We start from the raw sequence: 141439 nt of genomic DNA on the forward strand, positions 1-141439 counted from the left end.
TAAAAGTGACGATTAAATTTAAAAATAGCTGACCAAGGCTTTAACAGGCCTTTGAGCAAACTGAACATTCTGCATCATACGGTGGAACGCATGGTATTAATTCATAGTATGTATCGTAAAAGTTTTACGATGTACGGAGATGAAACGTCTCTGTACGTACAAAATTTTGTCAAATTTATAACATATCCTTAAAAAAAAATTTATTATTTAAATATTATCTTTTTAAACATCAATAAAATTATTCATTACTTGTTCATAATTCAGTATTATTTTCCATTCTATTCTTCATCAACTTTCATATACATAATATTTTTTTTTAAATACTAATATTAAATTATTTAAAAATTACAATGTATTAAATTAAAAAAAAAATCATTAAATTATTTCTCATAGTGCTTTTTTTTATTGATGTAAACACATTCTATGTTTCTAGATCAAGGAAATACTGTTTTTTTTAAATTTATTTATTAATAAAAAATACTTACTATAAATAAAATTAATTAAAAAAACAACTCACTCATAAAAACATCAGCAATTCATAAAATTGAATCCCAATTATAAAAAAAAGTATTTGCTCTATAAATAGTTATAAAGGAAGGTTGTGTTTTAATATAAAATTATTAATAGTATAAATTACGATAAAATGTATATTATTTAAAAATGTATTCAAAATATATCAACTGTTGTTAAACCCAATTTATTAATTAATTTGAGATTTTAATTATAAATGTATTAGCAGAGAATTGTCGCATTTACAGTTTTTACGGTTCAAAATAATATAAAACTAATGAAATATAAGCTTTAATAGCCAATAAAAAAGTAACTGACAAATAAATTATTAATTTAAAAAAATGGAGTATATTAAAATCAAATTTACCACAAGTATAAACATCTGATGTGATCTATAAGTATTTTTTAATGAGTATCTAATGAGTAATATGAGTATACAAATAAAAAGCATAATATCATTAATCTCGAAGAAGCCTTGTTATAAGCTGTAATCATTAAAAATTTTTTTGAGAATCAATGGCTATTAATTATCCACTATCTCATTCAATTGTTTATTAAAAATCTTTCAAACTTAATATAATATTGTATTAAACTACACTGAATGGTGTTCTACAAATGTGGAAAAGTCTAGATTAATAAGAAAAAAAGAAAAAAATAAATAAAAACAAGTATTTGTGAGTCATTAGACATAAGTGTTGATTAGTAGTTACTTTTAAATTCTATATTTATCTAAAATGTAATAATCAACAGTGATTAATACAGGAAGTTGAAAATTTATCATTCCTTACCTACTTTATTATTATCACTAAGATATAAAATATAAGACATATCTTGTTATTCCAATTGAAATATTTCTTAACATATAATTACATGACAATAATGAACTTTGAAATATCTAATTATTAGTTCTAATTGACTAAAATATGAATTACCAATAATTTATTTCTGATCTCTATTTTTTGTGATATATTAACGAGTTAAAATAAGAAAAAAGACATCCTGATCATTAACTGTTATGTATATGTCAACAACTCTGTAATTTACCTAATAAATTCATGAAGAATCATTAGCATCATAAGAAAAATTTTTTACCTTCTGTAGTTTCACATCAAGAGCTAGAAAATTTCTGTAATAAGAAATAATTTGCAAAAACTATTTTAATAGTAATCATTCAATATTTTCTAATTTTATTTTACTATCAAGTGTAGTTTTTTATATAAATAGTTTTATCATGAACAAAGTTTATTCATTTTCTTGAAGATAGTATGTATTCTTTAATAGTATGGGATAAATCAGTTTATTTCCTATAAATAAATTTTTTCCTCATTATATTATGGGAAAGGAATTTTCTTGATACTGTCGACTTAAGCCAAATTGCCACATCGTGTACCTAAATGGAAATCTCATAAAATATATCTTGCTCAGACGGAATTATAACTCTTAAAGATTTATCTGCATAATCTGTTTAGAAATATTCATATTTATCAATATTTTTAATAAATATCAAGCAATGAGTTGAAAACACTTTTGATGATAATGATAGTCCAACATCTATCAGTTGATTAAGTTGAAGAAATCTAACAAATATGTTCAGACAACAGGCTTGATTTATTCCAAATCTTCTTCAACTGATTTATATTTACATCAACTCAAATATAATATCCAAGCATAAAATTTATTTCATTAGAATTAAAATAACTTCTTGACAGCTAATAAATATTTTCGAAGGATGCTTCCTGACTTCTCTTAAACTATTCTCAATCTTAATCCCTGAAGCTTAGACTCTTTCTATTCCTTTTGCTACTTTATTGCTCTTTTCTAAAACCAGCCGCTGACCTAGCACCTCTCATATAAAAGTCACCTTTTCTTATAACATATTTGTCCAACATTTCTCCTCTCATCTGGTTAGCACATGCACTTTCCAAGTCACGAAATTTCTTGGACTTTGAGAAATTCTTCAGAACCTTTTTTTCTCATCATATTGGAGAAAAGGTAATAAAATATTTTACACAAGGATTTCAAAAAAACTCAACAAAATTTGTGGATCGTGAATACAAATTAATAGAGAGACTGCTTGCTAAGGTAGGATCGAATTTACTTTCCTGATGAATAGATAATTAGCTGCTAATCATAGTGGACGTGTTTATTCATTAGTGGGTTCTTGAATAGCACAGCTCACTTTACTCTATTACAAAACTTATAAAAATTAAAATATCAATGACTTGATATATTATTATTACTTGACAGTACCAGTAAATGTTCAACATGTGGTTGAACATTGACTAAAATTTAAGGGAAAATTGTTTCAATTTTTTTCAGATCCAATTTAAAGTAAAATACTTGAACTTTTTTTTCTTCATTGCACCGTCAAAGTTCCCACAGACTTGTCGGATGTGGCCTTCACTTTTACTTTTTCACAACTCACTTTCTACTTAACTATTATAGTTTTTCTTGGACCTCAATTTTTCCATAATTTTATTTTTCAAGACATACAATCCAATTAAAAAGCCATTTGTGTTTCACTCATGTATTTCATGAACACACGTGAGTTTTTATTAGCCATCATTTCACGTACATCCTTATTATATGAATTGGTGTGTATTTGTATATGTAATCATCAGCAGACCCTAATTAAATCAATCATCATTATTATATGATTACTGAAAAAAGTCAAGCAGTGTCATTGCTGCGGGGTTTGCTCATAATTAATTTTAACGAAACATCATTAAGTAATTATTATTTATTGAATAGAATTGAATTAGTGGTCATAAATACATATTCTGAAAAGAGTTTCCTCTTTTTTTGCACTTAAAACCAATATTCTCGCTCGAAGGCAGAAAATTCTTCATTCAGTGATACCGTAAGCGCAGTAAATTTTCTCATTTTTTCTCCTACAATAATTTTTGCAAATATTGCTCATAGCAAAATTAATAATCACCAAGCTGTGGCAAATAGTAAACGTTGAAATGTCAGTTTAAATGTTATAAAGAAGTAAATCTAAAGGATATTAACATTTTGACAATCAATTGGCAATAAATGTCCGATAAAGCATACTGATGGGGAAGGTTTCTTGGCAATAAAACAGTTAATATGTATATGTGTTTATGCAAATACAGTATGAGAAACTTTGATGCCGAAACAAATATACACATTCTTACTTAGTATACAGCTATAAGGGATCATATGTGGGTGGGATGTAACTGCACTGACACAACCCATGCCCACACAGTGAAAGGACTTAATGGATTTCTAATGGTTCCACTCACAGTGCAACTCCATAGCACTGCGTTATGAGCCCACATATATAATTCTCTAACTCTAACACGACCTACATATACACCCTTTTAACACACATGAATTTCCCATCTACATATTTACAATAGATCTATTATAGACGCTGTCCGCTCGAAAATGAAATATGCATATACTTTATTCATCCCTTAACACTTTACATAACTTATGAAGCTTCTGATAATTGCCGTAAAAAGATATTTCTTTAAAATTCACATAAATCATCCGAGTGAAAAACTCTCCAATAGCATGAGGAGAATGTGATGCGCAGTTCTTAGAACATCTTCAGGTTTCTTATAAAAACCGGGCTAAAATTCTTTGACGTACACTCCTTTCGTCCTTCCTCTTCTTGTTATGTCAAGATGTTTATAGTCTTTGAATTTTTTATTTTCAATCTTGAGTTTTCAGCGCCAAGTTTATCCAGTAATTCAATGAAATACTTTATATCCTCTCACTATATCCAATGAGATCGTGTACGTGCTACAACGATGAATCATCAAAAGAAAGACTGTTTTATTATGTAAATGCATACCTACGATTGCATAAAGACTTACTTTGCATATAATAATCTTTCGTGTGGAAAAAAAGGATACTTTTTACATCATTTTTTGTACTCAGACAATTGTTGAGTAAAAATTACTCTATAAAATGAAGTAAAATTGGTTTCAAGTCATGTAGAGACCGCGGGAGTCTTTAGTGTTGGTTGGAGTAATTTTTGAATATAATGAGGGGCAATATTTACCCATCTGCTGCTGATGTGAATGGCATCAACACTAAGGATAAAAAGGGGAGCACCATTCTACCAACCACAAACTATCAATAAGTTTGAAGAAAAATGGGACTTAATTCCATTGTCAGAAATGATGTTTCTATAAAATAGAGTCTATTTAGAAAAATGAACGTTAAAATTAAGGGATCACTGAAGATGAGTAGGGTCGAATAGACTACCATTCTAAGTCGAACATTGTATCTAAACACCGCGTAAGTAGCATTTCAATTTCAATTCTTATTTATTCAAATATAACAATTATTGTCAACAATTATGTCTAATGCTTAATTGTTTCGAATTAAAATTTCTTATAATTCAACGAATTTGATAGATGTATTTATTGATTTAATCTTTATGAGGTATATATTTTTCACAGAGTTCCACACTATAAAGTCTCCCAAGCGTCGAGACCAACACCAACTAAGTTCAACAATTAAAGAAGACTACTGGTCTTCATGTACGTTTCTTGAATCCAAAATTGTCCGGAAACGATCAAATACTAGGAGCTGAATAATTAAAATGAAACTGCAGGAAGATAAAAAGTGATTCACCAAGAAAAAAAAATTTTTAATGTTAAAGAAGAAATCGTTTTTATACCACTCTCTAAATAATTCTACTGTAAAGTAAAATTTACCTTGCAGCTAAACTTCTTGCAATAATTAGGAGTAGAAATTCAATGAAAATGAGAGAAAATCGTAATGATACTTAGTAATGTACCACAATTAGCCTGGATGACAGAGTAATTTTTACTTGAAAATGATCAACATGTCTGTGCATATATGTAGACAAAAAGAGAGAGCGTGAAAAAGAGAGTGAAAGAGATATGTGTGTGTGACAAGTTAGATTCGTTAGGACATTCTAAGTTGATGAATTCAATGAGCACTCCAGTCAACTATATATTCAATATGACACGTCTTAGCAGTGTCCAAGATCTCCGGAGTTGATTCACTTCTCGATTCACTCAGCGTACGACGTTCCATCGGCGATGTTTTTTATCTGGTTCGACGACAACAAATACCATTGACTTTAAGCGATTTGCCGCACACAAAGAAAACAAGTCCCGCTTGTCAATGGTGGACATCGGTGACTCATGAATGAATTCAAAATGTTAATACATCAAAGAGAAAACAGACCTGACGACTCCAGAACCAGCTTTGATCGCGATTCATACTCTAAAGACTTGAAACAAATTGATTAAAATTGCACGAAGTTTCGTGGAATTTTTTTTTATTTATATATTTGTTGTGATATTAATGACCAAGCTTATTAATTGTATTCGTAAAAATCTTCCAAGAAATGTAAGAAAGTCTCTCATTGTATTTATGTACGAAGGTAAGTTAAAGAAGCAACATGTTTTTGTCTCAACGTTCATCGACATTGGACTGTTTAGTATGCAGGACTAACAACAAAGTCTACAGGACGTGAACCAATTGACAATGGCATCGTACATTACATCCGTATAATGAAAAATCGTCACGGATGCGCCGGATTCCGACGACTAAAAAAGTAAAAAGTCTTTTCTTCATCAATAATAATACTAAGTTAACTCAATGGTAGTTTTTTATGTGATTTATCAATTTTTTGCATTATTGATATCAAGGATTTAATGTCCAGCATTTAATTGTGATTTTTTTTTATTTTATTTTAGATAAAACAACATAGAAAATGTTAAGAATCTAAATTTATATTAAATATCATGATAAAATAGATGAGATAAACATATTTATCCTCTAAAGTAGGACTTCTCTTGTTGACTTTAAGTATTCTTAATGTAATTTGAATAGAATATCTTTAAGAAATTAACATTTTGGTCGAATAGTTCATTCATTTACCAAAAAAAAATTTTATTCAGTTTTCAAACTAAATTGTTTCCAAGATATTTGCCCAGAAACTGCTTGGGGTCATTCTAGATCTCATCTATGATTGTAAGTTTGGAAAAGATATGTGGGTATACTAAGTGTTAATAGGAAACAGTTTGACTAAAAATAGGATCAAATAATGACTAAAATATATATTAAAATTTTTTGTTCACATAAATTACCACATGATTATATTTATTTTATAGTGAAAATCATAAATAGCATTTATTGTCAATTATCAGAAATTTAGATAAATTAAGAATATTGGGTTACACTGATTTGATCTCAAGTTGTGTTTTAAAACAAACCGGTACAAGTTCATTCCCACTTCTATTTGCCCTATTTATAATAAATTATCGCCAGATTTCCTATCTAAAGTATTTATCAACTACCTACAAATCATTCTGAAAAAAATTTGTTCAACTATTTAATAAAATTATTTCTATATTTTTTCCGTTAAATCTACTCAATATCAGATTATTTAAATCAACAGTACTTTCTCACTGCAATTAAACGATTCAATTAAAATAGTTCTAAATAAAAATAAGAAACATAAAATAAATTAGAATTAAAAAAAAATTTACTTGATTTAATAAGAGCTTCTTTGGTAAAAAAATCAACAGTAATCATAACGATGAAAATAACTTTGTATCTAATTTATTAAGAGTTAACAAGTGCAACGTATGATTCAGCCAAGTATAATTACATATCAACAATAATTACATTATATTTGTATTTGAACTAAAATAAAACATTTGCAAATGTCCAGTATGATTTATCAACTAACGCTGAAAACAGGTTGACTCTAAAAAAACCTTCCCAAATAAATGATTTATCAGCTCCAAAAACAAAATGCATTTCACTATACTTAAAGCAAAGATTTATTGACAATTAGTGAATTTCGTTAACCGTTACAAAATCCTTATTCCAGTGATATTATAATAAAGTAAAAAAATACTATAGGTATTGTACAGTACATAAATCAAGCCAAATACTATCAGTTATCACATTAAGCGATTGAATTATCATGAAACACGTACGTGAGGGATATAAATTAATAATTATCAGTATTGCACCACTTTGTTGTAAATTATTAAACACTATAACGTTTTATCGCACTCATTCCCATGCATTCATCTCTCACACGTGGTACTTTGACCTCAACGTTGCCGCTGTAAACTCGAGGCCAGATGTTGCCACAAATGTAATGGTAGTTAAAAACTCGAAAAAAAAGATCTAGTCTCTCACTGGGTGATGCGCAGCAAGAGACAATGGAAGTCGACAAGTATCTTGAACGTCGCAGCTGAGCGGATCTTGAGTCATCAGTACATAGTGATGTACGTATGTACATACATTAATGTATCTACATGATTATTTTATACAGATATTAATGAAAAAATATCCCATAAAAATCTCTCTTTATTAACTTGCTGAATATTGTTAAAGCCAATGACCATGTACTTGTTGTTGTACACGTAATTAATTAAGCTTTTTTAAATTTTTGTTCTATTGTAAATATTATTATCATTGCAATCGTCAAAATATTTTAAAGAGTTAATTGAGCTTAAAAAATTGTGCTGACATATTTCACACGGTTATATATTACTGTCCTAATAATTACTTCAACTTGTCTATCTCTATGACACATTCGTTTCGCACTATCATATGACACAGCAAAAAGCTACATGGCAATGTTGGTATGCCAATTACTCAAGTGATGTTTTATTAATTAATTCTGTCTATTGTTTGGTGTGCTAATAAATATTAATGATAGAATAATTAATTTATATCTGCTATATAGAGTATATCATATTATTGCCAATAATATATTGATCATCAAACTACTGTTGTCAGATGTTACAACAGGATTATTTTGTAACAGGATGATATCACGATATGTAGAGTCTATTTGCAGACTGAATAAAGTCGTTGACATTCCTTTTTTATCACATCCAACTTATTATTTATTTAGTTGTATCTTGTGATTTATATTTAAGAAACTTTTATTATTAGTACATGATTCATACTATTACCATTGAAAAACAAGTTTTTTATTTTTGGATATTGAGAATAAAAATTGCTAATTGATAAAATTGAATAAAAATTTCTATGCCACTGATTCGAATTGATGATTATCCATTTTGATTTAATAAATGAACTAACTATTATTGATATCACTCAAAAAAGATTTTTTTAGTGAGTTTATATCATGATATCATTTATTTTGTAACGTTTCACACTTTAGAGCTCTCACGATTAAATTTTTATGCTTGTATGAAAACAGCTGTAGAAATGTTATTGCAAGTCAAGCTCAAAAAATTGTAAGATTTCAACCGGAAATGGAACTTAAGAACTCTTTCTTCTCTTCCAAAGATAAATAAACTCTCAAAAATATAAAAACTGTTTACAGAATTATTTAATGTGAATTATCTTAAGCTTCTTACAAATCATGCATTTTGAAATCTTGCCACAAAAAAATGTCCTAATTATTAAATTAAATCCGGGTTGGCTTAAAATATTTGTTTCAGATTAGTACTTAACAAAAAAAACTATTCTGAGAATTATTTGCATATGTGGATAAAAGCTAAAAAATTGCCCATATTTAGCTTTAGCTTAAGCAAAAACCACTACATTAGTCATCATATCAAATTTAAAATATATAATATCATGGTGCAAAACTTACAAAAAAAATAGCAAGAAATGATTAAACAAAAAAATTTCTCAAGATTTACGAATGTGTCTTGTACTATCTGGCTGGAGATAATATAAACCTGACCAAATTAATAAATAGTCTGACCTAGTCCCTTTTTTTTTCTCAGTAACTTAGGAATGTGTGAAGATTGTCCACTGAGTCACCAATAGTCACTGAATATTCTATAAAACTTTATTCCATCTCTGTTGTTGAGCAATGAAATTGTATATGCAAAATTCTTTCTTCCTCAACAACGTTCGTAAGTTCTAACTGACCCTTATTACGCCTCCAATGATAAATCAACAAGCTAACAATACTGTTAGCATCTTGCATGCATCTGATCTTGCCCAAATCGATACATAAATAACTAAAGGGTGTAGTTAAATATTTCCCATATGAATACTCTCACCAACTGAGGTATCAACACTTTATTTATCCCATCATTCAAGCCCATAAAATAAAATAAAAATTACAAGAATAGAGTTGAATTCAACTATCCATTGCACAAACTCTTATTCTATGGTTTTCAATAGCAAAATGAAGCTGACATTTATTTGATGAGGTATTTAGGTCGACATCTAGTAAAATTTAATTGTGCTAAATGAATTGTATTTCAATTGTCATGATTGTATGGTTTTTCAACATTTATAATAGTCATTGGTATGCGGAATAAATTAAAAGAATCATAAGAATGCAATCCAAGCTCTGTATTATTTTTGGATATATCAATCGGTAGTGAAGTTGTAATATGGATTATTAATAATGAATAAAAGATATATCCTTGCGCAATGACGAGTAATAACAGAGTTGTAATACATGGCACGTTTAAGAAACAATCGAAGAACAAATCATGATTTACGAAACAATCTATGAGAGTGAAATGGAGACCGTTACGGCACAAAAGGACTACCTTACAAATTACTGAATGTAAAAATTAAAAAAATTAACAATCGAACAAAAAAAAATTTTTATAGAATTTTCGAAACAAAACTCTACAATTTTTTTTTACTTTCATGAATAAATATTAAAACTCATGGACTCAAAATCAGGATAAACTTATTTGAATAAATATTTTCATTCCTCAAAGTTCTTTTTGTTAAAATAATTAATGATATTTATTTCAAAAATGAAAGAGTTTGTACAAAATTCATTAACATTTATCACAATACATTATAATAGTAGTGATAATAAGATCTATTTTGGACGGTAGGCTTACTGTCAGATCATTTTCAGTCTTGATAGTTATTCAAAACCCAAATTCAAATACTTATTACTAATTGTAAAATTTTCATTTTATATAAAAGTATCAATTATTCTTTAAAATTTCTCAAGAATGTAAATATAAAATTTTTCCGTTCATCGTAAATGGAACCATAATCTAATCTCAGAGATATGCATTAGTAATTAACTACCTAATTTATCATATAACTAATACAATATGTTCAATAATCTCTAAAAAAATGAGATTGTGTGATTCTTTACAGAGAAGTGATAATCAAGGTAACAATAGTTCAATATTTGGTGATTGCAGCTCCTCAAATATTTTGTACATTGATAGAACACATAGCCAACAGTAAAACTGTAAAAAAAAGAAAAGTGGATAAGTATACATATGAATATTTGAGATAAATACATAAAATAAAGATAAATAATTGACTTACGTTATAACCCATCCATAACCAGTTTAAAAAAGTTGGCAAGACCACTTGTAGCTGTAATACAAATTTAACTTATGAAAATTTCCTAAGCCTCCGGTAACACATTGTTCATTCCCACAAGCTCTGTCCCTTTAAATATATTTAGACTGACACATCTTTTTTGCACCTTTATCTGGCCCAGCAGGGTTTTTAAAAATATAAAATATGGCCTTTACAATAACATAATCATTTCACTCACAATGAATAATGACATGTTTGTCTCACTAAATTTACACTTAATGTCATATTGAATTTCTTCTAATTATCAAGGCGTGGCATTTACTTTTTTGTAAAAGTGACATTTAATGTATTTTTGTAATTTATCGTTGATTTTTTGTTCGAACAAGGCAGGTGTATTGAGATGAGGCTTAATTTTGAATATTTGTAAGATGAAACCACCAAACTTGGGATTTCATTTGAATTGAAAATTATCAGCCTAATATGTCGACAGAACATTGTGGATAGATAAATGAACAATTTTTAAGTTATGACAGAGGACTTTTTAACAGTTTTTCAAGTTGTAAATGTATTAGTTTTTTAAATGTACGTATAGTATTAGTACATAAGAAAGAAATAATTCAATTCCATCACATGCTACTAAGAATTGTTTATCCAGTTATTAGTAAGCTTATGACAGAATGATATTTTGGAAGATTGAGGACAAAGGTACTTTTTTTGATTTTGTAAAAGACATTTTTTTACATTGAAATATTCATAAAGAACTTATTATTTCAATTTTCTTGTAATTTTATCGTAAAATTTAAATTATAAAACATATGTTTAATTCATTGTCTTATATTTTAGTTTATTAGTTAGTATTGTAATTTATCGTTTCATGATGGCCATTATAGCTTTGCTATTAGGTTACGTTATAAAACATAATTCTCTCTTTGGAGAACATTTTTATAACAAGAAATTTTAATTTGTGCATTACGGCAACCTCGCGAGAACTTCTTCGCCAGAGTTGTCAGTAATTTTGCAGCACATTACTCTCTATAAGAAGTATAGTAGAAAGTCTATTCAAAGAAAATTAATCACTTTCTTGGTTGGAAATTTTTTTTTGCCATTATATTGAATGGTTATAATTTTAAAGATTGTAGTTAATGATACATTTTTGATGTATCTCTTAAACAAATGACTAAAAAGAAGAATAATACTTTTGCGCATAATAATATATCCATAGGATAATTTTCATTTTTTAAATAATACGATTAAAGTAGCTCACTTGATATTGTCAATATACTATAACAACTTATAACAGATAATCATTGAAAAATATTAATAAAACAGTAGCTTTGAGCTTAGAAAAAATTAATAAACAATAATTTTATTAATTCTTCAAAAGTAATAAGCAGTTTTGAATATTTTCACTTAGAAATTCAATTTCAGTTTAATTAAACTGTCCAAAGAAACTTCCTTTGCCCTTTTCTACCTGTGACTTCAGTGTTGACTTGACTTATTTACTTGAGCTGCAATATTACTTCATCAACTCAACAGTAGCCGGTATTTACTTAACAGTACCTCTAATGTATTTTATAGTCAATTTTCACTTAGTGGTGGAATTGAATCTTTAATTAAGCTTGCTAAAGTTTGTTTATAGTAAAGACATTTTGTATAGAATATTTCAAATGTCAAATGTTTGTAGAATATGTAGACGATAAATTTCATGTGTATGTATTAAAAATAGGTAATTTTTTATTCGAAAAAAAAAAATGTTTTAGCAATAACGAATAATTAATAAAGTTCAAAAAATATAGTATAGAAAAAACCGAATATTTTCAACCGCAGATATTGATATATGCCATTAAAAACATAATTGTAGGCATAACAATAGTAAAAAAAACAAATCTTCGAGTAAAAGTTTGAGAATTAAAACATTACAGACCAATGAATTGAAAAAATGGGTTCAAGAATCGTAAAAAGATAGATACAATAAATAAAAAAAATTATTCAAGTATAGAGAAGTTCAACTTCAGTCGGAAATGAATGAGATTTGTGTTTATGTTTCTACATTTAGATGTAGAATTAAGTATATAGTCTAGCCAATGATATACTCACGTAAATATAGTAGCCTCCTAATAGCCATAATCCAAAAGTTAATTGGAATGCACAAAAAATGAACCACATTATGAGCCATGGTAACATCCATCCTCGAACACCCTCATTCAAGCCGATTACCATACATCCAGAACTAACAATCATCAAAAAGAAATAGACGATTAGAAACGTACCAGCAGCAGGTAGAGCTAAAATAAAAAAATTGCTATTAATAATCACGGAAAATTATATTATTAGATTGTAGATTACATTTGAAAGTGGTTTTATAAATACTAAGTAGTATAATCAAATCAACATTAAATCAATGATATTAGCTAAGCCATATGAATTATATAAAGCATCTGTAGTAATCATAGTACTATGGATAAGGAGAAAATCAAGTTAGGCTGAAAATTTTTATTTACATTAATTTAAAATGTATACTAATATTACGTTACTAATAATAATCCTTTATGAGAAATAAAAAATTTATGCTATTTATCAATATCAATACATTGATCTAAAGTATTCTTTAAAAAAATTGATGGATTCTTGTGAACAAAGTTAATTGGAATTTACTTGAAATAACTGACTGTTTAGATAAATTTAAATGAAATAACATATTTTACCTTAAAAAAATGAATTTATTGACTAAGGATTTAAAAGTCAAATCTAATTTTTTGGAAAATCGTAAGTCTTCTAAAAAAAATTATTCCACGTGCTATATATTTGAAATATAATAGAAATTAAATCTTTTCAAAATTGAAAAAGATATTTGGATTTTTCTTTTTATACTACACATATTGTTGACCGTTATTTCAAGATACCTTATTTTTCCATGAAAATATTTGAAGCTTAAAAAGTATTTGTATTCTCGCATTAATATACCTTAATGTTGATTCATTATTGTCAAAGTAATTTAAAATGTGTAATTTGTTGTAAAACATTACTCACATCCTCTTACATCAGCTTCAAAAAGTGGGCTATAAAGCTGCGTAGAATCTCCACCCGCAATTTGGTAAGCGATAAAGGTTATAATAATTATACACAAAGCCTAAAAATAATAAGATTATTTACTTCATTTTTATGGTATTTAAGTCACAAAATAACTCTGATTTTATTAATAATAACAAGATTACTTACTGCACTGTAAAACGCAATAGCTTTACATCCAGTTTTAAGATTATTGGTCCATATAATGGGCGACCAACATGATTTTATTTTAACCATTTTTCAATTAGTTAATAAAAAATATCTAACTGTTATTTAAATTAATGCAACTGCAACAAATTTTTGTTTAACCGCACCCAGTTTAGATCATTGGTTAGAACGGCATCATCACATAATTATCAATGCCTCCAACCTTAATTCAACAAATCTCCCTATAGGTGTATACATACTAGCAGTTGGTATCACTTATTGAGTCCCCAGATTATTGAACTTTCTCACCGCAGGAGGCGTTGCCTTAGTATTTTTAAACGGGGCGCGAAAAATTTAAAAATACAAAAATTTGACAGATTTTTTTTTCGTTGAAATCATATTTTTTTCTGGAATTTATTACTGACCTACAATTTGAATCGTTATCAAGAGGTGTTTAGCAGTTTATTTATGGTAGATATTACGATGTAAATTGCAGAAGGAGCACGATTTTATTTTTAACCAAACCGGTTCTGTTTCCTCTTCACATGAATAGTATCTTATATCAACTCGTTCACCCAATAACTCTATAAATACACTTGATACCATTAAATCTGCAAGGATGTGCACCAGCATCTCACCTGGAGCAACCTGGAGTTATCAAAACAAGACGTAGATGGCCCCTCTATCGCTCGGGGGGACCAGGATCCACTTTATTGCTCACACACACAGACTGTATATTCTTGGCATTCACGAGCGGTTATTTCTCCTTCTCTTTTAGATCGCTACAGCGAAGTTGATTTCATTGTGTAGTTGAATATACTGCGAGATCGGTGTGTTTTTAACCGTAAGAATTTGATATAAAATTAAGTGACCTTACTGCCGCGTTGCATTTATTGCGCGATCTTCCCAACTTATATCTTCTTTTTCTACTTATGTATAATTCTTTTAAAAATCATATCTTCGTTGCCTTGGACATAATATTTTTCGCTCTTCACCTTGTACCAAACAATACTTACTTTATTTAGCTTACGTCTTATTATTATCATCGTGTCACTATCATTTTCGGACGATGACACGATCTCTGTTTCCTTTCTCAATGTCGACTGTATGTCTACGTTGCCCCACGCTGATGTAACCCCCCTCTTTACGTCTGGTAACCCGTCTACTATATCGTTTCGATTGCATTAAGTCGCGCGCTGACGTCAGTTCGTCAGTACGTACCGTAGTTGAGTTTGAAGATTGTTCCCTAAGTAGCACAGCCGGTACACTATTATACATCTCTACTCTGTGACACATGAGACCAATTCGATCCCCGAGTGCTTAGATCATTTAAATCGAGCTCTTCAATATGCCAACAATTAAATACCAAGGATTCTTCGTCACGGACCTTTAAAGTGAAATGTGTTTTGAAGATCCTCCGAACTCAAGACAAAAGAACACAAGGTTTGCTACGGATGTTTTTTATAACGGATTCGCCATTCATACTTTTTTCTGTTCTTTTATCTCTCGGTCATTTAAAATATGAAAACAAATAAATAACTCTACTTGCTTTGCTAACTTTTTGCTTTCAAATAAAACAACAATATACTTTAATAAACGTTCGTCAACCGTATGATAAATCATTCAATACTGATCTATTTTTATTTTATTTTATATCATTATTATAATCGTGTTTAGACGTTAGATATATCAAAAAAAATGCGTGCGTAATTGTAATAAGATGCGATAGGAAGTGGTAATATTACGATTGAAAGTGTATGTTGATGTAAAAAAATTTAACCGGCTTATTATCAGTGATATTTATTATTTAATTTTAAGTTAAAGTTTTTTCAAAAGTGATGGATAGTTTTCACCTTCGTAAAAATGATTACAAAATTTCTTAATTATTTCCAAAAGGATATTTATGTTTAATATGTGACCAATCAGCTACGAAAGTAAGTAATTTATTCTCATTTATATCCATATTGTTACTCTAAAATGCTGCTCATGATAATCTTAATTGAAAAAATATTTTAAACAAAGCAACAGTTCAATCAATGAATTAATGTATTTTCTGAGTCATTGATGTTTATATAATACGTAATATTAACAGTATATTGATATTGGTTTATTTTTTACAGGAGGAATAATTAAATAAAAGTGATGATATATGCATTATTGTTATACGATACTTGGTTCTCTCAACTCTATATTTCATGACTCTATAAGCATAACATGAGTAAATTTATTTAGAAAATTTTTCTTTATCTTGATGACTCGCGGAAGAAGTGTTCTTCTCTCTGCGTTGGCGAGTAAGAAACTCTCGGTCTTAGTTGCTTTCACCGAAGTGGCCCCACATACACTGGACAAGCATAGGTATTATATGTATCTACATATAATAGGTGGTTCTACATGTAGATATAGAGTATATACGTACATAGGTACATAGGTACGGTGGAACGTGCCATCCGTATCTAAGATCAGTCCTTTATACTACTCGGTCTCTCTTGAAAGAATGTATCACTGCTCTGCTATCAACTCGTTAATGAGTGTTTTATTTGCTCAATGTAAATTAATTCTGTGATATGGCCTTGATAGAAGTCCAACAAAAGTGGTAAACTCGAATATGAATTATTAATAATATAGAATATTTCAACTGTTATCAGATATTTAATGATTATTTATGTCAATTATTACACTTTGAAATATGTTAATTGGAAATAATTTAATAATTACCGATATAATCTTCGTAAAACATGCTATTGATGATATTGAACGCATTTGTATTTTTTTATTACGTGTTTTAAGGATATATAAATAATGCCATGACATATTTTACGAACTAAGACCGTAATAACTTACGGTCAAAGAATTCTCCTGGTTGGCACGTGTTTTAGATTTTTTTTTATGAACCTCCACCACATTCCAGCGGGTGAGAAACGATGTCCCCGATCTTCGCACAATTAAGCCGCTTTATCCATTAGCCAGGCATATTTATTTATAGACAAGCAAAAACCGGTGTCAAATATTTCGCCTACACCAAAAAGTTTCGCTGGATTTATTTTTTATTATTATGCATTTATCATTTGACATATTTCATTTTGGGCATAGTCCAAACTCCAAAATGTCTTTTTGCATGCTCTTCTACTAACGCTATAACTTAGTCTTTTATACACTTTTTCTTAATCTGCACAGATCGTTTATCGAATATCTCACGAAATATATCAATGACATAATAGATTATCATGCAAATTGTGAAAAATTATTATAATATAAAATGTAAGTTTTATTGTTATATATATATATATATATGTATATACGTCTGGAGGTATCTTATAGATGACTAAGGTGTATATTTATATCTATTAATAAATTAGAAATTCGTTTATCCTACTTTTGTCGTATTTTTTGTATTTTATGACGTCTTGAAGACTTTATAAGTGCAATCGTATTATTAGTATTGTCAGTTATTCATTTATCTGCGAGCAATAAAAATTAATACAATGTTGTGGTTATAAGCAAATAAAATTTGTTTCATTCTTTTTTGTTTTCATTTTGCCCTGCAGTGATATGAGTTATTTATAGATGCATATATAGGATCGTAAACCTTTCCTCCTCTCTTAACGATAATATTATTTATAATAGTATCAGTTCAGTTTTAAATCAGAATCAACGAATAAATCAACTGCTTTTGTTTTATTGAACCTTCAAAAGTTAAGTCATTTTTTCATACTCCTTCAAGAGAAAAATAACTTTTTTTTGTTGTTTAATTTTATTTTGAATGCATACATCATGCAAGAAGAAACTGGAAATATATATTGCTTATAATTTTCATATTTATTTTAAACACGAATATTTATTTTATTTTGTTCAAATTGCATTGCCCAAACACTTATTTCCATTAAATACAGTTTTGTGAAGGATTCGGAATAATAAAGACACGAATTATGTATGACTAACGGTAAAATAGAATATAAATGTTTCGTTTGTAATTTAAATCTTAATTGAAATAATAATAAAAAATTTTCAAAAAGTTTTCATTGGTCAAAATCAAATAAAACGTCTTAAAAGTAAATTATTAATATCAAAAAATTTTTTAATTTATTCAAAATAATTTAGCAAAAGTTTAAAATATTTTTTTAAAAATAGATACTTTTGTTAATACATTTTATATCTTTATGATTAATTGAGTGTATTTTAAAATACAATTAAATAAGAAATTTTAATTAATACAAATAAATATTTTAATCTGATTCAACAAAATTCATTAATTACCAATAAATCCTAAGCTGAATGATTGACATTCAATGATGATAGATTACCATAATCTATTAATTTCTCATTTAGTAGCAATGGAGCTGTAATAGTTTTTAAGTTTTTTTTTCTCAAGTACAAACGAGTCCATTATAAGTAATTCATCAACTATTTACCAATTTCTCATTCAACTCGAAGAAATGAACATTTGTACCCTCCAATAGTTCAGGAAATAACGGGCAATTTTATTTATTAAATAATATAATTATTTATATAATGACCATCAAACTGTATCTTCAATGAACCATGATTATTTTTTAATTAAAACTATTAAAAGCTAATTTCATTGATCAGCTCCATCATTATTTCTATACGAATAAAATGTATGTTATTTTAATAGCTCTTCCGGAGCAGGTATTAATTTATCCAGTAATTGATGGATCCTTTACACCACAGTATTCAGAGCATGATAAGATAATAATAAGATACAGTTACAGGTTCTTTCAGAGAAGTCAATTGTTCATTAGTACACTTGCATATTTTTTTAATCTTCTCCTATCTCGTATTAAAACCTATGTCAATCATCGTAAATATGCCAGTCACTCTGAGGGGTCCAACAATAGTATCGCTTTCCCTCGTGCTATTTTGTCCATCTAAATACTCATGACTTGGATATCCACTTGATGGAGCTTTATAGTTTCGAAATCTACGATTTTCAGGCCGAAAGTTTTCATTGTGGGAATATGAGATATATTCATCACCACCACTTTCGAAATACAATTCAGAATCCATGCCCACTCCAGACATGTATTCTTCATAATCACTTTCAAAACAAGACTCAGTATCGTACTCCAAATCTTCATCAGTGTAGTCAAGTTCATCATCAGAGCATAATTCTTGATTTGTGTTTAAATTGTTTTTTGGAATAACTTGTTCATGGCTTTGACCACAACACGTTTCTACATTGCTGTTTACATTGTTTTGAGGTAAGCCTTCTTCAAGGCTGCACTTGGAGCATGAATTATTAGCACCATAGTCTTCATCACTTCTAATAGGTATGAATTCTTTATCATTACGTTTTGAACTTGAACTTTTGTTTTGATTTGAATTATTGCTTGTAAAATTAGCTTCATTATCACAATTATCACTATTATTAGCATTAGAAATTGAGGTGCTCTGAGGTATGTGACGGTTTTTACAACTTTCTATAGACAAATTTTCATTATGTTTCACGTAGATTGAGTTTGTACTTTTCACTAATTTCTCACCACTACTTTCAGTCGACAAATCTCCATCATATTTCACATCAATTGATTCCTTGTCGTCGATAAATCTCACTTCTTTATTGTATTCGGAGATGCATTTTTTATTTCTACAGTTATTCTTATCCCCATTAATTACATTGAATTTATCTGTCAAAAGAGTATTTATGAATATACTACATTATCATTATGTGTATTCTCTTTTCGTATACATGTATGCATTGATATGTATAAGTGTATAAGTTTAATATAGTTACCATCTTTAGGCTGATCTTGTATTTGAATCATATTCGCAGATAATGTCGAGATATTATCTTTCCAAAGCAATGAATTGCACTCTAAAAATAAATAAAACAGAAATATAATTACCATTGGTTCGCTTTATTAATTTTTTTTCAGTTTATAAGGAAAATTAGCATATAAATCTTTTATCTTATTTATAAATGAGTAATAAAATGTACCTTGTTCTTACCTGTACTACTCGCAGCGTACATAGAATTCTTTCCCGTTTCATTATTCTGGAAATCCTCTTTATTCATTGTGGATGATGGTTTTAATTAAAAATTTATCACAAATTTTTTTTATTTCACTTTAATAATTTTTATTTAATATTCATATACCTAAAATATTTTTCTGTATGTTAATTAAGAATTAATTCTTGTCAAAACTTTATTTCGAAGCAAAATATAATATAATTCTCGTACTTTTCCTAGAACATTTTCTAACTTTCAATTGTCTTTATATATTTTTACCATATAATATATAAAAAGTTTGGACTTTTGATAAAAAATACACAATTTTTGATCATCGATAACACAAAATTTGATAAATTTTGATAGATAATAGTTACTAAATGCACACAATGTTTTCTTAACAATAAAGCAGAAGTATATTGAGAGATAATGGCGACTAAATAACTTTGCGAAAGATCAGTCAGGTATAAATTAAGGTCAGGTCGCAGGACCTTCTTGACCTAAGTGACCATTGTACATATCGTATTGCCAACTTTTACTTATATGCATTTTAAATGAAATTTTAAATTTGGGTGTAAAAGTTGGTACGTTTTCATTTGACTTTCGCAAAAAAAATATCAGTTTGTGAGTCATTGAATATCTTGTGGGAAAAACATTTTTATTGATGATGATCTTTGATGTTTATATTATTTTTTAAGCATGAATATAAACAAATATTTAAAATGAAGTGTTAAAAAATTTAAACTTATTTTATTTACAAAGTTAATCATTTTATATTATTAATTTATGACTAATATCACCAATGTATTTTTATTCTTTCATTTGTAAATTATATTATTCTGAATTATTTGCAATTTTCTTAAATCAATTATATTCTTCAACGAATCATATTCAAATAATCGAATGTTCATCCACACTTAAATTGAGGAATAAAAAACATTAGCTGATTTAGTGTTGTACTGATTTATATTGTCTATATGTGTTTATCCACGATAAATTTCCTTGATTTATTGCAGGTTGAGCAAAGGATGAAGAATGCCTCGCATCAGCGGAGATGGGGAGAAGGGTGGAGGCGAGAAACCAATTGGTGGCTTTGGGGGATGGCTGGGTGCTGGAGTGACAAGATCCACGAGCGGAACATCTGGAAGTGGTTACATAGTTCTAGGGGGCACTAAATATGGAGTTCGCATTTCGCAGGTACAATATAAATATACGACGAGAGAAAATGAAGGTTCAATTTTTCATTGCTAAGGATATTAACTTAATTATCTTCTCCAACACAAACTATGCATTCTATTCAGGTTCTACAGATTGCCTAGAGGTTTGTTATGGAATGGAATTCAATGTTAACATTCTACTTCCTTTATTCCAGCCTTGGCAATCAAAAGCATTTCAGTAATTGAATCAAATTAAACAGAATATTTTTTAACATTCCAGGAAAGTCTACCAACATCCAATTCCATCGAGAACTCATCAGATCTTGATAGAAGTACATATCGCTCCAACTTCTCCAAAGACAAATTGACAGAAAAGAATGGCATGAGTGGTCTGAGTGGCGTCAAGACAACGTTGGAGAACAAATCGTCAATTGACTTGACGACGGCTACGACCAATGTAACCGATTGCTGTTGTATTGGTCCACGTTCGAGGCTCCCTCTTTCACGGATACCACTATCTCCGAATATATATTCAAGTGGGGATGGAGGTATTTCTAACTCAAGCAGAAGCATCGGCAACGCTGGCGTTGATCGTGTGCGAGGTGGAGTAGGAGGACAATCTTTACTACCTCCCACCAAAAGCAAGTTCGCGCGACTACCGTCAAACTTAAATGCTAATAATAACTGCGGGGGGCTGCAAATAGGAAGCCACTACTCCCAGTCACAATCATCCTCGTCGTCATCATCATCAACTAACTCAACCAGTGCTGTCTTTACCACTTTAAGTACAACTTTTGCTCCAATTATCCCTAGTGTTTCAGTATCACGGCAAATATCACAGTGGACCAAACATCATCATCCTTCAAAACTACAGGTACTTCATATATTCTTACGTCTGTTGACACGTTAAATGACCGAAATCTTTAATGCTTATTTCTTAATCACTACTTTTTTATTCTTGTTACATTGTTGTGCTTGAACTACTCTCAATCATTGTGCTACAATTTTTGACATTAAAACACGTGCTTTTAAATCACTGTGAAATACTCATGCCGAGATAGTTTTCATTTTAATATAGCTTCAGTTATTTTTTGAAAACATTTGTAAATACATATCTAGCTTTATCGAAAGATTTAAAGATGATTATGACAGTTAATAGCATAGCATTGACAATAACTAAACTATCAAAAAAAAATCAAAAGAATGAAATAACAAGACGATAGGATAATATCAGTTTAACTTGAGAAATAATCATATAAACTATCGCGTACATATCCGAGTGTCGTTTTTTTTCGAATGTCGAATACTATCCACGTTCGAATATGTATGTATTTAAACCGAGACCAAGTGGTGGCCTATTTATATCATCCCGTGTGAGAGAGAAAAGCATGTTTTCTTGGTACAGCGCGCTCTCCTGGTGACTCAAAACTCAGATGGACACACGAGCAATAATCAGAAATACTCTATTTTTTTCGTTTATTAAACGTTTTATTATTATAAACATTGACGTGGGATATATTAAAATTGCCTTGCAGGAATCAACAACAACAGCGGTGGACCGCCTGCACAAATTTCGATGGAGTGGGGGTGGAGGAGGAAGTGGCAAGAAACCCTCTTCCAGCCCCCGCAGCGAAAAAGCCGAGCGTCTTCGTGAGTTGACGGAGAAACTAAAAAATCCAGCACCAGTACCACCACCCAGGAGGCCATCACGTTTACATTCGACCTCACCACCTCTCAGTCAGCATAATCATTATCATCATCCTCATCAACATCGAAATAACGGCAGTAGTGTCAATAATAAGAGCAATAATGATAATAATAACAATAAAAACAGCAATAACAATGATAATTCCCAGGTATGAATTAAAAAAAAAATTTATTGGTGTTTTTACAATATTTATTACTTTTTTTTTGTAGGTTACGAGTAAGTTAAACATTCTCAGCTATCCCAGCAGCGGAGAAAGTGAATGTGGTAATTTAAATTTCGTTAGTAAACATGATAACGGTAATCCAAAGACGTTTTCATCAAGTTTGCGGGTTGGAGAAGATAGCCAGATTGCTCAAGTGACGAGTAACGAAGATGAGAAAGTTAATCATCAGTGTAGTACATTATCTCCGCGTAGAACTTCATGGTCTAGTAACGAAAGTGTTATTGATAAGAGAACACCTGGTAACACCGATAAATTTACACGGTCCATTGACGCGTTCAGTGATTCAAAACACTTGAGGCAATGCAGTGATTCAGTGGTAGACAGTGCGAAGTGTACCGATCTTTATAATTTATCAATTCCATCTATAATCTCTAACGAAAGTAGCCAAAGCGAGATTAGAGATGCTGTGGCAAGATTAGAGCCTCGCGGACCACTTTTATCTTATCAGACTACTGGAGTACCTTTTAGAAGCGCATCTTTTAGCCAAGTAGATTTTAACAAAGGTAAAGATAGAGCTAAAAAATCAAATACATGATACTGTTATCTTTGATTAATTTTTTAATTCTTTTCTTGACCTCCTTTATGACAGGAAATATTCGACATAGGAGCCAGCCCAACCCTAATACTCATCGGACTGAATTCAAAGATGTCAGAATTAATACCTTGCCTAGAATTAAGGGAGTATCAACCACTCCTGGTGGTTCTACAACACAAAATATTCCAAATTACCAGAGTCCACGTATTTCGACGGCTAGCATCGACAGTACTTTATTAACCCCTAGCGATGGAACAAGTAGTAATCAAAATCATGAAGAATTCAGACCGAAGAGTGATGGATCAGAAAGTCTTACTACTTCAAGTGCACTCACGAGTCCTGAACCACCTGTAACGACAAGTCAAGAACTGAAAATTAATCAAACTCAGTTAGATTCTCCAAGTATGATAAATGATAGTGTGACTGAAAATGCTGATAAAATGATAGATTTTCGCGTTGAAACATCAGTAGCAGAAACGAAAGGTATATATTATAATTTATTAATAATAATTAATTTTCTGACTCATAAATTATCTTTTTTAATGCATGTTTTTCTAGAACCGAAAGTAGAATTACATGAAGTAATTATTACACCACCACCGGAAGAATCAAGATTGAGTCAAACTAGTGAAACAAACCAAGTACCGAGTGAAACAACGGTTTCCTCTGAGACTTCAACGTTTTCAGGAAAGGTCAGAAGGTACCGTGGTGACACAAGCAAACGAAGAAAAGGAGTATATATTACACAATGGCCGGAACCATCGGAATATATTCCAATGCTAGATAGAAATAAACTGTCAGCACAAAGCAGTGAAGAAAGAGAAGAGAAGGAGGAGAAAAAGGAGAAAGATGAATTGCTAGCAGCTTTTAGCGATGTTTCTGATTGTGAAGGCCATGTTCTTCAAAGGTAACTGAATGTTGTTATCTTAAATAGGTAGTTTTAAATAAATTCTTTTCATTATTAACTTTAATTATACATCAACTCACATTATAGATATAGCAAACGACCTCTTCGTGGTCCATATGGTCAAATGCTAGAGGCAGAAATGGCAAAACCTAAGACTGTGGATATAGCATTAGGAGAACATTTTGAACCAAAGAGAAAAACTTCTGCAAATTTGACATATAATTCGGAAATTCATAGCCACTCGGAACCACCAACTCCTTCTCATCATCGAACCACTTCCAGTCCGAGTAAACTTGAAGGTTTACCTGAACCAAGCCCAGAACTTTTGGCACAACTTCTTCGAGGATCCTCGGAAAGAATGGCTCGTACACCCACTCATCGAAATGTAAGACACTGTTGCAAAAAAGATTATGCGTAAAACATATATTCTAATTTGATTAATTTATATTTACAAAATAAGCTAATACATTTTGAAAGATAATTTAAAAATATGTCAATTATGACTTCAATGAAATAATATACAGCAGAAAAGCCTTATGGTTTATATCACATCGTTAAAGAAGCAGACACAAAATACTGCATTAAGTATTTTAAGTAATCCAATGAATACATACATATTGAGAAATGCTCGAAATTTACGTCAACTAGTCGGCGTAAGCCAAAGTGTCAGCTTGGCAAATGATTTTGTGTTTTTTTTTAAAACGCATTTGCCGACAGTTTATAGATAACTTATAGATAACTAAAACTCTAATCACGTTTCACTCCTTTTACGGAACAACTCATGATACCGGAAATAAACGAGTAACACATCCAAATTGACGTGAATGAGGACTTCCGGCGCCGCCCTGCATTCAATTGCTCAGAGAAATCACGTAACATAACACGTAAAGTCGTATCCATACAAAAATAAGTGTCTATTTCTTCTCGTTCATAAAATCGTAGTCGAGTAGCTGAAAATACTAAATCATCGACTATTCTTCTATACATATTTCTAAAATTCATATAAAAATCCAAACATCTAGTGATTTATGATATTGAAAAACTAGTAAAGTGAAATATATTTACTTGGATGTATTTTTTTTTTATTAAGTAGAAAGTTGCATGAGAATAGAAAGGGACGATCATAATCGCAATATTCTCTAAAAGCTATTTTTAATTAAGTTGAACGCATTTAAACTATATTACTTCAATTAATTGAACTAAAAGTAAGATTAATTAGATCAAAGATCATTAATAATCATCAATAATAATTGTAATTACACCAGTCAATTAATTTATTCGAAGGAATTAAATAATTACTCGATACCTGTTTTCATTTTCAAAAGTTAGTTGATTTATTGTCCATTAAAGACAGACAGTTACTTTCATCTTCATGTTATTATACTATTCTAAATAATTTATTTACTCAATAGAAATTCTTTTCTGGGTAATAAAAACAACATTTGTGGTTGAAGATAAGAGGTCATTCTTTTTCGTGTGTAAAAATCAAGTTATTAATGTTGACATCCAATGATCAATCTTATGTCCAATTAAAGTGGAAGTTAAATTTAAACAGGGTGGGTTTTTTATAAGACTGTTTCTCACATTATTGTACCAACAAATTTTTTACGAATGAAACACAGGACTGAAATGTCTTCCAACATGTTATTTTTACATTTTAGATGCTTGTAAATGTGAACATCTGCCAAAATTAGAATGGATTCATTGATCGAATTAAAATGAAAACCAATAATTTTTTCCGTATTCTAGGATAAAAAATATTCTAAGTAACTATTGAATAATTTTAGAATGAATCGAAATCAGTTGATAGATTTGTTTAATTATATAGATATTGTTTCTCATGTATACACGTGAGTTTATGAACCCGTGGCTGTTACGTGTGCAACACGTGTTTTCTCTTTGACGTATACAAAGCTCCAGCTTCCCTCAAAGACAGGGATAATACTGGCCCATCGTGTCAGTCATGAATTTCTCTTCAAAGTTGATTATTTGCTCTCCTCGATAACATCTCTAAACCTAATAAATTTGTGTTCTATATACATCTATCATTTGTGTATAGTTTTTGATTATCGAGAGAGCTTTTTATGCATTATGCCTATAAACAAAAAGCGATCTTTCAAACGAATATTATCGTCAGTTTTTCCAGTGATAAAAAGTCGGTTTGATTGTCCAGAAAATCCGGGAAAACTCACGAAAAACATTCCGTTTATCAGCAATTCATCTTCAATATGTAATCTTAACTATGTAATGTTATAAATTTCATTTATTTATAAACTCACTTTATGTATGAATAATTTGCAACTAAATAATACTAATTTTTTTCCTTGCATCTATTTTAGGACACAAGGACTCATGTTGTCGTAGAGCTTTATGATACTGAAAAGTCATATGTTGAGGCGTTACAAATACTGGTCAATGTAAGCAATTTATATTTTTATAACTTTGTAGCTACTATTTAAATGAATGAAAATTTTTAAACATATTTATAAAACGTTTATTTTTCTCTTTGTAGAAATATCTGCAAACTTTAAAAGGTCCCGATAATGCAGGTCTTATCGATTCAACAACAGTTGATGAAATATTTTATAAGGTAATTTAGCAAATAACTCTAGTAGCATTGTTTAGCTAATAATATTAATAATAATTCGATACAACGACGAAGTTATTGTTTCGGATATTATATAGAAGATTAACCAATAGTTATGAATATGTTATTCAAAAAATGTAAAAAACAATACATTTCGAATTAACTGAAATACTTGAATGCTTGAAAAAACATCTGGTCTCAATCTCTGTCAAGTCTAATATGCGATAACATAGGATAAAGTTTACCCTATTTGAAAGGAATGGAATAATATATTATTATATCATAGCAGAAATGTTTATAAATAATACCAACAATAACAATATTTGTCATCAATCAGATATTATGAAAAGCTTACAATTGAGTATTATCTCACAAGCTTTTAATTTATATAATTACCATCACAATGAGTTATATGACCTAAACAGCTAATATATAATATCAATTATTCGAATACTATCTTTGTTCAAATTATTGTTTAATGTCAATATAAATATTATTTTTTTACTGTTTTTTTTTAAAGTGAACTTTCAATGCGCATATAGTAATCACGTCAACAAATTTATTCAATAGATACCAGCAATTCTCAGTCACCATGAAATATTTCTAGAAGAGCTTAGAAAGAGATTGGATACCTGGGAACTTGGACAAACGATCGGAGATGTGTTTCTCAATGTGGTAAGTGAAAAGACCCTTTTTAATGCAATTGCATATAATATCTCATTGATCAAATTCCTGAGGATAAAGTTTCCTTCTTTACAGTTTACAAAGCCAGCCGTCTTAGAGACATATACACTCTTTCTTAATAATTGGAAATCAGCGAAAAGAGCGATAAAAACGGCTTGTCAAGCAAAACCAGCGTTTGCACGATTTCTCGAAACGATGGAACGAGAACACAAGGGAAAGTTAGGACTTGATCAGCTATTGATTAAACCGGTGCAAAAGATTCCAAGGTATGAACTGCTCATTCAGAGGCTTTTAAAGCATACAGACACTTCACATCCAGACTATGAACTACTGACTGCTGCACAAAAAGAAGTGCATGAACTCGTTGTAAAAATTAATTGTACAGAGAGGGAATCCCTTGAATGGGAACAACAGCAGACGACATTGCGAGAAGTTCAGTCGTTGGTTGAAGGATTAGCAGGAATAGTTGCTAACGATAGGTTTGTTTTTGTCTAAACATAAATACTTGGAGTAATTATTTTCAATTTTCAATCATTAAATCATTTTATTCATATTTTAGAGCATTTATTCGACATGATCTTGTAACTATTGCTTCAAATCAAGGAACGAGAAAAGAACGAGCACTTTTTTTATTCTCAGATCTCTTAGTTATTACGAGTATTAAGCGAAGAAGTGGAACGATCAGAAAGCCTTCTACGTAAGTTAATAAGTTTGTTTACTTTTAAACAAAATTAAAACAAAAAACTAATCAATTATTAAACTATTTAGGAGCTCTTGTCCAAATAGTTTGATGAGTTTACTTGAAGCTAACAAGTATAAGTTGCTTATGAGAATTTCTCTGAGTGATCTAGAAGTAATGAAAGGTAAGTAACTCTTAATATGATATATTTTTTAATAAATTAATCCATATTTTTTTTTACTATCGTATTTGTGTATTTTGTTCTATACAGCTAAAGATGAAAATTTGAGAAAAATGGCTCGAGAAGTCGATCACTTGAGAGAAGATTGTGCAACACTAGCTCAATTGCAGGAACTCGCGGCTACTTTACATGGATCAAAACATCAGCTGGAAGATCTCATTAAAGAATTATTGGCACAAACTCAACGTCAGTTGATCGAACGAAATGCTGCGCATTCACAATTGGCATGCCTGGAATTCACTTTGAATACGCAGTAATATTTTTAAACTTTTTCAACCCTTTGAACTTAATTCACTTAACACGGTAAAAATAACAAGTATTTAAATGTCTCACAGGTCAGGTGTTGAGAATATTTCCGTCATGTTTACAAAGCCTGATAAAAGAGCGAGTTGGGAGGATAGTTTCAATGAAGCTAAACAAAAATTAGCATTGTCAACTGATAAAAGGCCATCTCCAGAGTTTCTTGGTCCATTACCTATCCGAAAGACTCGAGCTGGACTTCAGTTTACTTGTGCGTCACCCACAATCTCAAATGGCCATGAAACTAGTGATGTATGGGTCTGCAATAGTGATGGATACGTTGGTCAAGTGTGTGTATTAAGTTTAAATCCAGAACCAGCTCAAGTTACTTCGTGCAATGGCGTCTGTAATTCTCGTATTCTCTGTGTTGCTGGAATTCCTGCAACTCCCGTAAGGTATTTATTTTTTAAAATGATACCAAAAAAACTGATGAATTTAATAAAGTATTTGAAGCTAATTATGTTTTACCAGTTCTGACCTGCATATACTACATGACAAGAAAATGAGCAATAGTAATAACAGTTTTTCAACTGCAAAAAGTGGAATCAGTATTTCAGTGCAAGACGCCGATGCTAGTGAAAGAAATATTAACCTGGACAGTAGTTCAAGTTCTAGTGATTCAGATTCTGATGACATTCCTCGAACAGAAACAACCGGCGGTTCTCTGTATGGAGATTTATCCAGTATAGACGGTACTATGGAGGAAGATATAAATCAGCCTACAATGTGGTTGGGAACCGAAGACGGTTGTATTCATGTTTATAACTGCAATGATAATATTAGAATAAAGAAAAATAAAGTCAAAATTCAACATGGAAGTAGTGTTCAGTCTATCATGTAAGTTATTTTCAAGTTATTGGCTTATTTATTGATACTTTGACTGTCCACAAGTTTCATAAATGTCAAGAGTAGTTTTTCTATTCAATTAAATAAACTCAATTGGAAGATAATTAATTGGTCCAGTCAGTATTGATGCATCATGAGCAGTTAGAGTATTTTTGTTTTTTAATTTTTTGTAAAGTATGATGCAAAATTTTTACAAATGATTAATGTAATAGAGAAATTTATGTCAGTTATTTAAAATATCAAGATAGAAGTATCTGTAAATATTTAATCCATTAAAAAATTTTTTACTCACTAATTATTATTTTAATTCTCTTCCTCTAAAACAAGCTTTACGTGACAGAGAATATAGAGAGGTTTCAAATAATTATAATTATCATTTATAAAACGTGATAAAATTTATATTAACATTCTCTCTCGTATATATCTAAAACTACACAATATTTTTTTTACATCCTTGAGTGAAATTGTTTTGCTGTTAAGTAGCTTGTTCATAATTTTTCAAGTAAGCTATTCATGTTTTTTTTTGTGTGCTAACTTAATACTGTAAGTACAGTATTAAATTCTACTAGCACATGTCTAGAAATTCAGTAATCTAAAATTTTTTAAAATTCACATCACTTTTCAATTAAACAAAAAAAAATTTTTTCAAATACCTCTTATTATTTACATAATTCTTAAATAAATGATCAAAATTATCTAATCATTTTAACTGATAATGCGCCAATACTGTCTAGACAATTTTTTGTTCAATTGAATGAAATGAATTGAAAGGCTTTATTGATATACTCCAATAAACTTGTTGAAAGGATCAGAATATCAATGCTCAATTTTATTTTATTGTTTTTTAATCAATTACTATTGTTATTAATTTTTTTTTCTTTTTTATTATAAGATATCTAGATAATAAAGTATTTGTGGCTCTGGCGAATGGCGATGTAACTATTTATTCTCGAGATGCACATTGTAAGTAAATTATGTCCATTATGCTCTCTCAATATAATTATAATAGATTACAATGAAGTAATTCAATGGTTCATTTTATAGATGGCTGGAGTACATTAGATGCTTTGACAGTCTCAGTTGGTACACCGGAAACACCGGTAACAAAAATGGTACCTGTATCAATAACGAATAAATTATGGTGCAGTTGTCACAATTCTATAAAAGTACTTAACACAATGACAATGGAAGTTGAACATTCTTTTAATGTAAATGGAGAGAATGGTAGACCAGTGTCTTACTTGGCAGCTTCAAATGGTCTTGGTGTGTGGATCTCACTTCACAATAGTGCAGTACTTAAACTTTTCCATACTACTTCATATGAATGTTTAACAGACATCAATATTGCCCCTGCTGTAACTAAAATGCTTGCCAGTAAGTATTAAATCCTAGAGCAATATCCTAGTCCACTTGAACAGCTATCATTTACTATAAAATACATCAATTTTATAGTGAATGAAGCAATGAAATTTATTTTAACAGAAAAATTAAATTTGTTGCAGACTGTGATGATATAATACGACAACACAAAGCAGCATGCTTACGAGTAACCGCTCTTTTGGCATGCAATGATATTTTATGGATCGGTACAAGTGCAGGTGTACTTCTTACGGTACCTATTCCTCATATAAAATCCTCCACACAGCGGTTACCGCAGTCTCCGCCAGTTATTGGTATATAAATACTATTCTATTACTCTTCTCAGGTGATTAATTATTGATTATTATAAAACTCAATGGTCTATTGATTTTTCAGGTATTCCACATGGTCATACTGGTCACGTTCGCTTCATCACGTGTGTGGAAGCACCATCCTCAATTAAGTCTGATATTTCTTCCGACATAAATCGATGTTCTATAAAAATGAAATCGCCACAAAATAATTTAAATCGGAAAAAATTATTAATTATATCTGGAGGTGATGGCTACGAGGATTTTCGTGGTCCTCAAGGTTCAACAGAGCTCCAAGCAGGTAGAGAAGATTCCACTAATCACCTGCTGCTGTGGAAAATTTAATTGATATATTTTATTAAGCCATGTATATACTGAAAACCCGTACTTAAGGTAACTGACATCATAGCTAAAAGTAAACATTCTAAATGTCTGAGAGTCAGATCATTATTTTGTTAAGAAAATTATTGGAAATAAGTTGTCTAAACTAATTAAGAAAAATTTAATAATATTTATTAATTAATACTATATTTTGCTGGAGTGCAATAACAGGCGAATACTTTAACAAATAGATTATTATCATCGTAAAAATGTATTTACGTTCTATTTATACAATTATTATCTTATTTGTATATTTGGAAAATTAATTATTGATTATGAAGTACTAAATTTTTTTAAATACTATTAAAATTTTATGAGATTCTTTTAATTCCATTTATCACTTTGTCATTTGTTTAAAGCCTACTCGAGTATTATTTAAGTATGATTATTATTTTTACAATAAATAAATCGACTCAATAGTAAATTGATGATATCAGTCAATTGATATTAGAGAGTCATGGTTTCTGTATACACTTCATGAAAATGTCCATTTATGAGAGGTGGTACTTCAGTTATTGGAGTTGGTGGATCTCCACTGCTACCACAATGATCTGTGGTTTCTAAGAACCAATAATATTATTTATTCTTCTTTACAATTTATTATGTAGTTTGGCTTACATACCAGCAAAAGAGCTGTTGCGACTCCTCACCGGACAACAAATCCTCTTTAAGTATTTATTCAAAGGAATTCTCCCTCTAGGCATTCGCAATAGCACGTAAATGTATGGGTCCAACGTAAAATGAATACAAAGAAGTATGTCCGCAATTATATGGAAAAGTCGGATTATTTTTTTGATAAGTTTTACATCTTCTCCGAGGCTTAGTGAATATTGAGCTAAAGGAATCGATATCTGAAATAGTAATTGATTATGATGGAATTTTTATTGATGAAAAAAACAAATTCCTTCGTTTAAGAAAAATGTTTAAATTAAATTCATTTCAACTTTACTACAACTAGGGTAAGGAACAAAATAAATAAAATTTAAAAGGACGAAATTTAACGCAAAACTGTACAAAAGTTTTGAAATTTATGAGCAGTTTGGAATTTAAAAAATTCCATAATGAAATTTGCCATTTATTTTAATATCTTATATCTTTTATTCTAATTTTAACTGAAAGCATAATTTGTTGCTCCAATTTTTTGGAGCATTTACGAATGAATATTTTCGTTAATCTTTACAATTTTCTGGATTTGTTGAAACAAATATTTAAACAGAATAATTGCAATACATGTTTTCCTAATATTTAACTATTGAAATTTTTATTATTATTTTAACTCACCATTTGTGGCATCCAGCAGATTACGAACGATATTGACAGTACTGCCATCAATTTCGCAAAAGCACGTTCTTCAACAGTTGTCCCGATTTCTGAAGGTGTTGATGACTTAGTAGACGAAAGAAATGGCTTATTACGTGAAGAAGATCTGGAGACTCTTCTCAATACTCCATACTTTTGACCAAGTTTTCGAAGTACTCTCGAAACAGCCAAGTTGCACCATACTATTGATAAACAAAGTAATGTTCCTGGAATAAAAATCAATAAAAGAATAATTGCAATTCATTTATAATTATTTAAGATAATTTTAATAAAAATAAAAATTATTTACCGAAGAAAAACCAGACGTAAGCATAAGAAATATCTATTGGTTCAGTGGCTTCACGATAACGCACACAATTACCATTTTTATAATACAATCCAAATCCAAAAAGGGGTAAACTTGTCAAAGTCAATGCTGCAATCCACAAGCCCAGCATACACTGAACAATTCTTGGAAACGTCACATGCTGTAACATTTTTCGATGATAGTAAAGTGTAAGCATAAATAAAAAAGGCTACATAGCATTTACTAATTATGATAACCCAATTTATGTGACTGGGTTATCAGTATATTGTTAGTATACATGTTCATTTCATGTCCAGTTCCAATTTTAATTAAATACTAACAAATGAAAATAATATTTACTGATATTTTTTTTTGATTTATCAAATATGGTATTAAAGAGAAAAAACGTGCTGTTTTTATCTTCATTGTACCTTTTGATAAACGAAAGGCCGGGTCAAAGCTAGCCATCTCTCAGCTGCCATAACTATTGCGACGCATCCACTAAAGAGTCCAAAAAGGCGCCAGACTATTCTCAGTGAACAAAATTTTTGTGATTTCGTGACTGAGTTCACATAGATTGTTATGTACATCTGTATCAACATGCCTAAAAGGGCAACCAAGTCATTAGTTGCCAAACAACGCAGCATCAGCAAATGCTTCCTGTTTCGCCGCTAAATAAAAACAAAATAAATGTTATTATGTGTGCTGTATTGTATTTAATAGAGTTGAATAAACTTATCCTATTCTAATTCATGAATAGAAATGTAATTTATTTATCAACCTTGTCTTTGTAGAATAGAGTAATTAACGCTGATACGTTGCCAAAGATACCACATAAGTAGACGAAAGTTAACACTATTTGAGAACCAATAGACACATGTCGTTTTGACAGTGTTATTGTTGCTGGAGTTGTCATTGTTTCGTTGATTGTTAAATTTAATAAAGTATCGTTCCACATTGTTGGTAGATTTCTAATCTTTCCAGTTGATTCTTTTCAAACACTTTCTTCACTTATAACATAGCTATTTAACTGTGAATTACAATTCAGTATAATTTCAATGGTTAGTAAAAAAAAAAAATTTTTTAAATTATGAAATAAAATTTTCATTGCTTATATATTTTCATTTACTAAAATTTTTTTAAAGTGAAAGATGTTTGTAATGAATAGTAGTTTATTGTTCACTAGATCTCCAACAACTTTGTTCTCTGAGCACAGTTGACGCTTAACTGATCTAAACTCAACGTATGAAGCAAGTTTTGTTTGGAGATACAGTGTCATCAATATACTTACCCATGTTACTTGTCGGTACATCGATTTATACACATAAGATTCGCATTTGAACATCCAATAAAAACATCTGTTTAAAAATAAGTACCTGTGGCATATAAAAGTGTGAGTAAAGTTTTCGATGAAAGGATTGTTTTTTCATGTGTTTTAAAGCTTTGACCAGGTTCATTTGAATAAAAAAAATGCAATTAAAGATGATAGTAATTGATATGTAATTTCTTCAGCAAGATACTATGTTCTTTATATTTTATCATTGGATGTAGATTTTAATTTTTCAAAATAGATAAAAAAAGGAATTGAAAAGCTTGCATAATTAAGTGTTTTCATATACGATAAACGTAGTGTTTATGACCACCTTTCTTTTTACTACTTTCAAAGATAGTAAGATGAGTAAAGGTTGAAATAACTGTGAGTTTAAGTCATAAAATTTAAAGTTTAATTTTCTACAAATAGATAATGGATTAAGGAAAAATCAAGAATTTTTGTGGATTGATAGTCATAAAGAAAGTATTTTTATTTAAAATAGATAATATTTAGTTTCGTTAATCAAAGTGCATGAAAGAAATATAGCAATCTATAAGGATAAAATATATAATATCATTTGCATAATAATAATTGTGACCTACTAGTAATAGAAAAACTAATAATTTCTCGGTCAAGTTGATAAAATTAAAATTCACGAGCTCATGCTTATAAACGGTACTTCATTATTTAATAAATATTTTTTATTCATCGTTAAAAACCTGATTTATCAAGTACATAAGAAAATACATATTTTAAATGAGTTGATAATAAAAATCAATTATCAAGACAGTAATGTCAATGATTTTTCATGACTAAAAATCGTTTTTAATATAGTATGTATTTATAAATTTCCTTCATGAAAGTAATATTTTTTTCAATAATAAATAAATTCTTGAAAGAAATATATTGAGAAATTTATTATTGTTAATAGTATTTTCTTCAAGTATTTCACTGTGCCATTATTACAACAAAATAAATAGCTACACTACGTAAAAAATAGAGTCAACCCTCTGTCTCATTCCAAGTATATCCTTAGGCTAACTATTAGTAATAAGGTTTAATTTTTTCTAAGAAATTATCCTCCTCCTACTTTTGGTTGCTAAGATACTTTTCACCCTTCTTGATTTTCTTAATAATATCTCAAAGAGTGAGTAAATGTCTCTTATAAAAAAGAAATTAATATCGTTGTACCGGCATGCGTAAGATTTTTTTTATTATTAACAAGAATGATGAATCTTTGTTTTTCAGAAAGTAAGTAAATTCGAATCACGAGATAGCCTCAATGCAAAAAAAACGATAGAAAGGAATAAATCGATTGCAACAAATACAGTAATGTTTCATCGTGCAGTCTTCATCACGTGTGTATAATTTAGTTGTCCACCTGATTCGCATAGCGAAATAGTAGTCACAAACAATTGTAAAATAAAACAATAGAGTTATATACATAACAAGTATAAATTCAAAAGGTGTTTATTAAACGAAGCAATGCGCATCACGGATATGCAGAATACACAACAGAATATTTGAATAATATTACTGAAGAAAGATAAAATAAAGTGACAGATACGTCTCAAGAGAAAATAAGATAAGTTTGAACTTATTGATAATACGATTAACTTTCTGAAGATCTCGTAAATGATACCATCATCAAAATAGGGAGATAATTGAAACTAGCAGTGATTCTTGAAAAGTCTTTTTTCTAATTTGTCATCATTAATTTTGGAGTCTGATCATTACAATAATTATTGATACCGGACACAAATTGATGAATTCAATGAGCAATTGATTTTTGAATAAGATACATGAATCGTTGGCATGCATAAGAATTGATGATTCTATTAATAAAAAAAAATTTGCAACTTTATTATGTTTTTTTGATATTTAAGGAGGTAATATGTTACGAAAGCATAAACATACAATAGGAAGAGTCGAATACAAGGAAAAAACAAGTTTGGCTTAATACGAATACAGGTAATGGAGTAGTGACATCCTGGTTTTGCGTTAATGGCTCCATTGTAACTTCAGGTGATAAATTTTTTCAATTTCCAAGTTTTAACCATTTCACGAACTTTCCACAATTAAGACATTCAGAAATCCAGTAAGTTTTCTGGTAAATTCTGTGACATTTATATTATTGTTAAATAAAAAATAAATTTACTAGAAAATCTGCATAAGCTTAAAAAGTAAATTCAATGTCTTTGACTGATAAGATATGAATTAATTTTCTGTATATCAATGAATGTTATTGATCAAATAAACAAGAAATTATTTATTCTTAAAATCAAAATATAATTTGAATAAGCTTTGTAAAGGTATCATTTTTTGTGATTATAATTATTTTTTCTTTACCATATTATCTATATTGATTCCAAATAGCTCACGAAAATTTGTTTAATATTTATATCATTTATCAATATTAAGATTTTTTATTACTTTCACTATTGAAATAAATCTTTCTCATTTCAAAATCAATATCATTGCGTGCGTACATCTTCAACGAATCCATCAACTACGTCATTTGAAGCGATTTAATTCCTAATCTGCAGTTTATTCAAGGTCAATAAACCAGTGTTTTCATCAATAATTCTTTGTACTCAGTTTGTCAACTTGAATTCAAGTTAACATGTACTAATAAAGCGTACGCAAGTAAATCCTCTAGCCCAGTCCGAGCTATTGCACACGGTGTAAACCAAGCAGGAGGGCATAACTCATATTACATTGACTTTTCAACGTGACATTCATATATTATAAATAGCACAAAGGCGCTAATTTATTATTAATATAATCCATGATATGACAATGACAATTAATGAAACGTGAATCTGATGAATTGATAATCTATCACTGTATCATGCACATGTTGATAACAATCTAGAGTTGCTTCTTGATTTCATCAAGCTATCTAATTTTAGATATCTCCCCAAAATAACCATATAGTTTTTGGCTTATTCGATCCATCCACGCTATACTGTGCGTTACACAAGTGATACTTTTCAGTTTTCTCTGTGAGTTAGAATTAGAGTTGTAAAAATAATACTGGTAAATATTTCATCTGTTTTTTAATATATATAATATACTTATTATCAATCACTTTTATTGAATATTACATCCGAAAAGTCATCATCAAAAATCATCAGAATACTAATTGTGTACAAAATGTAATTAACTTGTGAAACGCGTTGTTGAGATCTGTTTAATAAATTAGAAAAGAGTATAATATTATTAAGTAAGATCAATTTTATATTAATTTTTCATACAACCATCATGACATATCACTACAATTATTTTAATTGATCATTAAAATTATGAAAATAAAACATGTAATAATAATACTTATTTACCGAGTACTGGTAATCATATCGACTGCCCACAATGTACCATTGAATAGTTTCTAATGTATTATCAATTTCATATGTGTGATGTTATATATAGTTTACACATGTTTTTTTAGAAAAACATTGTTGATACTTGATAATAAACGTAATATATACAAATAATTCTGTTATTGAAAGAATGTAAATAGATTTGTGTATGAACTTATTCACTAAGTTATATGAATAGTAAAGTAGTCGTTTGATTAAAATATAATTATCAGTATTGTTTCTGATCATAAATATTATTTGCAGTAATTGATGGAGTTGGATAAAGACAGTGTACAAATGTTGAATGCGGTGTTACAAAATACACCATCAATTCCTGACGAGGAAGTACGTATAAAATAACTATTTGAAGTGTTGTTAGACACAAATAGTACAAAAATTATGTATTTTTTTTTAATATCAATAATTAACTCTGAATGTTTTTCAATATTTCAATGAATGAATCATTTATAAGACCTTACTCTTCAACGAGTGATTTAGTTTTATTTTTTGCATACTGTCACTATTACTTAAAAAATAGATCTGATAATTTTGAAGCATGACTTAATTATAAATAATTAAATTCAACCTCTAGCTGGCTGGTGCAGTTCAACACAAAAAACATGCAAAACCAAAGAAGAAAGATTCATCACTTCTCTGCGGTAATGAAATTACAGATATAATAAAATCAAATCATCCACCTGAAGAAAAATTGAAAATGGTTTGTAATAAATATTCTGAAGTTCTCCATGCAAACCGTAAACTAATGATGGCATATAAAATGTCCGAAGGAAAAATGACTAAATTACAGCAAGAGAATGAATTATGTCAGCAGCAACGTTCCAAAGCTGTCTTGCAACGATCTAGACTTGAAAATCTGTGCAGAGAATTACAAAAACTAAATAAAGCACAAAAAGAAGAAATTGATTTGAAGCTTAGATTAGAAGAAGAAAAAAGGAAAGAAATATCTGCTACTTTTCAAAGTGCCTTTGCTGAAATGAGTACTTTAACAAGTCAAAATACAGAAAAAAATACGAAAATGAGAGAAGAAAACTTAGAAATGCAAGAAAAAATAAAATTTGTTCGGGAACGTATTGAACTGAGTGAACAACAGCTGCAAAAGGTTCGTCAACAAAGTCAACTGGAACTTCAACTAGCTGAAGCTAAAATGGCAGCGCTTAAAATGGAAATGACTGCTGAAAAGGAACATCTATTAAAAGAAAAACAGCAGTTATTATTAGTAAGTGAAAAGATATAATTAATAACGACTAATACTTATTTACACACTACTTGATATTTTTAAATCAATATTTATTTTGTTTTTAGAAATTAACAGAATATCAAGTAAAAATAAGCGAGCTTCAAGCTACTGAAGTAGGTTTAAGAAGTCAAATTAACATGTACACTGAAAAGTATGATGATTTCCAAAATGCTCTTGCCAAAAGTAACGAAGTATTCAATGGTTTCAATGAGGAAATGGAAAAGGTAATTTACAACAATAATAATTGTAAAATAATATTTTAGTTATCATTGTTAATTGATTTATATATTTATTTATTTAGATGACCAAGAAAAATGCCAAATTAGAGAAAGAGACAAATATATGGAAACAACGTTGGGAAAAAAGTCATGTTGCATTGTTAGAAATGGCTGCTGATAAACAAAGTCGAGATGCGGAATTGGAAAAACTCAACCACAAATTAACTTTGTTACAGGAATTGTGCAAAGCATTTCAACGTGAGAGAGCGGAGTTGTTAGCACAGTTACGTGCCAGCAAGACTGTTCCTTCTCAATCTCAGGAAGAAAAAACAGCGAAAGAAGATGTCAAGGCAGAAGAACAATTACCAGAAGATTGTCAAAAGCTGAAAAATGATTTGGACCAATTACAACAAACATTAGATGAAGAGAAATCTAGACCTAAGCCAGTTAAAACAAATACTGAAACTAATACAAGTGATGATAAAGTCTGCGCCGTTAATAATGGTGAAATTCAAAATATTCAACAAGTAAATCCTACAAATGAGGAAACTAGTAATACTCAAGAAGTTAATAATCAACCTCTTGCTGAATCTGTATCAGTAGTTCCAGAAAAAGAATCGAATATTAATGAAGAAGATATGGAACCAAAGTGTGAAGTTATTTACATCATTGAATCTAATCAGACTGTTCCAGTAACCAATACTGCTTGTGAAGAATTAAAATGTAATAAACAGTTAATAATTAATCCGGAAAGTTCTACACAAAATCAAGACGATACAATAGAAAGTAATAAAAAAACTGATTCAATAAATTCGCTGGTTAATGAACCTTGCGCTGATCTAAGTCCAAAAGAAAGTAATGGTCCAGTTAAATCGGAAGAATTGTTACAAAGTCCTTCAGATATTAATAATGTGAAAAATGTAGTTGACACTGAGAATGTAGTTGAATTAAACCATAGTGAAGTTGATGAAATAAGTATAAAGAATAATGAAGGTAATAGTAGTAATACTGCTAAAGAAAAAATAGAAAGTAGTACAAAACAAAATCATCATCATTCATCAAAGAAAGGAAAGGTAAATAATTAATTACTAAGTAAATATCTCACTTTTAGAAGATAAATTTTTATTTTGAAAAAAATTAGATATGGAAAAAAGTAAGATTAATTTTTCTTTTATCTCTGTTATTTCTAGGATGGTAAACGAAAAAAGTGATTCATTTCAACCTCCGACATACTGATTTCATCTCAGATATTTTCATCGTTTAGCACTCTCAATTCATACGTTCATTGTTTAGAATTACGATCCTTAATTAATTTGACATACTGTATGCTCTGATACTTAATATTTCATGTGATTCATGTTTTGATTGAACAATGTGGAGCGTAAATGAATAACTGATTCAAGAAAATATTAGTCAAGAAGACATGAGAGATTTTAACATATTTATGATTTATAATGTTTTTCTAACAAAATGAGATTTATAGTGAGTTTTGTATAATGACAAAAAACAATATTTGATTTATATGTTTAATTTATAGTTTTAATAGATTCTGATAATGAGTTACTTTTTTGAATTAACTTTCCAGCTAAATTCAAAGCCTTTCTTGATTGTAACTGTCAATCTCGCGGAAAGTTTTCGATTTCCAATAAACATGAATATTATTAAATTTATGCATCAAAGCATATACTTTCTCTTATATCCTATACTGTAATTAGTAGTTTATCTCATTCCATATTTACCACACCGCAGCAGGGAAACAAATCGTGTAAAATTCTATTCTATTAGAAGTATTGTAAAAGTTAAACAATCGTGACTTCATAAGCAATTTATTTCCTCGTAGAATAAACAAACAATCGTTAATGTATGACAATAATTGGAAATTAATATGTCTTCATGTTCATTTTACCGATAAAGTGTATACAAAAAATTATTTTTTAATCAAGTAAGTAAATAGAAATTGTGACGCATCATTGCACCCTCAATAGCCGGTTGAATTGACTATTAGGCTTCAATAATTAAGCACATTTCTTTCTTTTCCAGATGAATATACCACGCGCCACGCGGTCCCGTTATACTTGATAGTTTCATACGAGTGGGTCAGCGGTTCTTACGGCTATGTGATCGTGTATATCAGACACCACCACTGAAAGGAATGAGCTTGGGGACCTAGTGGGGCCTTTTCAGGTCTTCTAGATAAATGTATATACATAACGCATGTTTGGCTTTCATGCGAGTATTGAGGGACATTAGTGATCGCGAACACGGGGAATCTAAACGTATGAATCGTTCGATATTTATTGTAACGAGATAATCGTGTGTACTAACAGTTGTTGAATTTTTGATCAATTATACACAGTGTAATTAAGGATATTTGTTTTTTAGACACCTTATTGAATTCGATTTAATCTACTGGATATGAAACTCAGGACGTTGCTACTGTTTATAGTAATTGGTAAGTCATTTTAGCTCAATAAAATATTTCATCCTTTTTTTTAATATTAATAATAAGTTGTAAATCTTGTTTATAAATAATTATTAAATTATTTTCTTAATTCTTAATTAGGGGATTAGTTTTTCATGTAGTTTAAAGTAGTTTAGAATTGTTACATTACTTGAATTTCTTGTAAATTACAGTTACCATATTATGTATATTTTATTCTGTGCTATAAGATTTTTACTGACTTTTCGACTGATTCACTACACACCACTAAACCTGTTCTATCTTCATCAAACTTAAATTAATCCCCAATTTCTGGTTCCTAAACTAACATCCTTATTTTTCTGATACTTATTTAAATGTAAAGGTGAATCTTTTCTTATGTAAATTTTTCATTGGAAATTCTTTATTACCTGATACCCCATGTTTACTATAAAACTCATTCAGTAAATATCTACAGAAAAAAACGTGAGAAAAAATTTATCAAAAAAATTTCTTCATGTAATCATTATGATACCTTGAAATTAATGAACATTTTTTATCTCAATCAAAAATCAAAAAACAAGAGGAAAAAATTGTTTATAAAAGAGTAATACGAGCAAATGATATCTATTTAATGAACTAGAAAGTGAATATCAGTTGATAAGAAAAGGTTTGATACACGCAAGAGTTTAGTGAATTAATTGGTCTAAAAAAAAAAATGATTGGTGCAAAGACCTAAAGCACCTGAATATTAATCAACTTTTAATAATTATATACCCAGATTGTTCGTGCAACAATTAGGAAAATAATGCAGTAATGATATAGAAAGGTAAAGTAAAATGAAAACTGGCTTGAAAAAAATCATGTCTAAATAAGATATTTCCGTAGATTTCACTTGTTAATATTTCAGATTTGACATATTTAATGATAAACATCGATATAGGATTAGTTCTGTCAATGAGATTCAAAAAGATCTCAATGAATCGATGGATCAATGATCATGGTCATTGTTGGATAGATGGTTGTTTGCAACGTCACTCATCACGGTACATTCAAAGTGTGTTACTAGGCTATGGCCCCATGATACCGCTTCAATCTTACAATAATGCTTACGACTTATTCATCAGGACATTCACCACGCGATTTGGCATCCGGTTTCCTTAAACTTGGAAAAATCAATTTTAATCGAAACAGATGATTATCATATGACTGAATATTCAAGTGATAATACAAATTTACTGCATTGATAGAAGAATTTAGTTTAAATTAATTGAATAATTTATTCAATACTGATAAATGTTGCATTTAGGTGAACGAAATTTTTTTTAAATAATTAAATTCTTAGCTAAATGATCAACATTCAATCGATAATCATTGGCTGTCGTAGCTCGAAATTATCACATTATTTATTATAACTTTCAACATCAAGGGAATTTATTTTTAAAATTTATTTAATTGAAATAAATATAGAAAGTGAATAATTAAAGTTAACTTCTATCAGTCTGTAAAGAATTATTTGAAGAAGATTATTCTAAAGAGATCAGCATAGCACAGAGTAGAAATATCGTCCTATAGGTCTAGTGAAGAAAGGAAATCATGCATGAAGAATAAAATATATGCATGATTTCTATCTTTGATAAACAAATAGCATTGGCGGTTTGGTGTTCTAGGATGTACATGGCGAGAGACAAAAAGCACATGTGTATGGGAATCCGACTTTGGTTTCACCTTTGTCTGCTCCTTCAAAAAATCCGGCCTCTTCCGGGTCAGAAATCTTGGGGGTGTCAAAGGCTACGTCGGCCTCGGTGAGTGTCCGACAATGATTTCATCATCAGTTACATCAATTGCCCGTTAAATGTCGAAAGGATCATCGAAATCCTTGTCTAAACGGCGAAATTCATTTATATGTTTTGACATTCACTTATATGTGACGCTATTACATACAGACTGATTTTATTATAAATTTTCTTGTGTATTATTTATTCTATTCTTAATCTTTTATTATTATCAATCTTTTGCATGAATACAGCCATAGCAATATAGACCTATAATAACTGCATTTATTGTGAAATAGGAATGATAGTAACAAATTCATTTTATGTAAAAAAAAAACTATTTGCACTGACTAGATGCAAACTATGATTATAAATAAGCTCTTTATTTATAAATTTACATAACAAAAACGACGTTTTAAAATTAAATATTTCTGGTTATTTTTCAAAATGTTTGTTCAAAAAAGAATAAATAATATTTTTAATAAACTATGCATGCATTACGACAGTCAAGCAGCTCTTTGACCTACTTTTTTCGTATACATCATGAGTTATTAACGCTAAAAAATCTCTTTCTGCATTAATGATCTTTTGTGAATAATTCATAACATTTATTCTAATATTTCCAGTAAATCATAAAAATAATTTTAAAACTTATTCACCAGTTACAGAAAATGATTTAAAAATATTTTTATGATTTAAAGGATTCACTGTGGGCGATGAACTTGGATTTCGAGAATCAATTTCCAACTTGGAAGCCAGTAAACGACGAAGTGTTCAAACTGGAAGAGAAAATTTTATTACAATAGGAAATGGGGTATGTTGATGTAGACACGATGATTGGTATAATGTCTTATTATGGTTATTTAATTATCTTATATAATATAGACATATGTCATAGTTTTCTATGAATATGCATCAATCATCTAAAATTGCTCAACATATAATATAGCTCTCTTCGACATTAACCAGCCGTGAAAACACACATAAAGTAAAAAGAATCAACAATGAAGAGAAAACTCTATTTGTATTGAACAAAAATTACCTAATAAAAAAATTAATATTGAAATAATTATCTTTTTTTTCAATTAAATAATCATAATAAATCAATCAATCAATGCATCATAAATAATTTTTTTTTATTTGAAGATATTATATTTGATCCAATGAAAATAGGGCACATTAAATGATTTCTTACATCATTTTTTAATTTAGAAATCACTTGACATAAATTCATCGTATTAAAATAGTGTTTTTGAGACAAAAGCAAAAGAACTTTTGCATTAATTTATAAAATATTTAAATTAAACATAAATGATCATGTTCATTTATTGAATAAAATAATTGATTATCCATCAAGAATCTTGTAAGAATTTTTTTTAAGAAAGATATCTTGAATCCAACAGAAGAAATTAATTTTCCTTTTTTACCAGCTACGTCTAACATTTAAAATAACGAGAAAATTATTTAACAAACATTTTCCTTCTACAGGGTGTTAAAAAAGAAAATCCTCGAACCAAAGTAGTCACAGGTCAAGGTACTAATAGCGTTCCTCCATTCAAGCCATTGCCTTCGGCAGTATTACGACCAATGGCTCAACAACCAGAGCATCAAAGGCTTGTGGTACAACAAAACTCATCGGCCTTGAGAACGATACCGGCACCTGTTTTAATGCAGAAAGCAACAGCAGTGGATCCTAAAGTACAACAACAGCATCAACGAAATCAATATGAAATGAAATCACGTCAACAACAAAAGATCCAGCAAGAATTATTAGCCCATCAAGTTTTGAAAGAACAGCAACAACAGCAACAAGAAGCTATGCAACAAAAATTACTCCAACAACAGTCACAATATCAAGCAACTCAAGTCAAGCCACAATTATCAAATGTATTAATAAAACGGATACAGGTAATAATAACATCTTGATTATTATGTTTAAGTTTATTGTAATATCTTGAATTGTTCAAGAGATGAACTCTAATAGTGTTGCAGAGTCTCTTGTAAAAAATTTTGCTTTTACAAAGGTATTACAATGAATGAACTATTGCACAATAAATAATTAATAAAAATTAATAAATAATTACAGTGACAATAGTTCAGATGATATTATGAATGCTTCATGTCAATAATATTTTACATGTGACAGTAATATTTGCAATCCATAAAATAATTCTTTCATCAAGTGAGATATGAGAATACTCTGCCTCTAGATGTTTCCGGATATTCAAAAGAATGTTTTATTTTTTAAATAACGTATAGGTTTTATTACAAGAACTGGTTTTCTTCGATTAAATATGATTAAGTGTTTCGTGTTAGAGAAATCAAAGTTACTAAAACAGTTTTAAATACACTAGAGTTGAATTTTTAAAGTTGAAAAATTGTTTTAAATGTTAAATTTATTAGCACGTTTCATTATTTTTCTTTTTTATCAGATATTTAATAAATGTTCTTTCATTTTAATATGAGAAAAGTTTTCCAACGAAACGTAACCTTGTCAACAGTGAACTAGTGAACTCACGATTACAATAAACCTTCACAGGAGATTAGTTTTTTTGTCACCTAAGTTATTAATGAAAAAACTTCAATGACATACCCATGATTCAATTATTTCATATTTATTTAAATATTAATCCTCAATTGAAATATCTTTGATTTTTAAAAAAGATTTAAAGAAATTATATAAATATCCGATATAATATTTTTTTTTATCGTGAATGATACATATTTTATTTAATAATATAATTGCATTACAATTATAATAGAACTAGAAAATCTTGGCTCAAGAAAACTCGTAAGAGCTCTCTACATGTCTAATGAGTGCAAGTGAGACACATAGACTTTTATACTTTTCTAATGTTTTATTTCTCTCTTGCACTCATGATTAAAGGTGTGAGTTTTATAGAGGTGAGCAAACTCAGCTCTTGGGAGCTCCCTATATAAACTAACTCTGCTCTAAGGAGGAATTTTGGCTCTCAAGAGCTCTCTGTTGCTCTTGTAAGTACACATAAGAAAAGGATATATCTTTGTATATTCCCTTTATAATTTTTTCTTGCTTTCACTTACGAGAGTTATTGGGAGCTTCCAAGAGCTTTTTTGATTCCCAAGAGCCAAGTTTGCCCACCTTTATAAAACGTGGATCTTTAATAATGAATGCAAGTGAAAAAAGTATGATGGCCTTATATTTTTCCTTATCGCACTTACAAGGGCAATTGAGAACTTTTATCTTGTAGCTTTAAAAAGCTCTGTTTTTCAATGCTATGATATTCATTATAAAATAATTATCTAATGCATAATACAAATAGTTTGGGGATCATTAGCATTTGATACTTAAAAAACCATTCATAAGTTATATTTTTTGGAAACAAATGAATCAAATATTCTATTTTGTAGCGTATATTTTTATAAACAATATTTTTTGTAGATAATTAAATGAATAAATTTTTTAATTGTCCAATATTAATCTTTAGTTTAATAAATAACGAGGGTATGAAATAGAAAATGAACCAAATAAGTTTGAGGAACATTTTATACCAGATTTTATGAAATACAATCATGAGTGATGACATTGTCGAATATCCTCAGACGTTGCCGAACATCGTAGCTGCTATTCCTCCAGCTGGAAGCGTTGTTAATATTCAAAAAAGAATATCTAAACCAAAGCCTGATAGAATAAATGTAGCTAATAATGGTCTCCCTGCTTTCATTGCAATGCCACAATCGTCCACTCATCTCACAGATCGCATTAGCAACAGCTCAGTTATACTGATAGATTCAGCGAATCAAATATCCAAAGATAATGTCGCTGAGGTACAGTTAAACAGTCTGCATAAATAAATATGAATAAGTGACATACACTAAGTAACAAATAATTGAACATTAAAATAAGTTAACTAAAGTAAATACATTTTTCAGGTACCTTTTCCAAGTGAAGAAATGTCAGCCTCTGTTAGCGAAATGACTCTTCAATCACTCAACCCAGTTAACACAGCAGAAGCACTTAAATCTTCAATGCAAAAGAATGAAAAACGTCAATCGTTATTGGCACCAATTCAAGAAATGGAAACTTCTTTAAAAGCATTGGCAGAAGCAAGTAATGTTACTCTTGAGGCTTTGGAAGCAGCTATTCTACTTAGGCAACAACAGTTGATGGAAAAACATCAGAGTTCAACAACTACAACTACTACAACGACTACTACCACATCACCTCCGCCACTTCCTCCTTCCTCACCGTCTAAAACGTAAGAATAAATTATTACCTATCGAACAGAAATCTTACATATGATAATGTCAATATTTTTATGTCACTAGCTAAATAAAGCTTTAAACAATACAATTTAAAATGAAAAAAATTAAAATAATTTTATCATAATATTAGCTTAAAGAGGTACTTATAATTACCACGTCAGGCTACAATTCATTTTTTACTAAATTTATAATAATTTGCAGATAGATATTCTTGTAAAATAGCAGATAAATTTTTATTATTAGAGTAATTACTATTTGAACACTCAATAAGTAGAAAAATAAACACTAGTGATACAAAATGAGAATTTTATCATAAGTTCCAGAAAATCGAAAAAGATAATAGTAAGATATCAATTTGCTCATTGATAAATTTCGTACATTTTTACTTTACATAATGTATTAAATAGAATAGTAGCTTCATGCTTTCTCTTAATAATAAGATTTAGTTTCAAAGGAGTACAACAATCAATCATAAACACTATTTAATGTGTGAGGTATATAATCCAAAAAGATAGTTATTAAAGTATAGATGTATCAATTAGTGATTCTGTCTTCGTTAATAATTATTTTGTATGATACAGTCATTAGTAGAATACATATACTTTCATATTTCTTAAGAGTGTTTACATAAATAATTATATATTTATTATTACACGACTGTATCACTTTCAGGTATTATTAAAAAACTATAGGAAAAGAATCACTAGATGTTATTAAATTATATTGGGTTAATGATTGTCATAATATAATTCATTATAAATGATTTGTCAGTAGCTCAAGTACAATATTTCAAATTAACTGAATATTCATTTACTAATTTGAATTATGTATAAATATTTGTACGAATGAAATATAAAAATTAATTATTAACGTTTAAATGTAAGATAAAAGATAACTTATTTCATCATACTTACATGATTAATTATTATTTAAACATTCGAAAAATTATGAAAGTTTATTTTTTAACATTTCATAACTTTTGTATGACACGCAAAATTTTATGCACTTTCTTTTCTATTATAATGTAAAGTCATGCTGAAAGGATTGAATTATTTAATCCATACAGATCACACATTCATAGTTGATGATAATAATTAATAATAAATTGAACGATTGCTATTAATGATTTTATCGCATTTATGTCTTCATATTGATATTTTTATGTTACAGAGGATATCCTCATTCAGGCGCTACCAAAGTAATGAATGCACCTCGAGAATACTATCCAACTAATTATGAAAAAAATTTTGATGATAATTTTGCAAGTCGTGTGGATCTACCAGACACCAGTTTCTATTGTGGAGACCAAAAACATTTTCCTGGCCTTTATGCTGATGAAGACTTAGGTTGTATGGTGTTTCATGTTTGTGCCTTAACTGATCAAGGATTAATAATGAAAAGTTTCTTATGCCCTGAATCAACTCTTTTTGACCAAACAATTCTTAAGTGTAACTGGTGGTTTTATGTTGATTGTAAAGCATCAAAAAGTCTATACGATAGCAATATCCCCATAAGCAAGAGTTATCAGCTTATGAAAGCTCTCGCATTCTTCTCAGCATATAAAAACCATGAAAACGATACATCATCAAGTGAATGACGAAGACCTTTATTATATAATTGCTCAAAGATGTAGATGTAATTTAGTTAGTTTTTTAAATATCCATCAAGTAATTTGATGTTATATACATGTAATATATTATATTTAATGTATTAATGATAAATAATGTCTAAGACATTAAATTTGTAAGTATTCCTGTTAATATAAATTATTTTATGTTAAGAAAAATTATTTTTTAAATGAATATTAATAATTATCAACATTGCTCTTTAATGTATTTTACCATAATACAATACTAATACACTAAAATCAAACTCAGACTGTACTAAAAGAATCTTTTTTAGGTGCTTAGTATAACACATTCATCAGCAATCTTATTTTAAGTCAGGGAACGTTATCTAGCAAAGTATGTGTTTTTAATACATTGAAAAATTGAAAATAGAAGAAAAGAAGTCATATACACTAGTTTGTAAAAATTCATCTTAAATATATTTTCCTAAATCGTAAAGAAGGAATCGGTTTTGCGGAATTGATCAAAAACTATATGCATATCGTAGATATTTGTTCATCAATAAACATTTGACAATAAACGAATACTTGACGTAATTTATGTTAATTTATTTATTAGTAAGACCCTATACTACATTTATAGATTTAAATTTAAAAGATTGAAAAAATGCCTTTGACTGACATCTAATAATTGGGGACGGATGTCATGCTCCTTTAGCGGAAAAAAATGCCAACTGCGGCGGAAACCGTGAAAAATCAAGCAGCCAACAGTTAAAAAATTAATTCCATGCTACTCAGCTCGCTACAGTTGTGGTCCAAAAAATATCATCAGTTTATAATTACAATTAAAGCTTTTCTAGTAATTATTTGTGTATTATTTAAAAGTAAATAAATTTTCTATTTGTTAAAGTAATTGCACCCTCTTAGTAGTTCGCCCATTATTAAAAAAACAAAGAATTACACAGTCGCTCTCCCTGCAAATGATAGTTTTTGTTTTCGAATTTTATCAAAATTATATTAGCTTAATTGTTATAAAAATATAGAAATATTTATAGAAATAGACATTTAATATTTTAGAATTTATCTATATACAGCTAGAAATTTATCTATCTAATCTCTGTTGATAGTGATTGTTATTAGACGTCAATAATTGCGGACATGTAATCATCAATTTCTATTTAATTTCTGCGCAATATAAAATATAGTTCACTATAGTAAAAATGGTGGCAAGGTTATTATTTCGGTACTTCCCAAGTATGATATTTCTCTCATAATCAACTTATCAAACATGTTGCTGATGAAAAATTGACGTTTTCTTTTCTTTAATATTATTATCACAGTTTTAATATAATATAATAACCTGTACATCGTATCTAATTATACTTACGGCTGATTGTAAGTTGCCTACAAGACAATTTACTTTTCAATAAATCAATTTTATCGAGTAAAATGGTAAGTTAGTGCATTTTAAAACTTTTTAAGAGATCATAAACATAATTCTGAATTTCGATTCTAATTTGTAGGGAAGTGCCCAAAGCACTTATACTGCTGTGGTTTCCCGAGGAGGATTTTCTTCTCAAGAATATTTAATTGAATTTATACTCTTTTTGAAAGAAAGAACTTGTGGATTTAATCCTAGTTATTTTCAATCAAATAATGAGTTAAATCGAACTCTATCCACATTAGAGTACTACAGAGTACCTAAAAATTTGTGGATAGGTTTATTAAACGGATCTATGAGAATAATTGCTCAGTTCATAAATATAGTAGACCTTACAATTGAAAAATTTGTTGAAATTTTAATGGATGTTGTAAATGTATTCGTTTACTTTGCTATAGATTACTTTTTTTTAAAAGCAATACTATTTATTCTTGGTCATTTGACACCGCAATATTTGAAAGTAATTATAAGAGCATTGTACTATTTTGTCACATGGGCAGGGCGCAAAATTTGGGAATTAGTACGCCCAAAAATTGAAAGTTATTCAATTTTTGTACTAAAGCAAATCACATCAACATCGGATTCTGAATGTAATATTGAATCGAATCATGATCAATTATTAATAACAGAAGAAAGATGAATTATTTGAACGTTTACTACTTTATGCTTTCTTATTTAGCTTCGTATTATAATAGAATTTATGAACACTAGTTGCATTATTCTATTTTTATACTAATGTACGAATTTTTCCTACAGCGCATGCTAATAGGGAAATTTTTTTATAATGGAGAATATTAAAATATTATGTTCAATAAAATCATATCTCAATCAATTTGAAGACAACCACTATTATTAAATACAATCACAAAAAATTCTTACAATTTCGCATATAGTTTTTACATTAAACACACAATACACATTTAAAGCACCAATACATCAAAATTTAAGACTTAAATTTTATTTTATTTTAATGTAATTCAATTTAATGTAATTAAAGTGTAGTTACATAACTTAGTAAATTAATTGATATAAAATATAGTATTACAGAGTATCTTATGAATGATAATTATAATTATCTTAAAAGTTCTCCACTGACTACTTATCACAATATTGAGAAAAAAAAATACTTAATAAGATTTTTGAATAATAAATAACTTGTTGTCGCTTCGGATGTATATTTAAAACACATTCCTTCGAAAATTCATGCGAAAATCCATATGTCAGTTTCTCTCTTATTTTGTTTTAGTTGAGTCAAAAGAAAACTGGATGAATCCACCAGATTTCTGGGGCACAAAGAGGATACTAAATTTTCGGAAGTCCCTTCATTGCGCTTTTTTTTGACTTTCCAAAACGAAATTCCTTAAAAAAGTATTTCAATTCAATTTTAGAAGGCGAAATTAATATAAAAAATTTTTAGTATACTCACTCGATAATTGATGGTAATTGTTTATATCGACATATATATTTATGACCTAATCCAAGACTTGAATCTATCGTAATCATTTGTACCTTATTTGTATCATTTCCATGATACTTTAAAGCCTTCTCATATAACTGAAATTTAAAAGAATAATAAAATATGATGAAATTAATTAGAATATTAGAAAGATATTATCTTTTACCTTTTCACCAAGTACAAAAGGTACAACTCTGTCATCTTCAGCATGTAATATCATAATAGGGCATTGGATATTGGCAATATGCTGATCAGATTCAAACCTTAAATTATTATCGTGAAATGGTTGAACAATTACCCAATGGAACCATGGTAAATGTTTGAATATTTTGGCAGCAGGATAATAAGTTAATTCATCAGCTATACTATTGAATGGAGATTCCAAAAATAATCCTGCTGGTTGGATATTTTCTGAAGCTAGCAAATCCAAAGCATGACATGATACCCTAAAAATACATATTTTTCATCATCTAATTATTTTACATCTGTAGTACTTTAATGGATAATATTTGTTAAAAACTTAATTACCCAGTTCCGAGGGAATGTCCCCATACAAAAACAGGTACAGTTTTATTAATTTTATTCAACACCCATCGAACTACATATTTACTATCAGCGACAACTCCAATTTCTGATAAGTCAGCAGGATCACTGTCTCCATAGCCTAAACGTTTTGACAATTTAAATTATGTTTTTATGACAATCAATTTTTATTGAAAATAAAAAAACTCACTGCGATAATCGAATGCTATGACGTGATAATCGAGATCTTGGAATACTTTGTATAATTCAATTCTATGACTACTTGCTCGATTTCCACTATTTCCATGCATATATAAAAATACTGGTCGTTTGGCATTACTTAAGGCTGCTTCAAAATATTCGTCATTAAATTCAGCGGAATCATTCAAGAGAGATTTCGGTAATAGCTGCCTAAAAAAATAAATATTTAATAATGTAAGTACTTTTAAAAAATGTCAATTTTTCATGTACTTTGAAAATTACTATAGGTATAAAATTTTTACCACGTTCCGATTTTAACATCTTCATCAGTACATAAATAAAAATTTCTCGTGCCTTGCAAACCAACCAATTCTGGTTTAGTGAAGTCAATAGACGGAGGCCAATGTACTGTAAACATGGAAAAATTATTAATATTTATTTTATCAAGACAATTGCCAGAATAAAGACATTTCGTTGATGAAAATAAGAGTAATAATTACTAAAATTCAAGAAGAGAACCCTCCTTTGGATATTGTATGAGTAATGGAAAATAAGTGGACAAATACCAAAAATGATGAGGTATAGAATAATGAGTGTTTTTAAAATCCATAATATCACTCTGTAAACAAAATATGAAAATATTAATATCTTATTTATATTAGAAATAAATCATTAAAGTACAAATTTGAACATATACACAAAGCAATGATTTTACAAATAATTTCTAATCTAAAAAACTAAACTAAATAAAAATATTTTATAAAATATTATATAAGAATTAATTAGGATGATCCTTTTACAATGAAAATGGCGATTTTTGACTAATTTAGAGTCACATAAGCTTACTTTTAACTTTTAAGATCTTCCTTTTAATCGCCACACTGGCATCATGTTGAAACTTATTTAAACAAAAGATAAATAGACTAGAATCAGTGGTGGTAATAAATAAATAAATAACTAAATAAATATTTCAACAACATAAATTAATTTTGAATAATTAAGTATAGTTATAGCTCAACATCATCGTGGAAATGAAACTTAAAAAAGTACTTAAATAAGTAAATGAAGAGCAGGTGCTAACAGAGCCTGTAAGAATAAGGAAATAAGTGTATTAAGAAGAGTGTGGTAATTGAATAAAAAAATAAGTACAGCCTTAAAGTAGATTAATATCCATTAGAATAAAAATATTATATGAAATGTGCAACATGTAAATAAATATTAGTTGGATAAGAAAGAATTCAGTGGCTGTAAGAAACAAAGTGAGAATGTGGCCACCATGCAAAATGAAGCTCAGTGTATTGTACTTCCTGTGATCAAAGAATTTTTATATGATTTCCTTTGTTACAATGACAGACGACAATGACTTTGAAATTAAAATAAAGGAAATAACTTACATTCCCGTGTACCAAATGTCAAGGATGACGAATGGCACGACACCAGCTAAGAGGTATGTCCATTGCATTTTGTTAGTAAATATATTATATTTATAAATATTTGTTTGTATATTTTTATGTTTGTTTCTAAGCAGATCCCTTATTGTATATTACTGTTATTTTATCATATATGTAATAGATATATCCGTGATTATACTCTCAAGAGTTGAAGTACCCAGTACAACCGTAAAAATAGCTTCAACAAGAGCTATTGTCAACGTGCAACCTATGAAAAAATCAATGAAATATAGCAGTACCATTACATGTGTTATTAACAGCAGGAGGATATCATTGAATTCCCACTACAAGTAAACTGTCTAGAGTGAATGTGAAACCACGGTCTTTTTAAATCGTATTATTGTTATAATTATATTGCAGACAATAGATCTTTGTTTTTATCGTAATTCTTTTTATAAACAATGCATGAAAACAATTCATAGATTATTTAAATTAATATACTTAATTTTATCATTATTGAATTTAGTAATTACTATATTAATTTTACCCTTATTATACAAGTGCTGAAAAATAATTAAAGCATTCTTTTTTGAAGTAAAGTAAAATATAATGAAAATTTTTCAAATATAGAAATTTTAGTTAATGACAGCTAAACACTTTAATTATTTTAAATTATTGCTAGAAATAACTCTTAAATTTAGTTTAAATAATTCTAAAAAAAGGATAAAGTTATTTTTCGGATAATTTTTTCACTAAATATAAATCAAAATGACAAGTACACTCTTTAAAGTACAAAAATATTTTTCTTCACTAGTAAAGTTTTTTTTGCGTTTTCATAAGCAATTCTTTTACTGTGAACTTCTGAAATAACGAAGTTTACTCGTTAAAACTTCATAATTCGGTGTTGATTAGCGATATAGTTACTTGTTAATTTAAAAACGTTTACTTATCATTTTTTGCACTTACAATTAGTGAAAAAATTCTCTTCGTGTATTATACCTGTACCATGTCATATTCGTTGTGCTTTGTTAGATTTCCGAGATTAAAATTCACCAAAAATAAAATTATTTCACTATCACAAACGAAATTTTATAGCAAAAATATGTATTCTATGTTACATGATATTCTAGTTTACTATCGAAAGTAACAAGGTCAAGAGCCAATGTTTTGAACTTTATTTATAATGAGATAACAAACTAATGTTACTGCCAATGTCTAATCTAAAAGCAAAAAATTACTTTGAGATTTTTATACTCTATTGCTTCTACAGCTTCTTTTTTTTCACTTTTTGTGTCTACTATCTGTTATCAGCAAGAAAAGAATCAACATTCATTATGCTGACTCAACTATTACATTTCATTGTAATGTCTAAAAACAACAATTTATTCATGAGTTCTAAATTTCAGTTTTAAAAACTTTCAAATAGAAAAGTTCATTTTTTGTTAAACTAATCAATACATGTTGAAAAAGATTAATAAAGTTATTTGACATGCGAGAAAAATGTAATTACAATAAAAATAGTCGAAATCAAAGTACCTTTTGAGTATTCGTTTCTTCAAAATCCAATATACCATTATAATAATAGTATTATTATAAATGAAAGCATAAAAAGTAATTGGAATATCTGTTTCGTGAATAAATTAGGTAATCAAATTTTTAATTTTAGACGAAGATAATATAGTGTGGAAGGTTAATATCTTAAATTTTTCAATAAATTAAAGTAATACTCAATAAACACAATTTTATTGTTTGTAAATTTATAAAAAATTTATAAGTATATCACATAATCCGTCCATCAGTCGTTTTACAGTTACAAAAGAGAGAGTACGAAAGATATTGCAAAATAATACAAAGCCAAACTTGCAATCACAAATCCTAGACTAGAGAAATCCTGACGAGTGCTGAAGGATACAGTGGCGACACTATTAACTTTTACGTAATAATTGTTATTTTGATTCAATATAATTAATTTATAATTATTAAATGTAAACTTGATTGGTATCATTTACGTGTTTTCAACCATTTAATGATTTTTTTAATCACTTAATCAGTCAAAAAAAAATGTCACAATTCGACTCCAAACACTAAACGCCATCTGCAAATCAATAATTGAACTTACGAGTTCCTTTTTTCGCTAAAATTTATAGGTTAAACACATAATCTGTATAAAAGTTTTTCTCCCAACATTATACAGCAAAATACGAGAAAAATGGCAACCGCCATGGATAATGTGAGAGAAAAAGCCCTTCAAGATTATAGAAAAAAGCTTTTGGAGCATAAAGAAGTTGAATCTCGATTAAAAGAGAGTAAGTACTGTTTATAATATAATTACAACTCCAATTATTGTGTACTCTTAATATGTAAAAATATTCATTTATTTTAACTAACCTCAGAGACAGCCAAGTTCTGTCATTGATTCAATCAATTTATTATTAGATCGTTATTTAATTAACGAAATTTACGTTTAGTTAAATAAACTTTGAACAATTTTTTTTTAGTGCGCGAGCATTTAAAAGATCTCACAAAGCAGTATGACAAATCAGAAAACGATCTCAAAGCACTCCAAAGTGTTGGCCAGGTTTCTATCAGTCTTTATTAATAATTATTTCACGTTACTGATAACAAGATATTTTTAAAGCATATTTTTTTATGTTTAGATTGTGGGAGAAGTATTGAAGCAACTGACTGAAGAAAAATGTAAATAATTTATCAATTACTTTACCGTATATTTTTTCTCATTTGTTCTGACAAAATTTATGTATGAAAAAATCTGTTCTAGTTATCGTCAAAGCTACAAATGGTCCTCGATATGTTGTTGGCTGCAGGCGACAATTAGATAAAAATAAATTGAAATCTGGAACAAGAGTAGCCCTTGACATGACTACTCTTACGATTATGCGTTATTTGCCACGAGAAGTAATTATTATCGAAAATTTATTCTATTTATTTTATTATTGATTTTTTTATTACTATTCATCAATAACTATACTTAAGGTTGATCCGTTGGTTTACAACATGTCCCATGAAGATCCTGGTGATGTCACATACTCAGCTATTGGAGGTTTGAGTGAACAAATTCGAGAGTTAAGAGAAGTAATCGAATTGCCTTTATTGAATCCTGAGCTCTTCCAGAGAGTAGGAATTACTCCACCTAAAGGATGTCTGTTGTATGGACCTCCTGGAACTGGAAAAACACTTTTAGCTCGAGCAGTAGCTAGTCAACTGGATGCTAATTTCCTTAAAGTTGTTTCTAGTGCAATTGTTGACAAATATATTGGTGAATCTGCTCGATTAATTCGAGAAATGTTTAACTATGCTCGTGATCATCAACCTTGTATTATATTTATGGATGAAATTGATGCCATTGGTAAATATCAATTAATATTCATTCTATTTGCGATTACTAATGGAATACTCATTCAAACATTTAATTTTTATTTATAGGTGGAAGAAGATTTTCAGAAGGTACTAGTGCTGATCGTGAGATTCAAAGAACATTGATGGAATTATTAAATCAAATGGATGGTTTTGATTCTTTGGGTCAAGTAAAAATGATCATGGCAACAAATAGACCAGATACTCTTGATCCTGCACTCTTAAGACCTGGTAGATTAGATAGAAAGATTGAAATTCCTTTACCAAATGAACAGGCTCGTTTAGAGATCTTGAAAATTCATGCACAGCCTATTGCTAAATTTGGTGATATTGGTAAATAATATTAAATTTTTCATTAAAATTATAAATTAATTTATTAGAATAATTTTATGTGTTGAATTTACATTGCATTTTTATTTGTAGATTATGAAGCTGTAGTTAAATTATCCGATGGATTTAACGGAGCAGATTTGAGAAATGTCTGCACAGAAGCAGGATTATTTGCAATTCGTTTGGAACGCGAGTATGTAATTCAAGAAGATTTTATGAAAGCTGTCCGAAAAGTGTCTGATAATAAGAAACTTGAGTCTAAATTGGATTATAAACCAGTTTAAGAATTTTTATAGCTAAAATATTTGTTTGCCAATCATTCTATTTTTTGTTTACACACTATACTAAGAGTTAAAAAAAAGTATAAGCATCAAAGAGAATGAATGAATTCTCAGAATACTTTTAACATTTGTATTTAACTAATAATTAAAAGAAAAATCAATTATATACAATTAATACAAAAAATTATTCCATTAAATTCATTAATCTACTTTTTTTTCTTTCTTGATATTCTTGAACACTGTCAAATTTTCTCTTATAGAGAATTGGATAAAAGCTCGCTTCATTCACTTTACTTCTCAACAATGTCCATGATTTATTAAAGTTCTCAAAAACTTTATTAAATTCAACGTTATCAACAAAATGTTTATGTTCATATTTATAAACTTTCAATCCGTCATCAAATAATATCCAAAATTGTCGATTATAAAAAATACATTCCAATGGTTCACTATTATTTGTAATTTTTTGCACAAAATTTATCTTCAACTCATGAGGAAATGTTCCGACAATGATATAAAATAATATATCTCCATTACCGTAAAAACTTAAAGCTAAAATAGATGATAAATCGTCTAACTTCATAAGTCTCATATGTTTAACAGGTATAGCAGTAATTTCTTCTGTTGCGAGGTCGAATTTTTTAAGATTCTCATTCAATCTTTTGACATCATCTTCATTTATTTGATCGCTGTAACTAACAGATTTCAACTCTTCACCTACTATGTAATTCCAGAATTTAAAATCTCCATCTCCTCCAGTAGACACGAGAATATTTTTATCATGAGGAAGCTCCGAAATATTGTTAATAAATTTTGTGTGTCCTAAGCAGTAGGACTCAATGTTATAAGAATTAGGAAATCGAGATACTCGAATTTTTTCATCTCGATCAGCAGTGATGATAAATAAGTTGTTTTCAGTAACCAAAACATCAAGTAGCATTGATAAATGGCCCAGAATCAATATTCCATCTGATTTATCAGGTTCATCGGGTTTTTTGAAGCTTTTAGGATTTGTTCGATATAGATAAACATCACCTGATTTATCAGCAACAACTATATCATTTTTTGGAGTAAATTGAACTTTACTGGCTGCTCGTGAAAGTGTTCGATTAGATACAAGAACATTATCAGGATATTTATACAAACATAGTTGTTTACGATTGGTGCAAACGCAATAATACTGTCCATCAGATGAAAAAGTAACTGAGGTTATGCCATGACATGTATCAAAATCAAGCTTATTATGCGATTTAATATCTTTATCCACTATTAACTTTGGTAATTCAATACTACATTCTTTTTTTGTTTCACAATTAAATGTAATTATTTTTTCGGAACTACAAAAAATTATATCCGAATTAAAAATTGAAAAACTCATCGTGAAAAACTTTTGAATGAACACGTGGGACCATCTTTAAATGGAAAAAGAGGGGATGTTGGTGCCTGCACCTAAAAGCTTAGAAGAAAAAATGCGCGAAATTTTAAACTTTCAATAATCAATTTTTTTTATAATAGATTATTTAATACTTATAATATATAAATTTACATCGTAATAAATCATTTTTATTGATTACTATCAATTACAAATGGAATTTATATAATAGTTTAACATTTATCAGCTCTTTAGATTGTTAAAAATAATGATGCTAACTTTATTCATATAAACGAATACTCTATGATAACAGAACTTTCTCAAGATTATTATAAAATCGTTTTCAGATAAAAAATGTTTTGATCATAAATTATATAAAATAATACTTCATTTATATCTCAAAAGTTATTTTTGCGTCACCAGGGGAGTAAATATAAAACCAGGTCTCTATTGATAAACAACCTTATAAACCAGAGTCGTCGTATCAATGTAATACGTTAATACGTCTATATGTACAGCAGTCTAGAAGCACACAATTCAAAAAGAGTACGGATATAAGAAAGAGAGGCATTAACTCATCTAGTCATTCTTTCAGTGTCCAGCCAGAATCATCATCATGTCTGGCAAAACTGACTATTTTTGTTTTATTTTTTCATTTTTTATTTTTCCCGTACTTATTCAGTCTGCAGCATTACCAAATTTATCTAAACAATCAGATTCAAAATGTGGATATGAGGTCAGTATTATTGTAATAAATACAAAACAATTTAACTATTAAACTATTTTGATTTCCTGAAATAGATTTATAACCAAACATTCTATTAATTTTAATTATACGTATAATATAATTTATGACTAATTGCTTTCATTTATTTCAGTCCTGTCCAAAAACTGACCCTAACAAATTAAATGTTCATCTAGTGCCTCACACGCATGATGATGTTGGCTGGTTAAAAACTGTTGATCAATATTTTTATGGAAGTAAGTTGATATTTATTTTAACAAATTCATTTAAATTAAATAATGATTATTTATCTACTTAAAGTTTATTAAACTTTTTAGGTAATACTTCAATACAACGAGCTGGTGTTCAATATATTATTGATACTGCTATCGAAGCATTGAAACGTGATCCTCAGAGAAAGTAATTTCATATTTTTATCATAAACATTAGCACAATCTGTAAATACGATAGATCAAATTTAATATTTATATCATGTATTATTTTAACAGTTACATTCAAATGTCCAAACATTTTTTTTATCAATTATGAGGAATGGGTAGTTTTTGTGAAATATATTGATTATTAATCAATTTTTTGTAGATTTATCTATGTGGAAACAGCTTTCTTGTGGAAATGGTGGTTAAATCAAAACGATGCAAAGAAAGCTGAAGTACGAGCATTAATTGATGAAGGACGATTAGAAATCATTGGTGGTGCTTGGAGTATGAATGATGAAGCTACAACTCATTATCATTCAATCGTCGACCAGTTTACGTGGGGTTTCCGGTAATTATGCAATGATAAAAACGTTCCTTTCAAATCTTGGATTCTCTATTTTTTTAATACTCTTTCGTATATCATTACAGACGACTTAATGATACATTTGGAGAATGTGCTAGACCAAAAATTGGTTGGCAAATTGATCCTTTTGGTCATTCACGAGAACAAGCTTCATTGTTTGCTCAATTTGGTTTTGATGGAATGTTCTTTGGTCGTTTAGATTATCAAGATAAAACAACCAGATTAACAAATAAGACTGCTGAGTTTCTCTGGAGAGCTAGTTCAAGTTTAGGTATTCTCTAATGATGAGTTTTTCTTACAATATATCTTTTAAATTGAGATTCTTGTGGTTTATATTAATTATTGGTTAATTAATAATAGGTAAAAAGGCAGATTTATTTTCAATCGCTTTATATAATAATTACTCACCTCCTCCTGGATTCTGCTTTGATGTACTTTGTTCCGATGATCCACTTATCGATGACCCAGAAAGTCCAGATAATAATATTGCAGTTAAAGTAAGTATTGTTTGTACCAAGTTGCAAAGTAGCAATTACAATTTTATTATTAATCTCTATATTCGTTTGTTGAGTACTATATTTTATTTACTGGTTTTAGTAGATTTGTTTGCTTGTTTTATGTAGTTTATGACTTAAATTTTTATTTGATAAAAATTTTTGTACGAACTTTTATTTGAATTTAATTGTTAAATTTATACTTTTTTTACTTTTATCAGATTAAAATATTTTATGATTATGTGCAAAAACAAGCTAATTATTATCGAACAAGTAATCTTATTCTTACGATGGGTGGCGATTTTACTTATCAGCAATCTGAAATGTACTTCACAAATCTGGATAAATTGATAAGGTATTGAATAATAATTAATGTTCTAATTACCATTATAAATTTTCGAATTCATTTTGTTTATCACTTACTCTAAATTCTTCTAAATAAAGATAGAAATTATCAACAATCGAAAATGAGATTAAACTTTGTTAACTTTAATAGATTTTCATTAAATTTTTGCATGTGTAAAAAATATATTAACAGGTAGCTCTTTTTTTGGCTTATTGCCAAGTTCAAGCAAGATCTTACAATACAAATAATATCATTCTAACAATGGGTGAAGATTTTAATTATCAAAGTGCAGAAATGTGGTTTATAAATTTGGATAAACTTATTAGGTAAGGTAAAGATTTTCTCAATAAATGTAAAACATACTAAAAAAATTCAAAAATATTTTAAAAATTAAAAAAATAAAGTTATCAAAGTGAAGATTATTTTTTAATGATTCCCGTTTTATATAAAATCATCCATTTAAAAAAAAACATTATCACATCAAGAGTAGTACAATTTTGGAATTGAAAAAAAAATTGTAATTAATTTTTGTTTATTTCAATTTCAGACATACAAATCGAATGTATGGATCTCAAGTAAACGTCTTCTATTCAACGCCTTCGTGCTACATTAAATCATTAAATGAAGCCAATAAGTCCTGGCCTACAAAAACCGATGATTTCTTTCCATATAGTAGTGATCCTCATGCATTCTGGACTGGTTATTTTACATCTCGACCAACATTAAAATATTTCGAACGTATGGGAAATAATTTCCTTCAAATTGCCAAACAGTTATCCGTTTCGTCAATGTTAATGGATAGCAAAGAATTAATTAACTTCAGAGAAACAATGGGAGTCATGCAACATCATGATGCAGTAACAGGAACAGAGAAACAGCACGTTGCTGAAGATTATGCACGACTTTTACATCAACATATGACTCAAGGAGCAGCTATAGTATCAAATGCTATGGAAAAAATGTCAAAGAAAAAAAACATTAGTAAAGAAGAAGAAGTAGATCTCAAGTATTACTCATGTTTCTTATTAAACATTAGCTCTTGTGAATTTTCTGAAGGTTCCAGTAACTTTGTCGTGACTCTCTACAATCCAACAAGCCATGCACTATCACCGTTTGTCCGGATTCCTGTTTTAGGTTTAAATTATACTGTCAAAGATTTCGTAGGAGCAGAAATACAAACTCAAATGGTTCCAATTCCACGCTTTGTATCGTCAATGCCTGGCAAAAAGTCTACAGCAATGAGAGAATTGGTATTCCGAGCTATAGAAGTTCCAGCCTTAGGCTACCGATCGTTTTATATCAGCGAAACAGATTCTGGCAGTTCTGTTCAAGAAGTTGATCGTCCAGCGACAGTTTCCTCAATTGGAGGAAATTGGTATAATATCAGCGTAAATGATAATGGCAATGTTTTGATAAAATGGAAGAAAATAGATTTAGAAGTTACTCAAAGCTTCCATTATTACCAAGGAATGAAGGGAAACAATAGTCAATTCATAAATCGAGCTTCTGGGGCTTATATTTTCAGACCTAATCAAACATCGCTCCATATTCAATTTAATGGAAGTTATAGCTTTTATGTAGGACCATTGGTTCAAGAACTTCACTTAAAAGTAAACGATTTCGTGAGTGAAATAGTTAGAGTATATCATGAGGAAAGAAAGATAGAACTTGATTGGGTTGTAGGACCGATACCAATTAACGATTCCATTGGAAAAGAAGTTATTATCAAATATGAAAGTAATTTGAAATCTAAAAATACCTTTTATACTGATAGTAATGGAAGAGAAATGCTGATGCGTGTTAGGAACTATCGACCGACTTGGAACCTCAGTTTGGAAGAGCCTGTTGCAGGAAACTATTATCCAGTTACGAGTAAAATCTTCTTAGAAGACAAAGAGAGAAAAATGCGGTTGACTATTTTAAATGATCGAGCTCAAGGTGGTTCTAGTATGGCTGATGGAGAGTTAGAAGTGATGTTGCATAGAAGACTGCTAAATGATGATGCTTTTGGAGTGGGTGAAGCTCTAAATGAGAGCGCTTTTGGCACTGGGCTTGTTGCCAAAGGAACTCATTATCTGGTTGGTGGCAAGCTGGATGATTTAGTGTCAATGGCTATGATGGAAAAATATCTAGCTGTAGAATTGGCACTCAGACCATGGCCACTTCTTACTCCGATAAATATGAGCTTTGATCAATGGCACAACACACATTTAACACAGGTTGGTAACAAAATTAAATTATCTTACAGATTTAATTGAAAAATTATATTAATGCATTTTTATATTGTTTTAAAAAAGCATATTGGTTTACGGAAGCCTTTGCCAGCAAACCTTCAAATTTTGACGCTCGAACCATGGAAAGATAATATGATTTTATTGAGGTTGGAGCATTTATTTGAAATTGGTGAAGATTCAGAACTTTCCCAGCCAGTTGAAATTAATCTTGTGGTTTGTACTCAGTTTCCAATATAAATAGAATTTAAAAGATTGAAAGTTTAAAAAATATACGTATTTTTTTGTAGGATTTGTTCATGAATTTCGACATAATTGCAGTTCGTGAAACTAGTTTAGGTGGAAATCAATGGATAGAAAATATGAAGCGATTGAAATGGCAAGCGGAATCGAATGAAATTGAAGAAGAAGTAGAAAATTTCAGTGAACTTACAAAGTCTGAAGATGACATTATTAACGTCGTAATGAAACCAATGGAAATTCGGACGTTTATTATTACAGAATATAAATTTCGATTAAAAGAAGAGATGAAGTAGATTTCAATTACCTCACGATTACTAAAAACTAATTAAGAGATTTTTTTATCTCAAGTCCTTAATAAATATTATTTTACTAAATTTGTATTATTTTTTCATCTAAATATATACTAGATAGATAATTAATAACATTGAATTACTCAATAGGAAGTATATTGCCAACTTTATTTCATCTATCAACCGTATGGAGTACAACATGATGATGATACTCTAAATGAATCGGTTAATTTTGTCACTACGTAAACCATGCGTTTTAAAATTTGCAGGTTTATTTCATTTTATTTGTTCATTTTTTTCATGTTAAAAACGTACACAATTTTTTAAATTATAATATTTTTGATGACAATCTAATCATTCATTTCTCAATGTTGAAAAACATCAATGCTTCAATATCTGACAAGCTTTTCTTTTTTTTCTATGTTAATAAAACTTAATCAAAGAGTTTTTTATGTACATTGTTGTTATTGTTGTTTGTACCGACCATCCACTTGAGGAACATTATATTATTTATTTTCACCAATCATTACAAACATATAAATAAACAATTCTTCTAGTAATTTTGACAATATTAATCATAATCAAATGTATAAATTGATACAGAAACCAACATAACAAACCAACTCATTAAATAGACGTTAATCTCCAATATATAATACTTAATTTTTGTTATTGATTTTTTTGCTTTTTTCTTCTATCATAATAATTGATAGTTGAGAGTTTAAAATATAAACTTATCTATCAGTTAAAAGATGAACGCATGAAATCTTCTTATAAAACGTTAAACACACAGCTGACTTATTTCTTACCAAGGAATAAAGATATTTGGTATCTGGATATTTGTTACTTTTTTTCTTATTTTTTATGTATAAAAACGTCATGTAACGACCTTATATTAGATATTAAAACAGATTTTACAAAACAAAATTATAAAATAGGCAAAAAAATTGTATCCTCGTTAATAACCGTTAAAATTATTGGTTAATTGATTATTTGAGCTCGAAAATTCACATAATGCCCAAAGAAGATCCATTAGAAGTTTTAAGAATAACTTTTTTAAGAATAAACTATCATTCTATATTAAAAAAAAAAATAGATTAAAGAATAGCTAATTTGATTTGTATGTTTTTGAGCATAATTGATGAAAGAAAATAATATTAATTAAACATAAAAATAGTAATAATAACTAAAATAACATAAATATTATTTTTGATCATCATGTGAATTCCTAATAGTTGCTCTTAGTATTTTAGTCGTTAAAAAATGTATAATTATTATTAAATTTTCGTCATAAATACAATGATAAAATGCAATCGATTGCAATAAAGAGAAGCTCACAATTTCATTAATAAAATGAAGTTACAAAATATTGTCTTATGACATGAGCATTTTTTCTTATAATGAAGTAACAGGCGCGTTAAATAATAAAATTAAAAAATTTGTTATTAAAAAAATTAATTGAAATATCCTAGTAAATATTCAATTGATAATAAATTATCCATATTTATAAGATACCAATAAGATCGATCGGTTCTATAAAGGTCAAAGCTTACACATTAAATTCTCTCATTGATTTTTGATATTTAGAAATACGAATCATTGCTTCTGATAGTTTATAAAACACAACAATGTCCTAATCTGATAGTATGTATATTGAAATATGATTTGCACCTTTCGTTTTTTTTTTTATTTCAAATTTTTTCCCCCATTTTTGTGCATTAGCTCGTATACGAGGAGGACTAGATGCCTATTTATTATTAAGAGTATAATCATTATTTATTATTTATCGATTGACTGAGATCATAATACATCTTCTCATTGGCAACAATAATAACCTATTCGGCTTAAATAATAAATAATAAATGAAATAAAAAAATGGTTAATTATTATCTATAACAAATACACATGCAAAACTTTTACAAACTTAAAATTCAACTCCATTGATTATGGTATATTATTTTTAACCTTTTCATATTCTCCTATGTTACTTGATAAATTTTTATAAAAGTTTTTTTCTGATCGTTAGAGAATTTTCACATAAAAAAAAAGTAGTATTTTAAATCATTGTTATTAATAACTATTCTGGAAAATAAAAATACTTAGGCAGTTGTAGTTATAAAATAAAAATAAATAAAAACTATAAAAAAAATAAAATTTGAAAAGGTTAAAATCTTGATTAATAAATAATTAAAATATCTCTATTATGTTCTCCCCGCATACATGCGAAATAGTAATAAAAATCAATAGGGTCTCGCATTATTCAAGAGTGAATTATTTTTGCAAGTACCTGAGAATGTGCAAATTCGCCAAAAATTATTGTGCAATCTCATCATCTTATTTGACAGGTGCTTCATCAATATTGATCAATATTTCGATTAATATTAAGCCTCAACAAAGATGATTGACACTTTGTTCCATTAATCCACTCGTTAATTTATTTTATTAAACTTTTTCTTCTCAATTAAAACTAAACTAATGTATACCTAAATTTATTGAAAATTGTCTACTTATTAATATCTAAGTATTTCAACTAGATATCTTAATTCATTTTTATTAATATTTTTTTTAAAAATGATTAAAAGTAATCACTCAATGTTCAGGCCAAATAATTATCGATGTCCTCATTGAGTCATTAATGAAAATAAAATCGTTAAAAGTTCAAATGTTTAATCAAATGATTAATTTTCTAATAAAAAAATTTGCAACACTTATTCAAGATTGACAGATGATTTCAATCAGCTATTACAGTGTAATTGTCAGCAATATTCTCTCTAATCATTTTATCACAACCGATTAAATAATAAATATAATATTCAAAATCTTAATATAATAAATTAATTAAGTATTGCTAACAATTTTATTTGAAATAAATCATTCAATTAATTCAATCTCTCTCATTCTTTTCATCTAATTAACTAATTATTACTAACTGCAATTGTGCACTTTATGAGGCGCATTCGATGTAAATCGCCATCGTCGCATTTATTTATCAACCAAAGGGACGGGTTCCAAAAAAACCGACACATTTATTTAATGAATACATATCAATTAATATGATATGTTTTTATAACTCCTCCACTCGTTTACATTTTTGTGTTATTACTATTATAATAATAATTATTATTATTAAGCTCCTTTAAGCTCTTTCATTGTCAATCTTGGAAGCGAATCAATAGAATAATACAAAACTAATAGTCTAAAAAAATTCAGTCTCATTAAAAATAATATCTATATCGTTTAAATTAATATTTAATTATTATTTGATAACTGTCTAATCATGATTTAATTATGATAAATACATTTATACAATTATGGCATTTGTGCTCGATAACGATTTATTAATTATCTAAGCTTTAAAAAGTTTTATTTAAAAAATGCAGTTGCCTGAGAATTCTTATTTTAGTTCGAGTAAAAGAGATTCGAAAACGATTCTTATTTTTTTATAACAACAAAATCTACAGAGTGGCACAACAATAGAATAAATATTGAGATTCGAGATTGTTTTGGTGGCACAATTGAAATAAATAATTCTTTTGGAAGGAGTCTACTACGATATGTATTTTTTTGGAACGTGGCCCTTCGTTTTATTTATTGTTTTAATTATTATTTTAATTATTTTAACCACTGTCGGTTAATTTTTCATTAATAGTTTTTTTCTTTAATTGTTACTTTTAAAACCATATTACTCAAATTATTTTAGTCATCAAAGAAAATCGTTACGTCCTGCGTCGTAATTGCAATAAAAATTGTAAATACATACGTATTTAAGTTTGTAGTGTGTTCGTAATTTCTCGATGCACTGTAGCTAAATCTTGAATATATCCAGCTAGTCGAGAGTTTAACGTTTCCAAGTTTTGTTTTTGAACTTTATTAGCACTTAACGCAAGCTCCAACTGCTCGTGAACCAAACTTAATGTATGACGAAGTTCGGTATTTTCTTTTTGTAAAGCCTGAAATGTAAAAATACCAGACCAATGATTAGAATTTTTTTTTAAAACTAATAAACTGAATATTCTTTTCAATTTTTCAAGAATACTTTATTTGCAAAAAAATATTCATCGAAGTAATTAAATTGAAATCATGCTTTAAAAACTGTAAAATAAATTAATTCTAGAATATATAAATAAATTAGAGGGATTCTTTAGAATAATTAAAAAGGTTTTAGTTAACAATAATATATCATTAGCGATTCAAGAGAATATAGAAAACAACAAAATTTAATAAACTGTTAATGGAACACAGTTAGAAAAAAATAACATACCAAAAAATCTTTGTTTTTTGTTGCCATTGTAAGAGCTTTTAATTCTTCATTTCTTGTTCTTAATTCATTTTCCAATGCTTCAACTCTCAGCTTAAGAGCTTCACTGTTACCTTCTGATATTTTTCCACCTTCTAAATCTGTATACCTAGCTTTAATACGTGCATTTTCTTCTTTATACATTTGCAATTGTCGTTTCCACTCATCAACATTGGCTGTCGACTCTTGTAATGCACTAGTTAATCTAGTATTATTAGTTTTAAGCATGGCTAATTCAATCTATAAACAAGAAGATCCAATTAAAAATACATTTTACCACAATACTGACTAATTGCTGTTTAATTAATTAATCAAATTAATTAAAACCAGTTCTTACCTCCCATTTCTTTGCATTAGCTGAACTCTGAGCAAGAGCAAGTTTAAGCCTATCATTTTCGTACTTTAACTGCATCTCAGTCGACTGCCCGCTTTGATTTGAATTAATTTGACCCGATTTCCCTTGATGTTGCGGACTTTCTGTACTCTGTTGAGATGCCGCTATCTGTTGTGATCTCGCATGAATAGCATTTTTTAATTCTTCATCAGCTTTTATTTGACATGCTCCTGGTAAGGGACTACTACTAACTGATGACCCACTGTACCCCACTATTACATTTGCATTTGTATTTGAGTTACTTGAAGTTGTCGTGTTAGAATTTATCATAGAAGAGTTTGGAGGATCAATTAAATCTTGTTCTGATGAAGGCATGCATGATCGTTGAGTTATTGGACTGACATTTGCACTAGTCGACGGTGTAACTGATGAACTGTTTGATTGCAACTTCGTTCCAGCTAATTTAGTGGCTTCTTTTACTTCATGGAATTTTTCAATAAACTGTCAGTTACAGAAAAACATTGAATTAATTTTTTTTCATTGATGAGTGAACAAAAATAATACGTATAAAGTCACACTATTGATTATTATTTTACTCAATTATTGATTTTTAAGAAATGCTATTATAACGAACCTTCCCTAATTCAGCTTCTGACGAGAATCCTAATCCATAAACTGTATTAGCTCTTACATCAGACCATTGGCCAAACTTTTGTGAAGTTTTAGTAAAAGTCATATTTGGAGTAATTGTGCTATTTATAACGGCCTGTAATGAATAAGTAAACAGATGAGTTAAGAATTTCATCACCTTTAATAGAATAAGAATAAATACATTTATTATTTACAATAAGTATATCATATAAGTAGTGGGTTGTAAACGGATTGAATTACCTTTGTTCCTTCAACCGAAATAATCCTGTACAAACTTCTTGTAGAATCATAGAAAAAGGACACAGACACCGCAGCTGTGGATGCTGAAACCCACGACCTCTTGGTCTTGGGGTCTATATGAAACACATGCGCCTTGCATGTGAAAATTGGCTGTTCACTACGATAATAAAATAAGTTTTTAGACAAAACATCGATTGTACATGTAGAATTTAATATTTATTTAAACATAAAATTGGGATTTCGTGTTTAGTTTAATAATTAGAATAAATTTTATGACATTGGAAAATTTATTTAAACTTACATTCAATCAAATTAAAGATAGTCCATTAAACAGTTTATAAATTATATATTATAAACAGGTTATATTTTTTTTAATAGACTTGTAAGAGTGTGAGTTGAAGTGTATGTATAGTAAAAAAAAGGGTTGGACTCATGTAATGAACGTGCGAAGATCATAGTCTAGAAGCAATTTATCGCATGAAGTGATTGCGTTATCAATTGGAAAGGATGTTAGACAACAATAGTAAATAAATATATGAATAGAATAATTATTCAAATTACTAAGCAATTAGAATGTAATGATGTAAATTGTTGAATTAATCATAAATTGTATCTAAAAATAATTAATAAAAAAAAAGAATTAACTTACCCCATCGTTTCCTTTCCGGATGTCATAGGAATTGATGTTAAATCCACAGACTCATAGAAAATCGGGAATAAGCCCCGAGTTCTTTACTAAGGATTAATTTATGTAACAAATTATTGAACAGTGGTAGATTTGAAATAGTTTTGATGGTTTAGTTGAGTCAAAAAAAATTTATTCCGAGGCTACAGTTGTTTTTTCCACAATAATTAACAAATTTTCACGAATACTTTATAACAATGCTATAGAACTTGAGCTTTCGAACTTTATATATTTTATGTAGTTTCAAAAAAATGATTTTCCACAAAAGATAAAGAAAAACCAGACGACTAAAGTCGCCATTCGTTAGTCTCCTGATGTTTCTGATCCTCTAGTGATCATGAGACAACGTGAACTAGGCGAGTTTTACTACCAGCACTCTGCGTTTAATCGATTTTTCGTGACAAGTGCTGCCTTTCACTTACCGCAATAGATATAACGGTTGTATGTGTGATAAACTACACCTTTAATCACTGTGTACATATGAATAAACATATACTATAGATTATAAATAAGTATGATGCACTTGCATTTGAAGATATTGTGGGAATTTCACGAATTTAAAAAGAAAATGTTTTTTGGTCACTCCTAATATTTTTTTACTTCAAAATATGTACTTTTTTATAAAAATAACCCACTACTTATTTTTATATCGTTACGTATTTATCTTAATAAGAACTAATTAGTCAGCATACCATTATTAAAATAAAAATAAGTGGAATGAGTAATGGGCCTTCCCACGCTTTTCTTTTACTGCATTCTTGCAGCTGATGTGTAAGTGAAATGTACATTCCATTTATCTTTGTTTTCGAAATCTACTTTGTTATTCATTCGTTAGGTGGCTTATAGTGATAACACAAATATTTACTTTTTAAAAACAAAAATAATACATAAGTTTCAGTGTGTTGTCTGTCCCAGTAGTAGTATTATTTATTAATAATCGATACTTGGCCTATCAATCAACCGAATTCTAATCAATATCAATTTATATAAGTTAAAAAAAGAAACCTAATTAACACGGTTTCGAAACTCGCGCTTTAAAAGTTATATTTCGAATTTCTATCGCTAGTGGAGCTGCGTTGTATTTTGAGCGCGAAGTTTGAATTTTTAATAAATATTTAATTCATATCTGATATTACATTATATAATTCATCTTTACTGATATTTCATTATCATATTATTTAAAGAGTTTATGCTGAGATAAGTAAAAATTACTCCATAAATTATTTTAAATGCGTATCAAGTTCTTAAAATAAAATAAGCGCACATTAAACAAGTTGGATAATTTCTTGCGCATGATCATTATCATCTTTTCTCAGATTCTACTCATCAAAAGCTGTAAGTTAGATGTAAACACAGAAAAAATACGCACACACATCAAAAACGTATGATTTAGTCCACATTGACGATAAAATCTTCTAGGTTATATTATGTTTATCTTTTATTGGATATTTAACAGTTTATATGCAAAAATAGTTCAACTGTGACCTTTGTCCGTAAATATATGAACAAATGGAGTTATTTTTATTTTTTTATTACATTGATATGTCATTATAACAACTTGTTACTAAGTTGTACAAACAATTATTAATTAGAATACTGCTATTGAATGTTATGAATGCAGATAGTGCTAATTTTTATTCAAATTTTTTTACTGTCATGATATACATTTACAATGGATAGTCCTGAATACGAGGTAAATGTTTATATTTATATTTGATTTATAAGGCATGTGGTTTTTGATGTTTCAGAATGATGAATTTGAAATATACGTATTTTTTCCATTCTTTTAGGAAAAAATCATCCTCGAAGCTGATACAATATTTCTTCTGATGAAAAAAGGCTTTCCAATATCACGAAATGTTAGAGCACAGTGGATATTGGATCATTTAGATGCAATAATCAATGTAAAATGTTCTAACTGTGATAATGAAGAAAGATCAGAATTAGAAATCATTTCTGTTGTACCCAAAAATCCTCCTTCATCGTGGAATGATAGCAATAGCTATGAGTATCAATATCGAGTCACTTCATCCTCTTCTGTGATTTTTTTGGCTCATCAGTATCGAATAGTTTTTTGTTTAGATCTGAGTCCATCACTAGGGACTATTGTAAGTAACTGGACTAATTATAAATATACTTGAATCAATAAAAATGTATAAATTGATTATTCTTATTAATAGGATATTCAACATGGTGAAATTGTCATTGATGAAGTTTGTACAGCAACTAAGAAATCTTTAGAAAGCTTATCGGAACCTGTAAATATCAATAATATATTTAATATACATTTTCTAATTATCACAATTCAAAATTTAATCATGAATATCAGTTTGCAGTTCCAGGAAGTAAATTTATACTTCAACCAGATATTTATGTGACAATAATTGTTCATACACCTTTTATAACAAATCCAGCCCAACAAATTTTAGTGCAAGGATGGCTTGTCAATACAGAGAATATTCGTTACTTGATGGAGTTCATAGAAAAACGTTTAAATGTATTAGAAGAAAGAATAGCCCAAGTTACAAGTGTAGTGTACCAACAACAAGAGAATTTTCGTCCAGAAAGTGCCGGGTTGGTCAGTGGGCTTTTCGAGGAACGAGCTTCTGGAATGAATACAAGCATGACTAACTCTATAGGGAATATATCAGTTATTTCTCCAGAAGCCAGCTTCATTAATATGCTGCGGTATGGTTTGCTTGCTCTTGCTCTTCTGCCTGAGCACAGTTGTGCACGTAAGTTAATTATGGATAGAGGATAACTAAATTTATTAAATAAACCCAATTACAGTCCTATCGAATTAATTATTTAATAAAATTTGAATTTAAATGAGTGAATAATATTCATTGAATTTTATTTCAGATTTAGTTGTTGTAACTGATGGAATTCTTGGAACAACAGATATTCATGTGTTGGATACAATAGTTCAACAATTTCGAGCTTTAACAGTAGCTTGTAGTTTTATTCATTTAGGTAGTATTTATCATCCACATTGTGCCAACGGTCTAGTGTCGTATCCAGATCTTCTAATATTTATTGCAACAGCAACTCTCGGTTGTTACATGACATATCTTGAACAATCGTCATCAATCGTTGACTCAGAGAGAAACTCCTACCATTGGAATTTTTTATGCTGGAAGCTTTATCGAAGCGAATCTTTAAATACTCATACATCCAATTACTGGCATACAGGAAACGCACTCTTTTATGGCCACCAACAAGCTCAATTGCTCAGGAAAAAATTAACTGATGATAAAGTCACGTGTTCATTAAGCAGTCTGCTCTGTTGTCGGTTGAGGGATGGATATCTTATCAAAAAAGTCGCTCTACGTGACGGAAGCCTCGAAATATATTTTATTCTGCCTTGGAAAACGCATGTTTTTCTAGAATATTTAGTTTGCAGTACATGGCCACCAAAATCATCACTTACATGTAATAAAATTCAATATACTATTACAGTAGAAGCTCCATATGAATTTTTACATGATATTACATGTTTATCAAAGAAGCCACTAAAGTCTATATATCGTCAAAGTGTTGTTTCACGTTTTTGGGCGACTTTGACTGCTCTTACTGAAAGTAATAACATGCTGGAACACTTTAGTTGGTTTCCTGAACCAGGCAGAACTTGGTATAACGTCCCAGATACTATTAGAAGTGGTATGCCAGTTTTTACACCACCTGCATATCCCTCAGCCATTCAACTTAGTGATACTGCTTATCATCAGTTTGGAAAGATTTGGCAGCCTGTAGCATCTTTAGATTCCAACCAATGGGCACGCTGGATGCATTCTCAAAGAGTTACGCTTATTCTCGCTCATGATAGACCTCTTCCCAAATATTTGCATCAAGCAAATCAGAGTGGAAGATTTCAATGTGTTCAGTATCGTCAAGCAGCAGCAGTTTTATACGCTATGTTGAAAAACTGGGCGACTTTTGTGCTTGTAGAAAATCATACTTATGTCCAATTTATTCAGAAAGAAAGTGAAAAGCCTCCAAGTTCATTTTCAGTAATTAGAATAAACTGTAAAACACTTTGTGTAGTTTTAAATGTTGCTTTTGCTGGTGGTACAGAAGGTTCTGTTCGTCATGCCGTTGTGTCAGATCTTGTAGATAAATTGTCTAAATTGACTCTACCAAATAGGCCGACAGAACAACGAGAGACATCGCCTGCTTGTACAATTATTCATAAAGCTTTAGAGAAGATATTAATTAGATATGAAAGAATGCCATCCGATATGAATACAATAGTTTTTCCTGATGGAACTCAGCAGATTTCACTGAAAGTAGCACAAATTCCTGGAGGGTTTTTGACGACAACGTTATCCAGATATCTATATCATAATAGGTGGCTGTGGAATGTTAAGAAGCCAGTGATCCAGACTGTCCCTGGAATTGTTATGCCAAGACTGAATATTACTGCGATATCTAGGATACTTTCGACAATAACTAAGTAAGATAATTAATAGTTTTATTAATTTTTTATTTATTTATTATTAATTCTTATTAGTTTCAATTATTTTTATCAACTGCAGCAACTTATTGGGTAGTTTATTCACTCGTAAATGGAATACAAAATATTGTAATGTATAAATATAAATATTTATACATTACATATTTATATATATTGAAAAAAATTTATTTTATACAGAATGCGACTAACAGAAGGCTTCAACTTTGCTTATTCTTCTGCGGGAATTATTAACATGGTTTTAGAGGTACAAATGCAAGGTTCTCAAGGAGAATGCTATCCTTGCATTATCCAATACATTATTTTCCCTCCTCATATGATAAGTAATCCTGCATTAGATAGAACTACTGAATCTGAAGAAGATACTGATGCAGGTTTGTAGATTTGTATCAATAAAAATCGATTTTTTAAATATTAAACCTTTTCCTGTTTAGGAACAGGTGATGGTGAAGGATATAACGAGGATAGTGAAAGTAATGGAGATTACCAGATTGTCACCGAAATATGGATAGAACCCCAATGTGGTCAAGTGAAATCACTAATTCATTCAACAGCGTCGTATATGGAATCTTTATCATACCACCAGTTATCAAGTGCGGTATGTAATTTTATTGTACCTAATAGTTTTGATTCAACATATTATTAAGTTAAAAGTAAAGATATAATTGAGAGATAGACGAAGGATTATATACACTTGCTAGTATGTAACGTTTGGTCATGTTGCTAGTCGGAAATTGATAAGAGTTGTCATATTCTTGAAAACGTCTTATATCTGATAAGATATCTAGGATCAATACTTGCACAGACATCAATAGATAACACGTACTTAGTGTTAAAATAGAAATCACATTAGTTTTGAGATTTGTCAGTAGTTGAAATTATTCTTCTAGTTTTAGTAACTTTAATTCTGACAATTCTTTATAACTCTCACGTGAAAATCATTTGAGAGTTATGTCAATTTAAGTATTCTAATAAATTTTGGATGAGTGATACCTTGGTGGCACCTTGGTGCTATCTTAAAGAGTTCTTTTGATAATTCTTGTAATCAGTAACATAAAAAATTATCCTGGGCAGTACTTTCTGAAGTGGTTTATTTTGTCATAGACTTTTATCTCGAAGCAAACATTGGTCAAAGATATCACAGAAAGATTATTTACTTGTTTCTTCTCCTCCGTCACTCCTGATAGCCGATATATTTCATATTAATCCTTACACAAAAATTCATTTGAAACAAGTGATTGAAATAATTTGTTTTAAATGGAACAGTCTAAAATTACAAAAAACCTGGCCTGTCTTTAGGCCTGTAATTTTTTGTTTTAATTAAATTGATAACATCATAAACTATGTCACTGTTGTTATTAAAATTGACATTAATTTCAATTTCTAATGGTTTTTTATTCTAAAAATATTCGATTATTTGTCATAATAATAATACAAAGTATTATGATGATATCTTTTTTTCGTCTTATCAATTGTACCTGAATCGAGAATTATCGAGCTTGTCTTTGAGCTCTCATTGACACATTATTCAAAAGTAGTCATTATTATATTCTTTCAAAATTTCAAAAATTAATTAAGATTTTTTATTGTAAATAAATTTTGTATAGATAATTAATTAACAGAAATTTAGTACTTAATTAGTTTTATAGGTTGAAATAAATTTATTTCAATGTTCATAAGTTTTTTGTGAAAAATTAACCTTTTTACTTCTTTTTTTTAATATTACAACTTTGACTAATAATTGCAAAACAAATTGTATTTTAGAAATTTTATTTCTAATTATTTTTTAAGAATTAATTAAATTAGAAGACTTCTAAAATGTCGAAAAAAGATCAATTAAATTAATTTAAATTTATTTAGAATAAAACAAAATACTAATCAATGACCTTTGATCAATCCTGAAATAAATAAATTAAAGCGATACAAAATATTAATTAAAACATCGCAAAAATCTTTGCGAAGTATAGGGTGTATTGGTTTATATCACTCAACATCGTTATCGTTATCAGGGCGGAGCTCGATATCGATGAGAAACCTAGGCCGGGGTTTCCTATCAGTTGTCAGCAGGTATATATGAGGCCCAGTGACTACTCTGGGCCCGCTAGTGTTGGATTTACCTTTTTTCTGATGAGGCATTGAGGTTTCAATCTTTCAAGTGTCGTCTTGGTGTACTGTCTTCTTACTCTTCAGTTTTAAAGCCTCAGTCTTAACGAGACGAGTCTCGTCATGTTCTGGAAGGTTTCCAATGACTTTGACAAATATTAAGTGCTGATATCTATCGACAAAACATTTATTGTGTTGATTCATTGAGTGCCAAGTGGAAAATTACTGTGTTATTAACTAAATTTTAATTACATTAATTAATTAAATTTCATTAAAAAAACTTTTAAGAGACTTTCAAAGAGTGTTGGAATTGAACATTGATTAATGGTGATTAATTATTCTCTGAACCTGGTGATTAGCTATTGAATGACTGAGTGACCTCGAGTTGGAAGTGAAGATCTAGGCAGTGAGCAAGTTTGGGTTCTTGCCAGATCTATTTCTTCCAGCTCAAGATCGCTTGGATCTTGTCATCGATTGTTTCTGCTTTCTTATTGGCATTCTTTTCGGCATTTTCAAGGATATTCTGACATAGTTTTTATGTTAATTTGCTTGTATTGTTATCGAACTTTATTTTTATTATTATTTAGTAATTTTGTCAGAGAAACTTAATTCGAGGCGTCATGGTTCAAGTGGAGAAGTGGTCTCTACGCTTGGTTTGAAAGTGAGATTCAACTCCTCCAACTTATTCCGGTCGCCTCAACAACTCCACGAACTCTCTTCCATCGTTCAAAAAATTTTATTTACTTTTATGTTGTATTCAATTTATGTTCAAAATTGTTTCCAATTTTTTATTATTTTTTTAAATTGTAATTCACGAAAATGTATTTTTTAGACCAAACATTACATAAATATTGTAAAAAAAAAAGAATATTTCATTAAAATAAAAACAAAATCCATGAATAATTGAAAAAATTATGTAAAATTGATTTCAGTGTTGAAAAAATTCCTTTTTTGATTTTACAGATTGCTCAGGTTGATGAGGAGTGTTTTAATGCATTATTGACGTTAGAACACTTGAGTTTATTAACTCAAGTAGATCCTCACGACAATAGTATTGAATTTTCCAATGGATGTCAGCAACAAGCTTCTCAATATATTCCGTATAATAACTGTTCACATAAAATATCAAGAAGAATTTCTGTACCAAGTTTTTCACAGTCAAAATACTTATCTGATGAATTATCAGATGAAGGAATTCATTCAAAACTCTTCAATTTCGATATGTTAAATATTTTATCAAAATGTCAGCAAGCAGAGCTATTATTTTCTATGTTTGTTGACAGTCACACTGATGAAAATAGAGAAGATACTAATAATATTTTAATGGAATGTTTAATTGATGAAATAAAGAGACTGAATGATAAAGAATTAATTTTGACTATTTCGGAGTCACAAAAATTTACTGAAATGCTTTTTTATAGACCAAGAGAAGATGGAAAACCACTTCCTTTTTCTTTAGATTCAGGTATTCTTCGAAACTTACAACAAATAATTTTCTAACATTAGTTCTTGCAATAAATTAGTTTTTGTTGTATATTTACTTCAATAGTGATTTTTTAAAGTATAAATGTATTTACGAAGAAATATTTTTAGGAGAAAAATTGAAGAACAACATGCGCTGGCGATGTTTTATCAAAGGTATAAATTCGACCCACATAATAATAACTATTTTGCCCGCATCTGACAAAGACGTACGGAACTTGATGAATCCAATTTCAAGAACTCGAAAATATTCACGAGAAAGGTCAGCAGAAAGGATAGATTCAATGTCCCAATGTAGTTCAGCAAATCCAACAATAAATGAAGAGCTTTTAACTTCATCTTGGACTGAAAGTCCGAAAAGGCTGGATTTAAATCCAAGTGTAAGAATGATTGAGTTTGAATCAAATCTATCTAGTCGAACAACAACAGCAGAAAGTACACCAAAAGTCGAACGACGAAGACGTATATCATCTTCAGGAATAAAACCTGGATTAATTTTGCCCATTTACGTTTATGATTGCTCATTAGCTTTTCTAATTGAAGTATTAGTAGGTAAATTGAAGGCACCACGCTCGAAAGATATTTATCAGAATAATACGTTTACAATTGGTCAACAAATGCATGAAGATTTTATTAATCTAAAACCACCAAATGATTGTAAATCAACATCTCCAGAACCGAAGAGTGAGGATTCTGATAATTTATCTAATGGTATAATTATCTTATCTTATTATTAATCATTTTATTTTTTTAGTTAATCTATAAGAAATTATCGTACAAAGATTTTTAATCAGTTTTTAATTTTTTTCATAAAAAATTACATCAAATTAATAGCCGTATTTATTAAAACTTTTTTAATGATTGTTTTTATTAGTTCTATAATTAGCAAGATAAATAGCTTTTTTTTATCTTTTTAGATCAACGGAGTTTATTAGAGCATTGCAAACTTTTAAGCCTTGCTCACTGTCACTGCTATGTTGTCGCAGTATATAAATCATTGGCTCTACAACTTCAGCTCTCCTACGAGGATATGGAAGCTGCAGTGGAGCAATGTGAAGAGTCTCTTATTGAAATAAACATCACCACTTACCTTCGAACAGTCTGTAAACATCTTAATAATTCATTTAAATCTGAAAACTCAGATGAATCAAAAGAATTAGATTACACAAACAATACAACGTGTACTGAAGTTCAACCTCTTCATAATTTAATTACAGAAAAATTTCGTAAAATCATTACTATAGCTTTCAAACCAGTACCAGCACATCCAGAATTTTATTATTACTCTCCCCAATATACTTCTGAAAGATTGGATCCAATGGAATTTCATAGATCAGATAGTGATGATGATTCAAATTTCATTTTTCATTCGGAGGCTATAGATTGTAAACTAGATAATACTATGGGGAAAAATAATGTTACCTCAACAGCTACTTGGCCAAATACAAAAAAAAAAAATACAAAAAATACTGCATATGATTCAACAGAGTCTTTAATTAGTGACTTAAGGGAAGATGAAAGTAGTCTAAAAGAACAACCATTATTTTTACAATTAAATTGTTCTGTTCATTCTGGCTCAAGTTTTTCAAGTATTCCTGTCAAATTACTTCCAACATGTTTTGCAGAAATTAGACAAAGATTAGACGAATATGAAGATTCAAATGTAAAAAATTTAAAAATTACTTTAGATATAATTTGTTTAAATTTACCTAAAGATGTATTAGATGTATGTTTAGAGAATGATCCTGATTTAAGAGCATCATCATACTGTAGTTCTTCATCAACTGGAAGTGTTGGAACAGACAGCGAAAGCAGTCCAGACAATGATAATGCATTACTTGATAAACAACCAGCTAGAGAAAGAATAGCACATCTTCCTTCTTATCAACATCATGCTATTTCCACTTTAACTGCTGAAATTGAATGGTTACTAAGAGATGAAATAGCAACAGCGCTTTTAGATTTCAGTCCTCCAACTGAAGAGACTTTAAATTTTGTAGCTCGACATGTAGCTGAATCTAGTGGTAAAACAAGCTGTCATTTTGATAAAGTTCCTCTTCATTTTGTCTTATCATCACCTGGCAATACTCCTAAATTTATGGAAGAACTAATAAAGATGCAAATCGATAGGTATACAATTAGAAGATTAGAAGAATTTTTATACTTTGTTAAAGATGATAAAATAATGCATGAACACGCTGGAAGAACAGATAATTGTGAATTAAATGAAAGAGATGATGAAGAAAAGACTGAAAAATCATCAGCTATTCCAGATCTAGATGATTCTGATGGTTTACAGGATGCTAATAGTAGAACCAGTCGACAGGATTCAGGCGAAAATCCTGGGTGTCAATCAGAAATTTCCAGTATTGGTGAACGACCTGGAACAGATGGTTATGATGATGGATATGAAGGAGACAGTAGTAATTCTGATGATTGTTACTGGTTAACTGATTTAGACAAACGAAGAGAATCTTTGCCTAATTTTTGGCTTATTCTTCAAGTCAGAAAAAATCATGTTGATGTTTATTTTCATTGTAGATTTTTAGAAATCGCTTCCTCTGAAGTCGATCGATATAGACAAGTTCAAAAATTGGTTGTAAGTCAAATAGCATCAATATGTCGTCGAGTAAATCAATATTTACTTCTGGAGAGTTTAAATAATACTAGAAACTGTGATCCACTACTGGAACCTGAGTCTCATGAAGATCACGTTTGGAGAGCTGATTCGAATGGATCAAGCGCTATAACTAAACATAATGAATCAGGCATCAACATGGTTCCAGGTATGTTTAGATGTTCTGTAGTATGGGAAGAAACATTTTGTCTACATCCTAGACTAAAAACAGGACAGGGACGATCTGTATTGTCTCGAGGAATCAAAGCTCTTCAAGTAGTTTTAAATCATCTATCTGTTAACAATAGAAATAATATGTTTGTTTATAGAGAAAGTACTTCAAATGTTTTTTATCTTCGTCTTCATGAACAAACAAGTGATGGCAAGTCTTTGCAGAATAAATTATCGGAGAGCGATGAACGATTAATGGTATCAAGAAGTAACAGTGTAGCTTCTTTATCTCAAACAAGAATGAGTCATCCGTTAGATCAAAGTAAAATCGATGACACTAGACCAAGAGTTCGATCATTTGGAGAAAAAGATTCAGATTATATGAATAAATCTGATGATTCCATTGTCTTAATGGTACATGGAATTTCTGAACCAGGGTTGGAAATAAGACGTGATCTTGTTCAAGCATTACACAATAGATTAGACGATGCAGTACTTGAAGTATTATCTGTGATGTTAGCTAGAAATCCAATGTGTAAGTTAACACCAGCAGATGTCCATTTCATTCAGAAGCCGTACAGATCACCTGAGAGTTATGTACAATTTTCCACCCAGCCTTACTATCTTAAACATATCGATGCTTTAGCATATTATTTACGTCAGAATATTTTGCAGTTTTTATACATTCCAAAGTATACCGATCCAAGAGCTTACTATCATCTTCAAGATTATTCCCAGCCAGAAGGATCAAAGAAAAGAGTTCCTGAAACAGATATCTTTTTGAATAATCAAGCTAATCAAAACCAATCCAGTGGAAATAAAGGAATTGCTTGCATTGCAATGGCGGTTGATAGAGAAATTTCTTTAGAAAATCATACTGAATTTCCAGCGTTATTAAGAATAAAAGACTTTGCGAATGTAGTATCTACGACTGATTATGAAGGCAAAACTCGATCTGATTCGCTACCTGATGTGCCTATTGAGTTTAGAATTTGGAAACAAGGAAGAGTAAATGTAGATACATTGAAAGAGAAACTCAGAGCGGCCATAAAGCATTCCATCTGGGATTTAGTAACAGAATATTATCTTTTTAGGATTCCTTTAACAGTACCTTTTGGTGAAAAAAAATCTGAAGTAAACAGACAAAATTCTGAAGAAAAAATAGAATCTCTAAAGCCTCAAGTTCATCCAAAAATTTCAGAGGGCAACAAATTAAATTCTTTTGAACTCGGTGAAGAAGGTAAACTTCATGAAATTTATCATAAAACTCTTCCGTGTTGGTTTCAATTTGCTTTAGATATGGGAGTTTCTTCTGTGAAAAAATATGTTGTTAATATTCATCATAGACATCCAATTTCTACAACAGTAAGAGAACTACAAAATTTAATTCGAGTTAATGCGCCGGATACAACTACACGTGCGTTTGTTCTTCGTCAACGTCAGCCATTCCTTATCAACGACACAATTGCCTCAGAAATTTTATTACCTTTTAAACAATTAGATAGTAATTATGATAACTCGGAAAATAGTTCGAATGACTTTTCTACCAAAAAAACAAAACATGATAGTAAAGATAACAATGTTTTCAAGTACGATCATGATGACGATGAAGAAATTATTTATGTGCCATGTGAATTTAATACTGATGATCCAAAAACTTATTCCAAAGCTTTCATAGTAGCTAGAAATTTTAGTCAATGGAAAGCTTCATTCAATGAAAATCCAGAACCAGAGCTGTTGATGCCAAAAGATCAAAAATTATTTCAAAAATTTAATCCTTTGATTCAGGAATCAAACTTTATTCCAAGACAGAGAATATTACTAGCTAAAGTGCAAGGAGATCAGTTTATTTTATATATGTATAATTGGTCTAAGGAACGATCAGAAAAATTAATAAAACAAGCGACGAATTTAGGAGCTTGGCTATCTTCAAGGTCACTTCTATACTCTAATGTTTTCATGCAAAAATTAGGAATATTCCATCATAGGCCTATAGATTCGTATCGTGGAAGAGATGAACATGGTCTTCAGTACTGTCAAATAACAGATATCGAGACTGTAATAAAATTTCCAGTGTCTAATTTGGAAATGAATGAATGGGCAAGATCTGGTAATAGACTGGCTAGTGGTCGAAATGTTCATTATTCGTGGGATCGCATGACAGGTCAAGTAATGCGAGATTCTCGGCCGAGTGGTCATTATCCACCCAACACAACTGACCCAGTGGTAAAAGCGGTCTATGATCTTCAAGATTTGCATCAAAGAGAAAGAAAAAGCAAAGAAGATCTTACGAGATTATATACGATGTGGCAGAGTAGAAGTGCAGTTCCGAATAGTGTAGTTCCTATTTCACTAGCAAATTTAAATACTTTTAAACAGTATTCTAGACTTATTCATTTCTGTCATACACCAATTCTTTTCCTACCACAGTGGAGACTTCAGTCAGCAGCTACTAGAGATCATTCGCTTACTCCGCCGTCATCAATGTCTCCAACAAGCTCTCAACCTCCTCAACAAACATCAGATACTAGTTTTAAAAAGATAGGAACTGTTAAAGAAAACTCTGATACTGTTTGGCATCAAGAACTTTGTGCTTTGATGATGTCAGAGTATAAACAGTATCTTCAAGTTGTGGAAAATGGTTTTTGTGAAGTTCAAATAGATTCAGGAGTTACAAATCAAAAAAATCCTAATGAAGATCAATCTCAAAAAATTTGTTATCTCAAAAAATCAATGCTTGGAGGCATTTTGCTGTTTGAATTAAAATTCGTGGAACCTTTTTTTACTGCAAAACTTCATGTGATTGAATGCAATCGTCTACAATCAAAATCCAGTTTAGTGAATCAATTTATGCTTAGTTTTGTTGATGCATGTGAAAAGATAAAAATAAATATGCACTTACATTCGTTTATGTATGATTTCCATTTACGGTGTATCCACTCATATATCTCAGGAAGTGGTCAGTGGACATTGGAGCAGGGTTATCATTTGACACATTTTCTAGATGATTTTATAAAATATTATAGTAAAGCTCCCAATTTTGCCAGGAATTTAGTATACAGTGATGTGATTACAGTAAATAATTTAACCACTCCAGCTCATACTCTGTATTCCTATTTATTATCTCATGAAAAGACGTATGGAATGCAAGTATTTGGAATGGCAAATGATTCCTTAGATGCCAGAGATAGTGAATATGTTCTAGTCCGATTACAAAGTACTCCTCTTGTAAGCTATACTGATGCTCAAGATACGAAGTACACTGATGACTTTACAGTTATTTTAATTGTATCCAAGCAGGATTTATCTCCTCAAATCGAGAAGTCTGAGATAATGCTCAAGTACTATTTAATCCTCACAAGTAAAAGAGAACTGTATCCTAAGAAGGAACTGGAAAATAGTAAATTAGGTAAATTTAGGACGGTTTACAGTGTAGCAAGAACCACAAGTGGATCTCACGTAGAGAATTTTCTTGAATCAACTCCAACGACCTCAACTCCATCATCTGATCGGAGCTCTAGAGATGAGACAAATGTTGATTATGAATTTTCTGAAAGTAATTCTACTTCAACAGTACAGACAAGACGAGATAGTAAAATTGATGAAGATAAAGATGTTGTTGGTCCTGTATTAGCTCCAACACCACCACCAGTACCTGATTCCCCTCTGATGCCAAGCACTACTAGAGGCATTACATCATCAGAAATAACTTCTCCACATCTGTTTCAAATAAGACAAGAATCGGTAAATTATTTGGGTTATTATTCATCACATGAGCAACTGATGCAGCAACAAATCATCTCCCAAGCTCGTGCAGCTAGGCAGCATATCAGTAGCATGATAGATAGAGGAATGCTTCATTGTCGGACTCATTTATTGTGGAATAAGTTGCTAGAAAGTAAATCGACGATGACTTACACTGAATTTATGGAACTAAGATCATTGGCAAGAGTTGATCCGTTATCTAGTTTAGATCCAAGACTGAGCCCTTTTGGAAATCAACCACTTGCTTGGTATCAAACTCTTGCTAAAGTTTTGCAAAATAAATATCAAGAACATCATAAACAGTTCAGTACAGCTGATGGAAATGTTACCCATCATCTTATTCTTCATCCCAGTTATCTTCAGGCATTCATGATGCTTACCATAGATCTTCACACATCTAGAGGGGTAAGTGTATTCATGAATATTAAAAATGATTTTTTTATAAAAAGATAAAAAATTTTAATTGTTACTATTAATTGATGAATTTGAACTTTTAATAATACTGCTAAAAAGTATTAACACAATTACTTTATTTATTAATTGTTCAAGATTATAAATAATGATCGCTTTATACAATTTTACTTATATTATGAAAACAATTAATTATTTACTCAAAACTATTATTTAAAATTTTTATAATTATCATTCACTTTTAAAATGAAATAAAAGATTTATCATCAGAAATTTAAAAAAAGAAAACTGAATCTAGAAAAATTTCATCTACTCAAGTAATTATACGATTTAAAAAAATTATAACTTGATTTCTTAGAATATTGGTTATTTCCATTTTTAATAACTTAATTAATATTTTTTTTTCTCCTAGGAATTGTATGCGGTTTACCGAAAGTCTGGCGAAATAACAAGTACTCCATTTAGTGTTAGCGAGATCCACAGTTTAATTGAAGGCTTCGTTAATGCTTGCTGTTTTCATTTATGGATGGGTCTTTACAGTCAATAACAATACATTAAACTTCGATTCATATTTCCGAAGACTCTCGTTGATTCTCACTCTCATTTCCACATCGTTGTTCACAATGTCAACGAATTTGGCTATAAAAAACTATATTCTTAATACCACGTATGTAAATGTATGTGTAAATATGAAATATATATTTTTCTGTTACAAATTTAATGTTTTAAATTATTTAATGATTTGATATTATTTTTTTTTTCATTATATACTCACTTAGCTATTTTTTAAATCAACATAATTTATTTATTTCAATCTTAATACAGTTTATTACTTGAAAATTTATAGAAATTTATCTTCTTTATTGTTAACTAATTGTAATCAAGTTCAACGTTTAAACTTTATTTAGTTAGAATTGAAAAAAAATTACACTTTTTTAATAGAATCACATTTCAATTGAATAATTAATATTAAAATGATATTACTTAAAAGTACTACTAGTTATTTAAAAATTAATTATAATTATTAATACTAATAGTTTACAACCATACATCTGTCGGAAATAGGACACATTTGTTGCAAAGTAATTTTTAATTCTCATTTTATTTATTCATTTTTTTTTATTATGTCTTTCCATTAGGCTCTTGGATTATCTTAATAATTGTTGTTTCTCATTCATACACAACAATCGTTCACTCACACACTTCAAATCTGACGATTTATATTTGTCTTTCGCTTATATGTAACTCATTTAATTATTTGCATTAGTATTCAAATATTTTCAAAAAAAATTCAAGGTTTTTTTTACCTTGTTTTTAAAAGCTACCGAAGCTATCGAACCGGATACAATACATCACTGATGATAATCTTTTACTTTTCTCATCTTACCTATCATGCTTCATTTTAATTATATTCTCAATCAAGGGAAATATCTTACAACTCTTGTTTCTAAATATTTTTGATAATAACGTACTAAAAGATGCCTAGCATTATGCTTATAATCAACTTATATGGTTATGTTTCTTATGTTCGTTTTTTAATTAAACTTTTGCTATTTAATATTATTATGGTTATTCAAAAATTCATTAAGCTCTGCAACTGTGCAATTTTCAATAAAATAAACTCTGACATTTTTAGGAAGCGTTGTAGGATGATTTTCAATAATTACATTTCCAATGGTAATATGTATATACATATGTTCGCTTAGTAATTACATAAATGATTGAATCCGATTGGTAATTTTAGTTTCGGCGACAATTATGAAAAAACAGTACCTGAAGATGACAATCGATCATTAATTATTTACTTGCTATGACATTTTTTTATTTATTATCATCATTATTTCTTGATGATTGCAATCGGAGCGAGTACATGATAGTTTTTATATTACGTATATGTTTTAATAACGTAAACCAAACGAAATAATAAGTTAGATTTTCACATACGTTTAATTACCTATTAATCAATTTATGCAAATCCAAATCCTTCGCTACATTCGTGTATCGCTTTAAGTAGATTGCTTCGAAGCTTGTCATATGTTTCGTATACAGGCAAATCGAGTTGGTTGAAGCTGTAATAAATTTTTTATTCATCAATTAATTTAATAATAAATAAATTATTATTAAATAATTAAATATCAAACCGATAAAACTTTAGAAAATATGATTAATAAATAAATATTTACCATGTATGTGCGGAAGGCAATCGATCTGTTGAACGATCATCTCGATGAATTTGGAATTTCTGTACACCATTCATTCCTTCCAACGCACCAAAACCCTGTAATGGTACTTTAGATGTTCCTGTCACAAATTGTAAAAATTTCGCTCTGTCTGCTTGATCAAAACCTCTAAGAGCACGCCAAAACCATTGAATCTATTCAAAAAAGATTAAAAATTAATACCAAATTTATACGTAATATTTTTCTACAAAAATAAACTACATTCATTTTTAAATTGTTTTTATTTAAATAAATTACCTGTAACGAGGTAGGACTGTATTTGTGGTATTCTGTATTTGCTCGCAGATCTTCGATGTCAACATTTGGCAAACCGCTAATAAGTAATTCAAGTTCTTGTTCATTGAAAATAGATATTAATCGTTTAGGTATGATATCATAGAAGCCTTCTAAAAATGAATTTAATCTGAAAAAAATTTATTTTATTATGTTTAACAATAAGTAAAATAATTATTTCATGTAAAAAAAAAATTATAATACTCACTGTTTACGAATAGCTCCTGTCATTTTCATCTGACAAACTAATCTAATGTATTCTAACTTTGTTTCTTCTGTAACAACAATATTACGTCCATTTGGTATCAAATCTCGAACATCATTGACTCCAAACTCATTGACCTAAAATTAATTAAATTAAATTATTATAAATAAAAATAATCAATAAAATATAAAATTAAAAATAAACCATTTTGTTAAAAGCAACTAACTATGATCTAATTTAGCACACAAGTAATTACCTCTGCTGAGAACGTCAACTCATATCCAAGGTCAGAAATATTATGCTCAGTTAGGTACACGAGGCCCTTGTAGAAGCTATAGTCTTCACTCTCCATGTCAGTATGTTTAACAAGAATACCAAGAATATGTTTATAAAAGCTACGAGTGAAGTAACACTCCAGTAATTTGTTATCATAAATTGCTTTAGCTGTAAAAGAGAAAAAAAAACAAATAGTAATTATTTTAAATGCTGGATAGATAAATAGATTTATTTACTGAATATTAATTTAAATGATTAACTTACCTATAACGCGCCCAACGAATTTGTAGTAACACAAATGGTTAGGATTACAATGAGATGATGAATTGATCATATACGTAACCCTATCTCCAGGACTGACGGTGAAGAGAGCGTACATAGGATTAAAGATTTCTCTTGAAATGATCACATACCATTCCCTAAGTAAACCTCCAGCATCTTGACCTTCTTCACCTTCAAATACAATGTAAAATCGATTTTTCCATTCGTCAGCATTCCTACGATGAAGTTCTCTGAATGAATCTTCGAACACATGACTTCTTCTAACATGAACTGCTAATTCTTCTCGTCTAATTCCTTCGTCCATACGCTCTAGTTCTGTTCTAAAGTATCTTCTTTTGACGTCAAAGTCTAAAACTCGTGTATGGTCAACGAGAACGGAGAATGGACCGTCAGCTAAATGAGTTGTTGTCTGCCGAAGGATTTGGTTTAAAACAGTTCTGTGCGTTTCAGCGAACTTAAGGAACTTCAACTGATCGGACGGCAGTGATTTATGTGGAGTTGGTGTCATATCCCAAGATGAAATATTGCTGACATTTTCTGAATGCGATGGTCCTTCATTGTCGGAATAGATTGGTGAGACTGGTGCCATATCAGCTACAACTTCTCTGGCCTCATTATTCGTTTCATTATTACGATCTTTCGTTGATGTACTTGATGATGAGTGAACTAAGAAGAAAGCTTCAACTGCAGGTTGGAGAACAAGGACGGCATGATGATCGGGAGTGTGTTCTAGTTCCAACAAACAAGCACTTAATGTTTCCCAAAGATTATCTAAGACAAGACTCTCGCTCAGGAGTGGAAGCACTGATTTTTCTTCATCTTTTTTCGAAAATGAAGGCTTTAAAATATCAGGCTGCGAGGATGTTGGATTAGTTTGAGCAGTATCCATGGCATTCTCAGATGTAGTGCTATCATCAACAGTTGCCTCTTGAGACTGAGAAGATATTGCGGTAGTATCCATTGCAGTTTCTGCATGTTGTGCAGCCTCATTTTTCTTCTTATTTGCTAAATGAACGGCTTCTCTAATCTGTACAATGACTTTAAGTATCCGTAGGAAGAATGCTTGACTAGATGTCTTGCTGACTAATGCACTCATTGATGGCAGTTGAAGATCAGTACCTGCCTTTACTTTTGATGGTGCAGTTACTACAACACTGTCTTGAGTGAAACGATCTGTCAATATTCCACGACTTGTTCCACTGCTACTGGTTGATGGCTGATCTTCTAATGAGTTTCTCCTACGAATCTCTCGATTTAATACTTTAAGTTCCTTCATGAGTTCACTGATATGCTCGCAAACCATATTGGCTAGCTCCATGGCTCCTTCCAATAAAAGTTTTAAAATTAGTTGTCTAGTTGGATCTGGACAATGAGATAAATTAAGCAATAATGCAGTAGCATCTTCAAGTCCTTCTTCCGAGCAACTCTTGCTAGTCAAAACTTGTACAGCAAGTCTTAGATGTCCTTCAGGCGCTGCAACACTTAGTTCTTTGCTTGGTTCTATTTTTTTATTTTTAACATCTTGACGTCGATATGAATTAACTTCCGTTAAACCAATGGAAATGAGCGATAATAATCGAAGCAATTTATCTGTCAATTGACTACTCCTTCGTACTACAGACCAATGAAGCATCGATATCAGTTGTCCGAATGCTGAAGATTCAAAAGAGGTTAAACTTTGCTCAGGCTCTGAACCAAATCCAGATGTAAAATGCGTTCGAGAAACTGATTTGCCTTTTTTTGAAGCGCAAGAATCTAATTTTAACAACATATCCCAGAAATCTGGAACTTCAGACTTCGTAGACTTTGACGTAGACTTGGGTTTTGCTCCAGTTTCTTCTTTATTACCCTCTCTGTCTTTATTTTTCTCCTCTGAATCTTTAAATTTAGTTGGCACAAAGTATCCTGGAAAGCTCTTTGCTAATGATATTAGAAGTTCTAAAGTATGCCTACAAACTGTAGGAGCTGCTTGAGGATGAATAGCAATCATATTTCCTTGTCGGTCTGATTTCTTTCCACTATGTCTTACAACGTGGAAAACATTGGCACGACATCCAAGAGCGGCATCGATACTTATATTCAACCAGGATTGCAAGTTATTTCTCGGTTCAGCGAGTTTAGTTGCACAATAATCAATAGCAGGATGTATAACTTTCCTCTTGAATTTTCCAGTAAAATCTGTAATGATCTCCTTATTTTCGTCATTACTTCGCTCCATAATATTCAGAAGAGCTTTCACTACCCATTCTCGAGTGCTAGCATGATAGCATAGATTTCTTATTACTCGGTGAAGCCTTAAGGTATTAATTTTAGGTTCATCAACAAAAAGAAGAACCAAAAGACAAGCCATCGATTCATGATCTAATAATTGTCGCCCTCGTAATCGTAACCCGGCACTTTGGTGGGCGATACTACTCTCTCCTCGTGAATTCCATGAATTCCATTGATTTCTATGAGCTCCCATTGAATGAATAGTATATCGAGCAGCGCCTCCACGTCCTCGTCCAGAATTTCTTAAAATACTCGATAGTGCTGTACTACCATGATTAACATGGCTCAAGAATCTTGCTTGCATTATATGTCTATTTCTTGCTTCCCACTGTCTGCGTAATGTTTGCGCTTCTTCTGCTAAATCTGGTGGAAGAACAGACATTTGTGATTCTTCCATATCTGTGAGAATAGCTTGACGTAATGAAGGTTGAAGATTTTGAAAGAATGCAGCAGCATCAACTGGATCAGATGGATTCGCAGACGCTGCAGCATGTCTTTGTTGCTCTAATCTTTGTTGAGCAAGTACTTCTTCTTGGATAGCTGGTGGCAATGCTGCTAAAAATTCTGGATTTACTTCTACTGGCCCTGTTACTTCTTCAACAACAGTTGCCTGTGCTCGTTGTCTAATTCTTTGAAGCCTTAATTGTTCTGCAATTACCTCATCCCGCATTTCATCTGGTAATGCAGCAAGGAAAGATGGATCTACTCCATCAGGTACTTGTAATTCTGGAGCAGATTGTTGTGGAGGTGTTGCTTGAGCCTGCTCCACTTGTTGCGAAGCTTGTGCAGATGCTTCTTGAGGTTCTGGTTGTTGAGAAGAAGTTTCTGACTGTTGAGTTTGTTGTGAAGCTGTGTCTGCTAATTCCAACGGTTGCGGTTGTTGTTGTTCTGGGGTTTGTTGAGAAGATTGTTCTGCAAATGTGCTCACGTTAGCATCAGCGGTAGATGACGATGAAGGATCCAAGTTTGAATCATTTGCATTATTTTCTCTTCTAGATTGTTCTAATGCCAAAAACCTATGAACCCATGCATTTGAATCTCTTTGTTCATTCATTGGATTACGACATCCGAAGGTTAATGTAAAATTAAATGAATCACGATTAGGAGTCGATAATCTTCGTAATCTCGTAGCTTCTTCAGCACTTGGTTGAAGTACAGAATCAATCAGACTTTCTGCTAATTCAAGTGGAGCGTTCAAAATCGTCAGAGGATTTCTAGACTCAGGAGCTTGTTCTTCTGGAGGTAATGGAGGTAGCGGAGGTGTTCTTTCTTCTTCATCTTGTACAGTAACTTCCATTTCTCCGGTTATTTCAATTACATTTTCATCACGATTTTGTGTACTACTTTGTCTTCCTGCTTCTGTTCCTGCTTCAACAGACAATAGACATTCAGATATTGGTCTAATGTCAGAGTCACTCAATAAAAATGGTTCCGGTTGGTATGGTACTAATTGAGGCCTTGCCATAAGAGATTCAGATGATTCAGCTTGTGCATTATCTTGTCTACCTGCTTCTACAGATGCTTCAACAGACAACGGACACTCAGAAGTGGATCTTGCATCAGGCTCATTAGACATTTGAGATTCATTGGAGAATAATCGTACCTGAGGTCTTGCTACTACACCCGCTATGACAGGTGTTGATGTCCGAGCTGGTTCTGCAGATGTGCTTGAGCTAGATTCCTGAGACTTAGTATTTTCCTTTGAATCTTTGGCATCTTTTTCTGAGTCTTTTTCAGCATGTTGTTTCTTTCGTTTATCTTTTCTTTCTGCTAATTCAGCATTTCTCTGTTTTTCTAATCCAGGTATCAGTTTATGAACAACACCAACACAACAGTCGGGTTGTGAATCACCATCGAGTAATTTACTTTCTTCTATCCACCAATGCAAAGCAGTTGGAATATTATTTAATGTTGCAGCTAGGCTTGGTCCGAATAAATATCCTGATTGATCAACAAAATCTATAGGTTCTTCTTCTTGATTAGCAAAAATTCCAAGACTATTGTCCATAAGAACAACACGTGCATCACGGAATCCTGTTGCTAAAACTTGACTTGTACTCACAGGAAGTGTTTGAGCAGCTGGAACTAAAAGTCTTTGTAAAATAACTGGAGGATTGGAGCTCCTTGGATTAATTTGAACATATTGATATCGACGATGACGCCAGGTTCGTTGAGCACGCGTATTAGCGGCATCAAGACCTCCTTGAGCCATTAAAAGAGGATGAGAACTTATTGCATTGCTATCAGAAACTGATGGTAGATCTTCAAATAGAGACACTGGCAAAGGAAAGTTTGTACTCCAAGAATGATTAGGTCTTGTTGAACTAGGCAGTGAAGAATTATTTTCATGGTTTTCAAAATTGTGAGGAATCATCACAACATTGTTCACGTCTCTGTCTGATGAAGACATCATGCGCACAGCATCACTAATGCCTTCAATATATGCCATGTGATCTTCTTCACCAAAGTTAGATGAACCTTCCTCTTCCTCATCTTCTTCTTCCTCGTTCTCTTCTCCGTCATCTTCCTCCTCCTCTTCTTCTTCTTCATCATCATCTTGAACATCATCTTCATTGTCATCTGATGGATTACTATCTGAGTCTGAATCAGAACTCATTAAGTCCTCCTGAAAAATTTAAAGAATGCATTAATTAGTATTTGATTTATTTTCTATAGTAAAAATGAGATGAAAATGTGGAGAAAAATAAATGAGACGTTACTCTTACGGTGGTGTCGCGAGCAGGATCGAAATCTCCATCAGCATTCCGCATGGCTAAACTTTCGTCATCGATGTCCATTGGTCTATGAGATCGAGATGTTGGTTCTTCAGGCACCAACACCTCGGCGGAGCCGTCTCTGGAAAACAGAGCACTGTTGGATTATAAACACTGAAGTTCTTTTTTTACAATTAATTTTTAATAAATATAAACATTATAATAAAAAAAAATCATACCGTTCTAAAAGCTGATCCATGATATCATCTAAAGCAGCTTCATCTCCTTCCTCATGTACTTGACCCTCCGAAGTAGGTTCAAGACTTTCAGCGGTCAAGGAAATGTCATGTTCGGTATTTTCAGCATCTTCGTTAACTTCTTCCCCAACTGCATGAGTTGCTTCTGAAGTTGTAGTGCCAGTTTGATCACCCATCGGTTCTTCTTGAACGGTTCTATTTTTGGGCTTAGAGAATTTATTGTTTACAGCTCCCGGCATGGGTTGATTAATAATTCTAGATAATGTTTCCAGAGGTTTCAAGGCTGCATTGATAGTTCCAGCCATATTTGGACTCGATAAATCAAGACTATGAGGAATTTTTGCTAAATCCGTAATAATTCCCTTCTTCAACATGATTCTCACAATATAATTAACATTATTATATTGATGGACCTTAAGCGGAACTCGTACTTGAGTGTGTGAGGTGGGTGGACAGCTATCAATCATCGTAGAAATTAGTCCAATGAGTAGTTGTAGTTGAGCATGTTTTTCAGAGCTCTCTGGTAGAGTCAATGTTCGTATCAATGCTGCTTTTACTTCAGTAACTAAAGTTGTTTGAGCATCAGGAGAATGATTACAAGAAGCTATAGCAGCAATTAACATTCTTGCCATGCTGCAACATTGTCGATCACCTGAATTTTCTGGAGAAACTGGTAATAATTTATCTAGAAGGAAAGCCAAAGCTGTAGTATCTTCAGTAACCATTTCACTTTGTCCTGCTCTGTATGTGTGTTCAGCAATTAAATTAGCTACAGCACCATAAGAGCGTACAGCTTCTGCTAACATTTTTAAGATTGCAGACTTTGGCAGCAAAGGTTTTTTTGCTTCTTCGGGTTCAATTTTTGCATTATTCATGTAATCAGTACACATCTTTAGAGGCACAATTTGATCATCATCATCGAGGGGACCATTGCTAGTTGCTGCGTTATTTCTAACTCCATCTCCTCTTCTAGATGGGGTGGATGATGCGGCGACTAGAGATGCAGATGTACTATGAGTGAGTGTCGTAGCTTTTTTTTCAGGCGTGTTTGTTGCTGGAGTTGAGGTATCTTCAGGGAATACAGGAACAGGCTTAATTAAAGCATTTAAAAGGTCATGAATGACATTTACAGCTACCTCTTCAGCCATTGGCATTGCAGAAGAATGACTTGGTGGTAAAGCTTTCACTACAAGTCTATTATCAACGTCGTCTCTTTTTAAAACATTAATATCAACCCTAAGAATGCTTTCACATACTTCCCGATATACTTCAGGATTTCTACAAACAGCACTGCTGATTTGTCGGGTCATGAAGAGAATTTCTTTATATGATGGTGGAATATTTACTTGCGTACGACTTCGTACAACCTTTTCCATCGCAAGACGAAGAGTTCTTGGTTCTTCTAGAGTATGTCTAATTAAAAGAGTACTAAGGTTGATACATCCAAGGAAACTGCTAGCTTGTGTCATATCCAATAATAATTGAACTCCACCTTCTCGTGCAAATACTTCTGCATTCTTATAATCTCTTGTTAATCGTAAGCAAACTTTCATTAATGCATGGAGAGTATCACGATCAACTGGAATAGCTAATAATTTAACACAAGCACGCACAATGCTCGGAGCAATACTTGGATCTAAACCTTGAACAACGGTAGATCGTTTTTCTTCAGTTAGACTTTCTTCAGTATCCATATTAGAGTCAGATCCAGAGCTATCATCATTATTTGAATTATGGAATTTAAAGCCCATTGCAATTGGTCTCCTATTATCACTATCTTCATTAACTTGAGTCATGCATGAAAAAGTAATAAGATACCGTCTTCTAGAACAGTTTATTCGTACATTTGGTTCTCCAGCCCAATAAGCATCATTTATTAATCGATTATTTAATGAAGAGTAGGGAGTCCATTTACCAGAATTCAAATCAAACCATTTCCATACTCGATTCGTTACTTTATGCATCAATTGTTTGCGCTGTGTCAACACAGCTATCTTTTCTAATCTATCAATTAGTAACAAAAGTGGTGCAAGCCACTTGGGAGTTTTTGCAACAGGTGTTAGTCCTTCTTTACTTTCTTTAGATAATTTATTCTTATTTGTCGTTAAAGGACCCTCACTAATTACTAAAAGACGTACAAGCTTATCGAGAGTTGCACATTCTTCAACTACTTGTGCACAAGGTACTCTCATCTCTTGGAAGGTATTTTCAAAGAATAATGTATATAAATATATTCTTGCAGCGACTTTAGTTGCTTGTTCACACTCAACTAAGCGTGTTCCAGCATCTTCATCTTGAGACTCTACAATTCCAATGAGGTAATCAACAAGTTCTTCAATTTCTAGTATTAGATGACGTAGCATTTTATGCCGCCATTCATCGCCATTTCGTTTAGTGATCGTTACAAGAAGGTCACAAATTCTGTAAACTGTATCAGGCATCAAGTCTAGAAGGCTGAGACATTGTTCTAAAGCAGTGTTGGTGAATTCATCAATAGTTTGAGTGATTGGCGTTTCTTTTGGTTCATCAAAAGATTTTTTAGGCTCTGCATCACCGAGTGACATTGCAATAGCATACATTACTTGATCATCTGTCAAATCTAAATCCATTATCGGTCCCTGGGTAGTATCGCCAAGACCGGTTTCAGGGCGTCGTTGTGTTGCTGGATTGCTTAAAAGGTAATCTGTAGCTTGTTCAACAGATAAAGTATGTAATAAAGCTTCTATACAGTGTGCACGACTGAATCCCATATCCATTAATTGTCTAAGATGTTCTGGATTCACATCTGCTTCTGCGTCTTCTCTTCTATCAGTATTATTTGTTCTAGTTGAGCCACTAGCTGCGTCCTCATTAGATTCATCTTCTGTTCGTTCTTTGATTATTTTTTCTCCTCGAAGAATGTGACGAAGAATTGATAAGATTGATTCAGTCATTCTTGCGCCATAGTTTTTCAAAGGTTTCTTGCCCCACATTAACATGACTGCTTCAAAAGCTTTCTTATGAATGTCTTGAAGGTATTTTATAATTGGATCTTGTGCACGATAAGTGTTATAACTCGTGCATTTACTTACACCAAGATGTGGAGAATCTAAAATAGCTTTTGGATTAACCATTTTCTCTAAAAGCATTAGCCAAGCGTCGAGGAATTCTCCAGTTCCATCTGGAAGATCTGGATGCTCTAAACCTTCTGAAAGAGGAAATTGATTTCCTCCTGACAAAACCCAACGAAAAGTAGAAAAGAAAGCTTTTTCACCCCCTAACTGGACAAATTTTTGTAACATTAAATGATAAGGGTGTCTTTTTTCATCAAATAGCATTGGAGATGTAAATCCAACTGAGCATATAAGAAATGTTAGTTTAAATTTTGGAATTGGTGATGGTGGCAGTTTATCCCAAGATAGGCCACGAGTTAATAGAATATTCAGAGCGCAAGCTACACCTCTTGCTGCTGGATTAGGAATCGATGAAATTATCGGAAGTTGCTGACTACGTCTTTGACGTACTGGTGAACCCATACAGAGTTTAACTAATAATCCGAATAATTCTGCTAAAGCACGACCAAGTCGTGATGATGCTCCAAGAAGAGGTTTGATATATTTCAATTGATGAGCACTTGGAGATGCTCTACCAGTACTAGTACTTGGCTTATCATCAACTTCCATTGCTACTGGTGGAGGATCAGTACTTAAAGCTTCCATCGCAGTTGTCATTCCATTACTACTCATATCAGCAGCTGTAGAAGTACTGGGCCATGTTGAAGGATCGTTATCATTTTTTAATTCTGCCGGGATTAATTTATCCATGTCTTCTTTGCCAAAATCACAGCCAGCTGGAATACTATCATCACTGCAGAGAGCTAGAAGAAGGGTACTTTCCCATACTAGTGACATGTAAAGCTCAGATAAACCTTGAAGAACAGTTAGTCCTAGATCTGAACCCCAGTGATTCATTGAGAGATTTCTAATTTCACTTTGACTTGTTCGACAAACATGAACAAACATCACTACATATCCATGAGCGGCATTCATTGCGTGAAGTAAAGGCGTTGCTGTATCACTGGCAAAAGCAGCTTCCAAATTTGGTGCAGAAGCAAGCTCATGAAGAAGAACTGAGCCTCCCGGAGATTCCATATGGCTGTGCAGAGGTTTAAGAAGACTAAGAACTTCATTCAATTGTAATAATCCAGTTTTCAATACAAGAGGTTCGTGAGCAAGATTTAAAATGCTTTTACAAACTGATGCAACAGACGTAGCTGCTTGAGCCACTGGATAATCAACAGGTAAATTAGGTAAACCAAGTATAGATAACAATGGTACCAGTCCTTTTTGAGCAACAAATTCACGACAATGATCATCAGTTGAATTATTACTCAATATTGCATCAACAAACTTCATTACATTGTGTATGTAATCAACAAGGGCTATAGGAGTTTTCTCAGGTGGTTGTCGTGGTGGTGGTCCAGGTTGTACGGGCGAAGGAGAAGGCTGTTCTTCACGTTGAGGATGAGAACTTGTACTTGCTTCCTCTTCATCTTCCTCTTCTTCATCACTACTACTTCCACCGGCACCACCACTTCCTGCGCCATTACTACCACCACCAACTCCAACTGATTGGCCAGAAGATTGTCGATTACTAGCGTTGGAACTCGATGGGGAATTGTCAGATTTATTTGCTGCACGCCAACAAATGTATCTTGGATCACAGCCTAATACACAAAGCTCTTCAAGTAATTTAATTATCGCAGCAGTTGCATCAGTCTTCAAACTAGGTTGATGTCGCATTAATTCATCCATTGCATTACCTAGATTTGATGCAGTATCACCTAGAGGGTCAGCTCCACGTCGTCGACGCATTGCTGACAAATATGTTGGAGATATCAATACTTTAAAAAGTTTTTCAAAGGGACGTCGTTTTACAAAAGATTCAAGACCACGTTGATTCAAACACAAAGCGCTGAACACATTAGGTAAAGACCCTAAAACTTCTCTAGTAGCTGGAATATCTTTAGTAAGTAGAGCATGAAGTACTACATCCGTTAATCCATTATCTTGAAGAGAAGATAGAAGAGATGGCTCTTGAAAAACATAAACCGTCACAACATCAATTGCAAGTAAAAACAAGGACGGTCCATAGTATTCCGAGTTACTAATTATATGCTTTAACGAGGAAGGTAATTCACCTTCCATAACATGTCTGATACTATCAGAGAAAGCAGGATCTTGAATTGCTTTTTTCAGGAAATTAAGCATCGACTTTAAAAGTGCAGCTCTTTGTGGTAAACATGTTCTGCCAGATCTTATAATAATACCACCAGAAGAATTTTCGATCTTTGTTTCAATTTTTGAATTGGTATTTTCATCTTCAGAAAACTCCATAGGGTTTGATGTTTCCTCAAACACTTCATTTGATGATTTCGAAGGTCCAGCTTCATCAGTAGATCCTGTTTCTGCTGGTTTATCTCGAGTAGGTGCTGATGGTTCTTCATTATACATACTTGGATCAATTTCGAAAGGCTGTTCCTTCCTGCAGACATTGACCTCCATGTCCAGTCTATTTATAAAACTACTCAAGCCACCATGCGCTTGAAATCCTTGCATATCAATGTTGGTGATGAGATCAATCACTCTCACAGCTCTCGTTACAAACTGAAAACAAAAGAAACAAATAATTTATTAATAAATTCAAGTGAATTCATTACTATTTTAAGGAAAATGTTAATTAAAATTTACCGTAATGTGCTCCAGTTCACTTCCAGGCCAATTGATGACTTTTAAAAGGCTTTCCATCATTCCACAACTAACAAGAGCTTCTCCTCCGGCTTCATAACTACCAAGATGGTATAAGAAACTGAATAAAGCAGTTGCTAATGGCAGAGGAAACGGTTGGCCATCTGGTTGCGGTGATGTCAGTGTTGTGATACACGTACGCACTAGGACTGGCAGAAATCCATGATAAGAATTTGCGCCAGTAACATCGATTATCATATTCAAACGAGAGCCTGGCTTCTTAGGAAAGTGAGGATTTCGATCAAGATGAATAATGCTAGTCAATGTGCGTAACGCTGCAGCTCGAATTTCAACAAGATGAGGATGAGGTAATTCCAATAATTCAACCAACTCTTCGAGTAATCCAGCATGAAGAAGGCTATGTGCATTTTCTTGTAAAGAATTACTATATACCAAGACAGAGAGAGCTTGAAGTCGTGCTTGAACACATTGCAGACGCCGTTGATAATCAGAAAAGTTGTGTGCTAATCTAATGTGTGTTAAAAGAGCCATCTGTCTGTCCTGTGGCACGTTGTAAAATTTTAGCAAGTCGTTCATAATTTGTGCTGGTGTTTTGCCAAGTTTATCTACATTTTCAATGTGTATATAATTTACAAGATTAGTTTGTCCAGATTTTTTTGCACTTCCGATTGAGTTATTAGATGCATCAGAAGTCGTAGGATGCTCAGCATAATACTCAAAATGAAGTGTAGTAGCACTAGAGGGGAATGGCTTGTCTGGATGTTCTTTACAACAATCAGCTACACCAAAACCATTCTCTTTACCACCCCAACTCTCTGCCAAATGGTTCAGTCGACTCAGGAGAGCTTGACGTTTATCGGTATTCAAACGAGTGATAAAATTACTACGTTTACTAAACATATATAGAAGACTCAGGACACCAAGAACAACATGCATATCACAACTTGACAGAAGTGTTATAAGATGCTCCATACTGTTGTAAAGATGTCGAGAAAATGAATGTTCAATGAGTAGTGTCGTAAAGTGGAGGACCCAAAGAAGCAACTCTTTTGCCTGAAAAAAATATAATCACTTAAAACAATCTGTTATATATTATATTTTTACATAAATTATTGATTAAAAATTATACCTCTCTATTTTGGGGAAGATCACATGCTAATTCCCAAGGATTATCAGGACTTCGAGCAGTGGCTTCTTCCAATATGCTATCACTTAGGTCCAACACATCAATCCAATGAAATAATTCACATTTTCCAAAGGTCCATGCGTCTATTTGCTTTAATTCTTCAAGTAGTTCACTATGGGAGCATCCTCGAAGCTTACTTATGAGTTCTTGACACTCAGCAGGCTGAAAATAATTTAATTAAACTCATCTCAATTATCAATAATTAACAAAGAATATAAATTTATCATGATAATCGCCTACTTACCACTTCAGAAGTGCCTTTTTTCAATCTGCTTCTATCGATTTTCATTTTGAAGTTTGGTTATGTTCTTACGACAATCTGGCAGGAGGAAAGAATGATAAATTAGTCAAAAATTGGATTAAATATGAAAATGAATGAAGTTTGTCATGATATTGAGTTTAAAATGATCATTTGACATTTATTTTATTATTTGATATTTATCTAATTAATTCTAATTAATTATGAATTAATTATGAATCTATGATGGCTACATATTTTTATCCATTTAATATAAAATTTGACTCGACTAATTAACAATGACTTCAGTTGCATCATATTTATTAATATTTGACTTTATCACTGATATTATTAGAAAATCATTTCAGACAAAGATACTTAACACATGAACATATTTGGATAAGTTTAAATTGCACAGTCATTGATAAAGTCTAACCTCTTACAGGAAAAAAAAATAAAAATAAATTTCGTTAAGTTTATGTTAGATTAATGAGTACTAACCAAGGACAAAGGCTCTAGAACAATTATCATTCACTTAACGACTGATTTCGCTTTCATTTTTTTAATTTCTTTCAAGGGAATGATAATAAACGTGTTAAAACGTGATTAAAAGATTTTAAGACCGTGAATAATATCAACTTTTCAAAGAATCGAAGAGAAAGCCGAAGCTCTGAGCTGAAAGATTGAAGAGTGAGGGAGACAGAAGGTCCACGATGCGCAAATACGATCTGGGGAACTCCTGGCAATGCTTACCTAACGACTCCTAGGTCGAGGGTCACGAGAATTTATCGTGACGTCGACCTCGATACTGCTAAAACAAATTCTTTTTCCTGGTCCAGTAGTTGCTTTTTTCTTTGCAATAGTCCCAATGAATTTGTGAAGAATATAGCCGCCACGCGAAACGGGCATCGCGGCCGTCACGGCACGGATGGAATTTTCACCACCACCGGTGGTGCTGCTTATGCACTCGTCGTATTCACACGTTAATACGTTTATTCGACGATTTATTATTATTTCTAACCTCTATAAAACCAGTGACAATGGAAATAATAATTGAACGATATTATCAAAGGCTATAAATTGATTTAATGGCCCGTTGTTTGTCGTTTACGCGAACCAAAACACTGTCTTTTGACTCTCAAGCACTTCCTCTCTACCGTTCACCGCCAGGCTGACCACCGATCGACGCCATTTTAGAAGTGCCACACTGCCACCACTCGCACGATACTCGTTTTTTTGAGGATTCGTTAGGATACTTAATAATTTTATATATTTTACTTATAAATATCCCAAATTATTCTTGTCAGAATTTCTTAATTATTCAAATGCTTAAAAAAATTCTTTTCGTAGATTATTTACTCACTAGTAATTATTAAAGATTAAAGTAACAACGAAAAGCTATACATACACTCACTATATGAATAATTGTAACAAGAAACGAGAGTGCACTGTACTCGCTCTGATTCGTTTCTTTCTGTCTTTCGCATTGGTAGACAACACTTACACATTGACACGTACCTTGAAAATACAGCTGCTTCTTGATGCTTCGTCTTCCAATCACACGCTCTGTGTCGGTTAAATACTTACACACTGTAAAGTCTACTTTATAAGAGTAAAAATACGCATTTAATACATATATTTACATTATTCTTTACTTTGAGAGAACGTGACGTCGCAAAATTAGGACATAAACATTTTTTATACTTTATTGAAGATTTATTCATGTATATTTTCATAAAATTCTCGAAAATTCTACGAGGGCGGGAAGAGTCACAATTTAACGGGAATCCGACGTATGAGATTCACTGATTAACTAGTGATTTATTTCTTATTAATTCGCTTTGTTCGACTTGATTAATCAGAATTTTTACCTAAAAACAATAACTTTCAAATTACAGTATTATCGTAATGATTAAACGACTTGTTTACGTTGATCTGTTATTTAATAAAATGTTTATGCATTAAATTATTTCATTTATCACATTAAATTTTTATAGTACACGCACTGTTAATACAACTAATGGTAATCATCCGGAAAAAGACTATTCAATTCTATTTATAATAAAAACAGTTTAGATGAAGATTAAAAATATCTTTATTTGAACAATCCGTTCAACTACTTGATCACATTGTTGTTTAAAAATATTTTTACATTTGTTATGCATTATTAGATTAAATACAAATGGAAAATTTTATTGTAAGAATTAATATTTCATTAATCGCAATATTTTTGAAATAATCTTCAAGATTGCGAACACTAAAAAAAATAGAGTACTGTCTTATCAAAATGATTGACTTATTATTATTTTATTAGATTATTATCGTTGAGCTTCAAGCATTATGTCTATAATGGAAAGTTCTTCAAAGACGTAGCGTGTTTTTGATTTACTTCGTAAATCATTTATTTGATATTTATTTTCTTTGTGAAGAGAAGTATGAATCTTTTCTAACGCTACATCGATTTTACAAGCATATTTTGCTCCATTAGTTTCATATTTCAACAATGAAGGATTAATTGACTCAATTAAACGATTCAAATAGCGTGCAATATTAATTACGCCACAGATTTCCCGTGATGCTTCAAATTTCATTACTGAATCAACACCTAAAGTTTTCCAAATAAAAACTATTGATACATCAGTCTTTTTTGGAGTGCGAAATTTGCCACAGAAATTTTTTAGATCTTCTGTAATATTTAAAACTGTTGAGTGCACATGAACTGATACTGATATTGTAAAACAATTTTCGGCTAATAAAAGAAGTGATTCAAGCCATATTATTGGATGTTTAGGATCACAAAAAATAACAAAGCTTTGTGGCTCAAGTTTTTTTTGATTTGCCGTTGGCTTTGATGCATTCAAGCAATCAGCTCCCAAGTTATCTTTGAAAGAAGATTTTTTATGTATTCTGAAAACAAAAGGTTTTAAAATAAGCTTTTGACAATTATTTGTCGATTAACTAAAAAAAAATAAAACAAACAAGAAAAAAAATTGATATTATTGTTTATAGTGTTGAACACTTATAGAAATCAATTAATAAATACCTCAAAAAAAATTTAATGGATATTTACTTTTCTAAGCGACAAATGGGATTGTTGTAAACCATTTGCAAATCCACTCTTGGTCCTACTAAATCTCTAATATTATCTAGTTTGTATTTAATCATTGTTGGCCTTTAAAAAATTGTTCAATTAATTCATACTTGAATAGGAATCGATTGATTTCTAATAATAATATTTACCTTTCTAAAGATAATCCCCAAGCTATAACATTTACATTCTCCGGTAATCCCATCGGTAATAACATTTCCGGTCTAAATACTCCACTATTACCTATCTCAATCCACTTTCCTAGACCTTCGTGAAAACAAAATACTTCCATACTTGGTTCTGTATAGGGATTATATGCTGGTTTGAATTTCAATTTTTCAATTCCAAGCTTTTTGAAGAACTCATATAGGGTGCCTATCAAATCTCCTAACGTAAGATTATAATCCGCTATAAAACCTTCAACTTGATGGAATTCCGCAAGGTGAGTAGCATCTAGAGTTTCATTTCGAAAGACTCGATCAATGCTAAAGTACTTTACTGGCCTAAATTTGCCCTAAAATTGAATTTGTCGATGGTTCATTTAATATAAGTACTTCAATATATTTTTATAAATTGCATTAAGGCTTTAAAAATAATTATACCTCTTGCATCAGTTTATACAACATACGAGCGCTCACAGCTGTTGTATGTGTCCGCAAAAGATTCTTTTGCGCTTCCTCTATCTTCCAATCGTAAAGATAACCTTTGGATCCATATCCTCCTTTGCTGTGAACTTGTTTGACTTTTTCTAAATAATCTTTTGGAAATTTTGTTGAATACTTTGGCTCTGAAATCAAAAAGAAGTTTTTTTTTATAAATTATCATTATTATTATAATGACTAAACTTATAGATTTAAATTCAATTAATCAATAAACTATTTAATTACCAGAAATAAAGAAGGTGTCATGAGCATCTCGAGCTGGATGTTGCTGAGGCTGGAATAAAGCATCAAAATTCCAAAATGAGCTTTCAACGAAATTATTTGTGGACATCTCAGTGAATCCCATTTCAAGGAAAATCTTTCTAAACTCAGTCCGAACTTTGAGCAAAGGATGTAGATGTCCAATATCCAATGCCGATCCCATTGCATCGAAATTATAAGGTTTGAATTTTTTCTCTTTCCATGCATCATTTACCAGAAGATCAGATGTTAAGTCAGCCTCTAATTTTTCAATGTTGGTTGAAAAATTTGATCCTTTTTTTACTACCATACTTTTTATAATTCTAAAATGTTTACGTAATTAATTTTTATGATTGAAGATATCAGTTAATCTTAAAAGCATCATGTAGTCAAAAAAATTACTTACATTTCCTGAAGCAACTTTCTCTTTTTATACTCAACTTTAATACTATCACTAAGATTGCCAATATTTTTTAAATTTTGTTGAGTACTATCTTCTATTGATGATACATTCTTAGTTACCATAGGTTTGCCAGTACTTTTATCGAGTTTAATCCATCCAGCGACTAATGCTTTAGAAAAACCAACTTTAGCATATGGAACAGAATTCATAATTTCTGATTGTAAAATTCCTTGTTCTGGAACAGCATAAAATACCGCAGCTTCATGACTCCCATTTTCAATAACATGTTGACCTTCCGTTGTTGGTTCCCACTTTTTGTGACTTATTTGCTCAACTTCAATCACCTTGAAAAATTAATGAACTCTTTGACAAATTGAAGTTGAATAGAATTATTAGTAATTTATTATTATATATGTAATAAATAATGTCAAGCATAATTACGTTATCAAGAGTCTGAAGACTTTTAATAGCTCCAATTATTTTCTGATGATCTTCATTGAAGATATTAACTAAATCTAGTGAATTCACATCACTATATTTTTCAAGATAGGAGAGGATATTCCCAGCTAATTCGCTTGCCATATTTTTTTATTAATAAAAATGTTATTATATCATCTCATAAACCTAATGAAGAAAAATAAATTAACCATGTGATTTAAAAGCAAACATCTTGTATATTATTTGACAGGTTTATATAAATATTCATGTTATCATACCTTACAGATTAGAAATAATTTAATAATATAGTATAATTAATAATAATCAAAATAATTTATCAAAGTGAAATAGAATTAGAAAAAATCTCAAAGATGCGGCTTCAACGAATAAGAAATATTAGATTATTCAGTGAATTTATTACTCTAACCTTATGATCATGCCAAGTCACTAGTTTATTTCATTTTATTATAAGTAAATTAAATAATTAAAATACTAATGTACCTCATGAAAATTGATAAATTTCAGTTTGATAAAACCAAGATTCGACAGATGTTTTGCAAATATCACACAAAAAATTGTAATAAACCTGAAAGAAGAATATTCCAAAAATAGAGAATTGAGCTCTAGCGTCAATAATTTTAACTGATTGATACCGGCGGTAATTTTAAGGTGATAAGAATTTCCATTTGATTCATGACTTATATGATTCTTTGTAAAAAATATATATATATATATATAAGCTGTAATAAATCTACAGGATATATTTGAAACCAATAATATAATCGATTGATTGTTTATTTAAATGTATCATTTTTGTCTTTAACATTATTTTTGTTTAATTTCATAATACTAATATAAATTACATTATACTTAATTATAGTTTTTTTTAATCCTATGCAACAAAAGCAACTATTGAGAACATTATGTTGAATTACAATTACATATATTATATAGTTTATACAAGTTTTAAAAACAAATCTATGGACAACTGAAATTTTGAAATAATTACTTACATGGTCTATTTTTAAAATTTACAAATAATATGGAATGCTTCAAAGAAATCTTTATGATTTTTATTTGCATTTTCGTATTTAAAACGCATAACATTTTACTTAACAGATCAATTGGCAAATAAATAATTATAGTGAATTCATAAAAATTATTTCAAGTTAAAATATATAAATAATAATTGGATAGACTCTTCAAATAGAATGATAACCATTTACATAGATAAAAACACTTTTTATACATGATAAAATAACTTGCTCACTCAGCTTTTTACTTTCTCATTTTCTTTTTGCTAACAAATAATTATTCTGATTAATATTTTCAAATTTTCAAAAAAATATAATCTAAAATTGATGCGTTAAAATTAGTTTTACCTCAATAGTATCACTAGACGAAGAATTTATATTTTCATGGTAATTAGGAGGATTTGATAATTACAAAGAAGCTAAATGATGAAATTTTAAACACTTAATGATGTTCTTGAATTAACATAAAATTGATGACCAGAAAATAGGAAGGTAAAAACGTAGAGACAGGCAGCTATCCAACAATTGTAGGCATTTTGAGTATATCCTGAATCAACGTGAGTATAAAACTCTTCTGGAGTTGAAATTTCCAGTCCTTCTAGAGAGATATCTTCGATTAAAGCTACACTTTTTATATAGAAAAATATTCCCATGAGGAGCTGTAATCAAGATCATGAAACAGATTAGTCTAAAAATAACAAGAGACACTTTTTCGGTCGAATTAAAACTTCAAATAAATGTAAATATAATAGTTTACCAGCTGAATTATTCCCCAAGTAGATAAAATGAGGCCACACAGGGCATATTTTGGACCACAAACTTTCATTTTGATTTAAGAAAACTATAAATCCGTAAAATAAACCAACGGATTTTCAGTAAAAATATTTTTTATTAAACTAATAACTACTCCAATAAATTGTTACGCCCAGCTGGGTCATATGATTACAATCGATATCTCGTACACTCGACTTTGGCAACCGGAAACCAATATTTGTAGGTTAGAAATTTCGAAATTGTGCTCTAACGCCATCTGAATACGATAAATTCCAAATTCTTTTTGAAAGTTTTATCGATATCACTGAAATTTTTATTATAATACATTGACATCTGTATGAAATAAATACATTTTTATAAAATATAAATTTATGATGTATGCTTTCAACTATTTTACAGTTATAAATTAATAAAATGCAGGTTTTTTTAAAGTAACTTTTGAAAACTTTGTAACATTTAATTGTGTAAAAATAATTAATATAAAATTAATCAGAATCACTTAACACAATATTTTCATACTCAGACATAGAATCGAATACGGATTTTGCTGAGTTAGCAGTACTCTTAACTTGGCTGAGAGTTTGAGCAACACGTTCACGTGAAGGTGTTCTTAATCCAACTACGGGGGAGCTTGTACTAACATCTAATGGTGCTTTTGCTGCTCGTCCTCTACTTGTACTACGTACTCTTGATCCTCTAGATCCTCGAGGACCTCTCGATCCCCGTCCTCGAACACGGGTTTTTGGCACTAGAGATGATGGTGCTGCCATATCATCATCATCAGAAAGAGCAAAATCAATTGTACTAGTAGATTTTAACAATTCTCTTGCTTCAAGATCATCCAGTAATTTTTGATACTGCAAAACATTTATAAAGTTCAGTTGAATTCTATTCTAAACAATAATTAATCATTAAATAAATATAAATCAACCTCTTTTGCTTCATCTGTATCGTTTATTTTAGCTCTTATTCGATGATACTTTTCGATTTCTTCATCATAAGAGTCTTTAGTTAGATTCGTTTTTCGACCTTCTAGAAAATCCAATGTTTTGTTGATTTGATGTCTGTAAATAAATTATTTTTTAGTAAAGATATTGTAAAAATTTATTATATGATAGTTTTAGCTATAATTACTGGATTATACTAGGAAGTGCATCGTCATCATTAACTTTAACGCATCTTTCTAAGGCTTCATTCATTCCTATCAGTGACAAAATTTTGAGTTTATAATTTGTTTTTTCAAAATATGCTTTCACTCCATTTCTAACAGAAAACGACCAATCTCTATCATCCTGAAAATGAAAAATATGGTTTTACTGATAAATACTAATGAATTGTTTAGAATAGTTCAATTAGTTTTACTTCTCTATGACTGAAACATTCTGCTAAAGCCTGAGCTGCATCATCATCCAGACCATCTACAACAGTTCGTCCTTGATTTCCTGATCTTTCTTTAGAAAATATGACTAGATCAGTGGCATTGGCTACTCGATCACAATATTTTCTTGTAATTCTGTAGAAAAAAAATTAGAAAACTTGTAAAAAAATATTGTGTTTAGTTTATAAAATGATTAAAACAATCAATTTACTTCATTATATCAAATTTATGAATATCGTCTGAATAAAGTAACTTTAACCGAATCAGTGGAAGTGTAGGCTGCTCAGGGTGACCTGTATAATAAAAGTTCATAAAAAACTAATATGTATATAGAATGTATGTTGATATACAGAGTACATGGATCTCTATTGAAAAAGTGAATGTTTGATATACCAGTCAATAATGGTTTCACTGCCTCAAAGACAGTGTGTTCAATGTAATCATCAACATATTCAATAAGCCCATCCGGAGTAGGATCACAATACTCTTTTCTGATAATTTCTTTTAAAGAAATACTATCATATACGAAAGGTCTTATTGTTTTTAGTTTTAATGGTTCCAATATAAATTTAGTTCTATGGATTTTCAGTAACCCCACATGTTTTGGTTTAGATTCACCTATACTTAGAGAAGTTGCCACAGAACTACCTGTTGAATGTAATACGTATTGAAATTCATGTAATAACTTTATATTCAATCAATAGAGTAAATGTTCTGTCGGTTCCATAAATGTACCTGGTTGTGTAATATAATAAAAATTATCATTGGGTAACTTAATTTCTTCTGGAACAATTCTACATTCATGTTCATGACCCCAAAAAACTAAATCAATGAATTCTGGTAATTTATCTTCAGCTATAAAAGCCCCTTTAGTATGTTGAGCTCTGTTTTGATGAAGAACGAGAATATTGAAACATTTTTGTGGTATGTTGGGTCGTAAGAATGTAACCTGTAATAAAGAAATTTTCTCAGTAAAAAGAATCACAAAAATATTGAAGCAAATAATTAAAATAAATACCATATCAGAATTAAATAGTCTAGATAAATGTCGTTCTCCAACATAACTTATACCATAAATAGCGATGTATGTTCCACCTTTCTCTAGAACTATCGGTGTTATGGTAATTTTACTTAGATCGGATATTTTTGAAAAATAATTAACGAATCCTGATGCTTCTAATATATCCAGAGTACCAGTATAATGGAAACCTTAATAAATACGAAGTTAATATTTATGAACATTTTTTTGTAGAAACTTTAAATAATTGTTTTGAATATAAATAATTTGTTTTTGATTATCTTACTAGGATTATCATGATTTCCATGAATAGTAAAAATTGGTAGTGACACGCTCAAATTTTCATTTTCAAAATTTAAAGTACTATTTGAACTCGAGAGAACATCAGCAGGATTCGATAAAAATGAAAATGTGATTGATCTGTTAACAAAAAAATGTCAGTGATATTTTTAGAAAATTTTCAATATTAATGATTAAACAAAAAATATCGAATAGAAAAAAGTACCGATTTCCCATACAGTATTTTTTTAGTAAATTTATGCATTGTAAAACTACAGGTTGGGATGGTTTACTATCGTGGAATAAATCTCCTCCAAGAAGCATAAAATCAACCTCATTTCTTACTGCAAGTTGTAGAATTTCCTCAAAAGTTGTGAAACTATCGTTTCTGATAGCTAAAAAATAAAAGAAAAACATGATTTTGAAGAAAATAAGACAAATTAAATGACTTAGTAGCATTAAATATATAGAGAATTTAGTAGATAATTATTAACGTACACTTTTTAGACAGGCTTTCTTCATAACCCAAGTGGATATCACTTGCAATTAGAATTTTAAATATTTGATGATCCGGAGGATTTTGAGAAGATGAAGATCGTGAATCCGACATTCTTAAATAATAAATATTTCTGTATTTATTAATAAGTAATCATAAAATACACGATTATTCTATGCACATTTTCAAAATTGTTTACACTTTTGTTCGAATCATAAGAAAAACACGAAAACAACAAGGCAGACAACAATTGTTTATTTTCGTAATAAATGGCGCTAGCAGTACACTCGGCTTGGGAGCGTGACATCCGTCCCCAATAAGATGTCAGTCAAAGGCATTTTTACAATCTTTTAAATTTAAATCTTTAATGTTTATCATTTCATTGAACAGTCAATTTAAGAATTTAGGACGGGTAAATTATCTTGCGTCGGTATAGTAGAAAAAAATTCACTAGTGTCACTGTTTTCTGATAGATGACAGTAATTGCACTGTTTTCAATCAAAAATTCGAAATGCTTATACAAAAAAAAGTCTTCTTTCTGGCTCATGTAATTCCTACTACATGAATAAGGATGTTTAGGCTAATAATCTAATGATAATAACATTTTTATCTTAAGGTTAACGTAATAACGTAATCCAAGTGAAAACAATTTGAAAACTGAATTATTAAAAAGTTGAAAAACTTCGAAAATAATGTCTGTCAGTATTATTCTCTTTTTTAATAAACATAAACAATTTTTGTGCAACGAAAAAAAAAAGTTTTATTACTTAAGTTTTTATAAAAATAAATCAGTATTTGCAATGAATACCTCAATTTACCTGAATTTAAATATAAATATAATATGAATATAAATTTATTAATGAATTTCAATATAAATCACTAGTCAATTCAATTATTTTAAAATAAAATAATCAGGGTCAATTAAAGAATTCAAAAATCATTCCTGAAGTTATAAGTCTAACTTTTATTTATATTTGAGAAAATTTACATTTGCTTGTATCTCTCTAACTTTGGTTTTCTACACTTCCAAATTATGAGCCACGTTGTCTCAGCTCCCGTCGAATATTTGTGCGTTTAACTACTGCCCACAAATATTCTGACAATGTCATCCTATATGTAAATTAATATTATAGCCAATTATTTAAATTTAATATAAAATGATTGAATAAATTCAAATCATAATCACTAAGCTAAAGCTGTTTCTGAAGCTGAACATCATGATGCTGAAGTTGTTTCTGAAGCTGAAGATCATGATGCTGAAGCTGTTTCTGAAGCTGAGAATGATGATGCTGTTTTAAGTGTTGAAGAGGATGATACTGAAGCTCTCCCAGGAGTTGAAAATAATAATTCTGAAGCTCTTCCAGGAGTTGAAAATAATAATTCTGAAGCTCTCCCAGGTGCTGAAAATGATGTTGTAATGATGCAAATAGGTAATAAAAATTGATTTTTCCTGAATTTAATATATGTATACTCTATGACTCTATACTGATTTGATAATAAATTTTTTGAATTAATGTTCCAGCAAGAGAGAACAACTCTAATGGATCAGGGCTGTGGAGAAGTATTGATAGTCTCCACTTTGAAAACATAGAAATGGAAGAAGACAATGATAAAGAAATCTGCGCTATTTGTTTAATAAATAAGGCAAAAGCCAAATTTTCTATGGGTCGTCATATATGCTTGTGCCTTAAATGCACATATATTATTGAACACTGTGCAGCTGCATATAGGCGACGTAACTTGAGCGTAAAGTATAAATGCATAATTTGCAGACAAAAGTTACTGGCAATTGTTCGAGTCATTTTCTAATTATTATTTCTATTTAGGGATAGACTTTAATTGTCATAGTTTATTCTATCCAATTGATTTGAATTTAATCTCAGTTTTTAGTAAAAAATATTCTTATAAATTACTTTCATTACTCTCTAAAATAATAAACAAATGAAAGAATAGCAAGTCTTAAGAAAAGTAAATTATAATTATTAAGATTAAAATTACGAGCTAATTATTATGTTCAATGGACGAGTAAAAAAATCTACATTTACAGTCTAAAAACCTTTCTTAATTTTTCTAAAGCAGTATGTTACTCGTTACATATTGATCAATAATACTATTTATTAGACAGAAATTTATTTTCTTCAACCTCATCTGTGCTACACTTCTGTAGAATAGAGAAAACAAATTAAGTTATTTTTTTTAAAAAAATACTTATTATTATGTAACTTATATACACGTATAATATATTTTTATTTGAGTAATTAAAAATACTTAATGGAAAAATTACGTTTTTGTGTTAAAACTAATTGTCGTGTGAACTAAATTAAGTAATGATAAAAATTTAATAGAATTTTAATTTTATTTCTCTTTAATATATAATTTATTTGTGTGAAAATTTATTGTGTTTTTTAAAAATATGTTATTATTGAAAAAAGAGTTTGAAATAAAATTTATATTAAAAAAAAACCTGTAAAAAAATTTAATTACACGATGGAAGAAACTAACTTTATTAGAAAAGTTAAACTAATCGTAAATTAATAATACAAATAATATATTTTATTTATAATTACGATAACACTAGAAGACTGTCTTACTGATAGTCAATTAAAACACAAACTAACTAAAGAAATAGCAAGTAATTCAGTTACTTGAATGATTGATGAAACGAAAAAAGGAAATATATTGAAGGAAAATTCAATTTAAAAGTAAAGTATTTTTTTATTATTTTGAATTGTGTAATTGAAATTGTAAAGAAATTAACTCAATATAACTTGATGTGGTATATCTCTAACGATGGAAGATATCGATATAAGTAATTGGTTTTAAAGAAAATTATGCTCCATTTCAAGAAGATCAATATAAAATTTATTTTTGGTAAGTAAAATTGCTATTAAACAGTTCAAAATTCAAAGTCATTAAAAAAAAAATTATTTATCTTTATATTTTTACATTCCATTCTTCATATTAAATTAATATTTAATATCAAGAGAATTATTATAAAGAATTTGAAGAGCTTTGAGTAAATAAATTGTGGCCATTAATGTTGGTAGTAAATGAGTACATCCTTCCTGTTGGATGATATTATTTTTTATGGAGAATTGTATATATGAGTTATATCTTATTTTATCGTACCATTGAAATACGATATCAACGATAATAAATACTGAATTTTTTCACTTAAGTGTGACAGAAATGAACTTACTTGTAACTGTGTGACAGATATTACTTGTAAACATAATTCGTGATGAAGTTTGAACTCTATTGAGTTTGATACAATCATTGGATATCCAAAAATAAAATTATAAATAAATTACCACTCTTCCTACGTTAATGATAAGAATAATGATGAATACTTTATCAATATTATTTTTTAACGAGCTTTCTTGTACAATTTATAACTTACTTCTAAATTTAATGTATCCAAACCAATGTTATCTATGCTTCATAATGCAGGATATTTTTCATTTATGCATTCTTTGTTAAATTTATCTAATATAGATGATATTTTTGTTCGATTATATAAAAAAATGCTCCTTCTTTATTACTGATAACTTTTTTATTAACTTCAGGATTTTCTCCTATAATAACTGGATGACTTGGTTTCTTTTATGTAACTTCACGTATAATCTTCATTGAAATTACATGGCTATTTTAAATTATCATTTATTATTATCATTAGATTATTAGCCTAAACATCCTTATTCATGTAGTAGGAATTACATGAGCCAGAAAGAAGACTTTTTTTTGTATAAGCATTTCGAATTTTTGATTGAAAACAGTGCAATTACTGTCATCTATCAGAAAACAGTGACACTAGTGAATTTTTTTCTACTATACCGACGCAAGATAATTTACCCGTCCTAAATTCTTAAATTGACTGTTCAATGAAATGATAAACATTAAGGCTGGGCTGAAGTCAGAAAGTTTCCCGGAGTTGACTTTACGCCCTCGTGTTGTGCGGCAAAAGGCCGAAGCTTGACATCAATTGAAATTGAGTAGGTAACAGAGAAATCGTTTGAAAAATGATAATTTTCAGGGATGCACTACAAAAAAGGAGCCTTAGGGCACCAAGAAATTTACAAATTTTTGAATAATCTGTTTCGAGCAAGACAGAGCACAGAATATATGTATCTATCTCCGTCTTATTTTTCAGAGAAGACTGCGAGTTCGAACAGTTGACGAGCAAGCACATTCCCCACCCTCTGTTACCAAGCCTGAAGCTTATGATATCTAAACGTAAACAAAGCAAATGAAAATATGTTGGCTCTGTAGTCAGAAGGTTCGCCAGTTATTTTACCGAACGGTGTTCGATTCCAATTGCGGCAAAATTGTTTTTTTATTTAAATTGCATGTAATTGCAATTTTATCATGCCAAACATGAGTTTTAAATTTCAATTTTTATGTAAAATTTTTTTTTCAATTAATCAATGACAAATGAGAAAATATTTGAACAGGGCCATTAACCTTTTTTTGTACAAATACATTGATAATAGCCTTTTTTAACAACTTATTAACAATAAAAAATAGTTTAAACAATCCGCGGCGAGTTCCGACACTTCACCGGCAAGCTCTACCCTCACTCTCTGTGCCCAAGCCTGTAGCTTATAATTTTCAAGCATCGTTTATATAATTGGAACTATAATAGCTCAATGGTTAGAGCCCCGACCTTTTATTTTGCTGGGCAGGGTTCGATCCCAGTCATAGGCAATTTTTTTTTCTGTTTTTTGCTTAAGTGACTTTAAATACTCATAAATTAATTCATATATTTGATTAAATTATTCTTCCAATTAATTACGGAAAACAACTTGTTTTTCTGAAAATAAGCTGAGGGTGAGGAACGAGTTACTATGAATTCTCTTTTTTCGAAAGTGTTGTCTTTAAAAGACAATAGGAATTGATTTTGAACTTATATAAACAACCAATTATTGTATTTATATAAAATTTTAATGAAAAAAAAAAATTGGCTATAACTGGGATCGAACCCTAATCGGTAAAATGAAAGCTTGGTGTTCTACCTACAGAGCTAACATATTATCTCTGACATCATGTTTATGTTTATAAATTGTATAATGCAGGCTTGAGTACGAAAGGTGGGGATAGAGCTTGCCGGCGAAGTGCCGGAAATCCCCGTGGATTATTTCAACTACTTCTAAATATTTCTAAATTGCTTAAAAAAAAGCTACGTTCATATAGCTATAGTAAAAAAAGTGTTTATAACCCTGTTCATATGTTTTCCGACTCGGCGTCGATAAATTACATAAATAATTGAGAAAAAAAAAATCAAATCGTTGTAAACAATTACTTTTGGCATGTTAATATTATAATTACATGCAAATCTAACAAATAAAAAAGAAAAAAAAACTTTATCATGACTGGAATCGAACCCTGCCTAGCAAAATAAAAGACCGATGCTGTAACCACTGAGCTGTTATGGTTTCAGTACGCTTATATATGCTTAAAAATTATAAGCTGCAGGCTTGGGCACAGAGAGTGGGGGTAGAACTTGCCGGGAAAGTGCCGAAACTCGCCACAGATTGTTTAAACTACTTTTCAATGTTAATAATAATATGATTAACTTGTTAATAACATAACATTGTTAATACATGTAAAGATGTATAAGTTGTTAAACACAGGCTATTATCAATGTATTTATACAAAAAAAAAGTTTATGGCTCTGTTCAAATATTTTCCGACTTAGTGTCAATAAATTCAATGAGTAAAGAGAAAAAAAAATCAAATCATTATAATGGATCAATTATGGCATGTCAATATTATAATTACATGCTAATCTAACGAATAAAGTAGAAAAAAAAGTGATTATGACTAGGATCGAACCCTGCCCGGCAAAATAGAACTCTGACGTTCTAATAGTCCAATGAAGGGATGGCCGAAACTACCATATTGCGGTAAAAGAATGAAACCAACGCGAAAATGTGCATAAGGGTCGTAGGAATATTATTGCAAAAAGTCAGGATCCTAAATGCAAAGGAACCCTTGCAAAAAAAAATGCGAAAGAGTGCAAAAATGACTTTTTCCGTAATATCTCGAGAACGGCTGGAAATATGGAGAAAAGTTTCAAGTAAAAGTTGTAGAGAATTAAATTCTCTACAAAAAAGTATTTATACATTTTTTACTTATCTCTTACCGTTTATAAATTATATGCCATCAAAGGGACCGTGGAACGTCGAATTTTTTTTTAAAATTATTTTATATTTAAAAAATTTTTTTTTTAAAAAAAACCAAATCAGAGGGCTTCTTTATTACTCTGACAATATTTTCAAAGGTTTTTTTTTTTTTTTAATGAGCTTTTCATTAATTAATATTAATTTGAAAATTTCAAATTAATTTTACTTGGATATCCATTTTAATCCACGTGAGATAGATGAAAAAAATTTATTGGGGGACTTTTCATTTCTTATATTACTGCCGCTGAGAGAGAACGACATATCTCTCCTTTTCATTCGCACTCATTACATTTTTTTGCACATGCGCGGCGCATAGAAAAGTGTAAGTGCGAGAGAGAACGGCAGTTTCTTCCGTTTCACTTGCACTCACTATATTTTTATACACCTGCGGAGTACACTACAAAATATAAGTGCGAGTGAGATCGCATACTCCTCTAGTGGAAGCGCAAAAGATAGAAAAGGGCTCATTGAATCCTACTGTAAACATAGAAAATTTTATTACTGCTATTATTCTATATGAATAGTCAGCAGCTATGGACATTCTTGGTTTTGAGTCGAAAATGCTTTTTGACTCAAGCATGAAATCTTTAAAAATTTTTCTAAGTTTTTTAAATATTTAAAGTATGGAAAATTGGGTAAAAAAAAGTAATAATTTTTATATATACAGATCGATAGAGTATTAAATTCTCTATCGAATGGGATCAACTTTTTTTTTGCATTTATATGTTGCATAACACAAAAATTTATCAACTGTTGCAACATTTTGCAATGCTAATATAATTTCAACATCGTTACATACATGTGTACAAATTTTTAAACCTTCCTGATAACCGGAAGTTGACAATCAAATTTATTAAAAAAATAATTCTGTAAGAAAAAGATCTTCTTTTAAAATAATTGTTGTATTCCAAGTATTCCATTTATTAAGTAATTTTCAATTTACAAAACAATTGTATTCTAACTAATATTATTCGTTATTTAATATTGGATATAGGTTCAAAAGAAGATAATTTTTAACAGAGATTTAGTATAGACTTGTCGAAGGAAGAATTGTAACTGATCTAACTAGTGAAGAATGATGATCGTATTTATATTAGTGCATGGTGTGCATTAGGTACTATGGTGGATGGTAGGGCAAAGGTTCCAACGTGGAAAGTTGGGAAATTTGGGCGTTAAGTCAGTGACCGTAGTTTTATTGCATTTCTTTGAAAACGTCATAAAGTTAGAAATTTAGAAAATTTTAGTAAGAATTAGAAAGTTTAATAATTTTATTTTAATTGTCAGTAAATTCTTTTTGTATTAATAATAGTTTTGTTTTAATAATTCTGTTGTTAATATTGGTAAATCATTAGGTTTTCCAACACCTCCCCTTTTAAGTATGAAGACATTGTCTGAAATACTCTTGTTAAAGGATGATGATAGTAATAGTAATAGTGATAAAAATATAGCAAATATTATAATAGTTACAATTAATAGTAGTATTTGTTTTTTTTTTCTTTTTTTCTTAACTAAATATTATAATTTTATAGATATATAAATATAAAATATATATACATATACATATATATATTTTTTTTTTGTAGTTTGAAGGTTATAAAGGTGTAGTGCTGCGTCTTCTGTTTCTGGTGGTTTGTTCGATGATTGTCATTGGTGTCGTCTCATCTGTTTCCTCTGGAATCTCTGACTGTTGTAATGGGATGGTTGTACGTAATTTTGCTCGTTCTTTGTCGTAAATTACAATGTCACTAGTTGAACCTCTGTAATCTCTTCGTAAATCTGAATCAAAACTGCAGTTGACAAAATTTTTGATGATTGGTGGCATCATTTCTCCGGTTTGACGATTTTTGGTAAAACAACAAAGTCTTCTTAGCCAGTAGTAACATCCACAGTAGCGACATGTGTTGATGAGAATGATTAAGACAATAATAGCGGCGAGTTCAGCTAGTATTGATGTGTACCAATGTGAATGTGTCACGATGAAGGGTTTATTGAGTTGATTTGATAGAACTTCATTCAGGTCTTCGAGTTTCTTATTAGCAAACTTGAAATCATTTAGATTAATGCTGGTGAGTTGAACTGGTCTTAATTTTGGATTCTGTAGATTGACAAGTTCAGGTGTGGATATACAGCAATCGTGTTCAATGATACTGATTGGTGGAACATAGTATGTTGCGTTTTGTTTGTCGTAGTCCAATGGTTCCAATTGAAATAGATTTGTGTAGCCTTTACAGTTGTTGCCAAGTTTGATGATCCCGGTTTGTTTTAGAGAAATATCTTCAGTGTGATGATCGGTGCATAGGATTGTAAGTGAGACTGGATCTTGCAGAACATAAAGCCATTGATTATGTCCAATATATGTCCATATTTTCACTGAGGCTTTGATTGTTTTAATATCACAATCTTCGGGAATCCTGCTGGTGTGTGGAGATAGTAGAGCAATTTCGCAGGTTTTGGAGTCTGCTGCCTTAGTGATGTGTAGGTCATAGCAGATGAACTGTCCGCTCTGGAACTCAGCACAATTCAATAACTCTTGCAAAAACAAGTATTGGGTTTTGGAATTGGATATGATGAGGTAAGGAAACTTTGGTTGGATGTAGGAAAATAAAGAACTGTTTTTATGTTGCATTGGAAGTGGGATTAGGTGATAAAGTTCATATGGGATTTTTCTAACTGTTGGAACATTTATAGCAAAGATAATGATTTCTTTTTGTATTAGCATTTCAATTTTTATAGTTTTATAAATTTTTCGAATGTTACTAGGATGTGGTTCGATGAAAAGATCGTTTTCTCCTTTGTAATTTAAAAGTTTATTGAGTAGATTTTAGGGCTTACTGAAAGAGGTGAAACAATATTACGAAGTGATAAGTTTATTATTTCTATAGCTTCCGTGTATTCTCGTAGTATTCTACTTGTCAAAAGTGATAGTTCATTAATATGTTCTAATATATCAGAGTCAAATTGTAATCGTTGAATAATATCTGCACTTTCAATTTCGAAACTTTGAATTTGTTTTAAATTATTATTTAGAATTTCTTCTTGACTTTTCAAAGATACTAGAGAGTGGTTGAAATTTCTGACTGTACTTGAGATAATTTGAATTTGAGATTTAAGTAATGTTTGTGTTTGTCTGTTATCGTTAAATAAAGTTTTGATACTATCGTTGTAATATTGAGCGTCATCGGCATCAGGAGTACCGATTAGCCAGTTTAAAACATTTGATATACCATTAATTAATCCACGACTAACGCGTGTTTGGTCAAAAATTAATTGTTGTAGAATTTCATGCTTTTCATTTAGCTTGTTTATATCATTTTCAATCAATTGAACTGTTCTTTTACAATGTAATGATGATTGAACGTGATCTACATGATTGAGTTTTGGTTTGGAACAAAGTCCATTAGTTTGAGATGCAACGTCGAGAATGAGTGTACGAGCTTCCTTAAGATAAGTTGTATTTAGATGGGTTAGTAATGTAAACTTTGAGTTAGATATTTTTGCTGTTCCTAATTTAATATAAAAGATGCCACTAGTGAAAGGTAGAGGGGTATTTTCGAAATGGAAGGAATAGATTGGATTAAGAAGGAGGAGCAAGATTATTAGAATCATCTGGAAAATACAATTTTAATAGATTAGCATGGTATTTGATATGCTTCTTTTTGTTATTAATAATTTCAACGTTATTGTTTGGATAAACTTTAACTACTTTAAAAGGTCCTTTATAATTATTAGCTAATTTTTTTTGATACTCCAGGTTTAACTTGTTTCTGATATATTAATACTAGATCGTTAACCTTGAATTCTTTTGGGTTTGTATGCTGGTCAAAAGAGTTTTTACTTTTTAGTTTTCTATTAATATTATGTTCACGAGCTATTTTGAATGATTGATTCATCCTATATTGTAGTGATTTTATATAATTATCATAAGTGTAACTAAATTTTGGTTCTTGAGTAATGGACGAGGGTAAATAAGCTTTATGACCGAATAATAGTTCATATGGTGTGTAATTAGTCGACTTATGAACCGATGTATTGAAGCTAAACATGGCAAAAGGTAAATATTCATCCCAATTAGTTTGATCAGCCTTGATGTAATGTTTTAAATAATCCTTGATTGTTAAATGAGTTCTTTCGAGACCTCCATTAGTTTCAGGGTGATAAGGGCTGGTTGTTACATGTTTAGTTTTGAATAGATTGCTTAGTTCTTTGATTAAATTTGACATAAAGTCAGTGCCTTGATCAGAAAGGAAAGTTTTAGGAATTCCGAAAGTTGCAAATATTGAGTTGGTTAAAATTTTAGCAACAGTTTGGGCTTCATGGTTTGGTGTAGCAAAAGCAAAAGAATATTTTGTAAAATCATCTTGTGCTGTTAGTATGAATTTGTTACCAGATTTTGTTAATGGTAGAGGGCCGACTATATCTATAGCCAAACGTTCAAAGGGTTGATCGAATATAGTTGTAATTTCCATGCGTTGTTTAGTTGGTTTAAAATTAGTTTTATTTATCTGACATGAATGACATGTCTTGATATATTTTCTAATATCAGATTTCATGTTATGCCAATAGTAAGTTTCTTTAATTTTCCTATATGTTTTGTTAAATCCATAATGACCTGATAGTTTACTATCGTGGTTTTCTTTTAGTATATGGTTAATTTCATTTTGATCTTTGGGAATAATTCTTTTTGTATTAAATATTTTGATTCCGTTTTTAGGAAATAGAAATGTTGTTATTTCGTAGAGGTAAGAAGGTTTTATGTTTTTATCCTTATTAGGGGGAATAATTGTAAATGATTCATTACTAATGATCTTCTTGAGACACTTTAAACTAGTAAATAAATGTTTGCATTCCATCTTATCATTATGTAAATTCTTAGGGAATAAAATATAAACTGTTTGAGTTTTATTAGTAATTTTGATTACTCCGTTAAGGGTAGGTTGAGAATCAGAGAGGTCAAAGTTTTCTTGAATGTATTGGGAATATAAGTTGCTTTCGTCTAAGTCTAATGACCAAAACAGTATGATAGGATTCTTGATCTTTTCTAAAGGTCTATTTTCAATTTCGAATTCGATTTCGTCTGAATTTGTATAGTGAAATTTTATAAAGTTTTTGTAGTTTAGTTCGGCATTAATTGATGTTAGAATATTATGTTTTAGGTGATTTTTTGATACTGGTTGTTCAGGAAAGATTCTTGATAAGCCATCTGCGTTCAAATTGATTCTGCCAGGTTTATATTGTATTTTATATTCATATTCATTAAGTGTCAGTCGCCATCTAACTAGTCGTGAAGAGGGGTTTTTACAATTGAATAGCCATTGGAGTGGTCTATGGTCAGTAAAGATAGTAAAAGATCGTCCAAACAGGTAGGGGCGAAAGTGTTCAATTGATTTTACTATGGCCAGTAATTCTTTCTCAGTTGTGGAATCGTTTTGTTCAGCTGAGTTAAGGATTCTCGAATAGTATGCTACTGGTAGATCTTTATCATTAATGATTTGAGATAAAACACTGCCGATACCGATATTAGATGCATCGCACGTTAATACAAATGGTAAATTGAAGTCAGGATATCGTAGGATTGGTTCAGTTGTTAATTTATTTTTAAGGACTTCGAAAGCAGTTTGTTGTTGCTCAGTCCACGTATAGGGTGTATCGTTTCGTAAAAGCAAGGTTAATGGTTTAGCGATGAGTGAAAAGTTTTGAATAAATTTTCTGTAATACCCGATCATTCCTAAGAATATTCTTAATTCTTTTTGATTCTTTGGGATAGGCATTTGAGAAATAGCATTGATTTTATCAGGATTTGGTTTGATTCCGTCACGAGTAATAACATGACCCAAATATAATCAAGATCGTTTAAGAAATTCGCATTTATCTGGTTGTAATTTTAAATTGTGTTCGCGAAGTCTTTTGAATACGTTTATTAGTTTTTTATTGTGATCTTCTAGAGATGATCCATATATTACAATGTCATCTATGTATACGAAACATTGCTTGTCAGTTAATCCTGATAAAACATTTTTCATTAGGCGTTGGAAAGTCGCTGGAGCATTCTTTGAACCGAATGGCATTCGAATAAATTCAAAGTGTCCTTCAGGGGTTGCAAATGCAGTTTTGGGCGCATCTCTTGAATCCATTTGTATCTGGTGGAATCCACTTGCTAAATCTAAAGTGGTAAAATACTCCGAATGACCTAGCTGATCGAAGATATCTTCAATATTTGGTATAGGGTACGCGTCACCGATAGTTTTCTCGTTTAATAAGCGATAATCAATAATGACACGCCATTTTTGTTTGCCTGAAGCGTCTAATTTTTTTGGAACTATCCATAAGGGGCTAGTCCAAGGACTTGTTGAAGGTTTTATGATCTTTTGGTCTAACATCTTTTGTATTTGATTTTTAACTTCTTCTTTGTGTACTTGAGGGTAGCGGTAGGTTTTTGCTTGGATTGGTCGTTCGTCAGTTGTATCAATTGAGTGTGTCGCAGTTGTCGTATGAGTTAGTAAGTCATCAGGAAGATGAAATATATCATTATATTCAATACAAATTTGTGTAATTGATTCTTGTTCTTCTGTGGTCAAATGATTTAAGCGTAGATAATTTTTAAGGTTCTTTTTCCGATCGAGATTATTTTCAGTATTTACATTGAAGCACAAAATACTATCTTTGTCAGGTAAGGGAAGTACATTGACCTGAGGAGTAAAAGACTGGATGTATTTGTTAGTTGCATTTATTGCCGTAATAAATGCTTGGTTGCCAGGTAAAATGTTGACAATTGAATTTGGAATCATGATACCGCTTATTTCTTGTGATTCAACAATGCCTTCTCTTAAGTTTTGAGGATTGGATAGATTAATTTTTATGACCGTTTCCGTTCGTGGTCCTAAGTTAACGACATTTTTGGGTTGTGGAGTATTTGTATGAAGTGGAATTTTGAATGGTAATGAATTTATTGATAGTTGGGATTGTCCAAAGTCAATTTTTACATTCAGAGATTTGAAAAAGTTTTGGCCTAGTAACCCGTCAAAAGGTACATTTGTTTCATCATCGAGGAGTTGAGCTTTGAGAATAATATCTTGATTATAAATTTTTAAAGGGATTTCAATTTCTCCGAGAGTTTTTAAAGGAGCGTTAGGAGTTATGCCATTAAGAGTTATACATTTGTTATTAGTAAGAATTGGTGAAGTTAGACTTTGCTTTTTAATTAGGGATATTGATGCGCCTGTGTCAACTAGTAGTTTTAATAATTTATTAGGAGTCGTTGATATAGGAGATTTAAATAGCACATATGATAAATCATTTGTATTGAAATTATAAATGTTTGATTGGCTGAAATTCGCGAGTAAATGATTTATTTGATCATTTGAGTTAGGTTGATTTGGATTTGATTCAGTATTGCATACATAAGTAGCAGCGTTAGATTTATTGTTATTAGGTTAATTCCGGTTTGATGAGTTAGAGTTGGACGATTGAGATGATTGTCGATTTTGATTACGATTTTGTTGGTAGGAATTATTTCCTGAGTTAAAATTTTGGTTTTCATTTCTTTTTTTATTATTGTATTCGCGTCTACGACATTCTTCGATTGTATGACCTTCGCGTTTACAATAGCGACAAAATTTATGTTGTTGAGTTAAATGATTTATTGAACGAAAATTGTTATTACTTTTGTTATGATTAAATTGTTTTTGTTTGTCGCGACATTCATATGTTAAATGATTTGATCGACCGCATATTTTACATCTTTTATCTTGATAATCATATTCTAATCTGAGTGCTTTTTCTTCACATAGACCGGCTGTTAAAGCTTCATTGATTGTTTTAAATTTACGATAACGTAACATCTGGGAAATTCTTGGATGGCAATGATAAATAAATCGATTAAGTGTCATATCTATAATCATAGATACACGACCTGCTAATAAGTTTTCATTTTTAGTAGTATCAGAAGCGTGAATAGAAGCGAAAGTACGCGAACATAGATCCTCTATGCGTTGGAAAAATTGTGATAAATTTTCTTTTTTCTGTTGTTGACAATTATTTAATTCTTCTAATAATTGATCTAATGATTTCTTATCTTGGTATAGATTCAAAAGTAGCTCAGAAATTTCTTCCCATGTAGTTAGATCACAATGGATATCAATTTGATCTCGCGCTTTTCCTGTTATACGACTTTTGACAAATAATAATAATGCGAGTTTATGAGATTCTTGAGCTAATTCAAATATTGCGTCAACTTGCTTAATGAAGCTTCTTATTTTGAAACGATCACCATCAAAAGTGTCAGGGATTAATTTTGTTAGAAATTCAAGTGATGGTCCATTGTTAGAAGGAGTAGTATTTGGATTTACTTGGGTATTTGGCATGTTTGCAAATATAGATGGGAAAATTAGGGATGGTTTTTGCAAAAAATTATTAAACTGAACAAAGCTAGACTTACAGTGTCGTCCTGACGCTGGGTTTGCTACGTCCAGTTGACAGATCAGGTAAATTGAAATTACTCTGCTTGGTTGATTGGTACTGAGATTGCTAGGCTCAGGTAGTTGACCCAAATCGTCCTTGCGGCTCTCGAGGTTTGAAATGTGTCCTCTTCTTCAGGATGCGTTGCTAACCGCACTTTAATTGCACTGAAGTTTTTATTCGAGATGACAAATGATCCGTTATCCTCGTCGCCAAAATTTTGTTGTATTCCAGCGAGATTTATTAAGTAATTTTCAATTTACAAAACAATTGTATTCTAACTAATATTATTCGTTATTTAATATTGGATATAGGTTCAAAAGAAGATAATTTTTAACAGAGATTTAGTATAGACTTGTCGAAGGAAGAATTGTAACTGATCTAACTAGTGAAGAATGATGATCGTATTTATATTAGTGCATGGTGTGCATTAGGTACTATGGTGGATGGTAGGGCAAAGGTTCCAACGTGGAAAGTTGGGAAATTTGGGCGTTAAGTCAGTGACCGTAGTTTTATTGCATTTCTTTGAAAACGTCATAAAGTTAGAAATTTAGAAAATTTTAGTAAGAATTAGAAAGTTTAATAATTTTATTTTAATTGTCAGTAAATTCTTTTTGTATTAATAATAGTTTTGTTTTAATAATTCTGTTGTTAATATTGGTAAATCATTAGGTTTTCCAACATAATTAAAAAATATTATCATCATTCAAGTTATTTCAATCAAGCTGAAAATTTGCACATATATTCTCAATACTTATACAAACATGTGTGCAAATTTTTAAACCTTCCTGATAACCGGAAGTTGACGATCAAATTTATTAAAAAAATAATTCTGTAAGAAAAAGATCTTCTTTTGAAATAATCAAAAAATATTATCAATAAAACAATCATTTTAATCGAGCTAAAAATTCGCACACATATTCCCAATACTTATACGAACATGTGTGCAAATTTTCGGCCATCCCTTCATTGGACTATAACCACATGGCCAGCATAATCTCGGTATTGAGTTTATGTGTATTTGTTTCTACACTACATGCTTGGATACGCCGACTTGGAATTGAGCTTCTTTATTAACATTTATACCTGATAAAAATGATAATAATGGATGAATATATGTATTTGAAGTTATTTGCAGGTACTATATTAATTAATGTTAAATGAGTATCATCATTTTCATCTATTCTAACTGCAATAGTCCTCAAAGTATAAGGCATTGTGAAGTGATACACTATGTTTACATGACATACATATATTAGACGCACACACTCATACACAAATTACTCACCAAAATGCAGGGCACCATCAGTTCTGGATACGGATTGAGCATTTTTTCAATATGGATGACTGAGGTCATCTACGAGCATAATGCTGTCACCTATCGGAATTTTTTTAAACTAATTTTCCGGAGAATATCATCTGGAATACAATATTTCTAATTATTTCTAAATTATTCAATTTCATACTATGAATTGATTTTTTGACATTCAGACAGGTGGTAAGGACTGACGCAAACACGAATTTTGGGCAAAAAACGTATAAAAATAAAGTAATTAGTGATTTTTCATCTGAATAATGTGGCCGCCATCTTGGAATTTAAGCGCGGCAAGTCAATTCATAATTTTTTCATTATTCTTTCTAATTTTTTTAATAAAAATATTCACTATATACAAAAAATTGTTGTTTACGTCAGTCCGGCATTAATTCCTCTGTAATTTGGTACCTAATTTTATAAAAATAATAGTAAATTGGCGAAGAAATTAGAAATATCCCGATCCCATGTATTTGGATAGGGAGAATCAGTCGCCTCTCTGACTTCAGCCCAGCCTTAATCGATAAATGCAAATTTCAATTGTTTATAACAAATTCATATTGTTATCAACAATGTATAATTGTTAAGAGTCATAGCTCATCATAAATAGTATTATTTTGTTCCAATTTTACACTCAGGTCAAAATATCATATTTTACTCCCTTGGTTAACAATGTACTATTTGAAGATTAGACTCAAAAGTACCATGAAGTCAAATTCTTAGAAAAATTTTTGCGCTCTCTGTTTCTTTTATATGTGTTAATACTCCGTCAACGCCAGCGTTTGCATGTTATCATGTATTACAATTACTAAAATAGTGGTGGGGCGATATAAGTTCGAGCAGAACCGCGTGTAGTGATCATGCAAGACAGTTCGATAATACGTAGAGATAGTATCTTTTCCGATTGCAACAAGTGTACACGTGTTGTCTTGGTCATTATTAACTTTTTTATACAATTAGTGAATTTATTAATGCGTGAGTGAATAGTTAGTTTCACATCAGTGATTTCATAAGTGTGTTTTTTACAATGGGTCAACAAAAGAATAAGAGGATATCCCACTCAAGAAGGAGAGTATATGTGAAAAAGTAAGTATTATTGTATATATTCTTTATGAGAAAGTTATTAGATTACTTAATAATAAAATTATAGACTAATTCATACTATTTCCTTTGATTTAAAAATTTCCGAAGCGAGATATTTTTTGTATTAGTTTGACAACAACACAGAAAATCCGTTATTTGTTTTATGAAATTACATTTTCTACTTATGTACTAAGCCTATTCTCTTATTATTAAGAATTGATTTGTTAAATGGTGAGGCTAACATGATAAGACATTGAGAACATTGTCATTCAATTATTATTTAACATATAAGAGTGTCAACATCAAATGCTTTATATCTAGGAAACATAGAGAGAAACAGTGTGTTGTTCTGTGTCTTTGTGCCAGTGGTTTAAATTTAATATCTGTGGAATATTAATTTTTAACTTATTTTTCCTAGACTCAGCATTACAAATTGAGTTATTTGAAAATAACTATTTGTTTTTCTTTTTTCTGGAAGTCAAATAGGGTAAGTAGGGGGTTTTATTGTCATAACTTTTTGGCGAAATTAATTTGAGAACGACATACATAACGGTGTTGGTATTAAATATTATTTACCTTTAACGGATACAGCATATCTTCAACTCACAAGAGAAAACAAGAATTCCGTTTGTTGATATTTTTCTGTAACCAAAATTGATCTTATAAAAGTATCATTCGAATGACAAATATTGGTAATTTTTAGAGATAATTGATAGCAGGAAGAGGGAGGGTCGAGTTGAAAATGCACACCAAATGTGAACACATTTTCTTAATTTTTAACATCCCCCTCTCCTACCCTACTCTCAATTCTCTCTATTTCTAAGTAAATAATTGGGAAAAATAAACATTCTAAAATGTATAATTTTAATTGTTTTGTAGACTGCAATAATTTTAATAAAATTTTTTTTTTCATCATTAATCTAATACATTGATATTTAATGAAATGATTTTTTGATTGATAGATCGAGAAAATAAGTATGATCTAACTGCGTGTTGAAATGTTATATACGATTTTTAACAAAAAACGGTGATTTTGGGAGACATTCGATGATTTTTTGATTTTCTAGAGCCAAAAAACGAGGGGACCGCGATAGTATAAAATTACCCAAATATTTCTTTTGTATATGGAGAAACTAAGATACTGGTTACATTCTTTCATTGTACATAAATTATACTGTTTTACTTTTGACTGCTTTTAATCATATTTTTTGATAATATAGCAATATAAAATCATGTGGAGTAAATTCATATTTCCAACATTTCTCCTAAGCCCCACCCATATGGCAGGTTTTTATATGGTCTTTGTATTACTTCCTTTAGTACTACATTTTCTAACCGAAGTCTTCAGCAGTTAACAATTTTTTATATATATACACGAAGTTAACGGAGCACCTACATGTTCTTGTCATCAGGAAACAGTGGCATTTCGTCCGCCTATGCAGCAGAAAGCAAGTATGTCATTTGGTTCGTGGGTTAGCCGCTAAAGTAGACCAAATGCAGAAAAGACTCACCGTCGCTGAAGAGGTAAGCTGATAATTTTATTTATAATTTATTATTAAAGAAGGAATAAAAGAAGATCATTTTTATTTGAGTGGCAAACACCCAGGTAAAAATATTGTAGTTTCTCTATGTAATAAATACTGTCAAAAAAATAGCGTGGATCTGTTTGTGCACTAACGATTTTAAACAATTTTTTTTAAATAATCAGTATTTTAATTTTAATTTTAATCTTTGGTGATCTTAATGATAAAGAAAATATAATGCATCTAAAGTAATCGCTAGAAATCTGTAAAAATCGTAGAATGAATATTTATTAAAAAAAAATTTAAGTTACATTTGTTAAAAACAATAGTTGTTTATTATATTCCATTGATATATTATTTTAAATAAATTTTTTTTTAAATAAAATGAGGAAAATCATTCAAATAATTTAAGTTACAGAGATCACAGAAGATCTAAAGTGATCGAAACAGACGTACACAGAACAAAGTAAATCTAATTGTGCCAAAAAATAAATCTCAGTAGATCAATGAGATCTATTTTATTTTTTCCGGGGTAATACAATAATAAGGGGAAAGTGGGACACTTAGAAAAAAAGTAAATCAACAAATTAACTAATATATTGATGCATTTTAATAATTTTTGATGCATTAATACATTGAATAATTAATGAACAAAAATAGCAGTAAGTATTTTAAAACTCATCTCATCGAATTACTACATTTTCCCAAGTATTTTAAATGAATATAAAAATATAGATTTAATGAGAATTAGAATGATCACTCGTTTCCACCAGCTAAACGGTAGAGATAAAAATTGACGAAAAAATAAGGAAGTCAATCTACTAATCAATTGAAACGTCAACTCTCAGTGAAAACTACTGCAAATGAGTGAATATTTACTGATGTTCAGTGCCAATTCGATGACTAATTCATTCAATGATAGAACTGGCACTGTAGTCCAGTCAAATGAGGGAAATGGGATAATTTTGGTTTGCTGCGGCCAAATTAATGATTTATAGATGACTGGATCGGAAATTTCGCGAGAAATTCAATGGTGTAGGTTAAAATTGTTTGGCACGCATAGAGTAAATCGCGAAAAACCGCCCCCCCTCGCGAATTTCTCGATTTCTATGATAGATATGAAAAAATGTTTTAAACAAAAGTTGTTCAGCATTCAATTTTAATAAAAAAAGTACTGAACACTTTTTTTCATATCTTTGATAGATAAAAAGTTATTCGCGACTGAAGCTTCACTATTGACAAAAGCTTCAGTCGCGTCTAAGAAAATTAATAAAAAATATTTAATATTTGAAATATTACTTTTTGGCGATTGATTTTGAAAAATGAGATATTAATTTACATTTTTAGAGAAAAATTTTTTTTTTTAATAATTTCTTCATTATTTTTATCAATAATTAATTATTTAAATCATTCCCATTTTGGTTCAAATGCACCGATCAGCCCGATTTTGGGCTCAAAATGTGCAGAATTAAAAATGGAAGATTTCATCTATACAAAGTTTTTTATTATTTTGCACCTGTTCAATGTTATACAGGTATAAACATTTCGGCCCCCGAGAGCATTTTTCCTCTTGTGCCGCCGTTGGGTGCGACAGAGAGCGATATATATCTCTCTGCTTCACTCGCACTCACACAAAACTTCTGCGCATGCGCCGTGTATGGTAAAACATGAGTGCGAGTGAAATGCTCAATCCAACCGTAAGTGTGACAAAGACACTATACGGTGAGTGAAGAGGGGATGTTTTAGACTCATGCTGGTTGTTTTAAAAATCTTTCCGAGCTCGAAATGTATTCGCGCGAGATTTTTCTAAGTTTTGCGCGCATTCAATGTTACGAAATTTTTTTTAATTTTAGGCCCAATAATCATATATACTGATCGATAGAGAATTAAATTTCCTATCGATCTAACTATACTTTTTTGGACATTTTTTCCCGTTTTTTTTTTTTAAAAAAACAATTAAAAAATTATGAAAACATGAAAATTTATAATTTTCATCAAATAAATAAGTTTATAAAAAAAGTACAGCCTTCCTTCATATTTTTTTATTTATAAGAGCATGCAGTAAAATCGAAATAAATTATTTTTAACCATTCCATTCTTTTTTATAATTACATTTATTAAAAAATTCTTACAACACTATCATTTCATACATATTTTATACTTTTTATTCATTTATTTCAATGTCATCCATCTACTTTTAACTTTCATTTATACATATACATACATTACAACTAGTTTATCAATTTTTCATCTACAATCTATTATAAATATAATTATATTTAAGTTTAAAAATTATCCTCATTTTCTGAATCGCTAGATTCGCTATAATTATTATCATTGTCATTTTCATAAGCTAGAAGATCATTTGCCATATTCTGAAGATAGATGTGTGAACTTTTAGCATATTGGAAATGACCTGATGCATGGAAGAAGGGTATCATTTTCCGTACAGTTTCCAGATGAAGTTGCCAATTTCCCGTTCTTTCTGCTTCAAGAAATTGAAGCATTATGATCAACATGCGCAGGTACTGGAGCCATAATTGAGCAGTTGAACCATTTTCTTTTAAGGTGTCGATACATGTTAAAAGAGTTTGTGTTAATTGCATAATTATATGGTTATTTTTGCAGTCACCTACGTCGGGTGGTGAATTCTCTAAATCTTTCAAAAACACAGGTAGGAAAGTATCATATTCTTTCTTATCTTCGGCATTAAGTAGCTCACAAATTTCACCACCTAATACAGTAAATGTAAGAATATGTGCCCGTATTGATTGAGAAAAAGCATGTCCGCTCAACATTTTTTGAACTGATTGTTGAGCATACACAAGCGACCACAATTCTTCTAAACCGCTACCCTGCATAATATGTCCCATAGAACCAAGGAATGACATTAGCATGTGAAATCCTCCTAATCTGACAATAACATTATTCATTTCATCTGGCTTACTAGCGACAATCTCACGAGCTTTAATATATAGTGGCTGGTCAAAAGTTACAAAGCATGTCTTTTGTCCAAGTTTCTTGGATTGTTCCATAGAGTAATAAAGAGCTGTATTAATTGTTGTGAGTTTAGAAGGTGGTAAGGTAATGAACGGTAAACATATAATTTTAGATACTTCATAGCTATAATTTTGTGTCAAAATCTCCATAAAACCTCTCCAAACTGGAAACGTGTGGTTGGCCATAGTATGAGCCCAGAGATATACGGCATAGTGATTGGGCAGTTTCTCATACTTATTGGGAAATAACGCGTTGACATCTTCAAAATAAATATTTTTCATTGCATCGACAGACATATCCGAGTATGGTTTCGTTTATATAGTACATTTCGATGCTAAAGCTGATGAAGTGGGCATTGCTTGCAGTTTTTCGCATCTTCCACTTACAGATACTTCACTTTCAGGTGTGTAGACAGCAATGCCACCGAGATTATGAAACGTATTATTTCCGTCTAATGTTGCAACGTTGTGGTCAGTATTATCATAGACGAACTGGACATAAGCATCACCTACGTTCAATTCTTCCGCGTTCATAATAAATGATGCTTCTAATAATTGTAATTGGTAATACGTTGTACACACTCCTAGTTTTGATAAGAGATCAATAATTAATTTCGATCCGGTTTTGTTATAAATATAAGTTCCCACCGCTAATTGTAGGTGTGAAATAAAAGAAACAGGGTTAATGGTAGAGATAATTGAATGAGCAATTGTATCGCGTTTCACGAAGTTAATGTTTTCCTCTGAATTAGAATTCTTACCAGTTGGTAACAATTTATTTAAGAAACGCATTAATGATGGAGGTATCTCTGAATGAATATCATCTAAAAATTCATTAGGCGATTTGTAAAAATGCTAGCTGGATATTTACGGAGTAAAAATATAAAAATTGAAGAAGCACCGGAAGATGCCGATGTCCTCATTATTCAAACAGCAATAAAAATACGCGAATCCTCACGAAAGAACGTTGTGGTAGTGGGGAATGATGTTGATTTATTAGTTCTTATGACTGGATTAACACCCTCAACGGAAGTCATGTATTTTTATAAAATTAATAATGGTAAAAAGAAAAATACATTGTATTCGACCGAAAACAATAGAGATTTAAAAGATTTTATTTTATTTGTACACGCTTTTAGCGGTTGTGATACAACAAGCTCATTTTTTGGTAAAGGAAAGAAACATATATTGAAAATGTTTATGAAGAATTTCGAGATTCAACAATTATGTAGAGTTTTTTACAATAAATCGATTACAGAGCAACTAATTCAGAATGTTTCGAAAAAAATAATATATGAGTTATATGGCGAAGCCAATATAAACTTGCCAATTAATGAGTTTCGTTACAAAAAATTCAAAACATCAATATCGCATTGTAAAAATGAAGCTAAGTTAGCAAATTTACCACCAACATTACCGGCATTACAACAGCATGCTAAAAGAGTTTACTATCAAATACAAAGATGGTTAGGCAACGATGTAGATGCAAAAAAATGGGGGTGGAAAAGGATGCAGACAACAATAATGGTTCCAATTACCAACACCGAGCAACCAGCACCAGAGGAACTACTAGCGAAGGTAATATGCATACTAAGAAAAAAATTTACTTCCTACAAAAAATACTTCATGCGATTTTTAACATCTTATTTTAAATACTCGCAAAACATTTCTTCTAAATTATGAATATTTCATTAAAATTATTTTATTTCCTTAAATGCATAAAATGTCATTTGTTTAAATTGTTGTCGTAACCTGGAAAATTTTTTTTCAAAGTTGTCGCAACATTAAAACAAATAATAAAATGCGTTTTCAATAAAACCACTATTAGTCTGAATAAAATATTATTGTAAAAATACTTCATTTTTCTTTAATTGATTAAATAAAAAATTATTTATTTTCACAAATTTTTTTTGTCACAATAGTTCTCGATAATATAATTTTTGTAATTATAATTAAAACTTCATATAAAATCGTTATTTCAGATATCATGCAGCTGTAATGGCAAATGCGAAGATAAACGATGTAGTTGCAAAAAATCTGGCTTACGATGCAATGAATTTTGTACAAATTGCTTAGGGGTGAGTTGCAATAATGCAACAATGAATATTCGGGTCGAAGAGGAGACACTACAGGAGGGCGTAGAAGATGACGAGTTTCTAGCTTATGAAAATGACAATGATAATAATTATAGCGAATCTAGCGATTCAGAAAATGAGGATAATTTTTAAACTTAAATATAATTATATTTATAATAGATTGTAGATGAAAAATTGATAAACTAGTTGTAATGTATGTATATGTATAAATGAAAGTTAAAAGTAGATGGATGACATTGAAATAAATGAATAAAAAGTATAAAATATGTATGAAATGATAGTGTTGTAAGAATTTTTTAATAAATGTAATTATAAAAAAGAATGGAATGGTTAAAAATAATTTATTTCGATTTTACTGCATGCTCTTATAAATAAAAAAATATGAAGGAAGGCTGTACTTTTTTTATAAACTTATTTATTTGATGAAAATTATAAATTTTCATGTTTTCATAATTTTTTAATTGTTTTTTTAAAAAAAAAAAAAAACGGGAAAAAATGTCCAAAAAAGTATAGTTAGATCGATAGGAAATTTAATTCTCTATCGATCAGTATATATGATTATTGGGCCTAAAATTAAAAAAAATTTCGTAACATTGAATGCGCGCAAAACTTAGAAAAATCTCGCGCGAATACATTTCGAGCTCGGAAAGATTTTTAAAACAACCAGCATGAGTCTAAAACATCCCCTCTTCACTCACCGTATAGTGTCTTTGTCACACTTACGGTTGGATTGAGCATTTCACTCGCACTCATGTTTTACCATACACGGCGCATGCGCAGAAGTTTTGTGTGAGTGCGAGTGAAGCAGAGAGATATATATCGCTCTCTGTCGCACCCAACGGCGGCACAAGAGGAAAAATGCTCTCGGGGGCCGAAATGTTTATACCTGTATAACATTGAACAGGTGCAAAATAATAAAAAACTTTGTATAGATGAAATCTTCCATTTTTAATTCTGCACATTTTGAGCCCAAAATCGGGCTGATCGGTGCATTTGAACCAAAATGGGAATGATTTAAATAATTAATTATTGATAAAAATAATGAAGAAATTATTAAAAAAAAAAATTTTTCTCTAAAAATGTAAATTAATATCTCATTTTTCAAAATCAATCGCCAAAAAGTAATATTTCAAATATTAAATATTTTTTATTAATTTTCTTAGACGCGACTGAAGCTTTTGTCAATAGTGAAGCTTCAGTCGCGAATAACTTTTTATCTATCAAAGATATGAAAAAAAGTGTTCAGTACTTTTTTTATTAAAATTGAATGCTGAACAACTTTTGTTTAAAACATTTTTTCATATCTATCATAGAAATCGAGAAATTCGCGAGGGGGGGCGGTTTTTCGCGATTTACTCTATGCGTGCCAAACAATTTTAACCTACACCATTGAATTTCTCGCGAAATTTCCGATCCAGTCATCTATAAATCATTAATTTGGCCGCAGCAAACCAAAATTATCCCATTTCCCTCATTTGACTGGACTACTGGCGATCAATAAATGTTCACTGATTTGCAGGTGTTTTTACTGTTTGCCAGTGCCAATCCTGTTATTTAATGAATCAGCTATCGCATTGGCACTGGCAATCAGTGAATATTCACTGATTTGCCGTAGTTTTCACTAATTTAATTCACAAAAGGATATTTTTTAATTTTTAATTGTTTTGAGACAAGCGATCAATGATTAAAAAAGTGAGTGATGGAAAAGCATTACCAACACGAAAATATGAGATCTTATGAAAAAAATTTTTTTATCATAAGCATTTTCAGCTTCAAATAATTTTTAACCTGTACGTTGACTTATTTTCTTCAACTAAATTAGTGAAAAATACTGCGAATCAGTGAATATTTACTGATATCCAGTACCAATTTAATGACTGATTCATTCAGTAACAGCATTGGCAATGGCAATCAGTGAATATTCATTGATTTGCAGTTGCTTTTACTGATTCAGTTTGAAAGAGTAAAAAATTAAGAATTTTATTGAGCTCCCTAAGGTTCGAAATCCCTAAATTTTATGTCAAATTTTTTTTCGTCTTTGTTGCTGCTTCACACCACACTGGTGCTGCATATGGGATAATTGGTCTTATAATCATTTTGTATATAAGTTTTGTATTATTTTCAATATTTAATAGCAGCATTACTGTGACTAATTGATTGTTGTAACTGTGTGCTATATCATTGACAATTCTAACTACTGGTTGCACTGCTCTGCTTAAATATTCCTATTGAGAAAGACTAAATCATATAGGCTTTTTCAGAATTTGAATAGGAAACATCGTATTTGAATGGGAAAAGTTGAGAAATTTTCGCTACCCGCAAAAAGTCTAATAGGATTATACAAATCTGAATAGATATGAAAATGGTGATCGTAAAACCTATAGCATTCCGAATTTTTCTATTCACACAACTGAATAGGATTATGATGATTCTAGAAGGTAGTTGGCGTTTCTATAGGAAACGGAGAGTTTCTATAGGGAAAAATAAAAGATATTTGAAAAGGAAACTAAGTAATTAAACAGGATAATGCGACTTAGAAATTTTTTTTTATTATGTATAGAACCTCAATAGGATTCTGCATTATTCAATAAGTTTGACATCTTCAACATCCAATAGAAGATAAATCGATCGCGATCGGGAAATACGACTTAGAAATTTTTGAAATTATACATTAAACCTCAAAAGGATTCTGCATTATCTAATAAGTACCTAATAAGTAATTTCTAAGTCGTTTTTCCCTATTGAGATCTATTCATCTCCTATTGGATGTTGGAGATGTCAAACCTAATAATTTTTACATTATGTAGAAATAATAATGGGGTTAATAATTGTAATTGTCAGAAATTTCAAAATATTCATTTGCAATAATTTTCATGTTTTTCTACTTTGTAAAATAAAATATAAAAGAAAGATATTCGAGTTTTAATATATTGTACTTTTTTTGGTATATGTAGAAATAAAGATACGATTAACTATTTTAATCGTCGCAGATTTGAAAAATATTTTTGCGCAACATTGTTATATTCTCTCATCCTATTAAATTGAAATAGGAAGGGCCGATATTCCAATTCCAGTATTTCAAAATTCTTATTTGATATATGGCAAAGAAATGATGGGGTTAGTGATTGTTATTGATGTAAATTCAAAATATATATTTGCGGTACTCCTTATATTTCTTCATTTCATATATTCGGAATACAAATAGTAGACATTCAATTTTAATTCCTTAGAATTCTTATTTGATACATGGCAAAGGAATGATAGGGTTAATAATTGTAATTGTCGTGAAGTCCAAATATATATTTGCAATACTGTTTATAGTTATTAACTCTAAAAAATAATATACGAAAGGCAGTTAATCTAATTCCAATATATTAGAATTCTCTTTCGATATATGTAAAAAACAATTATGGGGTTAACAATTCCAAGGATCATAGATTTAAATTATGTATATGCAATAATTCCGATATTACATTTTTTCTTGTAAAATTTATATAAAACGGGCTGATATTTCAATTCCAATATATTGGAATTCTTCTTCGATAATCGTACCCCATATAGATCAAAAATTCAACGAAATGGAGGAAATGATAAAAAAACAATTCACAAATTTAAAAGATAATATTTCCCAATCGATTCGGCCGAAGGCAGTATATTCCTGCAACGATTCCGGAAAATACCAACTGAAAACTATGGAAGCTTTCGAACATTTTGAAAATTTCAAAGATTTTTAGAAGGAATAGGAGGAGTAGAACCTCAACCAACGTTGAATCGTTTCATGTTCAGAGCACTGCACCCGAAGTTCGCTCGGGAATTTAATTATTCGCGGAACCCGTCGAAAGGTCTGAAAAAAGTATAACTTATTCAAACAAAATTAGCAGATGTCATTTTAAATGCATTTTTCTCTTTAAATTTTCCTGTCACTGACAAAGTCACTTGTGAAACATATACGGTGAACGCTCTGAAAGCATGTAAACAGCGGTACAGTGATGCAGTTCGTAGAGGTAATATTAGTGAAATAGAAAGTAACATTTAAAAATATGAAACTTATAATCTTATACAAATTATGTATTTTTAACAATATGTATGTTTAAATAATAAAATAGTCTTTTATATATATATATATAAATATATGCATAAATACGCCTGTATGCCTCTGTTGCCTCCGTATCAACATATTGATATGACGCTCTTAACTCATTTGGCGACGTAGTTGCCTCCGAAACGGAGGCAAATAGGTTTTTCCATGTTCAACCTCACCTGACCAAATTTTTGAAGCTTGGTACACTGTACTTGCAGGGTGATTTTATCTTCTTAAACGATGCGGCCGCAGGCCGCATTGGACAGCACACAATTTAAAGTTTATGATACCTACTTTTTTTTCGAAAAAAGTAGATTCATTTTTTTTAAAAAAAAGAAATAATTTTACTCCACAACGTGGAGGCGACAAAGATATATAGGCGGATTTATATATATATATATATATAACGTTACAATATATATACATATATATTGTAACGTTATTTTTCTACCCCTATAAAAGGGTATACTCTGTAACGCACTTTCCTTCAGGTGGGAGTCCTGAGTAGAACCATCCCTGGGAGACTAATACTACTTTACCTAGGGTGCCAAGTTATTTTTATTCACCAGAACAACTAAACTGGTACAACTTACAACTAATTCAAACTTAAATCTAAACCTAATATCTCAACTTACTAACTAACTCAAAATCCACACAATATCTCAAAATCTCAATACTTAAAACTAAATCTCAAACTTATATCTAACTTAACTAAGATGGTTCTACAAAATTCAGGATCCTCCTGAACAGGGCATGTCCTGGCCCTTAGTTGTGTAGGTTGTGGTGAGGGGTCGTGTTCGGCCAGCAAAAAAAAAAATTAAACAAAAGAAATAATCGAAATAAGCGACCAAATGAAATAAACTAATTAACGGACTGGGTTGAAGGTCCCCAAACTACCAGAAATAAACTAACAAGCTCAACATATTTTTTTAACTCTCAAATTTATTATAATAATTTTTCTCAATTAGGTTTTCTTAACAATTACTAGAACTCCAAACATTATCACAAATTTCTATATCAAATAATCAGTTACGCTATCACAATCTTAAAAATGAATCAACTGAAACTCTGACTTGTTACAATTCTGGAGCTCAAATAAACCTTACTTACTAACTCAAGAATATTTCTCAACAAAATGTTTCTCAATAAATCGCAACTTAAAATTCTAAACTCACAACCCCATATTTTACTTTTCCACAAGAAATTAATCTTTAAATCAAATCAACTAAACTAAATCATATCCTCTTTATCAAAATCTGCAATTAAGCTTAAACTAACGAGTACGAGAGCAAACCAAGCCTCACGGATTTTCTTTTATTCAACAAAGTAATTTTAACTAACTACAAATTTATCTCTTAACCCATTACAAATCTATTCTCAATAACTCACAAATTCTGCAGAGCTCTAGATGTTAATAGTTTTACTGAACCTGGTCCTAGTTGTTCTGGACCTCCTTTCACAGGAGCTGTACTTCTCCTATGTTCTAGCTTGCTGACGGAACCTTCACTGGATCTTCCTCTTCTCAAACTCCAGGCCTGGCTTGATCTTGACTGCCTTCTTCCGGTGGCTTGCACTCGACGGACTCTGAGCTTGGCTATCTCTCCGCGCTCCTGCACAAATCTCAATCCAAAATTCTTAATCTTTGTTCTTCTTTCCCCTTCCAGGGCCTAATTCTATTCAAATTATCAAGGCACCTTTCTCATTGGTGGTTATCTTCACGTGACTTCTCCCAGATTTTCATGTGGAGGGGTCACTTAATTCTAAGGTGCACCCAAAACTTAATTCTAAACTCAAAAACTTAATCCTAAGACCACATCCACACTTCCATCTTCTCCTTGAAGT

At 30.2% G+C, this 141439-nt stretch overlaps 16 protein-coding genes across 45 annotated transcripts; 6 read left to right on the top strand and 10 right to left on the bottom strand.

Annotated features, from left to right (window-relative positions):
* Positions 1-10208: 10208 nt before the first annotated feature.
* Positions 10209-14210, bottom strand: pasi1 (pasiflora 1). The gene is made up of 5 exons (XM_035083689.1): positions 13999-14210; positions 13810-13909; positions 12877-13064; positions 10783-10833; positions 10209-10700 (listed from the first exon to the last, which is right to left on the bottom strand). Exons 1-5 carry the CDS (start codon positions 14083-14085, stop codon positions 10617-10619), a joined length of 510 nt encoding a protein of 169 aa, XP_034939580.1. The 5' UTR covers positions 14086-14210; the 3' UTR covers positions 10209-10616.
* Positions 14211-14748: 538 nt separating this feature from the next.
* On the top strand, positions 14749-32184 carry LOC118067111 (uncharacterized). Of its 6 annotated transcripts, none has more exons than XM_035083678.1 (22): positions 14749-15438; positions 15814-15929; positions 20980-21160; positions 21401-21994; positions 22656-22976; positions 23038-23554; positions 23641-24069; positions 24145-24493; positions 24581-24878; positions 26833-26910; positions 27006-27083; positions 27651-27755; positions 27840-28243; positions 28324-28461; positions 28533-28627; positions 28715-28937; positions 29020-29379; positions 29456-29821; positions 30723-30793; positions 30875-31204; positions 31327-31503; positions 31586-32184. In XM_035083678.1, the coding sequence occupies exons 3-22, from the start codon at positions 20999-21001 to the stop codon at positions 31843-31845; spliced, it is 5355 nt and encodes a 1784-aa protein (XP_034939569.1). In that variant the 5' UTR covers positions 14749-15438; positions 15814-15929; positions 20980-20998; the 3' UTR covers positions 31846-32184. The 6 variants fall into 6 exon arrangements, with proteins under 6 accessions (XP_034939569.1, XP_034939568.1, XP_034939570.1 ...); XM_035083682.1 differs by having other exon boundaries at positions 14825-14839; positions 15832-15929; XM_035083677.1 differs by having other exon boundaries at positions 14749-15929.
* Positions 18228-20542, bottom strand: LOC118067113 (probable serine/threonine-protein kinase clkA). 2 transcript variants are annotated; one of them, XM_035083688.1, is made up of 5 exons: positions 20195-20542; positions 19963-20110; positions 19748-19828; positions 19497-19640; positions 18228-19433 (listed from the first exon to the last, which is right to left on the bottom strand). In XM_035083688.1, exons 2-5 carry the CDS (start codon positions 20027-20029, stop codon positions 18784-18786), a joined length of 942 nt encoding a protein of 313 aa, XP_034939579.1. In that variant the 5' UTR covers positions 20030-20110; positions 20195-20542; the 3' UTR covers positions 18228-18783. The 2 variants fall into 2 exon arrangements, with proteins under 2 accessions (XP_034939579.1, XP_034939578.1); XM_035083687.1 differs by having other exon boundaries at positions 18228-19640.
* Positions 30695-34729, bottom strand: LOC118067112 (prostaglandin E2 receptor EP3 subtype). Of its 3 annotated transcripts, XR_004690320.1 has the most exons (7): positions 34269-34727; positions 33919-34158; positions 33491-33668; positions 33163-33407; positions 32504-32732; positions 31072-32441; positions 30695-30946 (listed from the first exon to the last, which is right to left on the bottom strand). XR_004690320.1 is itself a non-coding variant. In XM_035083686.1 (6 exons), the coding sequence occupies exons 1-6, from the start codon at positions 34443-34445 to the stop codon at positions 32394-32396; spliced, it is 1089 nt and encodes a 362-aa protein (XP_034939577.1). In that variant the 5' UTR covers positions 34446-34729; the 3' UTR covers positions 30695-32393. The 3 variants fall into 3 exon arrangements, 2 of the variants coding, with proteins under 2 accessions (XP_034939577.1, XP_034939576.1); XM_035083686.1 differs by having other exon boundaries at positions 30695-32441; positions 32532-32732; positions 34269-34729; XM_035083685.1 differs by having other exon boundaries at positions 30695-32441.
* Positions 34730-37684: 2955 nt separating this feature from the next.
* On the top strand, positions 37685-41402 carry LOC118067068 (alpha-taxilin). 5 transcript variants are annotated; one of them, XM_035083605.1, is made up of 6 exons: positions 37685-37838; positions 38426-38506; positions 38754-39398; positions 39485-39643; positions 39721-40710; positions 40828-41402. In XM_035083605.1, exons 2-6 carry the CDS (start codon positions 38432-38434, stop codon positions 40846-40848), a joined length of 1890 nt encoding a protein of 629 aa, XP_034939496.1. In that variant the 5' UTR covers positions 37685-37838; positions 38426-38431; the 3' UTR covers positions 40849-41402. The 5 variants fall into 5 exon arrangements, with proteins under 5 accessions (XP_034939496.1, XP_034939497.1, XP_034939501.1 ...); XM_035083606.1 differs by lacking the exon at positions 37685-37838 and adding an exon at positions 38241-38359; XM_035083610.1 differs by lacking the exon at positions 37685-37838 and adding an exon at positions 38249-38279.
* A 34-nt stretch (positions 41403-41436) lies between these two features.
* On the top strand, positions 41437-50240 carry LOC118067069 (mind the gap). 5 transcript variants are annotated; one of them, XM_035083611.1, is made up of 9 exons: positions 41437-41579; positions 41678-41913; positions 42020-42089; positions 43727-43861; positions 44533-44645; positions 45320-45739; positions 47414-47638; positions 47744-48069; positions 49247-50240. In XM_035083611.1, exons 3-9 carry the CDS (start codon positions 42053-42055, stop codon positions 49671-49673), a joined length of 1683 nt encoding a protein of 560 aa, XP_034939502.1. In that variant the 5' UTR covers positions 41437-41579; positions 41678-41913; positions 42020-42052; the 3' UTR covers positions 49674-50240. The 5 variants fall into 5 exon arrangements, with proteins under 5 accessions (XP_034939502.1, XP_034939505.1, XP_034939506.1 ...); XM_035083614.1 differs by lacking the exon at positions 43727-43861; XM_035083612.1 differs by lacking the exons at positions 41437-41579; positions 41678-41913; positions 42020-42089 and adding exons at positions 42214-42885; positions 42967-43102.
* Positions 50241-51954: 1714 nt separating this feature from the next.
* Positions 51955-57127, bottom strand: LOC118067040 (lysophosphatidylserine lipase ABHD12). Of its 7 annotated transcripts, none has more exons than XM_035083566.1 (9): positions 57043-57127; positions 54658-54922; positions 53764-53882; positions 53566-53671; positions 53274-53473; positions 53069-53204; positions 52707-52986; positions 52511-52638; positions 51955-52443 (listed from the first exon to the last, which is right to left on the bottom strand). In XM_035083566.1, exons 2-9 carry the CDS (start codon positions 54723-54725, stop codon positions 52407-52409), a joined length of 1074 nt encoding a protein of 357 aa, XP_034939457.1. In that variant the 5' UTR covers positions 54726-54922; positions 57043-57127; the 3' UTR covers positions 51955-52406. The 7 variants fall into 7 exon arrangements, with proteins under 7 accessions (XP_034939457.1, XP_034939453.1, XP_034939456.1 ...); XM_035083562.1 differs by lacking the exon at positions 57043-57127 and adding an exon at positions 56191-56748; XM_035083565.1 differs by lacking the exon at positions 57043-57127 and adding an exon at positions 55660-56093.
* Positions 56803-58837, top strand: Rpt4 (Regulatory particle triple-A ATPase 4). The gene is made up of 7 exons (XM_035083561.1): positions 56803-56960; positions 57153-57232; positions 57312-57351; positions 57434-57570; positions 57649-58021; positions 58099-58362; positions 58453-58837. Exons 1-7 carry the CDS (start codon positions 56864-56866, stop codon positions 58641-58643), a joined length of 1182 nt encoding a protein of 393 aa, XP_034939452.1. The 5' UTR covers positions 56803-56863; the 3' UTR covers positions 58644-58837.
* On the bottom strand, positions 58795-60041 carry wuho (tRNA (guanine-N(7)-)-methyltransferase non-catalytic subunit wuho). Its single transcript, XM_035083560.1, has one exon. It carries the CDS (start codon positions 60016-60018, stop codon positions 58825-58827), a length of 1194 nt encoding a protein of 397 aa, XP_034939451.1. The 5' UTR covers positions 60019-60041; the 3' UTR covers positions 58795-58824.
* Positions 60042-60467: 426 nt separating this feature from the next.
* On the top strand, positions 60468-65225 carry LManII (Lysosomal alpha-mannosidase II). 2 transcript variants are annotated; one of them, XM_035083666.1, is made up of 10 exons: positions 60468-60748; positions 60891-60993; positions 61075-61156; positions 61337-61522; positions 61603-61808; positions 61898-62034; positions 62253-62386; positions 62925-64596; positions 64675-64824; positions 64899-65225. In XM_035083666.1, exons 1-10 carry the CDS (start codon positions 60629-60631, stop codon positions 65142-65144), a joined length of 3036 nt encoding a protein of 1011 aa, XP_034939557.1. In that variant the 5' UTR covers positions 60468-60628; the 3' UTR covers positions 65145-65225. The 2 variants fall into 2 exon arrangements, with proteins under 2 accessions (XP_034939557.1, XP_034939559.1); XM_035083668.1 differs by lacking the exon at positions 62253-62386 and adding an exon at positions 62570-62703.
* Positions 65226-65280: 55 nt separating this feature from the next.
* Positions 65281-72107, bottom strand: homer (protein). The gene is made up of 6 exons (XM_035083669.1): positions 71313-72107; positions 70664-70820; positions 70407-70538; positions 69776-70273; positions 69403-69678; positions 65281-69091 (listed from the first exon to the last, which is right to left on the bottom strand). Exons 1-6 carry the CDS (start codon positions 71336-71338, stop codon positions 68906-68908), a joined length of 1275 nt encoding a protein of 424 aa, XP_034939560.1. The 5' UTR covers positions 71339-72107; the 3' UTR covers positions 65281-68905.
* Positions 72108-72591: 484 nt separating this feature from the next.
* Positions 72592-87084, top strand: LOC118067088 (KICSTOR complex protein SZT2-like). The gene is made up of 11 exons (XM_035083642.1): positions 72592-73041; positions 73139-73456; positions 73529-73606; positions 73678-74083; positions 74211-75801; positions 76000-76193; positions 76254-76417; positions 78886-79387; positions 79516-80115; positions 80322-86362; positions 86781-87084. Exons 1-11 carry the CDS (start codon positions 73021-73023, stop codon positions 86913-86915), a joined length of 10050 nt encoding a protein of 3349 aa, XP_034939533.1. The 5' UTR covers positions 72592-73020; the 3' UTR covers positions 86916-87084.
* A 383-nt stretch (positions 87085-87467) lies between these two features.
* HUWE1 (HECT, UBA and WWE domain containing E3 ubiquitin protein ligase 1) lies at positions 87468-103981 on the bottom strand. Of its 5 annotated transcripts, none has more exons than XM_035083638.1 (12): positions 103576-103981; positions 102064-102138; positions 101763-101981; positions 100616-101686; positions 94869-100531; positions 94636-94786; positions 89627-94541; positions 89343-89530; positions 89090-89223; positions 88846-89011; positions 88552-88742; positions 87468-88437 (listed from the first exon to the last, which is right to left on the bottom strand). In XM_035083638.1, exons 2-12 carry the CDS (start codon positions 102106-102108, stop codon positions 88335-88337), a joined length of 12846 nt encoding a protein of 4281 aa, XP_034939529.1. In that variant the 5' UTR covers positions 102109-102138; positions 103576-103981; the 3' UTR covers positions 87468-88334. The 5 variants fall into 5 exon arrangements, with proteins under 5 accessions (XP_034939529.1, XP_034939531.1, XP_034939532.1 ...); XM_035083640.1 differs by lacking the exon at positions 103576-103981 and adding an exon at positions 102811-103526 and having other exon boundaries at positions 94636-94771; XM_035083641.1 differs by lacking the exon at positions 103576-103981 and adding an exon at positions 102811-103525 and having other exon boundaries at positions 94642-94771.
* Positions 103982-104134: 153 nt separating this feature from the next.
* Positions 104135-107545, bottom strand: alpha-PheRS (phenylalanine--tRNA ligase alpha subunit). Of its 2 annotated transcripts, none has more exons than XM_035083644.1 (8): positions 107390-107545; positions 106892-107074; positions 106454-106794; positions 106033-106370; positions 105748-105932; positions 105298-105659; positions 105128-105229; positions 104135-104964 (listed from the first exon to the last, which is right to left on the bottom strand). In XM_035083644.1, exons 2-8 carry the CDS (start codon positions 107030-107032, stop codon positions 104376-104378), a joined length of 2058 nt encoding a protein of 685 aa, XP_034939535.1. In that variant the 5' UTR covers positions 107033-107074; positions 107390-107545; the 3' UTR covers positions 104135-104375. The 2 variants fall into 2 exon arrangements, with proteins under 2 accessions (XP_034939535.1, XP_034939536.1); XM_035083645.1 differs by having other exon boundaries at positions 104832-104964; positions 105101-105229.
* Positions 107546-107895: 350 nt separating this feature from the next.
* RNASEK (Ribonuclease kappa) lies at positions 107896-108822 on the bottom strand. 2 transcript variants are annotated; one of them, XR_004690317.1, is made up of 3 exons: positions 108680-108822; positions 108271-108581; positions 107914-108188 (listed from the first exon to the last, which is right to left on the bottom strand). XR_004690317.1 is itself a non-coding variant. In XM_035083647.1 (2 exons), the coding sequence occupies exons 1-2, from the start codon at positions 108746-108748 to the stop codon at positions 108357-108359; spliced, it is 294 nt and encodes a 97-aa protein (XP_034939538.1). In that variant the 5' UTR covers positions 108749-108753; the 3' UTR covers positions 107896-108356. The 2 variants fall into 2 exon arrangements, 1 of the variants encoding a protein (XP_034939538.1); XM_035083647.1 differs by having other exon boundaries at positions 107896-108581; positions 108680-108753.
* On the bottom strand, positions 108792-112107 carry mre11 (double strand break repair nuclease mre11). The gene is made up of 11 exons (XM_035083646.1): positions 111870-112107; positions 111598-111766; positions 111379-111512; positions 111093-111283; positions 110810-111023; positions 110468-110722; positions 110286-110367; positions 110059-110209; positions 109831-109988; positions 109628-109760; positions 108792-109553 (listed from the first exon to the last, which is right to left on the bottom strand). Exons 1-11 carry the CDS (start codon positions 111979-111981, stop codon positions 109182-109184), a joined length of 1971 nt encoding a protein of 656 aa, XP_034939537.1. The 5' UTR covers positions 111982-112107; the 3' UTR covers positions 108792-109181.
* Between the last annotated feature and the right edge of the window lie 29332 nt (positions 112108-141439).

Source organism: Chelonus insularis, unplaced genomic scaffold (assembly GCF_013357705.1).
Source record: "Chelonus insularis isolate UGA/USDA-ARS -01 unplaced genomic scaffold, ASM1335770v1 contig_35_pilon, whole genome shotgun sequence".
NCBI lineage: Eukaryota > Metazoa > Arthropoda > Insecta > Hymenoptera > Braconidae > Chelonus > Chelonus insularis.

What these genes read in the sequence shown, in the direction of transcription:
- pasi1 (XM_035083689.1), bottom strand. Translation starts at nt 14,085, where the DNA reads ATGGTTAAAATAAAATCATGTTGGTCGCCCATTATATGGACCAATAAT. An exon ending in TGAAGCTGATGTAAGAGGAT is followed by an intron (nt 13,065 to 13,809) that starts GTGAGTAATGTT and finishes TTTTTATTTTAG; the next exon opens with CTCTACCTGCTGCTGGTACG. An exon ending in GGTTATGGATGGGTTATAAC is followed by an intron (nt 10,701 to 10,782) that starts GTAAGTCAATTA and finishes TTTTTTTTACAG; the next exon opens with TTTTACTGTTGGCTATGTGT.
- LOC118067113 (XM_035083687.1), bottom strand. Translation starts at nt 20,029, where the DNA reads ATGAATAAAGAGGATTTCCAGAATAATGAAACGGGAAAGAATTCTATG. An exon ending in GTACGCTGCGAGTAGTACAG is followed by an intron (nt 19,829 to 19,962) that starts GTAAGAACAAGG and finishes ATTTATTTTTAG; the next exon opens with AGTGCAATTCATTGCTTTGG. An exon ending in ACAAGATCAGCCTAAAGATG is followed by an intron (nt 19,641 to 19,747) that starts GTAACTATATTA and finishes CTCTTTTGACAG; the next exon opens with ATAAATTCAATGTAATTAAT.
- LOC118067111 (XM_035083677.1), top strand. Translation starts at nt 20,999, where the DNA reads ATGCCTCGCATCAGCGGAGATGGGGAGAAGGGTGGAGGCGAGAAACCA. An exon ending in ATCAGTAGCAGAAACGAAAG is followed by an intron (nt 24,070 to 24,144) that starts GTATATATTATA and finishes ATGTTTTTCTAG; the next exon opens with AACCGAAAGTAGAATTACAT. An exon ending in AGTAGTGTTCAGTCTATCAT is followed by an intron (nt 29,822 to 30,722) that starts GTAAGTTATTTT and finishes TTTTATTATAAG; the next exon opens with ATATCTAGATAATAAAGTAT.
- LOC118067112 (XM_035083685.1), bottom strand. Translation starts at nt 34,445, where the DNA reads ATGTGGAACGATACTTTATTAAATTTAACAATCAACGAAACAATGACA. An exon ending in CTCTATTCTACAAAGACAAG is followed by an intron (nt 34,159 to 34,268) that starts GTTGATAAATAA and finishes GTTTTTATTTAG; the next exon opens with CGGCGAAACAGGAAGCATTT. An exon ending in TTACGTCTGGTTTTTCTTCG is followed by an intron (nt 33,408 to 33,490) that starts GTAAATAATTTT and finishes TTTTTATTCCAG; the next exon opens with GAACATTACTTTGTTTATCA.
- LOC118067068 (XM_035083605.1), top strand. Translation starts at nt 38,432, where the DNA reads ATGGAGTTGGATAAAGACAGTGTACAAATGTTGAATGCGGTGTTACAA. An exon ending in CATCAATTCCTGACGAGGAA is followed by an intron (nt 38,507 to 38,753) that starts GTACGTATAAAA and finishes TTCAACCTCTAG; the next exon opens with CTGGCTGGTGCAGTTCAACA. An exon ending in ATTCATCAAAGAAAGGAAAG is followed by an intron (nt 40,711 to 40,827) that starts GTAAATAATTAA and finishes TGTTATTTCTAG; the next exon opens with GATGGTAAACGAAAAAAGTG.
- LOC118067069 (XM_035083611.1), top strand. Translation starts at nt 42,053, where the DNA reads ATGAAACTCAGGACGTTGCTACTGTTTATAGTAATTG. An exon ending in CAAAGGCTACGTCGGCCTCG is followed by an intron (nt 43,862 to 44,532) that starts GTGAGTGTCCGA and finishes TATGATTTAAAG; the next exon opens with GATTCACTGTGGGCGATGAA. An exon ending in TATTAATAAAACGGATACAG is followed by an intron (nt 45,740 to 47,413) that starts GTAATAATAACA and finishes GAATATCCTCAG; the next exon opens with ACGTTGCCGAACATCGTAGC.
- LOC118067040 (XM_035083566.1), bottom strand. Translation starts at nt 54,725, where the DNA reads ATGCAATGGACATACCTCTTAGCTGGTGTCGTGCCATTCGTCATCCTT. An exon ending in GATGTTAAAATCGGAACGTG is followed by an intron (nt 53,474 to 53,565) that starts GTAAAAATTTTA and finishes TTATTTTTTTAG; the next exon opens with GCAGCTATTACCGAAATCTC. An exon ending in CTTTTGTACTTGGTGAAAAG is followed by an intron (nt 52,639 to 52,706) that starts GTAAAAGATAAT and finishes TTTAAATTTCAG; the next exon opens with TTATATGAGAAGGCTTTAAA.
- Rpt4 (XM_035083561.1), top strand. Translation starts at nt 56,864, where the DNA reads ATGGCAACCGCCATGGATAATGTGAGAGAAAAAGCCCTTCAAGATTAT. An exon ending in TGCGTTATTTGCCACGAGAA is followed by an intron (nt 57,571 to 57,648) that starts GTAATTATTATC and finishes ACTATACTTAAG; the next exon opens with GTTGATCCGTTGGTTTACAA. An exon ending in TGCTAAATTTGGTGATATTG is followed by an intron (nt 58,363 to 58,452) that starts GTAAATAATATT and finishes TTTTATTTGTAG; the next exon opens with ATTATGAAGCTGTAGTTAAA.
- wuho (XM_035083560.1), bottom strand. Translation starts at nt 60,018, where the DNA reads ATGAGTTTTTCAATTTTTAATTCGGATATAATTTTTTGTAGTTCCGAA.
- LManII (XM_035083666.1), top strand. Translation starts at nt 60,629, where the DNA reads ATGTCTGGCAAAACTGACTATTTTTGTTTTATTTTTTCATTTTTTATT. An exon ending in AAACGTGATCCTCAGAGAAA is followed by an intron (nt 61,157 to 61,336) that starts GTAATTTCATAT and finishes AATTTTTTGTAG; the next exon opens with ATTTATCTATGTGGAAACAG. An exon ending in CAGTTTACGTGGGGTTTCCG is followed by an intron (nt 61,523 to 61,602) that starts GTAATTATGCAA and finishes ATATCATTACAG; the next exon opens with ACGACTTAATGATACATTTG.
- homer (XM_035083669.1), bottom strand. Translation starts at nt 71,338, where the DNA reads ATGACATCCGGAAAGGAAACGATGGG. An exon ending in TTTCGGTTGAAGGAACAAAG is followed by an intron (nt 70,539 to 70,663) that starts GTAATTCAATCC and finishes TATTCATTACAG; the next exon opens with GCCGTTATAAATAGCACAAT. An exon ending in CAAAAAACAAAGATTTTTTG is followed by an intron (nt 69,092 to 69,402) that starts GTATGTTATTTT and finishes TTTACATTTCAG; the next exon opens with GCTTTACAAAAAGAAAATAC.
- LOC118067088 (XM_035083642.1), top strand. Translation starts at nt 73,021, where the DNA reads ATGGATAGTCCTGAATACGAG. An exon ending in TCCTTTTTCTTTAGATTCAG is followed by an intron (nt 79,388 to 79,515) that starts GTATTCTTCGAA and finishes AAATATTTTTAG; the next exon opens with GAGAAAAATTGAAGAACAAC. An exon ending in TTCTGATAATTTATCTAATG is followed by an intron (nt 80,116 to 80,321) that starts GTATAATTATCT and finishes TTATCTTTTTAG; the next exon opens with ATCAACGGAGTTTATTAGAG.
- HUWE1 (XM_035083638.1), bottom strand. Translation starts at nt 102,108, where the DNA reads ATGAAAATCGATAGAAGCAGATTGAAAAAAGGCACTTCTGAAGTG. An exon ending in GTGAACTGGAGCACATTACG is followed by an intron (nt 100,532 to 100,615) that starts GTAAATTTTAAT and finishes TTTTGTTTTCAG; the next exon opens with TTTGTAACGAGAGCTGTGAG. An exon ending in ATTCGTTGGGCGCGTTATAG is followed by an intron (nt 89,531 to 89,626) that starts GTAAGTTAATCA and finishes TCTCTTTTACAG; the next exon opens with CTAAAGCAATTTATGATAAC.
- alpha-PheRS (XM_035083644.1), bottom strand. Translation starts at nt 107,032, where the DNA reads ATGGCAAGCGAATTAGCTGGGAATATCCTCTCCTATCTTGAAAAATAT. An exon ending in TGACACCTTCTTTATTTCTG is followed by an intron (nt 105,933 to 106,032) that starts GTAATTAAATAG and finishes TTTTGATTTCAG; the next exon opens with AGCCAAAGTATTCAACAAAA. An exon ending in CCCATTTGTCGCTTAGAAAA is followed by an intron (nt 104,965 to 105,127) that starts GTAAATATCCAT and finishes TTTTGTTTTCAG; the next exon opens with AATACATAAAAAATCTTCTT.
- RNASEK (XM_035083647.1), bottom strand. Translation starts at nt 108,748, where the DNA reads ATGAAAGTTTGTGGTCCAAAATATGCCCTGTGTGGCCTCATTTTATCT. An exon ending in CTTGGGGAATAATTCAGCTG is followed by an intron (nt 108,582 to 108,679) that starts GTAAACTATTAT and finishes TCTTGATTACAG; the next exon opens with CTCCTCATGGGAATATTTTT.
- mre11 (XM_035083646.1), bottom strand. Translation starts at nt 111,981, where the DNA reads ATGTCGGATTCACGATCTTCATCTTCTCAAAATCCTCCGGATCATCAA. An exon ending in GACTATTTAATTCTGATATG is followed by an intron (nt 111,024 to 111,092) that starts GTATTTATTTTA and finishes TCTTTATTACAG; the next exon opens with GTTACATTCTTACGACCCAA. An exon ending in AGTGAAACCATTATTGACTG is followed by an intron (nt 110,368 to 110,467) that starts GTATATCAAACA and finishes TTTATTATACAG; the next exon opens with GTCACCCTGAGCAGCCTACA.